The sequence below is a fragment of the Salmo salar genome, chromosome ssa14 (genome assembly GCF_905237065.1).
Source record: "Salmo salar chromosome ssa14, Ssal_v3.1, whole genome shotgun sequence".
Lineage (NCBI taxonomy): Eukaryota > Metazoa > Chordata > Actinopteri > Salmoniformes > Salmonidae > Salmo > Salmo salar.
The window spans coordinates 20558928-20673308 of NC_059455.1; the positions used below are offsets into that span (position 1 = coordinate 20558928).

A 114381-nucleotide genomic window follows, 5' to 3' on the forward strand; every position below is an offset into this window, starting at 1 on the left:
TGGTGCATCGATACTGCTTGCTGTACAGTAGCAGAGAGAACAGTCTGTGACTTCGGTGGCTGGAGTCTTTGACAATTGTTAGGGCTTTCCTCTGACACCGCCTGGTATAGAGGTCCTGGATGGCAGGGAGCTCAGCCCCAGTGATGTACTGGGCCATACGCACTACCCTCTGTAGCGAATAGGGTGCCATGTGGGACACATCCTGAGCCTGTTGGACATACCCCACAGACAGAGTGACAATGTCAGCGAAGTCAACATCAGCATTCCCACTGATCAATAGAATGACATACAACATGTGACCTTCCATGTCACTCAGTGTGTGTGTGTGTGTGTGTGTGTGTGTGTGTGTGTGTGTGTGTGTGTGTGTGTGTGTGTGTGTGTGTGTGTGTGTGTGTGTGTGTGTGTGTGTGTGTGTGCGTGTGTGCATGCGTGTGCATACCAGAACATCGCCAGAAGGTCAGTGACAGAGAAATGAGCAGTCTTCTCTCACCACTAACCTTAACTGTCAGGGTGCCTCTTGGCTACATCGTTAGCAGGTTCCACACTTAGGATTCAGCTCGGAGGGTACCAATCCTTGGTGAAGACGTGCACATCTATTTTTATGGCCGTGGTCAAAAGTAGTGCATTATATAGGGAATAGGGTGCCATTCGGGATCCACACCATGTTTTCTCCTGACATTGCCACCGCCACCTTTGGAACTGCAATTATGAGCAACAAATAAATATGAAATCCTTTTTGTTATTACCCACCGTGTTGAGGTGCTGGTGGATAACTGTATCCACCAGCAACTCAACACGGTGGGTAATAACAAAAATAATTTATCCGGAACATTCTTTAATTTTAGCTATGTCAAGTGGCATGTCTCAAAATGTAAGATAATTGCAGTAAGTCTTACAAAGCCCAGCCATTGCTGTGATTATGGCTCATATTTGTTTTGCAAGTCTTGTAAAATGATTTATCCCCCTAGGTGTTTTTCCTATTTTGTTGCATTACAACATGTAATTTAAATTGATTTTTATTTGGATTTCATGTAATGGACATACGTAAAATAGTCCAAATTGGTGAAGTGAAATGAAAAAAATAACTTGTTTAAAAAAAAACAAAAGAAAACAAACAGAAAAGTGGTGCGTGCATGTGTATTCACCCCCTTTGCTATGAAGCCCCTAAATAAGATCTGGTACAACCAATTGCCCTCAGAAGTCACATAATTAGTTAAATAAAGTCCAACTGTGTGCAATCTAAGTGTCACATGATCTGTCACATGATCTCAGTATATATACCGCCGTTCTGAAAGGCCCCAGAGTATGCAACACCACTAAGCAAGTGGCACCACCAAGCAAGCGGCACCATGAAGACCAATGTGCTCTCCAAACAGGTCAGGGACAAAGTTGTGGCGAAATACAGATCAGGGTTGGGTTATAAAAAAATATCAGCAACTTTGAACATCCCACGGAGCCCCATTAAATCCATTATTTTGTTGTTGGAGTTTGGTCAGGATGTGGCAGAGGGTATTTGTTTTATATGGTTCGGGGTGGTGGTGTAGGTAGTAGGTTGTTTTATTTATGTATTCCGGGGGTTTTGGGCACTGCTCTGTGTTTATGTATTTCTCGGTTTATTTAGTTAGTTGTGGGTATAGGTTCTAGGTTTGTTTTCTATGTAGAGTTAATTGGGATTGGACTCCCAATTGAAGGCAGGTGTGTTGAGTTGTCTTTGATTGGGAGTCCTATATTAGTAGGGTGTGTTTGTCTGTGTGTTTGTGGGTAATTGTTTGTGAGCACTGCGTTTATTGAGCCTGCTACACTGTCTAGTCGTGAGTACTGTTTACTGTTTTGTTTTTCCCTGTGGATGCTTTTCTGAGTTTTTCCATTAAAAGAATGAGTATCCACGTACCCGCTGCATTTTGGTCTTCTCTCCACTACGACACCTGTGACAACAGCGGAGATTGGAGTATCTGTCCATAGGACTACTTTAAGCTGTACACTCCACAGAGCTGGGCTTTACGGAAGAGTGGCCAGAAAAAAGCTATTGCTTAAAGGAAAAAATAAGCAAGCACGTTTGGTGTTCGGCAAAAGGCATGTGGGAGACTCCCCAAACATATGGAAGAAGGGGTACTCTGGTCAGATTAGACGAAAACGCTATGTCTGGCACAAACCCAACACCTCTCATCACCCCGAGAATACCATCCCCACAGTGAAGCATGGTGGTGGCAGCATCATGCTGTGGGTATGTTTTTAATCGGCAAGGACTGGGAAACTGGTCAGAATTGAAGGAATGATGGATGGCACTAAATACAGGGACATTTCTTAAGGGAAACCTGTTTCAGTCTTCCTGAGATTTGAGAATGGGACGGAGGTTCACCTTCCAGCAGAACAATGACCCTAAGCATACTGCTGAAGCAACACTCGAGTGGTTTAAGGGGAAACATTTAAATGTCTTGGAATGGCCTAGTCAAAGACCAGACCTCAATCCAATTGAGAATCTGTGGTATGACTTAAAGATTGATGTACCCCAGGGAACCCATCCAACTTGAAGGAGCTGGAGCAGTTTTGCCTTGAAGAATGGGCAAAATCCAAGTGGCTAGATGTTCCAAGCTTACAGAGACATACCCCAAGAGACTTGCAGCTGTAATTGCTGCAAAAGGTGGCTCTACAAAGTATTGACTTTGGGGGGGTGAATAGTTATGTACGCTCAAGTTTTCTATTTTTGTGTCTTATTTCTTGTTTTTTTCACGAGAAAAAATATTTTGCATCTTCAAAGTCGTAGGCATGTTGTGTAAATGAAATGATACAAACCCCCCAAAAATCTATGTTAATTCCAGGTTGTAAGGCAACAAAATAGGAAAAATGTCAAGGGGGTGAATAATTTTGCAAGCCACTGTATGTCTTATGAAGGGACCTGTGCATCAATTTACCAACATCAGGAACCTGTGGTTGTGTTCATCTAAATTAGACTCCTGGCTTAAAGGTCAAAGTAGGTTGTAAGACAAGGGGTTTGGTTTAATACACCTTTCTGAGACGTGTTTGAATGCAGAAAGAATGAATGTCTTAGATTGTTAAAACATTTATGATGCTCAGTAAATTGGGTACTGCTTAGCATTATTTTACATATTGCTGTAGCCTACACTGAGAATACCAAACATTAGGAATACCTTCCTAATACTGAGTTGCACCCCCTTTAACCCTCAGAACAGCCTCAATTTGTCAAGGCATGGACTCTACAAGGTGTCCAAAGCGTTCCATAGGGATGCTGGTACATGTTGACTCCAATGCTTCCCACAGTTGTGTCAAGTTGGCTGGATGTCCATTGGGTTGGACCATCCTTCTTTAACCTGTCTCCTCCCCTTTATTTACACCAGGGATTCCCAAAAGTTTTGGCTCGCGACCCCATATTGACATCTGAAAATTCTTGTGACCCCAACCATATGAAAAAACATGTAATTAACAGCCAATGCTTACATTTTTAATTGGGGATATGACAGTCAGTTGCAAAACATTCAAACAGTATTTCTGATTGTTTTCTCAACTCACCATCATATATTTTTACTGTGGGCCTATGACAGTCAATTGCAAGTTAGACTGACATATTTTCTCTTATCGAACCACTACTAATGAGATGGTTGTGCTTGATGCATGTCGCATCAGAGCTTCTCAAAGTCAGGGGGCAGGGTCGACAGTGTGCACCTCGTCTCTCCTGTCACATCCAACCTGGATCGATATTTGTTTTTTATGCAGACGAGAGCACTGTATCAGTGTAGCATGAGTTTTAATGCTTGGAGGGAGACAGCACAGTATTCCCTTTGAGTCAGGAACCAAAACTCCTCCATAGTGACATTGTCTGCAGCATTCGGTGACAGCTCGATCAGCTGTTCAGTTTCACTTGCCGGCATGCCAACTGAGTCAGGATCACAGTCAAATGGATTTCACTGATTCGGTCAGTCATCTGTATAATATTTTTGTATTTCCCCTGCATGCTTGCACTCAGTTTCCCAAATATGTCTGTTTACATAGGCAAGGAGACACATTTTCTTTTCATTAAACAGAAAGTCAACAAAGTCTGTTTTTTTTACTTCCATTGCGAATGACAACAGTTCCTCTCTCAATTTGAAAAATCTTTCTAACACTCCCCCTCGATAACCATTGTCATGCTCTGATCCCATATCTCCACACAGTGCATTTGGAAAGTATTCAGACCCCTTCCCTTTGTCCATGTTTTGTTCGATGGTATCAAAAGCAGCACTAAGATCTAGGAGCACGAGGACAGATGCAGAGCCTCGGTCTGATGCCATTAAAAGGTAATTTACCACCTTCACAAGTGCAGTCTCAGTGCTATGATGGGGTCTAAAACCAGACTGAAGCATTTCGTATACATTGTTTGTGTTTAGGAAGGCAGTGAGTTGCTGCACAACAGCTTTTTCAAAAACAATTGAGAGGAATGGAAGATTCGATATAGGCCGATAGTTTTTTATATTTTCTGGGTCAAGATTTGGCTTTTTCAAGAGAGGCTTTATTACTGCCACTTTTAGTGAGTTTGGTACATATCCGGTGGATAGAGAGCCATTTATTATGTTCAACATAGGAGGGCCAAGCACAGGAAGCAGCTCTTTCAGTAGTTTAGTTGGAATAGGGTCCAGTATGCAGCTTGAAGGTTTAGAGGCCATGATTATTTTCATCATTGTGTCAAGACATAGTACTAAAACACTTTAGTGTCTCCCTTGATCCTAAGTCCTGGCAGAGTTGTGCAGACTCAGGACAACGGAGCTTTGGAGGAATACGCAGATTTAAAGAGGAGTCCCTAATTTGCTTTCTAATGATCATGATCTTTTCCTCAAAGAAGTTCATGAATTTATTACTGCTGAAGTGAAAGCCATCCTCTCTTGGGGAATGCTGCTTTTTAGTTAGCTTTGCGACAGTATCAAAAAGACATTTCGGATTGTTCTTACATTCCTCAATTAAGTTCGAAAAATAGGATGATCGAGCAGCAGTGAGGGCTCTTCGATACTGCACGGTACTGTCTTTCCAAGCTAGTCGGAAGACTTCCAGTTTGGTGTGGCGCCAATTCCGTTCCAATTTTCTGGAATCTTGCTTCAGAGCTCGTGTATTTTCTGTATACCGGGGAGCTAGTTTCTTATGACAAATGTTTTTAGTTTTTAGGGGTGCAACTGCATCTAGGGTATTGCGCAAGGTTAACCTCTCTGGGTTATGTGGGACGCTATGTGGGACACTATTCAACAGTCAGTGAAATAGCAGGGCGCCAAATTCAAAACAACAAAAATCTCATAATTCAAATTTCTCAAACATACAACTATTATATCCCATTTTAAAGATACACTTCTCTTTAATCCAACCACATTGTCCGATTTCAAAAAGGCTTTACGGCGAAAGCATAACATTAGATTACGTTAGGACAGCGCCTAGACAAGAAACACCACACAGCCATTTTCTAAGCAAGGAGAGGCATCACAAAAAACAGAAATACAGCTAAAATGAATCACTAACCTTTGATGATCTTCATCGGAATGTACTCCCAGGAATCCCAGTTCCACAATTAATGTTCATTTTTTTTCTCGATAAATCCATCCTTTATGTCCAAATACCTCCATTTTGTTTGCGCATTCAGTTGAGTAATCCAAATCCACTGTGCTCGCGCAATGAGTAAAGACGAAAAGTCAAAAAAGTTATATTACAGTTCGTAGAAACATGTCAAATGTTGTATAGAATCAATCTTTAGGATGGCGCACACTCTCACGTGAGTGTGCGCCACTGAGCTCATGTCATTTTCTCAGTAATCTGATTCCAATTGCTCTTATTCTCTCCCCATTCACAGTAGAAGCATGAAACAATGTTCTAAAGACTGTTGACATCTAGTGGAAGCCTTAGATAGTACAAATTTACCCCTCAGACACTGTATATTGGATAGGGAATCACTTGAAAAACTACAAACCTCAGATTTCCACACTTCCTGGTTGGATTTGTTCTCAGATTTTTGCCTGCCATATGAGTTCTGTTATAATCACAGACATCATTCAAACAGTTTTAGAAACTTCAGAGTGTTTTCTATCCAAATCTACTAACAATATGCATATCTTAGCTTCTGGGACTGAGTAGCAGGCAGTTTACTCTGGGTACCTTCTTCATCCGGACGTCAAAATACTGCCCCCTACCCAAGAGAGGTTAAATTGAGTTCCTCAGTTAGGTGGTTAACTGATTTTTGTCCTCTGATGTCCTTGGGTAGGCAGAGGGCGTCTGGAAGGGCATCAAGGAATCTTTGGGTTGTCTGAGAATTTATAGCACGACTTTTGATGCTCCTTGGTTGGGGTCTGAGCTGATTATTTGTTGCGATTGCAAACGTAATAAAATGGTGGTCCGATAGTCCAGGATTATGGGGAAAATCATTAACATCCACAACATGTATTCCACGGGACAAAACTAGGTCCAGAGTATGACTGTGGCAGTGAGTAGGTCCAGAGACATGTTGGACAAAACCCACTGAGTCGATGATGGCTCCGAAAGACTTTTGGAGTGGGTCTGTGGACTTTTCCATGTGAATATTAAAGTCAACAAAAATGTGAATATTATCTGCTATGACTACAATGTCCAATTAGAATTCAGGGAACTCAGTGAGGAACGCTATATATGGCCCAGGAGGCCTGTAAACAGTAGCTATAAAAAGTGATTGAGTAGGCTGCATAGATTTCATGACTAGAAGCTCTTCATCCTGTTTCAACTGTTGCCATGCACCTGCAATAAGATTGCACAGATGTGCGAGTGCCTTTTGAATTTTGTATGACTAGAAGCTCAAGAGACGAAAACATAATTTTTTTTGTAAATTGAAATTTGCTATCGTAAATGTTAGCAACACCTCCGCCTTTGCGGGATGCACGGGGGATATGGTCACTAGTGTAACCAGGAGGTGAGGCCTCATTAAACAAAATACATTCATCAGGCTTAAGCCATGTTTCAGTCAGGCCAATCACCTCAAGATTATGATCAGTGATTAGTTCATTGACTATAACTGCCTTTGAAGTGAGGGATCTAAGATTAAGTAGCCCTATTTTGAGATGTGAGGTATCACAATCTCTTTCAGTAATGGCAGGAATGGAGGAGGTCTTTATTCTAGTGAGATTGCTAAGGCGAACACCTCCATGTTTAGTTTTTCCCAACCTAGGTCGAGGCACAGACACGGTCTCAATGGGGATAGCTGAGCTGACTACACTGACTGTGCTAGTGGCAGACTCCACTAAGCTGGCAGTCTGGCTAACAGCCTGCTGCCTGGCCTGCACCCTATTTCATCGTGGAGCTAGGGGAGTTAGAGCCCTGTCTATGTTCGTAGATAAGATGAGAGCACCCCTCCAGCTAGGATGGAGTCCGTCACTCCTCAACAGGCCAGGCTTGGTCCTGTTTGTGGGTGAGTCCCAGAAAGAGGGCCAATTATCTACAAGGAGGGGCAAAAAACAGTTTTCAACCAGCGATTGAGTTGTGAGAGTCTGCTGTAGAGCTCATCACTCCCCCTAACTGGGAGGGGCCCAGAGACAATTACTCGATGCCGACACATCTTTCTAGCTGATTTACACGCTGAAGCTATGTTGCGCTTGGTGACCTCTGACTGTTTCATCCTAACATCGTTGGTGCCGACGTGGATAACAATATCTCTATACTCTCTACACTCGCCAGTTTTAGCTTTAGCCAGCACCATCTTCAGATTAGCCTTATCGTTGGTAGCCCTGCCCCCTGGTAAACAGTGTATGATCCCTCAGGATCCCTCAGGAGACCATCCGCCACCTCATCAGGAGCATGCCCAGGCGTTGTAGGGAGGTCATACAGGCACGTGGAGGCCACACACACTACTGAGCCTCATTTTGACTTGTTTTAAGGACATTACATCAAAGTTGGATCAGCCTGTAGTGTGGTTTTCCACTTTAATTTTGAGTGTGACTCCAAATCCAGACCTCCATGGGTTGATAAATTGGATTTCCATTGATTATTTTTGTGTGATTTTGTTGTCAGCACATTCACCTATGTAAAGAAAAAAGTATTTAATAAGATTATTTATTTCATTCAGATCTAGGATGTGTTGTTTAAGTGTTCCCTTTATTTTTTTTAGCAGTATATATACAGTTGAAGTCGGAAGTTTACATACACTTAGGTTGGTGTCATTAAAACTTGTTTTTCAACCACTCCACAAATGTCTTGTTAACAAACTTTAGTTTTGGCAGGTCAGTTATGACATCTACTTTGTGCATGACAAGTAATTTTTCCAACAATTGTTTACAGACATATTATTTCACTTATAATTCACTGTATCACAATTCCAGTGGGTCAGAAGTTTACATACACTAAGTTGACTGTGCCTTTAAACAACTTGGAAAATTCCAGAAAATGATGTCATGGCTTTAGAAGCCTCTGATAGGCTAATTTACATAATTTGAGTCAATTAGAGGTGTACCTGTGGATGCACAGTCGTGGCCAAAAGTTTTGAGAATGACACAAATATACATTTTCACAAAGTCTGCTGCCTCAGTTTGTATGATGGCAATTTGCATATACTCCAGAATGTTATGAAGCATGATCAGATGAATTGCAATTTTTTTGCAAAGTCCCTCTTTGCCATGCAAATGAACTGAATCCCCAAAAAACATTTCACTGCATTTCAGCCCTGCCACAAAAGGACCAGCTGACATCATGTCAGTGATTCTCTCGTTAACACGGGTGTGAGTGTTGACGAGGACAAGGCTGGAGATCACTCTGTCATGCTGATTGAGTTTGAATAACAGACTGGAAGCTTCAAAAGGAGGGTGGTGCTTGGAATCATTGTTCTTCCTCTGTCAACCATGGTTACCTGCAAGGAAACACGTGCAGTCATCATTGCTTTGCACAAAAAGGGCTTCACAGGCGAGGATATTGCTGCCAGTAAGATTGCACCTAAATCAACCATTTATTGGATCATCAAGAACTTCAAAGAGAGCGGTTCAAATATTGTGAAGAAGGCTATGGGGCGCCCAAGAAAGTCAAGCTAGCGCCAGGACCGTCTCTTAAAGTTGATTCAGCTGCGGGATCGGGGCACCACCAGTACAGAGCTTGCTCAGGAATGGCAGCAGGCAGGTGTGAGTGCCTGCTGCCATCACTGCACGCACAGTGAGGCGAAGACTTTTGGAGGATGGCCTGGTGTCAAGAAGGGCAGCAAAGAAGCCACTTCTCTCAAGGAAAAACATCAGGGACAGACTGATATTCTGCAAAAGGTACAGGGATTGGACTGCTGATGACTGGGGTAAAGTCATTTTCTTTGATGAATCCCCTTTCCGGAAAAAGCTTGTCCAGAGAATACAAGGTGAGCGCTACCATCAGTCCTGTGTCATGCCAACAGTAAAACATCCTGAGACCATTCATGTGTGGGGTTGCTTCTCAGCCAAGGGAGTGGGCTCACTCACAATTTTGCCTAAGAACACAGCCATGAATAAAGAATGGTACCAACACATCCTCTGAGAGAAACTTCTCTCAACCATCCAGGAACAGTGTACTGTTGAACAATGCCTTTTCCAGCATGATGGAGCACCTTGCCATAAGGCAAATGTGATAACTAAGTGGCTTGGGAAACAAAACATCGATATTTTGGGTCCATGGCCAGGAAACTCCCCAGACCTTAATCCCATTGAGAAGAGGCGGGTGGACAAACAAAAACCCACAAATTCTGACAAACTCCAAGCATTGATTATGCAAGAATGGACTGCCATCAGTCAGGATGTGGCCCAGAAGTTAATTGACAGCATACCAGGGCGGATTGCAGAGGTCTTGAAAAAGAAGGGTCAACACTGCAAATATTGACTCGTTGCATCAACTTCATGTAATTGTCAATAAAAGCCTTTGACACTAATGAAATGCTTGTAATTATACTTCAGTATTCCATAGTAAAATCTGCCAAAAATATCTAAAGACACTGAAGCAGCAAACTTTGTGGAAAGTAATATTTGTGTCATTCTCAAAACCTTTAGCCACGACTGTATTTCAAGGCCTACCTTCAAACTCAGTGCCTTTTTGCTTGACATCATGGGAAAATCCAAAGAAATCAGCCAAGACCTCAGAAAAAAATTGTACACCTCCACAAGTCTGTGAGCATTTGGGAGCAATTTCCAAACGCCTGAAGGTACCACCTTCATCTGTTCAAACAATAGTATGCAAGTATAAACACCATGGGACCACGCAGCCATCATACCGCTCAGGAAGGAGATGCGTTCTGTCTCCTAGAGATGAACGTATTTTGGTGTGAAAAGTGCAAATCAATCCCAGAACAACAGCAAAGGACCTTGTGAAGATGCTGGAGGAAACAGGTACAAAAGTATCTGTATCCCCAGTTAAACGAGTCCTATATCGACATAACCTGTAAGGCCACTCAGCAAGGAAGAAGCCACTGCTCCAAAACCGCCAAAAAACCGCCAGACTACGGTTTGCAATTGCACATGGGGACAAAGATCGTATTTTTGGGAGAAATATATTCTGGTCTGATGAAACAAAAATAGAACTGTTTGTCCATAATGGCCATCGTTATGTTTGGAGGAAAAAGGGGGAGGCTTGCAAGCCGAAGAACACCATCCCAACCGTGAAGCACGATGGTGGCAGTATCATGTTGTGGGGGTGCTTTGCTGCAGGAGGGACTGGTGCACTTCACAAAATAGATGGCATCATGAGGTAGGAAAATTATGTGGATATATTGAAGCAACATCTCAAGACATCAGTCAGGAAGTTAAAGCTTGGTCGCAAATGGACAATGACCCCAAGCATACTTACAAAGTTGTGGCAAAATGGCTTTAAAACAACAAAGTCAAGGTATTGGAGTGGCCATCACAAAGCCCTGACCTCAATCCTATAGAACATTTGTGGGCAGAACTGAAAAAGCATGTGCGAGCAAGGAGGCCTTCATACCTGACTCAGTTATGCCAGCTCTGTCAGGAGGAATGGGTCAAAATCCACCCCATTTATTGTGGGAAGCTTGTGGAAGGCTACCCGAAATGTTTGACCCAAGTTAAACAATTTTAAGGCAATGCTACCAAATACTGATTGAGTGTATGTAAACTTCTGACCCACTGGGAATGTGATGAAAGAAATAAAAGCTGAAATACATAATTCTCTCTGTAACATGGGTTGTCTAAAGGAGACCAAGGTGCAGCGTGTATAGTGCTCATTCTCTTCTTTAATGAAAAAACACTTCAACAAAACAACAAACGACCGACAACAGTTCCGTAAGGTACACTTGACAAAACGGAAAACAACGACCCACACATGAAAAACAGGCTGCCTATGTATGGCTTCCAATCAGAGACAACGAAAGACAGCTGCTTCTGATTGGAAACCATACCTGGCCAAAACATAGAAAACAAAAACATAGAAATAGAAATCTAGAAACCCCCACATAGAAACAGAAAACCAAAACCACCCAAAACACCCACCTGTCACACCCTGACCACTTTACTATGGAAAATGACCTCTTACAAGGGTCAGGGCGTGACACTCTCCGCTATTATTCTGACATTTCACATTCTTAAAATGAAAGTGGTGATCCTAACTGACCTAAAACAGGGATTTTTTACTAGGATTAAATGTCAGGAATTATGAAAAACTGAGTTTAAATGTATTTGGCTAAGGTGTATGTAAACTTCCGACTTCAACTGCATATATACATTTTTTTTCCAGGATTTTGGAAATTCTCCCGTGACCCCGTTTTCATATCAGGCGACCCCCACATGGGGTCGTGACCCCTAGTTTGGGAACCCCTGATCTACTCTGATTAAAGTGGATTTAACAGGTTACATCAATAAGGGACCATAGCTTTCACTTGGATTCACCTGGTCAGTCTAAGTCATGGAAAGAGCTTGTGTTCTTAATGTTTTGTACATTTTGTATATTCTCCTTTCATTTTCCATTTCCCATCAGTAGTTTCAGATTCATTCTATATGTTGTTCTGGATATTTTAGTGTATATTATATGTATTCCATAGGGGAACTCTGTTAATACATGTGTATGGTGTATTCTTTATGGCAAGGTCTGTCCTCAGTTACAAGTGCACGAATGCCTGTATTGCATCTCAAGTGATGTCTTTGATCACCCAATCGTGGAGCTATTTAAGCTTGTGAGGTCCATTACAATTAGAAATATCAAATCAATGAGAGCGAGCTTGGGCGTTTTGTCATCATCAGTCACTCATTGGCCGATAAAGGTCAAAGAGTGGCAGGGATAAGGCAGCACACCACACACAGCATCACACACAGGAGAGGGAAAGGGCAGAAAGCATTGATTTGTTTTTACCATCATTAAAATCTGATCATGAAATAAAAGGACAAATTATTCATAGGCCTATTTATAAAGGCCTATTCATGCAATCACTATACCTCGTTTACCCTAAATAGCTATATTTATGCAAACATAGGATATGTCACAAATGGCTATGGCCCTGGGTCTAAAGAAGTGCACTAAATAGGGAATATAAGGTGCCATTTGACACGTAGTCTTGGACTTCACCATACAGATGAGCTCCACTAATGACCTCTTCAGGGACTTAGGGCTCATCCATTTTCCTACCAGCAGCTGTTGATGTATATGTATGTTTTGTCATTAACAACACAATTGTGATTCCGACCGCATGTAAATTATTGAAATTAAAGCCATTGGATGACAAAATAAAGTCTTCAATAAAACATTATGTATACTGCCTGTGGATAAATCGCACAACTGAAAAGTTGATGAGGAACATACAAAAGGTGAATTGACCGGAATATTTTCTATATTCTGACCATGCCCGTAAACGTTGCATAAAATCAATATTTATTCCCACATTATAGTACAAGCAAAAAAAGGACACATTTTCATATATTGTTGAATCTCTCAATATCAAACAGGTGTTTTAAAAGCTGTTTGTTAATCTTGCGAGAGGATTAGAAATACCCAAATACATGTCTTATCTATCTTGTAATTCAGGAAGTAAAGGCAATAAATAGGCCATGGTGGCGAAGTAAATACAATATAGCAAGTAAAACACTGGAATGGTAGATTTGACAGTTGATGAGTGTGCAAAGTACAAATACTGGGGTGCAAAGGAGCAAAATAAATAAATAAATAAAAAATACAGTAGGGGAAGAGGTAGTTGTTTGGGCTATTTATAGATAGGCTATGTACAGGTGCAGTGATCTGTGAGCTGCTCTGACAGCTGTGCTTAAAGCTAGTGAGGGAGATAAGTATAAGTATTATGGCTTGGGGGTAGAAGCTGTTAATGAGCCTTTTGGTCCTAGACTTGGCTCAAGGCGGTGAGTTGGAAATGAATACCGCCAGTCGGTTACTTTGAATTGTTAGAATGTTTTGTCTCACAGTCAGGGACAGGTAAGTGGGCAACTGCAGTTTGACTGTTTGTCAGTAAATACTATAGTAGTTAGCCTGTTTTGACAGCATAGCCTAGCTAACTCGCTGTTTACCCTACATTAGCAATGATCAGCTGATACAGCCTAACCCCAGTAGCTGTTCTTCTAGCAAAGAAGTAGGCCTAGTGCTTTTTTCTAACTCCCTTTTATCTGTGGTTCTAGCTTTCTTAGGTGGTTTGGTGAATTTGGCTATAGGAGCAGTTGGCTACAGGAGCAGCCCGCCCATACCTTTATAATGCCTTGGATGTTGCTCATCTCTTCTCTGTGTATGTGCAGTCAGGTAAACATACAGATGTGAGCAGATTGAGATCTAGGCTATAAGGGCATATATTTAATTATATATGAATCAACTATATTTATAACCTACTCTTTAATAGACGATAATATGATTCAGTGAAATACCTAGGAAATTGCTTTATTATTTTTAACTTCTACCTCGTAATCTTTTCTGATATTTCAGGTTATCCTGTGTGAAATGTTAATGATTCAATCCAAATTATTTCAGTTGGAAAAGGTCACTGGGGTCTTGTCTGTATTCTATAAGTGCAAGCCACCCACCTCGCTTGCCAGCTTAGCAGGCTGGTAGGTGTACCTGGACCTTTGCCGTTGCATTGACCCTTGCCAAATCGAATCACCTGTTCTAAATATACTGAACAAAAATATAAACGCAACATGCAACAATTTTAACAATTTTACTGAGTTACTGTTCATATAAGTAAATCAGTGAGCTGAAATAAGTTCATTGTGCCCTAATTAATGGATCTCACATGACTGGGCAGGGGCGCAGCCATGGGTGGGCCTGAGAGGGCATAGGACATTCCTGCAGTCAGCATGCCAATTGCACGCTCCCTCAACTTGAGACATCTATAGCATTGTTTTGTGTGACAAAACTGCACATTTTAGAATGGCCTTTTGTTGTCCCCAGCACAAGGTGCACCTGTGTAAGGATCATGCTGTTTAATCAGCTTCTTGATATGCTACACCTGTCAGGTGGATGGATTATCTTGGCAAAGGAGAAATGCTCACTAGCAGGGACATAAACAAATTTGTGCACATAAATAAAAAGAGAAATTTGCTTTTTGTGCATATGGAACATTTTTGGGATCTTTTATTTCTGCTCATGAAACATGTTGCATTTGTTCAGTATGTAATGCTTTGCATCCACTTTGGAACAAACAGTATTGAGTCATTCAAAACTAATTCCTTGCTTTATTATGGGTAAAAATCTGTATCACAATGATGGTGGTGGTGGTGATAATGGTGGTGGTGAAGATGATGATTGCATTTTATTATTAACCCTGTGCCACTGTCCATATCATAATTTTTTTCATTCATTCAGGAGCAAGGCCATATCCATAGTTAGTTGAACAATGGCACACTAGAAAACAACACATCCCAATTACTTTATGACTCATCTGATATTAACCCCGTTGTGGGACCATTGTGGACTGAGGGATGCTCCCCATTCATATTCAGGTGTTGCCTTGACTTCTTTACATTAGCGCTTGCGCAGACCATCATGATTCATGTCAGAGCACGATGATAGCCTCAGGTCTATGATATATAAGTCTTGTTTCGATGCTGTTTTGAAAACGCACTGTTGCAGGTTCATTGGAAGGCACAATTATTGTAGAAGAGATATCCTTTTCATAGCAACTTCACAGAAACATCTTCTGTCACAGTTAAACTCAGGTATTTGACAACCACTTGAATTTTTTGTTTAATTTAGGGAAATAGTTGTGGTGTTGTGTGCAGATCATTTAATTATTGATAGAAATGTAGCCTATTTACCATAAAATGCAATACTTAATACTTGTATACAGTATTAAATAATACTATTCGATGAGGTGGACATAGTTAACATAAAAGGGAATTGAAAAGTAATTAAATAACATATTATAGTTAAATAAGCAATTACAACATAAGCAACTGCTTTTATTGTTTTCAATGCAAATAAAATACATGTAAAATACAAAATCAGTCTTTGTGGCATATGAAAATACAACTTTTTGTCAAAGGGACACTCCCAGCCTAGGCTACTTAACATGCATCTTCACTTTAATTAATTTAATTGTGATTATGCACATGATAAAAATGAGCCTACATTTAATTCTCAGATTTCTCACAATCTCCTGAGATGAAGGTGAATGTCTTCGTTTTCGCCGTGGCTCTACTTGGTGCCTTCCAACCTCGCTATGAATGTAGAGCTATTGAAACCCCCCGGGCGGTCCATCCATCCCACGATCTACAGGCAGAGCGTCAACAGCAACTCCCTATTCTCCTGCGACTAGGAGAGGAGTACTTCATTCGGCTAGACAACTCCAATCAAAATTCGCTCCAGTCCTCATCGCCGAACACATCTCCTGGAGCTGCTGCGCCCTCAACAACGGTCAACAGGGCTTTACAACTTCAGCTCACGCAGCGCCTTCTGCAAGGTAAATTCGGTGATATCAATCGGTTTCTGAACAGCTACGCTAACCAGATGGGAGATTCCATGGAAAGAGGAAAGAGGTCCGGGCCGGGCGAAGAGCCACCGATCTCTTTGGACCTGACGTTCCACCTGCTGAGGGAAGTTCTAGAAATGGCTCGAGCCGAGCAATTAGCACAGCAGGCAAATAGTAACCGAAAAATGATGGACATATTCGGGAAATGAAAGTGTTAGAAATACATTTGCCAAATAATTTGTTTACATCTTGCACAAAGTGTACGCTACTATTCCATTTCTGTATTACTCTTTAATTGGTTAACTTTCGTTATTTTATTTATAATTTGTATTTATTTAAACGAGAGCTGTAAAATCGAGTTGTAATTCGCTGTATAGTTATTACATTGTTTGATGAGAAGCAAACATAGCCCGTTGACATGCTGAAACTGAACAAATATCCTTTGTCTTAATTTATATTCAAGCATAACATGTTTTGTATATACTGTTAGTCACACATTCATCCTCTCTTTCTGAAATTCCCTCTCATTGTACAACTGGTTAAAGTTTGATAATAAAATACAATATGAGCAACCAATCACATTTGTTGTGCAAGAGAATGTCTAATATTAATGTTTGTAATAAAACGTTGAAAAGTTACATTTATTGCTTGCTGTGTAGCCTAAATTGAGTGTATAAATACATTCCGGCTGTTCTTCTGACTGGCGCGTAAATCTATTGCGCAAAGGTGTGCCAAATTACGCACATTTTTCTCAAGTCAGAGATCACCCCAATGACGTTTGTTTTCACAGTATGACGAATATACTGTAAGTGCTAGAGAGCATTTACAGATAAATTACAGTTATTCAACGGTAACAGAGTACTTATTTAAACCGTTCCTGCAGCAGGATGCTGACTCAATCAAAACAATGGAGTATTACAACAATTTCAGTATAGTCTTGAGGTAAGATGATAATCTACTTCTGGTTGTTCAGCCAAGAAAAGGAGAAGACGTGTTTGGGTCCATCTTTGTCATCTGTGTTTTGCTGACTTGATGCCGTATCAGAGGACATCTGTGAAAAACAGAGCAAAACCATTAGATGTCCCTTGTGTCACTGAACTATTGCGAAGCTACTCAAATTATAAATAGTAAATTGTTCAGAATGGGGTTTCTAAATGGGATCAAATTACTCGCAATGCATACTGAACAAGTAAAGTCTTATTTGGACAGAATACATAGAAATATTTCTGATATCTATAAAATGTCGACATGTCCATGCAAATGAACTAAAACGAAGGAACAATTCTGACTTTCTGAGTGGAAAATATAGTTTTTTTCATAATCCAAAGCACTAATTTAACACAATTTTCATTAGGGAAATCAAATATTTTGTAGTCTAAAGCACTACTATGAGATACGAAATACAAATTGACTCTAAAAGCTATATTTATCTCACCACACACATTGCCACACACAACCACGCCCACATGATGTCCTGTATCAATCAACATGATGTCCCGAATTACCATAATCATACCGATACAATAACCTCAGCGTACACAATAGCAGACAGCAATTTGACCTGATAAAAGAACATTGCACTGAATTGAAGCTTTTCATGTTTTCAATTTAAAGGGAACCTTTTAAGTGTTATAGATTGACTGCTTAAGTATTAGTCAGCGCCCAAATGAAGAATAAACATATCCGACCCAAAAGCTCAATAATTGTAGACTTTATCAGATTCCAAAGCTGATGCAGTACAATAAACAAAGACAAATACTTCCTGTGAAGAAACAAAACAGGATTATTAGAGTTCTTGTATGCAACATGAGGTGATGATTTTAGGTTATGCAGACACACACACACACACACACACACACACACACACACACACACACACACACACACACACACACACACACACACACACACACTGTTACCACACAAAGGCCCCTTATGATAATCACATCTATGAATCAGTAGGCTGTTCAAGCCAATTTGTTTCCCTCTGGAATGAATGCAAACTGTTCCAGGTGGCTTTTCACTTCTAATTTGGATCCACCTGATTATGTTGGTGTGAACTTTATGCTCATTCAAATAAGCACTCCACATGTAAATTAACTCAATGATGATGACATGTAACAGAGTGGCTGATAATTATCCCAATGAAAACAGCAGCCTCCCCCTCCCTGCTTCACCCCTCACACGCAGTGCCCCGGCAACCAGAGAGCAGGCAGGTGGCTCATCATTAAAGCCTCCTGCTGAGGTGAAAGCCACTTCTGTAACACAGGCCAGGTTCCATGCAGGCTAACAGAGCTGAGAGGAGCATAGCTGCTTTAAACAATGACTGGAATATTCTGATACAGACTGGTTATTGACTGGTTTCAACAACCATTTTTTCCTCATACAGAAGGTAGGAGATGAAAGTCAAGCAATATTCATTTTAGATTTTCTTTAGCAGACACTCTTATCCAGAGCGACTTACAGGAGCAATGAGGGTTAAGTGCCTTGCTCAAGGGTACATCGGCAGATTTGTTTACCTACTTGGCTCGGGGATTCAAACCAGTGACCTTTCGGTTACTGACCCAGCGCTCAACCACTAGACTACCTGCCGCCCAATATCCATACGGTTAGTGAACTCAAATGTGACCTCGACTGTCACTGTGCTAGGGGTTTACTTGAGAAATACACACTCTTTAAAGACCCTTACAAGACAGCTGCTGGAATGGAGTTAGCCACGGCTCATGTATTGTTATTATTATATCAGTTATTATGTTGAGACATTTACAGTAAATCTCCCGGCTAGGCTGTATTGTGTCACAAATGTTTCTCTCACCTGTGTCGGTGGCTCTGCTGATGGGAAGTTGACCGGGGTTGTGTTTGGGAACTGAACTGGGGTTGTGGTTGAAGTTGGGAAGTGGACTGGAGTTGTGGCGCGGGCCTGTGCGCTGGCAGTTGGGGTTGGGTTTAAGGATGGGAATTGTACCGGGGTTGTTGCATGGGCGGGGGCCTGTTGGGTGGCCAGTGTAGTGGTGTCGCCTAGGGTTTCAGTAGGTCTCTGAGGTAGGGGTGGGGGTGATGTAAGCTGGGGCTTTGGAGGGTTGGCCCCAACCGTTGCCGCCACTGCAGCAGCAGGAGAGACCTCTGTACGGGTCACCCCTGTCACCCCACTCACTTCTTCTTCCTCTTCACCATCTTCAAACTCATCATCATCATCTTCATCATCTGAACAATAATTCGATTTCAAAATAAGATTTGTTTATATTGTATAATTGGAAAGTGCTTCTACTGAGTTTTTATTTGATCTTGTTCTTGTTATTTACTGTATGTCATCAGTTAACACAGTCTCTATGGCACTGGAAGAAGTGATTTTGGACACATTGTGAAAGAACATTGAAATACCAAGGGAGGTGAAGAGAGTGTACCGGCGGTGGTGTACTCATAATACTCATTATACTCCCTACCTTTCACAAAGTCTATGGTGAGCAGTGCCCTCCTCTCCCGCTCAAAGTTGGCTGCGTAGTGATCCATGTTGTCATAGCCACGCTCCACTTTGTCCAGGTTGGAGATGTTAGTGCCTGCAACGAGCCTGGTGGACAAAGAGAGATCAAAGGTACACTGTTCTACAGATCAGCCCTACAGACTAAAACTGGCAAATGGGTATGTGTACTCACTTTTGTAGAAGAGGCTTTGCAGTCTGTGGGAGCAAAGATGAGAAAGGAATTATTTCTCAGAAAGCTCTGATGTGAAACATTAGAATACATTGCACAACATGACTTCTGGGAAGAAATCTCAGAAGACATCTCAGAAGACAACATGGTTGTAATAGCATGTTAACACTTTTTATTTAGACATGGTATATAACTTTATATAATTGTAATATGTCACTGATGCAGAATTTCTGCTGCCTATTTTATATGGTAGTAATTTGTTATCTTTGTAGATAAAGGCCATTCTTATCCCTTCTGGACAAAAAAAAGCATGTCATCACCTGCAGGAAAGTAGCCATTTCTGACTCCTCCATTGTCTGTATCCCTGTCTCCACGATCTTTGCCATGTTCTCCAGGTGCTCTCTATACTTCCTCATGAGGCCGTTTATATAGTCCAGTTTCTCCTGTTGCTCTGCGTTGATCTTCAGGGTCATGTCCCCTTTCCGCTCCTCCAGGATGGCATAAAGGTGATCAAAACTTTCACACACCTTGGATTTCTGCCTCCTGCCATTCTCCTGGAAGACAGCCATGATTGTACTGTAAGGTCGAGCCGACAGATAACTGGGTCATAGATATTGTCAGAAGTCAAAATTAGGGTGAATAAAAATAAACAATACATTTTTTCCCATCAATATTATTGCAGTTTTATACAATGTGTAAATGCTGTTATAGATGAAACATAAGAAAGGAGAAAAGGTTGAAGGCTTCACCTCAACGGTCTTACAGGTCTCATCCAGTTGACTCATGATGCCTTGAATCCTGTCGTTGTTCCCCACTAGCATGGCTATACAGTCAGTCAACTCAGTCTGGAACACACACACAGAGGAGGTTCATCATTATTTTACAAAGAAGGACGTTGTATGTACCAACTCTGATACTCTGTTCAATTCTTTTCTATCGAGAACCTAAAAGGGCTCTTCAGCTGTCCTCATAGCAGAACCATTTGAAGAACCCTTTTTGGTTCCAGGTGGAACTCTTTTGGGTTACATGTAGAACCCTCTATGTAAAGGGTTCTACATGGAACTCAAAAGGGTTCTACCTAGATTCTAGATAGAAAAAAAGGTGCTAAGAGTGTATACCTGTAAAGCATCGTTATTAAAAAGGTGATAGACAGTGGATGTAAAATAAATAAGTTAACCTTTTGCTTATTGAACACAGTGTTGAGTGGGGCCACATCACAGTCTTTGTGGGCTCCGAACACCTTGCAGAGAGAGCAGGTGGGCACGCCACACGTCACACAGTAGATGTTGATCTTCTCATCCTCATGCTCCTCACACATGGGCTGGTCACACCTGGCAGGCTCAGGCTTGCTGCTGCAGATTGAACCAGAGGGCTACAGTACAGGTTACAGTCATACTTAGGGGATCCCGTTTAATACACTCTTAGAAAAAAAAGAGTTCTACCTGGAACCAAAAAGGATTCTACCCGGGAACCAAAAAGGGTTCTCCTATGGGGACAGCCGGTGAACCCTTTTGGAACCCTTATTTCTAAGAGTGTAAGACTACACATTTGGCAAAGACTTCCCTGTGACCTTTTTAAAAACTCAACAGCCCTGGTTTAACCGAGTTAACCGGGGTTTGTGAGCGAGGAAGCTATACTGTTGAACAAGCACAGTAACGTCCGTCACACTGGAAAGTCACAAAAACGATGTCTTTGAGACTCAAAGACTAAGTGTCTCTCTTTAAGCCATAATAATGTCACTTAAAATTAAATAAAACAATGTAGTACAGACAGACTTTCTCCTCGTGGAATGTTGGCAAGTCAGAATAGCCATTACTTTGTCATTTATGTTTATTTGGCAACCAAGAGTATGTTAACATTTGGAATAACTGTTTTTAATAGCCCACTTGTGTTATCTAAACCATGGTTAATTGATTACCACACTGTTGATACCCAGAGCTGTGCTTTTCACACCGATTCAAACAACGTGTCCATGTGAAAATTGTATTCATCTTGTCACTGCAATATACTCAATAACATGACATTGATTACGCAAAAATAGCAAGAGCAGATGATGTCTTTCCAGAGACTACCATTAATGTAGTTACAGTAAGTAAATTACATGTAGATACTGTAGATACATATTCTGTAGGGAATCTACAGTGTATATTTAGTGACAGAAGTTGTATTTTGAAAACATACACCCTGTTCAAAAGTTTGGGGTCACTTAGAAATGTCCTTGTTTTGAAAGAAAAGCAAAAAAAATGGTCCATTAAAATAACATCATATTGATCAGAAATACAGTGTAGACATTGTTAATGTTGTAAATGACTATTGTAGCTGGAAACGGCTGATTTTTGTAATGGAATATCTACATAGGCGTACAGAGGCCCATTATCAGCAACCATCACTCCTGGGTTCCAATGGCACGTTGTGTTATCTAATCCAAGTTTATCATTTTAAAAGGCTAATTGATCATTAGAAAAACCTTTTGCAATTATGTTAGCACAACTGAAAACTGTTGTTCTGATTCAAGAAGCAATAAAACTGGCCTTCTTTACACTCGTTGAGTATCTGGAGCATCAGCATTTGTGGGTTCGATTACAGGCACAAAATGGACAGAAACAAAGACTCTTTCTTCTGAAACTCATCAGTCTATTCTTGTTCTGAGAAATGAAGGCTATTCCATGCAAGAAATTTCCAAGAAACTGAAGATCTCGTACAATGCTGTGTACTACTCCCTTCACAGAACAGCGTAAACTGGCTCTAACCAGAATAGAATGAGGAGTAGGAGGCCCCGGTGCACAACTGAGCAAGAGGACAAGTACACTAGAGTGTCTAGTTTGAGAAACAGATGCCTCACAAGTCCTCAACTGGCAGCTTCATTGAATAGTACCCGCAAAACACCAGTCTCAAAGTCAACAGTGAAGAGGCGACTCCGGGATGCTGGCCTTCTAGGCAGAGTTCCTCTGTCCAGTGTCTGTGTTCTTTTGCCCATCTTAATCTTTTATTTTTATTGGCTAGTCTGAGATATGGCTTTTTCTTTGCAACTCTGCCTAGAAGGCCAGCATCCCGGAGTAGCCGCTTCGCTGTTGAGAGTGAGACTGGTGTTTTGCGGGTACTATTTTTTCTTGGCAATTCCTTGGCAATTTCTCACATGGAATAACCTTAATTTCTCAGAACAAGAATAGACTGACAAGTTTCAGAAGAAAGTTCTTTGTTTCTGGCCATTTTGAGCCTGTTATCGATCCCACAAATGCTGATGCTCCAGATACTCAACTAAGAAGGCCAGTTTTATTGCTTCTTTAATCAGGACAACAGTTGTCAGCTGTGCTAACATAATTGCAAAAGGTCAACTATTTTTGTGAACTACTTGTGTCTCTAACCCTCCTAAAAGCAGAAGATATACTATATTGACGTCTAGAAAATGTAGTACGGCTCAAAGTGCAATAAAAATAGGCCTCTCTTAACTGACTGCTACCTCACTGGCCTACATTATAAAAATAGTTCAAACTAACAGGCTACTTGTCCAGCCACCCATGAGTCAAACCCTGATTTCACAATAGTGCTCTACAAAAACAAATATACACTGCATGTACAAAACATTAGGAACACCTTCCTAATATTGAGTTGCATCCTCTTTTGCCCTCAGAACAGCTTCGATTCGTTGGGGCATGGACTCTACAAGGTGTTGAAAGCGTTCCACAGGGATGCTGGCCCATGTTGACTCCAATGCTTCCCACAGTTGTGTCAAGTTGGCTGGATGTCCTTTGGGTGTTGGACCATTCTTGATACACCAGCAGTGTTGCAGTTCTTTTTGCAGATAGACTGTAGCTTCCATCAATGTAATTGGCTGCATCACTTCCAATCCCCAATACATTTTTTTGCACATATGTATATACATACATACATACATACATACATACATACATACATACATACATACATACATACATACATACATACATACATACATACATACATACATACATACATACATACATACATACATACATACATACATACATACACACATACATACATACATAGAGTTGAAGTTGGAAGTTTACATACACCTTAGCCAAATACATTTAAACTCAGTTTTTCACAATTCCCGACATGTACTACTCTACTATTATTCTGACATTTCACATTCTTAAAATGAAGTGGTGATCCTAACTGACCTAAAACAGGGATTTTTTACTAGGATTAAATGTCAGGAATTGTGAAAAACTGAGTTTAAATGTATTTGGCTAAGTTGTATGTAAACTTCCAACTTACATTTACATTTACATTTAAGTCATTTAGCAGACGCTCTTCTCCAGAGCGACTTACAAACTTCAACTGTATATGGCACAGCTGTAAATTTTTTGGTCCTTAAATGAAACTGGTATGCTTTTTTATTTATCACAATTTTCTGTAACCAATTATGGTCTTTAATGCAGGGCCGACAGACAAGTTCCCTACTTTTTCCCCCTTCCACTTTCCTCTTCCATTTTTGCCCTAATGCTGCAATTAGTTAGTTGTAATTTTGGGTAGAGCAGACATTTCCATATGGTAGCTGCATGTGTGACTTAACTCCACCAGTCCTAGTCATGATATCATTTACAAAATTGTTCTTAAAAAAAAAATTGAATTAAAAAAAAAAGTGTATATTTGAGTTTAACCACAATATTTGTTGTATTATTTGTTAAATCTTTTTCTGGTGGATTAAACTGAAATTGACCATTCTTGATACACAGGGGAAACTGTTGTGCATGAAAACCTCAGCAGCGTTGCAGTTCTTGACGCAAACCGGTGTGCCTGGCACCTACTACCAGGAACTTTAAACATTTGTCTTGCCCATTCACCCTCTGAATAACATACATACACAATCCATGTCTCAATTGTCTCAAGGCTTAAAACACTCTTCTTTAACCTGTCTCCTCCCCTTCATCTACACTTATTGAAGTGGATTTTAACAAGTGACATCAATAAGGGATCACCGTTTTCACCTGGATTCAGCTATGTCATGGAAAGAGCAAGTGTTCTTAATGTTTTGTACATTCTGTACATTCTCCTTTAATTTTCCATTTCCCATCAGTAGTATTCAGATTCATTCTATATGTTATTTTGGATAATATGTAGTCTTCTTGATGTCCAGATTTGTTGGTGTGGGGGTTTGCTGTATGTCTAATGGGCCAGACATACATGGGACTACTACTGAGTGCCTTTGACTAGATTGTCTGCCGCAAACATTTTAAATAGGCATGCAGTGTCTAACCTTGAGGACTGCTGTATATATCAATGATACTCTGCCTGTCTTAGGCCCATTGTTTTAGACCCATTGTTTTAGACCCATTGTTTTAGACCCATTGTTTAAGGCCCATTGTCTTCTCTTATTAGGCCTTTATTTCCTCACCTTGAGGACTCCTGTTCCTGTTTGTACATATCAATGATATTCTCCACCAGCAGGTTCCTCTGGAGGCCATAGACACCATGCCTGTCCAGGACTACCTCATGTCTGCAGGATGGGCAGCGGAAACGCCCCCCTGAAGTCACAGTGGTTCCTCTGGTTGATAGATAAGGGTTTGAGGCCTACACAGATCAGGACAGCAGTAATGGCGTTAGATAAAGCCGGTCATGGATTTTTTTAAATATAGGCCTAGTAGTATTTGCATTGGTTACTGAACTTGTGTGCTAAATGAATCTGGAAATTGCATGGGTCAAGAGGTATACATGATGACAAAACACTTTTTGTTTCTTTTCAACATTACCAAATAAGTGGTAATTAAACAGTGACAATTGAAGGATGCACAATACCTTCACTACAATTTCAGAATGCTGTACATGTATATGAATGGTTTTTGACAGAGATAAACCTGTAACTTTACAAAGCCCATCAAGAGACAGCAGTAAAGGTTAAAAGTGAAAAGTTCAGCTGTATAATAACCAACCTACCTGGAAAATATCTTGGGCACATTTTCGACAAAGGTTGTGTTGACAAGGGAGAATGACCACCGGTTTGGTAAACATCTCCAAACAGATAGGGCAAATGAGCTGTTTCTCCAAGCTGTCCATGGTGCCTTCTTGCTTTGTGGAATGTGAATACCCCAGAGAGATACTCATTGCACAGTGGAAAAACAAAAACACTACTGGTCTTTGGGGATACCAAGAAATGGTCCCCCAATGGTCCCCCAATCCCTAAAGAACTGACTTGGCAAATATCAAAGATGTCTACTCCTTTTGAACAACGCAGAGTCACTGGGCCTGCTCAGGCGCTCGTTGCTGTCCTCAAAGTTTCTTCGAACGGATCGCGTTGCTCCCTAGCTGGCAATCCACTGAGTGTCACAGGCTGTTTTTAGAAACCCCCACGTCAAGGGTTGTCATGCTTACTTGCCCATATATGAAAATGTCATGAGAAGGGTTAGGGAGTCCAGCTGTTACCACCTCTGAAACAGGAAGGGGTAGGCCCATACCTCCACTAAACAGAGTAGGCTGAAATAGCCGCTAGCCGCTGATCTTGGGTCAGTTTTGCATTTAGGATTGGGGGAGGGGGAAATGATCCTAGAGCTGTGTCTAGACTTCACCCTGGATGGAGCCTTTCTAACAAACACAGGCAAGTCCCTGCTTTGACTGTTGAATAACGGACTATAACTTCATTTTATGTTTGGAGTTGTCAATCAGAAAAAATGTCACTATAATGCAAGAATGCTTTAGTAGAAAACATGCAAGTTAGCCTACAACTGCGAAATCATTGAGATCAATGTTAAAAGACTCCAGTCCACCTCCCAATGACAAACATGATCCATTGCGAAACAGTGGTCGCCTAACAAATTAAGTAATTACACTACGCTGACACTGTAAGTAATGCCGCAGTCCCACATTGACTCAGAACCTTTCCTCAGGATGGAGACTTAAAACAAATATATACCACACTCATACCAAGATAATCAGATACCATTTCATGTTGACTGTATAGATAGATAAAATCATACATTTAATTTCGACAAAATACTTTAGTTGTATTTTATACATACACGTAATCTTTCCACACTGAGCTGTTTGTAGTGTATTGTAGGTGATAAGTAAAACCAATGCACTCCAGAGTGTTTAGTTCAGTGAATGGAGATGATGGATTGGTTTTGCAGGGGAACAATGACATCAACTACATCCAATGAAAACCCCAAAACTGAAATCAAGAAAAGTGAATAAAAACAACCAAAAGCACTGATTTCCAGACAATGCAATTGGGTTTGAGTGTGGGAACAGTCATTGACATAGAAATAGGCTGTGTAGTGTTTATGTAGTCTAGTGCCGCTACTGTTTATAGACATCCAAGTTCAGGTGTAGCTTCGGTGCCCATCCCCAATCAACTGCGTCTTCTCACTGGCATTAGTTGGCTGGTGCACAACCGGAGTGTCCACATCTAGGATTAGACAACAGTGTGAATAATGACACAGAAAATCCCTACAATATTAGATGATCAGCATAGATACATTTGTCCTTCTTATTGTGGTATATTCTCTCGTTCTGTTCAGGGATACATTGATGTTAAACTTTACTATTTAAGGGTATGTTTAGTTTGTTTGTTGTTTGCAGAAGATGTAAAGGTATGTTTAGAAATCATTTATTCATCTATTATTTTCCTAAGAGGTTATAGGAAATGGTTCTGACTGGCACAAGAAGGATATATCGCATCAACACAAATCTACCACATCTACTTGTTGTTGAAACTGCGGAGACATTTGCACATTGTACATAATTGATCCTTTACTTCCCATAATTGATGAGTTGTCCAAAAATAATTAGCTATTTATCTGGCTTCACTGCCTCCCATACATTTCTGAACATGTAATAAACTAACATTCACAGTGAGAATTGTAATTTATAAACAGGGATTTTTTTTCTCCATCAGCTATACCTAAATGGTTGTTATATGAATATTGTGCTGTTGAAATCGTAGCGGCAAGGGTAGCTATGAGTTTCTTAAGTCTGGTCATACATTGTTGTGTATGTTGGCGGTAGTCATGAACTTTCACTTCCCTCCATGTTGGTGTAAAGTAAGCTCACCTTACCATATGGGCATTGGTCATCAGTTCCTTCTTGTGAAGTGTGTTAGTGGTGTGACGGGACCATCTGTCTACTGGTGCTTGCAAGCCGTACACTTTAACTATATGAGTTGTTGTTCCCTTTGCCTCTTGCCCTCCTCAAGTGTGAAATGCTTGTGTGTGTGAGCCTGTGTGTGCTTATGGGTGTGTGTATGTGTGTGTGCATGTGTGTGTGTGCCCTCACTGAGTGTGTCCCCTCACCAGTCTCCATGTCGTACTGGATCTCCTCCTCCAGGTCTTCAGGGGAGACATAGCTATCTGTTCCATCTCCAGGAGGCATCGGCTTCAGCTTCCCACAGCAGCAGTTACAGCAGCAGCACAGGCAGCAGCAGCAGTAGCACCCCGTTATCACGCCACACAGGGCAAAGAGACCCTGAAAGGAGAGAGATATAGGTTAACACAACACAAACAAACCAACATGCAATCATGAACTAATGCACACACAGACATACACACAGACAACCACACACGCATGCAGGGACTCACAGCAAATCATCCAGGGACTCTTTATGATTGTGAAGGCTCACCTTAGCCCACCAGGTAGAGAGCATGAAGTAAGTGTTGACATTCTCCTCTCCAAACTGCTGGGCCACGTAAAGTCCAAGGGAGCCGTAGCTGTCATAGATGTTTCTCTTTGTGACGTCTGACAGGATGGAATTAGCGCTATTGAGCTCCTTGAATTTCTCTGCCGTCTCTGGGTTGTCAGGGTTCTTGTCCGGGTGGTATCTCAGAGCTAATTTTCTGAAAGGCATTCAAAAGTAAATCAATGAACACACAATAATATCAAAAATCAGGGTAGAAAATGGACAACAGAACTTGGTGAACCTCTCGCTTGTGGTTTCAGAAACTGGATGAGAGATAATGTGCAAAGATAGAGGTTGTATTGTCAGTTTAGTGTTTACCCTACAGCTCTATGCCCGCTCTCTGGCTGGTATTTCATTGACATATCTAGACACACACTTGTTTGTATAGGTTAGTTAATGTGCCATTTGATCAGCCCTGCTGGAGCTAAGTCCACTGCCCCATCTACTGTCTGGCAGAAGACAACACAGAGGAGATGTGTGGCTCAGTTGGTGGAGCATGGCGTTTGCAACGCCAGGGTTGTGGGTTCGCTTCCCACGGGGGACCAGTACGGAGAAAAAAATAAAAAGATTTTAAAAAGTATGAAATGTATGTAAGTCGCTCTGGATAAGAGCATCTGCTAAATGACTAAAATGTAAAAAATGTGTCTGATGAGGTGAGCGAACATGCTCTGAAAATGTATTTTTTTGTATTATAAACTACTTCAGAGATAGTGATGTTCATAAAAATGTCTAATTCATTCAAGATACTGAATGAATACAGTTCAGAGAATATGAAACATGAATATCATTAGGGGTTATTCGCGTCTGCATTTAATAATGGCATGTCAGCTACCATTTCCAACAAAATAGGTCATAGGGGCATAACACATACACTCACCTATGTATTTATTTGGACAGTGAAGACAAAACTTTTAATTTGGCTCTATACTCCAGCATTTTGGATTTGAGATCAAATGTTTTTTATGAAGCGACATCACAGAATGTCACCTTTAATTTGAGGGTATGTTCATACATATCGGTTTAACCGTTTAGAAATGAAAGAACTTCATGTATATAGACCCCAATTTGAAGTATTTTGACAAATTCACTTATAGTGTACTACATTTAGTTAAAAGTGTAATATTTGGTTCCATATTCCTAGCACTGCAATGGAAAATGTGATTCATCCTGCTACGAGTGTCTACAGTATAACATAATTTCTTCCCAACATCTCATGTGGAATACAGTATATAATACATATAAACTGAGTGTACAAAACATTAAGAACACCTTCCTAATATTCAGTTGCAACCCCCTTTTGCCCTCAGAACAGCCTCAATTCGTTGGGGCATGGACTTTACAAGGTGTCGACAGCATTCCACAGGGAAGCTGGCCCATGTTGACTCCAATGATTCCCACAGTTGTGTCAAGTTGGCTAGATGTCCTTTGGGTGGTGGACCTTTCTTGATACACACGGGAAACTGTTGAGCATGAAAAACCCAGCAGCATTGCAGTTATTGTCACAAACCGGTGCGCCTGGCACCTACTACCAAGATCTGTTCAATGGTGCTTACATCTTTTTGTCTATGCACATTCACACAATCCATGTCTATTGTCTCAGGGCTTAAAAATCCTTCTTTAATCTGTCTCCTCCTCTTAATCTACATTGATTGAAGAGGATTTAACAAGTGACATCAATAAGGGATCATAGATTGAACCTGGATTCACCTGGTCAGTCTGTCATGGAAAGAGCAGGTGTTCTTAATACTCAGTGTAGATGTGATAGTTTATTGGATACACCCTAGGTTAGACCCCCCTTTGCCTCCAGAACAGCCTGAATTCTTTGTGGGATGGAAAAGTAGCTCAATTGGTATCAAGGGACCTAACGTGTGCAAGGAATACATGAACCACACCATTACATCACCGCCACCAGCCTGTACCGTTGACACCAGGCAGGATGGGGCCATGGACTTATGCAGCTTATGCCAAATCCTGACTCTACCATCAGCTTGACGCAACAGGAAATGGGATTCGTCGGACTAGGCAATGTTTTTCCACTCCTCAATTGTCCAGTGTTGGTGATCGCGTGCCCACTGGAGCCGCTTCTTCTGGTTTTTATCTGATAGGAGTGGATCCCAGTGTGGTCGTCTGCTGCAGTAGCCCATCTTCGACAAGGACCGACGAGTTGTGCGCTTCGAGATGCCGTTCTGCACACCACTGTTGTACTGCGCTGTTATTTGCCTGTTTGTGGCCTGCTTGTTATCTTGCACGATTCTTGCCATTCTTCTTCGATCTCTCAACACCAAGCTGTATTCGCCCACAGGACTGCCGCTGACTGGATGTTTTTTGTTTGTCGCACCATTCTCTGTAAACCCTAGACACTGTCGTGCGAGAAAAGCCCTGGAGGCCGGACGTTTCTGAGATAATAGAAGCAGCACGCCTGGCACCGATGATCATACCATGCTCAAAGTCGCTTAGGTCACTCATTTTGCCAATTTTAATGTTCAATATTACAGAAACTGAATGCTTGTCTGCCTGTTTTGTATAGCAAGCCACAGCCATGTGACTCACTGTCTGTAGAAGCTAACCATTTTCGTGAACAGGGTGGTGTACCTAATACACTGGCCACTGAGTGTCGATGTCATAGTGATAGATTTAGATGTGATAGATATGATAGTGATAGATAGTGATATGATAGTGATAGATATACATGTGATAGATAGTGATTGTGGACTACAGGAAAAGGAGGGCCGAACACGCCCCCATTCACATCGACGGGGCTGTAGTGGATCGGGTCGAGAGTTTCAAGTTTCTTGGCGTCCACATCACCAACAAACTATCATGGTCCAAACACACCAAGACAGTCGTGAAGAGGGTACGACAACTGCTTTTCCTCCTCAGGAGACTGAAAAGATTTGGCATGGGTCCCCAGATCCTCAAAAAGTTCTACAGCTGCACCATCGAGAGCATCCTGACCGGTTGCATCACCACCTGGTATGGCAACTGCTCGGCATCCGACCATAAGGTGCTACACAGGGTAGTGAGTACGGCCCAGTTCATCGCTGGGGCCAAGCTTCCTGCCATCCAGGACCTGTATACTAGGCAGTGTCAGAGGAAGGATCATAAAATTGTCAAAGACTACAGCCACCCTAGTCATAGACTGTTCTCTCTGCTACCGCACAGCAAGCGGTACCGAAGCACCAAGTCTAGGTCCAAAAGGCTCCTTAACAGCTTCTACCCCCAAGCCATAAGACCGCTGAACAATTAATCAAATGGCCACCCGGACTATTTAATTACCCTAACCCCCATAGTAACTTTACCCCTACCTACATGTACAAATTACCTCGACTAACCTGTAACCCCGCACATTGACTCAGTACCGGTACCCCATGTATATAGCCTCATTATTGTTATTTTATTGTGTTACTTTTTATTTTATTCTTTACCTTTGTTTATTTAGTAAATATTTTCTTGACTCTATTTCTTGAACTGCATTGTTGGTTAAAGGCTTGTAAGTAAGCATTTCATTTTAAGCTCTACACCTGTTGTATTCGACACATGTGACAAATGTTATTTTATTTTATTCTTAATGCTTTGTACAGTCAGTGTAGATGTGATATATATATGTATATGTATATATATATATAGATAGATAGATACCATAGATAGATAGATAGATAGATAGATAGATAGATAGATAGATAGATAGATAGATAGATAGATAGATAGATAGATAGATAGATAGATAGATAGATAGATAGATAGATAGATAGATAGATAGATAGATAGATAGATAGATAGATAGATAGATAGATACCGTAGATAGATAGATAGATAGATAGATAGATAGATAGATAGATAGATAGATAGATAGATAGATAGATAGATAGATAGATAGATAGATAGATAGATAGATAGATAGATAGATAGATAGATAGATAGATAGATAGATAGATAGATTGATTGATTGATTGATTGATTGATTGATCAATGTGAACTGCTGGTGCCTTTGTTGTCAATTCCCACCTGTAGGACTTCTTGATGTCATCATGGTTACAACCTTTCTCTAGCCCTAGAACTTGATACAGAGACTCCCCTGAGGTGGACAGAGAGCGCTGCCTTGGTTCAGACATCCTACAACCATTACCTGCTGGAGAAAGAGGGTCAATTAGATTAAAACAAATTCAACTATTAAAAAAATACACTCAGTCAAACCATGGAACTCTTATTTGACAGCAAAGAAATGCACAATCAAGAAATTATCATCCAAAGGTACAAAATAGATACCTGGCTTCCTTGTTCTAATATTATGCTGCAGTAGCCATCTTATTTCTTTACAGTATTAAAGTCCTCAGTTAAAGTCCTCTGTCTACCTGGTGAAGTGTATGGTAATGATGGAGTTGCAGTGGACTGCTAGCTACTGTTTGTCAGACTAAACCTGAGATGCGGTGAAATAAAACATTCAGAAACTAGAGGGCTTGAATTTCACAGGCCACCAATGGGCCTGCAATACACTCCTGTGTAGCCTTGATCAGGTTTCAGCCAACACAGTCTGCTGCTTGAATAGTGTGACTGAATGTAGGCATGACAACTCCTGGGTAGGGGTCTGAGAGAACAGAGGGCAAGATGCTGGAGAGGGCTCTTCTTTAGAATCACTATGACTAGGGACTGGGGGTCGAGAATCAATATGGAGAGAGGACTTCATAGTTTCTGTATCTGGTTGATAAAACAAGAGGTTTATGTTGACATGAAGTTCACATGACAGGTTTACTTTTCAAGTTATCATCTCAAGTTGAACAGGTGTTTTGACCACCCAAAGATCACACCATCAAGTGATTGTGTGTACAATGGTTATTTATAATGTAGTGCACAAATTTGTAACTGTTATTGAGGAAAAATATTGTGATTTCTATTCAAAATGAAAATATTTTAAGGTAGGGCCTACATTCACAATATCATAGGAAACACTGCCACATACAGTAGTTCATGGAAATGGGTAGGGGAGGATAGTTGTGAATACTAATTTTTCCAGTTTGCAATGGTTTGTTGTAGCTTACTGTCACTCTTTTATGTAATAGCATATTTTCATCGCAGGGTGGTGACAAACTCACAGGAATGTTTAGTGTATTGTTACAGTACTGCAGTCTGGAGGCACTGAAGAACTTGGAATTTTTAAAATTGTAATGCCATATAACGTTGTACATATAATGCAATGCCAGTTACATCTTAACAGTTTTTACCCCAAAACCATAAGACTGCTGAACAATTACTCAAATAGCTACCCAGACTATTTGCATTGGCGTTGCTGCTACTCTCTGTTTATTATCTATGCATAGTCACTTTACCCCTACCTACATGTACATATTACCGCAATTACCTGGACTAACTTGTACCCCCACACATTGACTCAGTCCTGGTACCCCAGTTGTTGTTATTGTTGTTTTATTGTGTAACTTATTTACTTTAGTTTATTTTGAACATTTTTTTCTTAACTCTTATTTTTCTTAAAACTGTATTGTTGGTTAAGGGCTTGTAAGTAAGCGTTTCACGGTATTCGGCGCATGTGACATAAAATGTGTTTTGATTTGATTTGACATATAAAGTATCAGATTTGATGAGAGCACATATGGCTGATAAAGTGAACATATGGCAGGAGGAGTGAATAGTTAGTCCTTCCTGTTTTACGGACTGTCCTCTGACGTAAATGCAAAGTTTATTTTGGGAGAAAAAATACCCTGTCATTGATTCTGATCAGAGGTCACCTCTGCTAATCTCTGAGCCATAATTGTTATTTGGATTTTTTCCTGTTGGATGACATGTGATGGTGGTGACTGAGCATTCAGTACACACACACACACACACACACACACACACACACACACACACACACACACACACACACACAGACACACACACACACACAAACACACACACACACAGACAGACAGACACACACACACACACACACACACACACACACACACACACACACACACAAACAAACAAACGAGTGTGGGCCTCCTGGGAAACACCCAGATGGAAGACTCACCTGTGCTGTATTAGTGACTTCCTGGCTGGCTCCTCAAGGGTCCCGCTGGTGAAAAGCATGTCTACACTGGGACTAGTCTGTGGTGAAAACACTGTGTTGGGGAAGTCATTAATTGAAATGAATACCCTTTTACTTGGCCGTTGGAATAATATGTGTAGTAAAGCTTCAGTTACAATCATAGAGAACATGAAATGATGTAGAAAAGTGTATTAAAAAGTGTAAACACATCTTACATCCATTTAAAGAATCCTTAAAAAATGTGAAACAACATTTTGCTTGTGAAATGGAGTACCTACAAGGTTGGTGTTATTTTTCACTCTGATTCCTCTATCTGTCTTGATACAAGCTAGCTGCCATAAGGTCTGTACTGTATGCGGTGAGTTCATGTTGCAGCATCAGCACTGTAACTTAGTTTAGCTGCAGTTGTAAATCCTTGCCCCATAGCTTGCCTTTGCTGGCCTGGAGCTCCCATGCATGACCTACTTTTGGACTGGAACACTCTCTCTCGCTCGCAGGCAGGCACACACACACACATACACTAGCACAATGTTACTGTACCAAATAATACCTCCCCTATCCTATCATGAGCTCATGGTTTGATGAGGCTTTTTCTCTCTCTCAAAGTCCAGGGGTCAGAAGTAGTACACTATATAGGGGATAGGGTGCCATTTAGGAAGGGGACAACGTGTTTAATGTTCTGTCGGGCATGTTTCCTGTGTTAAGGGCTTTAGTCAAATTACTCTCTGTAAATTACATATTAGTTTAAAGGGCCAATCTGCAGTTGCCACATCCATGTCTGGATTTATGAATTAATTATATATACTCATTGGATTTTTGTTTATTTACTTAACCTTTATTTATCTAGGCAAGTCAGTTAAGGACAAATTCTTATTTACAATGACGGCCTACCCCGGCCAAACCCGGGCGATGCTGGGCCAATTGTGCCCTATGGGACTCTCAATCACGGCCGATTGTGATACAGCCTGGAATCTAACCAGATGCAGTACCATAGACCGCTGCGCCACTCGGGATTCTTGAAGAATATAAGTTATAAATGACTCATGAGCTTAGTTCAACTGTCGTACCCCATCAGAACCCGAAATATAAGCTTGTTTTACTCCAATGTTTGTAAACAATTGAAATGTAAACAAACCCTGTATAGCCTCAACACATTTAAAACTATCATTTTGATATATTGGATGGTCAGTCCTTGCATCAATAGCTCTGTCTATGAATTTAAGAATGGTTACATTTCTCCAGGCTCATCCCTCAGCTTTTTACCAAAACAGAGGTGGGGTGTCCGCTTTGTTATTGATTCATCTGCCCCTTTAAGAAGGTTTGCCTATACTCCTCACCCCTATTCCATCTAGACTGTCCTCTAGACTTCCTTTGGAATCTGAACAATGTAGACCAACAATGCAATAAACACACACATCAAGTAAAAACAATAGTTTCAACTAAAATGTGTCCAGACTAACATATAACTGATTTAGATTTCTTCCAAAGTAGGCCTATACATGTGAGGACAAAGTAAGCCACATTTACATTCTGTTCTCCATTGATTCAGCAGTTATCTCTGCAATAATCCACTAATCATGTTACCTGTAGTTTAGAGCTGTGCACAATTGGCCCAGTGTCGTCCGGGTTAGGGTTTGGCCAGGGAAGGCAGTCATTGTAAATAAGAATTTGTTCTTAACTGACTTGCCTAGTTAAATAAAGGTTAAATAAATAAATAGTTTACACTGTACAATTGGTATTTTAATATAAGAAAACCTAGGTAGCGTATAAATACATTATATCTGTGACAGGGTCATCTGGGGATAGGATAATCTGTGATAGTAAGTAAACAAACAAGACCTACTCAATCAAATACGGGGTCCTAGTTCCCCTGGTTGGGAACCACTGTACTACAGTGACAAAATGGGACGAGAGAGCGCTGCGCTTTTCATGCTGCCAATAGACTTCTATGTATTATATGAGCAGTTCCTCTTCATCCAATCACAAAGAGGGTAACATCCCATAGATAAATACAATTGGACGTTTCAGACAGGGCGCATTAGATAGTCGACAGCTCCACCTACCTCTGGTGGGAATTTATGTTTGGGAAGAAGGTAGAGTCAGCTAAAGGAAATACACGGACTCCGGTGGCGTTGTAGTCTTTGTTGTTACTGTTAATTATTGGACCCATGGTAAATGATTTGTTTCGGAGTGTACGGTCATGAAGAACCCATATTAACCCCGTGTTGCTACATGGACAGTCTGTGCGCTACGGTAATCTATGCCAGCAACGCGGTGAAAATGGACTGAATGCATGCAGAATACTTTCTCTACCACCACCACTTCAAGCAGGGACAGAATAAATACACATTTAGTTGTACATTTCCTTTTTATATAACATTGTAGATGAAGGCTCTTATTTTCGGAATATTTTTTCCGTCTACGTTTTCATCGTCTGGTTTTGATTTGCTTTGGCGCGCACAGTCCCCATTAAACAAGGATATATATTGTTAAATATGAGGAAGCAATTTATTACAGAGATACCAAAAAGAAAGAGGCCTTTCCGTTTTCACGCCCGGATTTGAGTTCAGTAGGGGAATAATGGTGAAAAATCCAAATGGATGAAATATGGATATTGGAACACAATATTAGAGCAGTTGGATTGCTATCGATAACGTGACGTGCAAGTTTGATGAATCAAAAAAATAGAACAACCCATTTCTTCTACACTCAAATCTATTCGACTCAAATAAAGGGAAGTGGAACTGTTATTGGAATTACCACATTTTCAGTTGTGCCAGCAGCTTAAATGCAAATTTTTCTATGCGTTTTATGTTGCTTTTTTATTGCAATTTGAGCTGGACCGAGCATTGACTGTTCAATGGAAGTATGTTATCAGTTACCGGTTTTGCCTCTAGACAGGCCGGTTCCTAAACATGTTCTCAGCCGCAGGGGAGCCATTAGCTTCAGCTCCAATTCTTATTTTTTTGGTGGACCTGCCCCAAGACAGCTGGCCAAGGTAAGAGCAAGGGAAATAGCAATCTGGGGAATAAACAAAACCAATTTGATGCTTTCATTTTCAGCTATCAAATCAAGATTGGGGTTGTGCTTGCTGCCAGGAAATATTTGTATAGTTATATATTTTTGATGGAAACAAAGTAGCCATATTCCTTTATCTGTTTACATTTTTAGTGGCCCACCAAATTAATTGTTATCACAATTGTTATCGCATCATATTGATCAAGTTGACCCTTCCACAGGAATGCTCACAGTGGACTGATCTATCATCTTTATCATAATCTCTTAGATCAGTGAGATGCCTGACTTGACCTGGGTGACAAAACCCTCATCCCTAATAATGTGACCAAAGAAAACATTACTGTGATATTATTGTACTAATGTTTTAAGCCCCTCCTTATCTGTAATGCAAAGAGGTTTTGATCCATTAAAGCTGATTGAAGTGGACCAAAACAGCTCATCTGTCTCAAAGTGAACAATATTCCATGTACTCTCTGGTCTGGGCTGTTGACAACATTGCACAGTAGAGGCCTTGTTTTTCATGCCATGCGTTCAAGACAGTTTTTGACAAGTGTTTCTGTCTGGCTCCAACAGCTCTGGATAACTTGTAAAGATGGCACAGTAAAGTTTTTAACTAGTCCAAATCAAGTTTTATTGGTCACATACACATGGTTAGCAGATGTTATTGCGGGTGTAGCGAAATGCTTATGCTTCTAGATCCGACAGTGCAGCAGTATCTAACAGGTGGTATCCAACAATTCCACAACAAAACCTAATACACATAATCTAGTAAAGGAATGGGATGAGAATATATAAGTATAAAATATATGGATGAGCAGTGACAGAGTGGCTAAGATGGAATAGACAGCATATACAATAGAATAGATAGTGAAGGATACAGTATATACAGTCGGATGTTTACATACACATAGGTTGGAGTCATTAAAACTTGTTTTTCAACCACTCCATACATTTCTTCTTAACAAGCTTTAGTTTTGGAAAGTCGGTTAGGACATCTACTTTGTGCATAACACAAGTCATTTTTCCAACAATTGTTTACAGACAGATTATTTCACTTATAATTCACTGTTTCACAATTCCAGTGGGTCAGAAGTTTACATACACTAAGTTGACTATGCCTTTAAACAGCTTGGGAAATTCCTGGAAATGATGTCATGGCTTTAGAAGCTTCTGATAGGCTAATTGACATCATTTGAGCCAATTGGAGGTGTACCTGTGGATGTATTTCAAGGCCTACCTTCAAACTCAGTGCCTCTTTGCTTGACATCATGGGAAAATAAAAAGAAATCAGCCAAGACCTCAGAAAAATGTGTAGACCTCCACAAGTCGGGTTCATCCTTGGGAGCAATTTCCAAATGCCTGAAGGTACCACGTTCATCTGTACAAACAATAGTAGTATGCAAGTATAAACACCGTGGGACCACGCAGCCATCATACCGCTCAGGAAGGAGACACGTTCTGTCTCCTAGAGATGAACGTACTTTGGTGCGAAAATGCAAATCAATCCCAGAACAACAGCAAAGGACCTTGTGAAGATGCTGGAGGAAACAGGTACAAAGGTATCTATATCCACAGTAAAACGAGTCCTATATCTACATAACCTGAAAGGCCGCTCAGCAAGGAAGAAGCCGCTGCTCCAAAACTGCCATAAAAAAGCCAGACTACGGTTTGCAACTGCACATGGGGACAAAGATCGTACTTTTTGGGGAAATGTCCTCTGGTCTGATGAAACAAAAATAGAACTGTTTGGCCATAATGACCATCATTATGTTTGGAGGAAAAAGGGGGACGCATGCAAGCCGAAGAACACCATCCCAACTGTGAAGCACGGGGGTGGCAGCATCATATTGTGGGGGTGCTTTGCTGCAGGAGGGACTGGTGCACTTCAAAAAATAGATGGCATCATGAGGTAGGAAAATGATGTAGATATATTGAACCAACATCACAAGACATCAGTCAAGAAGTTAGAGCTTGGTCGCAAATGGGTCTTCCAAATGGACAATGACCCCAAGCATACTTCCAAAGTTGTGGCAAAATGGCTTAAGGACAACAAAGTCAAGGTATTGGAGTGGCCATCACAAAGCCCTCACTTCAATCCTATAGAAAGTTTGTGGACAGAACTGAAAAAGCATGTGCGAGCAAGGAGGCCTACAAACCTCACTCAGTTACACCAGCTCTGTCAGGAGGAATGGGCCAAAATTCACCCAACTTATTGTGGGAAGCTTGTGGAAGGCTACCTGAAACATTTGACCCAAGTTAAACAATTTAAAGGCAATGCTACCAAATACTAATTGAGTGTATGTAAACTTCTGACCCACTGGGAATGCGATGAAAGAAATAAAAGCCGAAATACATAATTCTCTCTGCTATTATTCTGCTATTTCATATTCTTAAAATAAAGTGATGATCCTAACTGACCTAAAACAGGGAATTGTTACTCGGATTACATGTCAGGAATTGTGAAAAACTGAGTTTAAATGTATTTGTCTAAGGTGTATGTAAACTTCCGACTTCAACTGTACATATGAGATGAGTCATGCAAGATATGTAATCATTCTTAAAGTGGCATTATTAAAGTGACTGGTGATCCATTTATTAAAGTGGCCATTGATATCAAGTCTGTAGGTAGGCAGCCACCTCTCTGTGCTAGTGGTGGCTGTTTAACAATCTGATGGCCTTGAGATTGAAAAATAGTTTCTATCTCTCTGTCCCAGCTTTGATGCACCTGTGTTGACCTTGCCTTCTGGATGGAAGCGGGGTGAACAGGTAGTGGCTTGGGTGGTTATTGTCTTTTATTATCTTTTTTGCCTTCCTGTGACATCAGGTGTTGTTGGTGTCCTGGAGGGCAGGTAGTTTGCCCATGGTGATGCGTTGTGCAGAACGCACCACCCTCTGGAGAGCCCTGCGGTTGTGTGCGGTGCAGTTGCCGTACCAGGCGGTGATACAGCCCGAAAGGATGCTCTCAATTGTAAAAGTTAGTGAGGGTTTTCGGTGACAAACCACATTTTTTTTCAGCCTCCTGAGGTTGAAGAGGTGCTGTTGTGCCTTCTTCACCACACTGTCTGTGTGTGTGGATCATTTCAGTTTGTCGGTGATATGTACACCGAGGAACTTAAAACGTTCCACCTTCTCCACTGCTGTCCTGTTGATGTGGATAGGGAGGCGCTTCCTTTGCTTTTTCCTGAAGTCCACGATCATCTCTTTTGTTTTGCTGACATTGAGTGAGAGGTTATTTTCCTGACACCACACTCCGAGGGCCCTCACCTCCTCCCTGTAGGCTGTCTTGTCGTTGTTGGTAATCAAGCCTACTACTGTAGTGTCGTCTGCAAACTTGATGATTGAGTTGGAGGCGTGCATGGCCACGCAGTCGTGGGTGAACAGGGAGTACAGGAGAGGGCTGAGAAGGCACCCTTGTGGGGCCTTAGTGTTGAGGATTAGCGGAGTGGAGATGTTGTTTCCTACCTTCACCACCTGGGAGCGACCTGTCAGGATGTCCAGCACCCAGTTGTACAGGGCGGGGTCGAGACCCAGGGTCTCAAGCTTAATGATGAGTTTGGAGGGTACTATGGTGTTGAATGCTGAGCTGTAGTCAATGAACAGCATTCTTACATAGGTATTCCTCTTGTCCTGATGGGATAGGGCAGTGTGATGGCGATTGTATCGTCTGTGGACCTATTGGGGCGGTAAGCAAATTGGAGTGGGTGGAGGTGATATGATCCTTGACTAGTCTCTCAAAGCAATTCATGATGACAGAAGTGAGTGCTACAGGGCGATAGTCATTTAGTTCAGCTACCTTAGCTTTCTTTGGAATCAGCATCTGTAACTGCCACTCCTTGGTGTTGGAACCATCCATGCAGAAGGGGTACATATTGGGTTGGCCTACTGGGATGGCCTGGTGTACTCTGGAGGTTTCTATGCCCCATATGACCTCTGTCTGCATCTGTATAGCAGATATACTGTAGTAGAAGCCTGCTGACACTTTAACAAACAAACCTACAGAAGAAGGAAAAACGCATAATAACCACAGCATAAACCTGAAATATACACAAAGCTGTTATTTTAATTAAAAGGTGCTCAATCTAAGTAGCCATAATAAAGGACATTGGATAACACTTAAAGTGGAATTGACAGCCCTTTAATTACTTTGCACATGTGAAACAAGTGATTAATATTACATTCCCAGTTTATGCTACAAAACCAACTTTATAAGAGGTTTTAAAAATAGGTTCTATTTGACTCAACGTTCCATGACATACACTAAGGCATTGCGGGCAGAATAGATGGATGCAGTTCAATGCATGTTTAATATAATTCACCAATACATTTCTTGCTAGTCCATAAAATATTGCTATCAGGTTGTAAATCACAGCTGGCCTGGTACATTGTTTGCTGTCTCCATTTGTGATGCACTGTTTCAATGACTCAATATTTTGGACAAAAACGGACGAATGTCAGTAAAGCTGGGAATGTCAATACAATCAGACTAGCAAGGGCAATGATCAGAAGTGGTGAGTGACTGACTTTTTCCCCTCATCGTTTTTTCAGTGGCTATACACAGCTAGAGATGCAGGTGTCATTTGGTTAGCTAGCAAGAACCTGAATGACTGTTATCCAGTTAGCTAGCATATCTTTTGCGTTCGCAAATGCACTCTGGCTATCTAGCTACTCTGATTTCACGAGTACTCTCGTCTGAGTGTGCCAGAGCTCAGAATAACTGATGAATTTACGAACGTGCAACACCCGCTGAATATGACCGTGTCAATAAACATAGGCAGGCAAAAAAATTTTATAGTTAGTAACGAATGCTCTGGATAACATGTAAACAGCCTAACCAACTGTTAGGGTGAGTAAAATGGTCAGAGTGGGGTGTTCTCACATTGTATCGGCGAGTAGCAAGCTAGCTAACTTTAGCCAGTTAGCCTGGGTACTTGGTTGGGACAAGCGTGCATTGGCAGGCAAGCTGGAGAAGGATGAGTAGGCTACAATTCCCCATCGTTTATCAGTGCAGCATTGATAGCCTACTAGCTGAAAGTTGAAGAGGGTTTATCTAATGTTCCTTCGTTAGATTTTAGCACATCGTGCTCTGTGCATAACTGAGGGGGAGAGAGCCTACCTTTTCACAGTTGTTTGATCAATAGGACTGTAAAGTTCCCAATCCCGTGGTATTTGCAGAAATCCATTCAGGTGTATTTTGTGACATTTAGTGAATGCATTCTAATAATCTAAAGTTGCGCTGTTGCAACTGCCTGTGGCAAATGGCTTGTTTGTATAAAGGCCTACTGTAGCTCTGACTGGCTATGGCATATAGGTCTGTGTAAACTCCGGTCCTGGACGAGACATGTTTTTATTCCGTTTTATTTACTGCAGTGTCTATTAATCGCTTTCCCACTCTATATTGCTATACAATTTTCACAAATGCCTTAGTATACGTATACGTAATAAAATGACCGTATCTCAGTGCTTGCTTGTCAGAAAATGAAAAAAAAATAAAAAAGTGTCATTCTTTCTGGGCGTGTATATGAACAGATTTTAATAAGACATTTGATAAAATGCTGTCAGTTCCACTTTAAGGTGGTTGTAAAGATAAAAATAAAAAAAATTGGTGCATGTGACCAATAAAAGTTCATTTGATTTGAAAGGGTTTATGATAGAGGTCGACCGATTATGATTTTTCAACGTCGATACCGATTTATTGGAGGACCAAAAAAAGTGGATACCGATTAATCGGACGATTTTTATATATATATATATATATATATATTTGTAATAATGACAATTACAACAGTACTGAATGGACACTTTTATTTTAACTTAATATAATACATAAATAAAATCAATTTACTCTCAAATAAATAATGGAACATGTTCAATTTGGTTTAAATAATGCAAAAACACAGTGTTGGAGAAGAAAGTAAAAGTGAAATATGTGACATGTAAAAAAGCTCCTTGCTCAGAACATGAGAACATGTGAATGCTGGTGGTTCCTTTTAACATGAGTCTTCAATATTCCCAGTTAAGAAGTTTTAGGTTGTAGTTATTATAGGAATTATAGGACTATTTCTCTCTATACCATTTGTATTTCATATACCTTTGACCAGGGGTTCTTAAACTTTTTCAGCCTGGGACCCAAATGAGAAATTCTGTTTTCCTGGGACCCAAGCTTAGGAAAATATGCAACTATATGTAAATATCGGTAAATTTCATTGCCCTTATGCCTAAAAAAAATGCAATATAGACAAAAACAAATAACAATGAAATACCCATAAATATTTTCATGTTTATTTTTCCCCATTAAAAACACTTTTACATACCTGTCTAGGTTGGAACTGTTGCGGTTAAAATACATACTTTTTATTCTGAACTGGAATAAACTGATTGATCACATCACACAGATGTAGACCAGAAAACACACACATACACACAGTCCTAATGAGAGGTGTGTGGCTGGTTGAAGTTTTCAACAAGGATGTCTATTCTGGGCTCAGTTTTTGACAGTACAACACTGAGGTGATGCTCAGCATTGACACTGTTTCTGTACTTGAGAACTCTGACTTGCATAGGTATGTGGTGCCAAACTGGATCAGAACATCTACTGCTTTCTCAGTCAGGTGAGGAGACCACTTCCTGCTGCAGATGAGCAACCCAGAACTGTATGAGTGTTTACATCAAAAAGCATCTTGCTTTAATCAGTTTATTCCAGTTCCGCATAAAAAGTATTACTTGTAACAGCAACATTTCCAACCTAGACTTGTTATCAACAATTTCTACAGTAAAATGTACAGTAGGCCTGAATTTTTCATCTTCATCTGTACTGTTTCTTAGGGTTGCACTATCAGTAGCTAGTTAGCTTGCTTTGGCTAACGTTAGTTATTAGCTGTGTAACGTTACAAGGCCAGGGGATTGTTTAAAAGAGAAACTCACATCTACTACTATGAGAGAGTACTCCCTTATTTCTGCTTGTCATCACCTCTTATAAAATGACAACAATGCCTTGTTAGTTGACTTACTTTTCCTCTTTCGAAGCACTGTTTCCTGAAGCATTCTGCCCTGTTCTGAAAGAACTCCCTGGGTTTACTGTCATGTTGTGCCTGGATGTTTGGTCAGGACGTGTAATTTTATTCATTTGTTCGTTTTGAGAGACTCATTACAAAGCACTTCCCCACACAAAACACATTGTGGGCGCTCCTCGTTATTTCTCAAAGTTTGTATGAAAGAGACACAAAGTCATCACTGTATTTGCGTTTCATGACAATTGACCTCAGTCAGAACTTTTGGCTAGCATGAGTCCATTTCATGACAGCGGTGAGTGATGGCGAGCGGGAATAACAAGTCGGTGGCTTGAACGACAGCGCTGCAGCGTGTGTGTCGCGGAGTGATCTTCAAGAAAACTGCAGAAAAAAGATCCGGTAAACCGCGAAGCACACAGGCATCTCCCTCTCCCAGTTGCCAAACAGAGCAGAGACCGCTGCTAAACAGAGAGCGCACTGAACCGAGAGCGCAGTTGCACTTGGCCAAATCAATTCCAGTAATGAATGAAATAATTATACATTTACGTCGCGAGCCACCATTAACAGGTCCGCGACCCATACTTTTTAGAAACGCTGCTTTTGACTATTAGATGTTCTTATAGGCACTATAGTATTGCCAGCCTAATCTCGGGAGTTGATAGGCTTGAAGTCATAAACAGCACTGTGCTTCAAGCATTGCGATGAGCTGCTGGCAAACGCAGGAAAGTGCTGTTTGAATGAATGCTTACGAGCCTGCTGCTGCCATTCACCGCTTAGTCGGACTGCTCTATCAAATATCAAATCATAGACTTAATTATAATATAATAAACACACAGAAATACGAGCCTTAGGTCATTAATATGGTCAAATCCGGAAACTCATTTCGAAAATAAAATGTTTACTCTTTCAGTGAAATATGGAACTTTTACGTATATTATCGAACGGGTGGCAACCCTAAGTCTACATATTGCTGTTACATTGCACAACCTTCAATGTCATGTCATAGTTATGTCAAATTCGGGCAAATTAATTACGGTCTTTGTTAGGAAGAAATGGTCTTCACACAGTTCGCAACGAGCCAGGCGGCCCAAACTGCTGCGTATACCCTGACTCTGCTTGCACTGAATGCAAGAGAAGTATTGATTTTAAGAAAGGCATTGAGGTTTATGGTTAGGTACATTGGTGCAACGACTGTGCTTTTTTCGCGAATGCGCTTTTGTTAAATCATCACCCATTTGGTGAAGTAGGCTGTGATTCAATGATAAATTAACAGGCGCCGCATTGATTATATGCAATGCAGGACAAGCTAGTTAAACTAGTAATGTCATCAACCATGTGTAGTTAACTAGTGATTATGTTAAGATTGATCGTTTTTTATAAGTTTAATGCTAGCTAGCAACTTACCTTGGCTCCTTGCTGCACTCTTGTAACAGGTGGTCAGCCTGCAACGCAGTCTTCTCGTGGATTGCAATGTAATCGGCCATAATTGGTGTCCAAAAATGCAGATTACCGATTGTTTTGAAAACTTGAAATCGGCCCCAATTAATCGGCCATGCCGATTAATCGGTTGACATCTAGTTTAGTTTATAAGTAGTTAATGCCCTTAATTATTAGGTAAAATGTAGTTGAAAAGTCATTAACAAGCAGTTGTTTTACTACTTTTATTGAAAGAAAACCGTAGACTATACTTGATTTGTTTCTTTCCTAGTGTTAGCGCAATGACTGGAAGTCTTTGGGTATTTGCTAACATGCTAGTAGATACCTATAGACTTCCTGTCATTGTGCTAATGCTAGTTAGCATTGGCTCATGAAACTACCTCTAACTTCCTTCATACTGGACACAGAGACATAAAAATGGTATCCACAAGTTCATCTGACTCTGGTGAAGTAGATAAAGGGCTTCATGGCCAAAATCCCGAAGTATCCCTTTAAAAGTTTCTGAGAGGTTTCTTTCTTTTAGTTGAAGACATCATGTTTTCTGTTATTAGAGATATTCTCTTCATATTCATACTTGATCAATGGAATCTTTATCTACTTTAAATTGTTATATGTTTACATAATACGATTGCAAATGGAACTATTCATGAGGTAGATATAACATGATGGTCCTTACCTCACACTTCACCTCTAACTCCCCTGCAGGCTTAACAGCCCTGCATCACTCTGTGTTCTGTGAGAGGCCAGTAAGGGTCTGTGATTAGTTTATGAACCCCTCACAATGCTCCAGTACAGACTGTTTGCCTTTCCCCTATATTGTTCATTGTCTTTTATGGCCCTCCATGAGCCAGACCTCATGGTCTGTTCCATTAAGAGAAGAGCCCATCCAGTACACACACACACACACACACACACCCTCTGAAGTGGGATTTACTACAGGTAACGCACTGGAAGGAATGTGGAGATGCTCACGCTGCTCTCCACACTGAAGTGCCACAATTCATGGGGATACTTTAAATTTGTGAAGCACCTTAGAACAGTTTTAGCTCTTGTTTATTTTACAGTTTAGAGACCGCATGTGTTTTGGGGACAGGACACACAGAGGCTAAGGGAGAGTTCATCTGTCCTGTACTTTCCTCCTCTTTTAGCTTTATTAGTTACATCTCTGTAGTCAGCCAGCCCACTAGAGCTGATATGGGATAAACCTGAGCAATGCAAGGTTTACTTGCCCTAGAGTAATAGCCCAGACTAATAAACCTGATTGGTCTGTCTGCTTGATTGATGGATACAATTCAGATTTTAAATGTCATGGCACCTCAAACACCAAGTCGTTCGCTGCAATGGACTTAGTGTACAGCTACAGCATAATGAAGATTACAGTCCAGGTATTTTCTGAGTCGCTCAGTGACGCAGATGCTATGCATTTTTTCAGAAGCACGCCAGAATGTGTCATCTGCTGTGGAAGTGAATAATCTGTTTTAGCCGGGCTACTCATCAGACTAGCTTGTAGTTAATAGATATGGCTGTCTAAGGTGTGTGTATACTAAACTTTGCTAAGATGTTTAGACCTTATGAATAATACAGGATGATGCAGATGGAGATAAGGAGACTGCTGTTGAATGGGCCAGTGACGTCAAGAGGTGCAGGATGCTGTATGAGTGATGTGGGTAGGACTAGGGAGCCTGTTTAAACATGAAAGCCAAAGCCCCTGTGACTGTGTGATTGTGTGTCCATAGTTGAACCACATCAAAGGCATCTGATCTGACTGACAAACGGTCATCTGAACATGTACATTGCATTGTCTGTCCTCTGCAGCAACAACATAGTATTGGATTGCAGGTACTGTCTCTAGCTAAGTCAGGGATGGGCAACTTTGAGAGAAAGAGAAAAACTGCTGATGCACAACCACATTTTGAAATTGAGACCCTGACTGAGTTTTTTAAAACTATTTTCTACATTGTGGAATAACAGTGAAGACATCACAATTGTGAAATGACACATGGAATCATGTAGTAACCAAAAAAGTGTTAAACAAATCAAAATATATTTTATATTTGAGATTCTTCAAAGTAGCCACCATTTGCCTTGATGACAGCTTTGCACACTGTGTTTTCTCAACCAGCTTCATGAGGTAGTCACTGGAATGCATTTCAGTTGGCAGGTGTGCCTTGTTAGAAGTACATTTGTGGAATTTCTTTCCTCCTTAATGCGTTTGAGCCAATCAGTGGTGTTGTGACAAGGAAGGGGTGGTATACAGAAGATAGCATTATTTGGTAAAACACCAAGTTCATATTGTGGCAAGAACAGCTCAAATAAGCAAAGAGAAATGACAGTCCATCATTACTTTAAGACATGAAGGTCAGTCAATCCGGAAAATGTCAAGAACTTTGACAGTTTCTTCAAGTGCAGTCCCAAAAACCATCAAGCGCTATGATGAAACTGGCTCTCGTGAGGACCGCCACAGGAAAGGAAGACCGAGAGTTACCTCTGCTGCAGAGGATAAGTTCATTCGATTTAACTGCACCTCAGATTGCAGCCCAAATAAATGCTTCACAGAGTTCAAGTAAAAGACACATCTCAACATAAACTGTTCAGATGAGACTGCTTGAATCAGGCCTTCGTGGTCAAATTTTCTTCTTTACATTTAACCAGGCAATTCAGTTAAGAACAAATTCTTAACAGTGGGTTAACTGCCTTATTCAGGGGCAGAACAACAGATTTTTACCTTGTCAGCTCAGGGATTCGATCCAGCAACCTTTCAATTACTAGCCCAAAGCTCTAACCACTAGGCTACCTGCCAAATTGCTACAGAGAAACCACTACAAAAAGGCACCAATAATAACAAGAGACTTGCTTGGGCCAAGAAACATGAGCAATGGACATTAGACTGGTGGAAATCTGTCCTTTGGTCTGATGAGTCCAAATTTTGAGATTTTTGGTTCAAACCGTGTCTTTGAAAGACACAGAGTAGGTGAACAATACCCCATAATGTGAAGGAAAAATGGCGCCGGAAGAAATGGCAGCAGTTTTGCGGCGCCCAACCAATTGTGCTATGTGTTTATTTTCACGTTATTTTTAACTTATTTTGTACATAATGTTTCTGCCACCGTATCTTAAGGCAAAAAAGAGCTTCTGGATATCAGGACAGAGATCACTCACCTCGGATTAGACAAAGATTTTTTCTACAACGAAGAGGACGCACAATACATTCTCCAAATACCCCACAGGGCCGACATCCCCGTTATTTGCAAGAGGAAGCGACACAGATACAGAGGACAAAGAGCCGGATGCCTGGTCAGGACCTGGAGAAAGCGATTGGAAAGCTGCCGTTACCGTCAATACTACTTGCCAATGTGCAATCATTGGACAATAAATTAGACGAGTTACGATCACGAATATCCTACCAACAGGACATCAAAAACTGTAATATCCTATGTTTCACGGAATCGTGGCTGAATGACAACATGGATATTCAGCTAGCGGGATATACGCTGCACCAGCAAGATAGAACAGCACACTCCGGTGGGACGGTCTGTGCATATTTGTAAACAACAGCTGGTGCATGAAATCTAAGGAAGTCTCTAGATTTTGCTCGCCTGAAGTAGAGTATATTGTGATAAATTGCAGGCCACACTATTTGCCTAGAGAGTTTTCAGCTATACTTTTCGTGGTTGTTTATTTACCACCACAGACAGATGCTGGCACTAAGACCGCACTCAGTCAGCTATATAAGGAAATAAGCAAACAGGAAACTTCTCACCCAGAGGCGGCGCTCCTAGTGGCCGGAGACTTTAATGCAGGGAAACTTAAATCAGTTCTACCAAATTTCTATCAACATGTTAAATGTGCAACCAGAGGGAAAACAATTCTAGATCACCTGTACTCCACACACAGAGACGCGTACAAAGCTCTCCCTCACCCTCCATTTGGTAAATCCGACCACAACTCTATCCTCCTGATTCCTGCATACAAGCAAAAATTAAAGCAGGAGGCACCAGTGACTCGGTCTACAAAAAAGTGGTCAGATGAAGCAGATGCTAAACTACAGGACTGCTTTGCTGTCACAGACTGGAACATGTTCCGGGATTGTTCCGATGGCATTGAGGAGTACACCACATCAGTCACTGGCTTTATCAATAAGTGCATCGAGGACGTCGTCCCCACAGTGACTGCACGTACATACCCCAAACAGAAGCCATGGATTACAGGCAACATTCGCACTGAGCTAAAGGGTAGAGCTGCCACTTTCAAGGTGTGGGACTGTAACCCGGAAGCTTACAAGAAATCCTGCTATGCCCAGCGACAAACCATCAAACAGGCAAAGCGTCAATACAGGGCTAAGATTGAATCATACTACACCGGCACCGATGCTTATCTTATGTGGCAGGGCTTGCAAACTATTACAGACTACAAAGGGAAGCACAGCCGCGAGCTGCCCAGTGACACGAGCCTACCAGACGAGCTAAATCACTTCTATCCTCGCTTCGAGGCAAGCAACACTGAGGCATGCATGAGAGCATCAGCTGTTCCGGACGACTGTGTGATCACGCTCTCCGTAGCCGACGTGAGTAAGACCTTTAAACAGGTCAACATACACAAGGCTGCGGGGCCAGACGGATTACTAGGACCTGTGCTCCGGGCATCTGCTGACCAACTGGAAAGTGTCTTCACTGACATTTTCAACATGTTCCTGATTTGAGTCTGTAATACCAACATGTTTCAAGCAGACCACCATAGTTCCTGTGCCCAAGAACACAAAGGCAACCTGCCTAAATGACTACAGACCCGTAGCACACACGTCCGTAGCCATGAAGTGCTTTGAAAGGTTGGTAATGGCTCACATCAACACCATTATCCGAGAAACCCTAAACCCACTCCAATTTGCATACCGCCCAAACCGATCCACAGATGATGCAATCTCTATTGCACTCCACACTGCCCTTTCCCACCTGGACAAAAAGAACACTTATGTGAGAACGCTATTCATTGACTACAGCTCAGCGTTCAACACTCTAGTACCCTCAAAGCTCATCACTAAGCTAAGGATCCTGGGACCAAACACCTCCCTCTGCAACTGGATCCTGGACTTCCTGACGGGTCGCCCCCAGGAGGTGAGGGTAGGTACTAACACATCTGCCATGCTGATCCTCAACACGGGAGCTCCCCAGGGGTGCGTGCTCAGTCCCCTCCTGTACTCCTGTTCACCCACGACTGCATGGCCAGGCACGACTCCAACACCATCATTAAGTTTGCAGACGACACAACAGTGGTAGGCCTGATCACCGACAAAGACGAGACAGCCTATAGGAAGGAGGTCAGAGACTTGGCCGGGTGGTGCCAGAATAACAACCTATCTTTCAACGTAACCAAGACTAAGGAGATGATTGTGGAATACAGGAAAAGGAGGACCGAGCATGCCCCCATTCTCAGCAGGAGCAGGTTGAGAGCTTCAAGTTCCTTGGTGTCCACATCAACAACAAACTAGAATGGTCCAAACACACCAAGACAGTTGTGAAGAGGGCACGACAAAGCCTATTCCCCCTCAGGACCCTAAAAAGATTTGGCATGGGTCCTGAGAAGGTCCTGAGAAGGTTCTACAGCTGCAACATCGAAAGCATCCTGATTGGTTGCATCACTGCCTGGTACGGCAATTGCTCGGCCTCTGACCGGAAGGGACTACAGAGGGTAGTGCGTACGGCCCAGTACATCACTGGGGCTAAGCTGCCTACCATCCAGGACCTCTACACCAGGCGGTGTCAGAGGAAGGTCCTAAAAATTGTCACAGTTATAGACTGTTCTCTCTACTGCCGCATAGCAAGCGGTACCGGAGTGCCAAGTCTAGGACAAAAAGGCTTCTCAACAGTTTTTACCCCCAAGCCATAAGACTCCTGAACAAGTAATCAAATGGCTACCCGGACTATTTGCATTGTGTGCCCCCCCCAACCCCTCTTTTTACGCTGCTGCTACTCTCTGTTTATCATATATGCATAGTCACTTTAACTATACATTCATGTACATACTACCTCAATTGGGCCGACCAACCAGTGCTCACACACATTGGCTAACCGGGCTATCTACATTGTGTCCCACCACCCGCCAACCCCTCTTTTACGCTACTGCTACTCTCTGTTCATCATATATGCATAGTCACTTTAACCATATCTACATGTATATACTACCTCAATCAGCCTGACTAACCGGTGTCTGTATGTAGCCTCGCTACTGTATATAGCCTGTCTTTTTACTGTTGTTTTATTTCCTTACTTACCTATTGTTCACCTAATACCTTTTTTGCACTATTGGTTAGAGCCTGTAAGTAAGCATTTCACTGTAAGGTCTACACCTGTTGTATTCGGCGCACGTGACAAATAAATAAACTTTTCGCACCAAAGTACGTTCATCTCTAGGAGACAGAACGTGTCTCCTTCCTGAGCGGTATGACGGCTGCGTGGTTCCATGGTGTTTATACTTGCGTACTATTGTTTGTACAGTTGAACGTGGTACCTTAAGGCATTTGGAAATTGCTCCCAAGGATGAACCAGACTTGTGGAGGTCTTGGCTGATTTCTTTTGATTTCAAGCAATGAGGCACTGAGTTTGAAGGTAGGCCTTGAAATACAGGTATAAAATACAGAAATACAGTGTAGACATTGTTGTACATGACAATTGTAGCTGGAAATGGCAGATTTTTAATGGAATATCTACATTGGCGTACAGAGGCCCATTATCAGCAACCATCACTCCTGTGTTCCAATGGCCCGTTGTATTAGCTAATCCAAGTTTATCATTTTAAAAGGCTAATTGATAATTAGAAAACCCTTTTGCAATTGTGTTATCACAGTTGACAACTGTTGTCCTGATTTAAAGAAGCAATACAACTGGCCATCTTTAGACTAGTTGAGTATCTGGAGCATCAGCATTTGTGGGTTTGATTAAAGACTCAAATTGGCCAGAAACAAAGACTTTCTTCTGAAACTAACCAGTCTATTCTTGTTCTGATTAATGAAGGCTATTCCATGCGAGAATTTGCCAAGAAACTGAAGATCTCGTACAAAGCTGTGTACTACTCCCTTCACAGAACAGCGCCAACTGGTTCTAACCAGAGTAGAAAGAGGAGTAGGAGTCCCCGGTGCACAATTGAGAAGAGGACAATTACATTTGAGTGTCTAGTTTGAGAAACGGACGCCTCACAAGTTCTCAACTGGCAGCTTCATTAAATAGTACCCACAAAACACCAGTCTCAAAGTCAACAGTGAAGAGGCAACTCCGGGATGATGTCCTTCTAGGCAAGAGTTCCTCTATCCAGTGTCTGTGTCCTTTTGCCCATCTTAATCTTTTATTTTTATTGGCTAGTTTGAGATATGGCTTTTTCTTTGCAACTCTGCCTAGAAGAGTTATATAAACAAACAAACATAGGGTTGGAAATGTGTCCGCTGGCCAACAGACTAGGGTCGCCAGTTGCCCATCCCAGAGCTAAGTTCTTCTTAAAATATACATTGATATTTGTCATTTCAGCTTTTGCATATGTTATTTCACCTTTCAGCGCAATTGTCATTTTAGTTTTGTCGCCCTACACCCTAAGGTTCTATGCAAAATAGGGGGAGATTACAGTACGCTACATGTTACAGTATGCATTCCACGGGCCTGTACTTGATAGAATAGCCTTGTTCGAGCTTCAGGTAAATTTACCTGTCATACTGTTTGTGGACGAGTGTCCTGTCAGATTTGAATATATGGTCAACTTTAGTTTGCATGAAGTCTGAATTTGCATATTTTGACAACTTTGAGGCCTAATGGAAGGTTGAACTGTTACTAAACGCAAGCCAAGGTTCCGTCCTAATAATCTGTCCTTTGATAAAGAAAAGTTTGTCTTCTGACCTTATTTTCAACCAGTTTCATTTGCTTGTTTGTGTCATGCCAAACCTGAATTACAGTTCAAACTAGTCTTCTTTCAATCCAGCTCACACATGCTGTCAAACTAGTCTTCTCTTCAAAGCTGATTTCAGAAAGAAATGCCTTGTAAATTCTTGAATGGGAGGGCCTAGGACGCATCTTAATATCTTATTGTAGCTCTCCCCAACCCGCCAGAAACATGATGAGCTGGAAAAACAAACAAACCTGTGTTATGCTGTTTCCTGCTCTCAGATGGCTTTATCATCATCACACGTGACTATGGGACAGAAGCTATGTCGAAGAATGGCACCCTGTTCTCCATATAGTGCACTATTGACCACAGCCCTTTGGGCCCTGCTCAAAAGTAGTGCAAAGGGGTGCCATTTGGGATGTAGACAGACGTCCAGTATGAGATGGTTTGCTGTCATCACATTATTCAACTGGAAAGTATTATGTGGAATATTATCTATAGTGCGTTCGGAAAGTATTCAGACCCCTTGACTTTTTCCACATTTTGCTACGTTACAGCCTTATTATAAAATGGATAAAAAAATGTTTTTAAATCCTCATCAATCTACACACAGTACCCCATAATGACAAAGCGAAAAACCATCAACCCCGACCAACCATCCTCCTTTCGTTTTTTGCCTTAAGTAACCTTCTGTCTTATGTATCCATGCTAAACGTAACATATCATACTAATTTGAATGTCCAGGATTTACTTTTCCTATGTTACGTCTAGTCTATGAGACCAGGTTGCCCACTCAATCTTATCGGCTCCTTAGTTGCTGGACTGCCACTAGGCACAGATGGTATGTGGTTTTGTAGGCTTTCCAATGTGTACAGTGCCTTCAGAAAGTATGGATTAAATAACAAAAAATCCTCAGCAATCTACACAAAATACTCAATAATGATAAAGCAAAAACAGGTTTTTAGAAATGTCTGCAAATGTATATTAAATAAAAAAACTGAAATACCTTATTTACATATGTATTCAGACCCTTTGCTAAGAGACTCGAAATTGAGCTCAGGTGCATCCTGTTTCCATTGATCCTCCTTGAGATGTTTCTACCACTTGATTGGAATCCACCTGTGGTAAATTCAATTGATTGGACATGATTTGGACATGAAAGGCACACACCTGTCTATATAAGGTCCCACAGTTGACAGTGCATGTCAGAGCAAAAACCAAGCCATGAGGTCAAAGGAATTGTCCATAGAGCTCCAACACAGGATTGTGTTGAGGCACAGATCTGGGGAAGGGTATCAATAGATTTCTGCAGCATTGAAGGTCACCAAGAACACAGTGGCCTCCATTTTTAAATGGAAGAAGTTTGGAACCACCAAGACTCTTCCTAGAGCTGGCCGCCTAGCCAAACTGAGCAATTGGGGGAGAATGGCCTTGGTCAGGGAGGTGACCAAGAACCCGATGGTCACTGACAGCTCCAGAGTTCCTCTGTGGAGATGGGAGAACCTTCCAGAAGGACAACCATCTCTGCAGCACTCCACCAATCAGGCCTTTATGGTAGAGTGACCAGACGGCAGCCACTCCTTAATAAAAGGCACATGACAGCCTGCTTGGAGTTTGCCAAAAGGCACTTAAAGGACTCTCAGACCATGAGAAACAATATTCTCAGGTCTTATGAAACCAAGCTTAAACTCTTTGGTCTGAATGCCAAGCGTCACGTCTGGAAGAAACCAGGCACCATCCCTACGGTGAAGCATGGTGGTGGCAGCATCATGCTGTGGGGATGTTTTTCAGCGGCAGTTACTGGGAGACTAGTCATGATCGAGGGAAAGATGAACGGAGCAAAGTACAGAGAGATTGTTGATGAAAACCTGCTCCAGAGTACTCAGGACCTCACTGGGGCAAAGGTTCACCTTCCAACAGGACAACAACCCTAAGCACACAGCCAAGACAACGCAGGAGTGGCTTCAGGACAAGTCTCTGAATGTCCTTGAGTGGCCTAGCCAGATCCCGGACTTGAACCCGATCTAACACCTCATGAGAGATCTGAAAATAGCTGTGCAGCGTCTCACCCCATCCAACCTGACAGAGCTTGAGAGGATCTGCAGAGAAGAATGGGACAAACTTCCCAAATAAATCAAATAATATGTTATTGGTCACATACACATTTTAGCGTCATAGCCAAGAAGACTCAAGGCTGTAATCGCTGCCAAAGGTGCTTCAACAAAGTACTGAGTAAAGTGTCTGAATACTTATGTAAATGTCATATTTCAGTTTATTTTTAATACATTTGCAAAAATTGCAAAAAAAAACAACAGTTTTTGCTTTGTTATTATGGGTAATTGTGTTAGAATAAGGCTGTAACGTAACAATGTGGGAAAAAGTCAAGGGGTCTAAATATTTCCTGAATCCACTGTATCTCTTAAGTGAATTATCAATGAAAGAGCTTATTTTACAAAGTTGCTCTGAATGCACCCGTTTTTGTAGGACACTGCACATTTAGTTTTTATATTCCCATTTCCACCAAATGGAAAAGAGGAAGTTAAATCTACAACTGACATTTGGTTGATATTTAGGCCTGCTTTCAAATGTCTGCAATTTTTTTAAATAAAAAAATTCTAGTAACTAACCTTTTGAAATATGACATGTTTAACATTAAGGTCTGATGTTTGTCATTTTAATATTTTCTAGGAGTAGGCATTTATCGTAGAGAAATCGGAACTGTCTTCACCACTAGTGTATTAGTGGCCCCTCAATGACACTGAAGTCGAGGGAATAATCAGGAAACATCCCAAGTGTCCTGTTAGCTAGATTTTAGAGTGGAATGTTTGCGTAGCTGTCCTTGCAGGAACTCTGTTGCTGCATGGAGGATGACAATTTCCCAAGCCATGTGTGTTGAGTTCACAAGACTTCCTGTGTCGTTGGTTTGAGGCCCTTGCCTGATGATGGTGTGTGATGGTGGTCTATTTCTGGTCCCCTTTCACCACACTTATCAGCTGTGATGTCGACGTATGTTGAGGGTCTAATTCAGGCTGTGCGCTGCCTGAGTATGAGGGCATACCTAACCCCTGTTTTGGGACAGCATTTATTCAAGGCTACAGACCCAGAGCGTCTCAGAGAAACTTTTCCCTTTGTCTCTCTTCCTACAACAATCTGCCAGACTGACTTGTATTGTGTAAGATTGTAACTTATGTTAATGGTATAACTGAATCTTTCTCTAAGTTTATGTAGCGAAAGGAGCCACATTGTTCTGATGACGTTAAGTGCATAGTAGAACAGAGACTTGGGAACGTCAGTGATCTCATTCCCCTCGTTTAATTTGGGCTTATTATCAGAGATCATTTCTCATAGTGTAAACCTTTTGTCTTCATCTTGGCAGCAGAACCCACGTTTTTACATTGTTGGACTCGTGTTGCTGTGGCAAACTCAAATACGTGTACCTTAAGTGCAGGGAAAGAACACTGGTATGATCCTCTGCTGGGAGGTCCAATGGGAATTGTACCGATCTGGTCCTTGGTTGTGATTCTAACAAGGGGGATTTCCTAGAAGGTAGGTCATTTGACCCCAGCACACAGTCCATTTGGACTACTAGGTATCACTGCCTTTTTATCAACACAGATGATTTGACTAAAAGGATATCTCTGTCATTGTGTGTCCCATGTTTCATATTGACAATTCATTTGTACTGTATGCCAACTCCCCAAACCACCATGCCTTTAGCAAGGCACACATACTGTTGAAGCCAGGCTATGCAGTCATCTCCTTCTGACCTTTTTGGTTTCTCGAACCCCTACGTCATGAATAACGTGACATTGAGGTGTAGTAATGATGGTACACCTTGTCCCCTCTACCCCCCACCCCCTTCTCTGTGTCAGAGTGTTTATGATGGTGTTTGGCCGTTGCCACAGTGCAACACCATCCGTCCATATGGGGCTGAAGGGAGAGAGTGTGGTGTGTACCCCTCACACCAGCCCTTCGGTCGACTGGCAGTGAGTCAGCCAGCCCAGCCAGTCAGTCTGTCAGGCAGTCCCAGGAGTGTTAGGACTGGGCAGTCAGTCAGGTGATAGGTAGCTAGCGCTGGAGCTAAGACAGCTGCACAAGGCTCTGCTTACTCTCTGTCCGTCCCCTCCTGCCTGCCTGGGCCTTGAGCTGTCCTTCGTCTGCCTGTCTGCTAATATTTATCCGGGCTGGACCCACGACACAGAAACACACATGTACATCCAGGGAGAGGGAGTATGATCCTCGGCCACACGGTCCAATGGGAATTGTACTGATCTGGTCCTTAGTTATGATTCTAACAAGGTGGATTTCCCACAAGGTAGGTCCTCTGACACTAGCAGACAGTCAGTTTGGACTACTAGGTAAACTGCCTCTTTATCAACACTGAGTTGATTTGACTTTGAAAAGGATATCTCTAGCGCAGACAGATGACTGTGTGTCTGTTTACTGCCTTACTAGGAAAGGAGGTGTGGTGAGTTACTATGAGCTCACATTGTGATGGTGTGTACAGTATGTCTGCTATTTTCAGGGACTGATATTTTGAGGGTGTTTTTATTTTGACTGGTTTCATCAGGAACAGTTAAGACTTGGTAATGATACAGTGTAAGCAGAATACCACATTGGATTTAAGTAAAATATTGTTATTAGTAGTTTTGTCAAGTGTTTTTAGTTTAGGACACCAGTGGGGACCTGTTAAGGTTCCATCATGATTTGAGTTTTTAATGACAAAAGCTCTGTCCAAAATCATTGAGGCATCTTTGGGTGGTGGGAAAGTGAGTGGTGCCATTGGAGTGGTTCTCTTTGCTCCATGTGGTTTGTGTGATTTTCCCAGTGGCCAATACCGAAACCCATCCTGTTGCTGCTAATTAGACAGCATTCTCTGGGTGAGCAATTTCCCACAGGCCAGCTGTGTTTTAGCTTCATTAGCTGAAACTGAGCTTGGGCAAGGGTTTGGACAACAGTACTGGGAATCTTTCACAGATCCCTTTAAATACCATTAACTACATACTTTACCAAGAAGAGGCACATTTAATTGTGAGTTTGTATTGAGAGTTTGACTACCATCTTAATTATAGGTCTAAGTTAAAGACAGTGATTTTTGTGTATGTAAGAAGTGGTAGTTATAGTTGTTGTAGTAGGGTAAATCCATATGAATTCAATTACTTTTTGACAACATCCTTTTTGATTTAAACAAACATTTCCATGCATGTTTGCCCATGGAAGAAGTGGTCAGAAAGTAACTTTTAGACCTGAATGGCAAAACATTCAGTAGATAAAGATGCTCAAAAAAACAAAAACCTCAGATTATATAAAATAGGGTCTAAGCTACAATTTATGAGAATATGAAAAATGGGACTTTATGCATTTTTTTGATCATTGACAATTAAGCTTAATAAATGACATAAATTGTATAAGAACAGTTTGACAACCCTGTTTGTAAGCTTTTAAATTATATCATTCTCAACCGTTTCTATTTTCCAGTGATGAAGACATGGATGTCTCATGGTATGGTGGGGTATGCAAAATGGGTCAACTTAAAACACCTTTATCTCTTGAATGTTTTGGCATTCAGGTCCAAAAACTCACTTTCTGACCACTTCTTCCATGGGCAAACATATATGGAAAGTTTTGTTTAAATCAAAAGGGATGCTGTGAAGATGTTATTGAATTCAAATGGATTTACCCTATTGTAATATTAGTAGCAGAAGTAGTAGTTGGTTTATTGATTTAGCAGTAGAATCATAAACATATCATCCATTTCACAAGACATAACATATACTGCACATCGTGTACATTGCACAGTTATTTTTTGCATAATTTTATTGGTGGCTTAAAAGATGTAGTCTTGAAAGCACAGGCCATTTGTAGCTTGTCTTAGGAGTTTTGTGATGGATAATTGAATTGGGACAACAGAGTTGAAATAAAATATCAGAATTTGATGTTGAGTTGGAAGAAATTATGGGTAACAAGGAATACCATTGCATTTCTGTTCCTTCACCAAACTTGCTGGGTTTTCACAACACTGTACCACTGTGTGATGTTTAAAAGGATGTTGTGTCTGTACCAAATGTCTGATTTTAATTTTGACATCCATGGAATCAATCACGATGACGTACTGAGATTTACTGAATTATGAAGCCAGTCCACTTGCATTGAAGATTGCATTGAGAGCAGGAGCCATATCCACAAATCGTCTGAGCAGAAAATATTTTACTCCTACTCTTATGGGTAAAAAGAAAAGCTATGCATGAAGCCTCTTTGATCATAAGAGTCCCACCTAGTCGACAGATATTTAGGAGACCTCATGAGGTGTCCTAACCAGTTAAGAGTTAACAGCGGATGTCTTGATAATAGAAAAATGCAGCCAGTCAGTGGTTACTGTGTCACATGCAGTTGCTTTAGAATTGTTGAAAGAATGTTTTGATATTTACTATATGATCAATCCATATATAATCTCGACCTACATGTTTTTGAAAATGATTTCACATTAGCCCTATTTCACATACATTTACATACATACATACACATGATATGCCAAAATACTTATAACCACATAGGGTAATAAATCATGTCATTTTTCTTTAAATTATTTAATTAACCGACATGTTATTTCATTCACAAGTGAACATACGTTATGCCTTTGGAGCACAATAACAGGTTGTTAAAAAATATGCCTAGAAGTTGGGCAATTAAAAGCATCTAGGGCCAATGTTAACTTTGTATTGAGTGAAAATTATAGACCCTTCAAATGTTTTATGCAACATTATCGGCAAGTTTTTGGATGCCAAACTGTGCCAAAGCGTTGTTAAATGGTAGTGACAAGTGTGTTGATATAACGGTAATATTATAGGACCTTTTCTGAGATGCTTTGTGGATACGGGCCCAGAATCGTGAGCTGCAGTCATGTGTTGACTTGTGAATGTAGCATTGAATGTCAAGCATTTTAACAGGAGCGAGTGGCATGAGGGATGGAGGCATATGTCCGTCCCAGCCTGACAGACGCTACGGTGTTTGGAGTGCAGCGAGGCAAGCCGGTAGTGACGCACGCTGGGCTTGACACAGCCCACATAGCGCCATGTGAAGGGAGATGCCAGTTGCTTGTCTGGATAGCTTGTGTGAAGCACATATGGGCATGGCAAGGTTGGATGTCTAACAGCCCCCGTCCCTGTGAGAGCCTGATATACCCCGGCTCTGGCTGCCATAAACAGAACTGATTTGTGTGAACACTGGCGTTGTTTGTGTAAACACTGGCGCCTTCAAACCAAGGTTTTTATATACTGCTTTGTCTGTTTAGTTCATATTAGATTAGCTTTTTTAAACAAAAGCCTAGGCTGTATGTAATGTAGTAGTATTGTGTCTGCCCATAAACTACGACCCTGCTGTTTGTGTAATTGACAGTATCTGGCTTGAATTGAGGATGATAAACTAGAGAGAGGATGAGTTGGACATCGACGTCTCGCTCTCAGACAAATTAAACAACTTCTTTGCGAGCTTTGAGGACAATACAGTGCCACCGACACGCCCCGCTACCAAAGACTGTGGGCTCTCCTGCAACGCGGCTAATGTGAGTAAAACATTTAAACGTTAACCCTTACAAAGCTGCCGGCCCAGACGGCATCCCTAGCCGCGTCCTCAGAGCATGCGCAGACAAGCTGGCTGGTGTGTTTATGGACATAATCAATCCCTATCCCAGTCTGCTGTCCGCACATGCTTCAAGATGGCCACCATTGTTCCTGTTCCCAAGAAAGCTAAGGTAACTAAACTAAATGACTATCGCCCTGTAGCACTCACTTCTGTCATCTTGAAGTGCTTTGAGAGAATAGTCAAGGATCATATCACCTCCACCCTACCTGATACCCTAGACCCACTCCAATTTGCTTACCGCCCCAATAGGTCCACAGACGATGCAATCGCCGTCACACTGAACACTGCCCTATCCCATCTGGACAAGAGGAATAACTATGTAAGAATGCTGTTCATTGACTACAGCTCAGCATTCAACACCATAGTACCCTCCAAACTCATCATTAAGCTTGAGACCCATGGTCCCTGTGCAACTGGGTCCTGGACTTCCTGACAGGCCGCCCCAGGTGGTGGAGGTAGGAAACGACATCTCCACCCTGCTGATCCTCAACACTGGGGCCCCACAAGGGTGCGTTCTCAGCCCTCTCCTGTACTCCCTGTTCACCCATGACTGCGTGGCCATGCACGCCTCCAACTCAATCATCAGGTTTGCAGACGACACTACAGTAGTAGGCTTGATTACCAACAACGACAAGACAGCCTACAGTGAGGAGGTGAGGGCCCTCGGAGTGTGGTGTCAGGAAAATAACCTCTCACTCAACGTCAACAAAACAAAGGAGATGATTGTGGACTTCAGGTAACAGCAGAGGGAGCACCCCCCTATCCACATCGACAGGACTGTACTGGAGAAGGCGGAACGTTTTAAGTTCCTCTGTGTACACATCACGGACAAACTGAAATGATCCACCCACACAGACAGCGTGGTGAAGAAGGCGCAACAGCGCCTCTTCAACCTCAGGAGGCTGAAGAAATTTGGCTGGTCACCTGAAACCCTCACAAACTTCGACAGATGCACAATCGAGAGCATCCCGTCGGGCTGTATCACAGCCTGGTACGGCAACTGCACCGCCCTCAACCGGAAGGCTCTTCAGAGGGTGGTGCAGTCTGCACAATGCATCACCGGGGACAAACTACCTGCCCTCCATGACACCTACAGCACTTGATCTCACAGGAAGGCAAAAAGATCAGCAAGGACAACAACCACCCGAGCCACTGCCTGTTAACCCTGCTATCATCCAGTACAGGTGCATCAAAGCTAGGACCAAGAGACTGAAAAACAGCTTCTATCTCAAGGCCATCAGACTGTTAAACAACCATCACTAACATAGAGAGGCTGCTGCCAACAGACTCAAATCACTGGCCGCTTGAATAAATGAATTTAATAATGGTATCACTAGTCACTTTAAATAATGCCACTTTAATAATTTTTACATATCCCACATTACTTATCTCATGTGTATATACTGTATTTTATACCATCTATTGCATCTTGCCTATGCCGCACGGCCATTGCGCATCCATATATTTATATGTACATATTCTTATTCCATCCCCTTGCGTTGTGTGTGTGTGTGTGTGTGTGTGTGTGTGTGTGTGTGTGTGTGTGTGTGTGTATAAGGTAGTCGTTGTGAATTTGTTAGATATTACTGCACTGTCGGAACTAGAAGCACAAGCATTTAGCTACACTCGCATTAACATTTGCTAACTATGTGTATGTGATTTGATTTCTCACTGATTCAGCCCCATACAGTATGATGGAATAGATTACTCTCACTCAGTAAAAGAATAGTGAAGTAGTACAATGTCCAATCTGTGTCAGCATACTTTATCATTAGCTGCCACATAAACGCAATAAGAAAACACTCCGCTAACAGACACAGGGAGCAGCCAGTATTAACAATAACACTGTCAAACCTTGGCAAGGCTTTTCAATTTTTGAAGTTGACGTAGGCTGTGATTCGATGATAAATTAACAGGCTCCGCATTGATTATATGCAACGCAGGACAAGCTAGTTAACCTAGTAATATCATCAACCATGTGTGCAGTTGTGGCAAAAGGTTTTGAGAATGACACAAATATTAATTTTCACAAAGTCTGCTGCCTCAAAATTGATGGCAATTTGCATATACTCCAGAATGTTACAAAGAGTGATCAGATGAATTGCAATTAATTGCAAAGTCCCTCTTTGCCATGCAAATGAACTGAATCCCCCCAAAACATTTCCACTGCATTTCAGCCCTGCCACAAAAGGACCAGCTGACATCATGTCAGTGATTCTCTCGTTAACACAGGTGTGTGTCGACGAGGACAAGGCTGGAGATCACTCTGTCATGCTGATTGAGTTTGAATAACAGACTGGAAGCTTCAAAAGGAGGGTGGTGCTTGGAATCATTGTTCTTCCTCTGTCAACCATAGTTACCTGCAAGGAAACACGTGCCGTTATCATTGCTTTGCACAAAAAGGGCCTCACAGGCAAGGATATTGCTGCCAGTAAGATTGCACCTAAATCAACCATTTATCGCATCATAACGCTCCAGCATGATGGAGCACCTTGCCAATAAGGCAAAGGTTGATAACTAAGTGGCTCTGGGAACAAAACATTGATATTTTGGGTCCATGGCCAGGAAACTCCCTAGACCTTATTCCCATTGAGAACTTGTGGTCAATCCTCAAGAGGCGGGTGGACAAACAAAAACCCACAAATTCTGACAAACTCCAAGCATTGATTATGCAAGAATGGGCTGCCATCAGTCAGGATGTGGCCCAGAAGTTAATTGACAGCATGCCAGGGCGGATTGAAGAGGTCTTGAAAAAGAAGGGTCAACACTGCAAATATTGAATCTTTGCGTCAACTTCATGTAATTGTCAATAAAAGCCTTTGACACTTATGAAATGCTTGTAATTATACTTCAGTATTCCATAGTAACATCTGACAAAAATATCTAAAGACACTGAGGCAGCACACTTTGTGAAAATTAACATTTGTGTCATTCTCAAAACCTTAAGCCACGACTGTAGTTAACTAGTGATTATGTGAAGATTGTTTTTTAGAAGATAAGTTTAATGCTAGCTAGCAACTTACCTTGGCTCCTTGCAGCCACAAGGTCCTTTTGATGCTGCAGTCGCGTAACATGTGGTCAGCCTGCCACGCAGTTTCCTCATGTATTGCAATGTAATTGGCCATAACCGGCATCCAAAAAGGCAGATTACCGATTGTTATGAAAACTTGAAATCAGCCCTAATTAATCGGCCATGCCGATTAATCGGTCAACCTTTAATATATACGTACACACACACACACACACACACACACACACCCACCAACAGTGCCTTCGGAAAGTATTCAGACCCCTTGACTTTTTCCGCATTTTGTTACGTTACAGCCTTATTCTAAAATGTATTAAATGTTTTTCCTCATCAATCTACACACAATACCCCATAATGACAAAGCAAAAACAATTTTTTTGAAATTTTAGCAAATGTATTAAAAGTAAAAACTGAAATAGCTTATTTACATAAGTATTCAGACCCTTTGCTATGAGACTTGAAATTGAGCTCAGGTGCATCCTGTTTCCATTGATCATACTTGAGATGTTTCTACAACTTGATTGGTCCACCTGTGGTCAATTCAATTAATTGGACATGATTTGGAAAGGAACACACCTGTCTATATAAGGTCAGTGCATGTCAGAGCAACAACCAAGCCATGAGGTCGAAGGAATTGTCCGTAGAGCTCCGAGACAGGATTGTGTTGAGGCACAGATCTGGGGAAGGGTACGAAGGGCCTTGGTCAGGGATGTGACAAAGAACGCGATGGTCACTCTGACAGAGCTCTAGAGTTCCTCTGTGGAGATGGGAGAACCTTCCAGAAGGACAACCATCTCTGCAGCACTTCACCAATCAGGCCTTCATAGTCAAAAGGCACCTAAAGGACTCTGACCACGAGAAACAATATTCTCAGGTCTGATGAAAACAAGATTGAAGTCTTTTGCCTGAATATCAAGCGTCACGTCTGGAGGAAACCTGGCACCATCCCTACAATGAAGCATTGTGGTGGCAAAATCATACATTGGGGATGTTTTTCAGTTGCAGGGACTGGGAGACTAGTCAGGATTTAGGGAAAGATGAACGGAGCAAAGTATAAAGAGTTCCTTGATGAAAACCTTCTCCAGAGCGCTCAAGACCTCAGTCTGGGGTGAAGGTTCATCTTCCAACAGGACAACAACCCTAAGCACACATCCAAGACAATGCAGGAGTGGCTTCGGGAAAAGTCTCAATGTCCTTGAGTGGCCCAGCCAGAGCCCGATCGAACATCTCTGGAGAGACCTGAAAATATCTCTGCATTGACGCTCCCCATCTAACCTCACGGAGCTTGAGAGGATCTGCAGAGAAGAATGGGAGAAACTCCCCAAATACAGGTTTGCCAAGCTTGTAGTGTCATACCCAAGACAACTGGAGGCTGTAATCGCTGCCAAAGGTGCTTCAACAAAGTACTGAGTAAAGGCTCTGAATACTTATGTACATAAAGTATTTCAGTTTTTATTTTTTGCACAAAAAAATCAAAATGTTTTTGCTTCGTCATTCTGGGGTATTATGTGTAGATTGATGAAGGGGAAAACTTTAGAATAAGGTTGTAATGCAACAAAATGTGGAAAAGGTCAAGGGGTCTGAATACTTTCCAAATACAGTGTGTGCGTGCGTACGTACTACATACATACATACATACATACATACATACATACATACATACATACATACATACATACATACATACATACAACATACATACATACATACAACATACATACAATACCAGTCAAAAGTTTGGACACACCTACTCATTCAAGGGTTTTTCTTTAGTTTTACTATTTTCTACAATGAAAAATAATAGTGAAGACATCAAAACTATGAAATAACACATATGGGCTCATGTAGTAACCCAAAAAGTGTTCAACAAATCAAAATATATTTCATATTTGATAACAGCTTTGCACACTCTTGGCATTCTCTCAACCAGCTTCATGCGGTACTTTTCAATTAACAGGTGTGCCTTGTTGAAAGTTAATTTGTGGATTTTCTTTCCTTAATGTGTTTGAGACAATCACTTGTGTTGTGACAAGGTAGGGGGTGGTATACAGAAGATAGCCCTATTTGGTAAAATATAATTGAAGACTTTTCTTTGTGTCATAAAAATGTATTTAAATTGCTTAGGAACTTTGCACACTCCAACCCTTGTCATTTTTTTTGTCTTATGTTGCACCTAGCCCACATTTTCAATGAGTAGTCTTATCGTATTACTGAATGTATCCAGAGTGTTCTCAGATTTCGTTATCAACAAAGTACAGTAAATGTAAAATGCATATAAAATCAACAGTTTAATGTTTGGATTCAGTTTTGTGTCAGTTGAACTATTGTGTTCTCACCTTTTGATCTAATCATTTCCCCATTATCTCCAAACACTGTTGCCTTTTAATTGCTACCATGGTTATGCATATACTTTTCATACTTTCAATTTAGCCCTATCCATATAGGCCAATTCCCACGAGTATAAAGGGTTAAAGTAACAAATTACAGTATGTGTGATGCCCTAAGCTAAGCACACAACACAGGCTTGTCCATACATGCACTAACATGGTTGATTCTAGTTCATTGCTGTGCTGGTTGCCTGCTACTCATGATCAGTTGGTTTCATATAGCGTAGAAGCGCTTGATGACCCACCACCACAGTTTTGTGTCATCTGTCAGCTGGGCCATTCTATATGAGGTTGGCCCAAAGATATTTATGATGTTTAGGATCTTCCTGAAATGAAATCCATAGAAAGGTCATTTGGTGGAAGGATGCATTTGGCATACCTTTTTGAAATCTGAATCCAAAATAACTATTGAGAAATAACAAATTCAAGTTAGGAAATGCGATTTTGGCCTTACCCAGGCCTTCTTTAAGACACTACAATGATGAGTCTGTAGATGCTACAAAACCAGTCTTTGGTGTCATTTGAAACTTACTGTGTGCTCTGAACTGTAAGTACTGTTTAGATAAAGAATACAATTTCTGTACATTCATTTATGGAAACTAAAAAATATATGTAAATATCTTTAAAGTACCCTTTTTTGATTTTGTTCATTTTTCTACATATTTTTTAAGCAATATAATCTACATGCAATGTTCCCTCTAAGCTGCGCACCGGCTCCCCCGGGACTGCTGCGCAGAAGAAATATCAGCCGTTCTGCACAAGATTGAACTTCACTCAACCTTCTAAATTTCCCCTTTAGTTAACACAAACAACGTTTCCTTCTACTGTGGGAATTGCCAATATTAGCCACTTTCAATAAAACATACAGAAACAAAATTAAACTATGCAAGACTTAGTATGCAAGGAATTTTCTTGTAGGCTGAACGCACCGGAGAAGAATTCTATTGCATTGACAGGCATGATTCTACAGACCAGCGCGGCATAACCAATCAGAGCTGCAGTATCTCCATATTCAAATAGACCATTGCCATACAGTATATAGATCTGTGCCATTCCTTTGAACTGGACTGTGTTTACAGCATGAGTGGTCGCAAGTAGATGCGCTTGTTTTGAGATCTGCATGTAGCCACTTGTTTATATTCTTTGCTAGTGAGTTAGTAGCCCAGTTATAGATCATTTGTAGTTATAAATGGGGTGTGGTTGCTTCCGAACAGAGCACTTAACGTGTGCATTCTAGCCATATTTAAAAAACGAGTCAGGTAAAGAAATGTTTTTCTGTCTTAAAGGGGCAGTGTTGTATTTTGAGACAGGCTTGAATAAGCTAAGTAGCCAATAGGCAGAGGGTAGCATAGTTTGTCTGATTCACTGTAATAATGGTATGGGAATAATAATAATAACTTTATTTTGTAAAGTGGTTTCTTTCATCAAACAACAAATCTTCAGTCATTTCCTTGTCTAAACGACAAGTGGATAAACAGGTTGTCAAGCCCTGCATATTTTTTCCAAAAGTCTCACGGAATCGAGGCCTACATTGAACACCACACATTGGCTGCTACTGTAGGCTGAATGATTGAACAGCTATTTCCATGTTAAAATGTTATGGGATGCATTTTCTCCATTGTTTATGTTAGGGCACTCTGATAGGCCTACATTATGATCCAATAGCCACAGTAGCCTACTTGGCCACGGTTATAACTGTAACTTAAAGCGGGTACAGTCTGTGTTCACAAAAGAAGCACGCCAGAAGTTGCACAGAATTTTTACAACCTTCACGTTTGCATTCAGCAGGCTTGAAATGTACTCAGTGCTGAAAAAAATGAGGGAACATTGTCTACAAGTACCACACATTTCAGGTCTTGTATTCTAAACTCAGTGCAAAGTCACATGCAAGACTGTATAAGTACAGCCACTGGCCAGAGAAGCCGGTATGGCATATGTCTTAAGCCTTTGCATTCAACAGCGCTTATGCGGCTAGGGCTTGGCTGATGGAGGAATGTAAATTATGCAAATATGTTGAGGAGATTGACGTCATAGTTCGAAGTTTATGCCATCTGGGGACACCCCGGTGAGCTGAGAGAGCATTTGCATCAGAGGGCGAGGGGAAGAGCAGAAAAAGAGAGGAAGGGAGGGGGAGGAGAGGAGCATAAATAAATACTGTTATAGGTTTTGTCAAATGTTGTAGTTTGTGTTGTTTATTGTTTAGGACACCAGTGGGGACCTGTTAGGGTTCCATCATTTGAGTTTTTAATGACAAAAGCTCTGTCCAAAATCATTGAGGCGTCTTTGGGTGGTGGGAAAGTGAGTGAGTGGTGACATTTGAGTGGTTCGCTTTGCTCCATGTGGTTTGTGTGATTTCCCAGTGGCCAATACTGAAACCCATCCTGTTGCTGCTAATTAGACAGCATTCTCTGGATGAGCAATTTCCCACAGGCCAGCTGTGTTTAGCTTCATTAGCTGAAACTGAGCTTGGGCAAGGGTTTGGACAACAGTACTGGGAATCTTTCACAGATCCCTTTAAATACCATTAACTACATACTTTACCAAGAAGAGGCACATTTAATTGTGAGTTTGTCTTGAGAGTTTGATGGGATGGATAACTGAATTGGGACAACACAGAGTTGAAATAAAATATCTGAATGTTTTGTTGAGTTGGAAGAAATAGTAACAAGGAATAACAGTGCATTTTCTGTTCATTTACCAAACTTGCTGGTTTTTGGAAGAAACTGTGGGCTCCAGGGGCCTCTCTCTCGCTGCAGGGAGCTCTGCATGACCCCTGAAGTATAAAGAATGACTGGGTCCTGCAGAGGGCTTTAATGTCCTCCACTGTCACATGGCTACAGCTGCATGTGACACAGCAGAAGGGCACCCCTCACCTCCCCTGACTGTTACAGTAGAAGTGCCGCAGGGCAGTCACTAGGTGAGGAAAGGCGGTTTGTTCAATGTTTCTGTTTTTACTGCGTATTATGTTACCAACTCTCTGAAATGTGCATCGCAAATGCTTTTGTAAGACCACCCACTGTAGATGTCTGACTGCGAAATTCTTCACACGATTCTACATGTAAGATCGGTGCGCACTCGGCCAGCCAACTCTATTGGTGTGTCTGAGGCCTTAATGATCCCTTCCTTGTGTCCTTGCAGAGACGAGGGGCGATCTCTTATGACAGTGAGAATCAAACAGCTCTCTACATTCGGATGCTCGGTACGTATGGTATGATATTCACTTGATTTTTCTCAATCCATATATATTGAAACATATCGTATGACCTTTTTCAGCACCCATATGAATATTGATGATTTAAGTAATGTTTTGATGCATGTTTGTTAATTAGTAGTTAAGCAATAGCTCTACTGCTGTTCCATGTCTAATCTTGTATGTACATCTATGGGTAATCTTACCCAGCAAGGTGGCTGGTAGCCTAGTGGTTAGAGCGTTGGGCCAGTAACTGAAAGGTTGCTGGTTAGAATCCCCGAGCCGAAAAGGCTCTATCGATGTGCTCTTGAGCAAGGCACTTAACCCTAATTGCTCCTGAAAGTTGCTCAGGATAAGAGCGTCTTCTAAAAATGCAAATATAAGGTCTAATAGTACTTTAGACATACTGACTAAGAAAGGGTATGTGTTTCTGTTTTACGATCCTGTCTCTTATGAATACAGGATCTTTAACATGTACTCTTTTTAGTCAGTATGGCTAACAGTTCTTAAGATGTTTTATATCACAGGCGAGGAATGTAAGATGTCTCCCAACTAGATAACTACCTAACTCTATCTAATATAACTGCAGAGTCTGTTTTGATCTAGTCTGAATAGAGAAGGCTTCCTCTTCTCCAGCTCACTGACACCAGTGTGAATACTAATGTGTCAAAGCCATGCTTCCTCTTCAGCTGTGTCTGTGTTGCCTCAGCCTTTATCTCCCAAAGGGCACCCTATACCCTATGTTGTGCACTACTTTTGACCAGAGCCCTATGGGTCCTGGTCAAAAGTAGTGCACTACATAGGGAATAAGGAGCTATTTGAGACACAGCCTCAGTCTCTGCAGGTCCAATGCTTTATTAAATGAAACACCTCTTTATTGCCAGTACCTTGAGGACCGTGTTTTCCCATTTCTTCTAGGAGATGTGAGAGTCAGAAGCCAGGTGGGGTTTGAACCGGAGCCAAGAGGGTCCCATCCCTACTTGTATGTCGATTTCCGAACTTTGCACTGTAAGTATGAACCAAAAACTCCCATTCATTGTGTGACCACCCCTTAAAACCCCTTCTATCAATAAAGAAGCTGAACCATTTTACAACCCATGATTTGTTGCTTGTTGCTCTTATGATTGAAGTAACCCTGTACAATAACTTGACTTATGAACTAAATGGCAGATGTAAAGTGGACACTCAACAATCCCTCATCTAAATGTAGGCAAGATACACATCCACATGCTGTAGTGGATATGATTATATCACTTTAACTGATATGACATTTAAACGGTCATGTGCTTGAATGAATGAAATTAAAGCATTTGATATTATTCACTTGTCGAATTGGATCTTCTGAAAAGGTCTATGAAAAGAACATTGTACAAAGTCTCTCTAACAAATTGATCAATGGAAGCCATCCAATCCAGCTGGCTGTCCTATTGACGTGATCGTAAGTGTTGTGTTTGCTGACTGTGCAAAACTTTCCAGCAATCAATATTGCATTTTAGAATGTTTTGGGACCATCACCTATTAGACATTAGACATTAATCCTGGCTCTGTTTGTTAATGCCTTGATCTTTCCAAGAGTTTTCTAGAATGCAGGTTTGCTGCAAGAGGCCATTTGAGGCTTGCTAGTCTGCAATGGTTGGTGAGTGTGCGTTGACAATGCGGTACTCAGATTGGTGGGCTGCCAGCTGGCTGGAGAATGGGCTGCTGTGTCAGCAGCATGTCTGCACACTCACACCTCTTTGCACTAGTCACAGTGGTGGGGGTGGCCACGGCATGGCGGGCTCAAATCCTCTCTTGTGTTTGTCCTCTCTCAATGCTACTCACTGTTTGAATTGACTTGGGACTCTTGACACTTCCCTCCTCTTTTCAAAAAGTTTCACAGTAAACAGGTTATTATTCTAACTCTTTCTTGAAATGCATCTGTTCTATATTGAGGTTATTACAGTACAGTACAGTATTAACCCTAATGTTATTGACTTTTTGGCGTGTTTTTTTTACTTTGTCCTGAATGATTTGCTGTGCTCTGCTTTTAGTACAGAGTGTAGATTAGAGTTGTGTGCACATATGGAGAATGGAATTCTGTAATAGAACTGTTTGAAAACCTTTCAGTGTTCTAGAGCTCCAAAAGCCAACTGATGGTGTTTTTTAGTTTTTTTTTAAATCACCAACGCATGTGAAGTAGCTAGCTAGCCAACTGCAACTTGAAATATTACTTAGCTATGGAAAAAAAAGGTGGTAAGCGAACTTCTGGCGGTTGTGGAGATGGACATCTCTTGAAAGCTACTTAAAAAATAATGCAACAAAGCATCATGTTACTTTTACCTGGAAATGAATTAAGTTGTTAGCTGTATAAACTTGGCTTAGCTTTAGAGCAAAGTGAGTACATTTCAACCATAGCTAATCATCCTGTGCTTTTGTTTCCACAGCCCGACCCCAGTCTGCGGGGCCTGTGTCTGCCAGGAATGTCCGCAGACTGCTGAGCTTTCAGAGGTACCTCCACTCGTCACGGTTCATCCGTGGCATCCCAGCCTCCAACCCACTAGGCTACCTCCTTGACGATGACTACACAGGTCAAGCCAAGGTTAGTGGCAATCTATCCAGCAACAATACTTCTTAAATATGTAAGTATTGTAGTATCACTGAGTAAAAATTGGTCAGGTGATAATTGTAACCCAATATAATTCTTTATGTATTTCAGTTAATGCTGGAGAAGGTTGGAAACTGGAACTTTGACATGTTCCTTTTTGACAGACTTACAAACGGTAAGGTGTTTTCCTAGGTGATTGTTGCCCTCTACTGTTTGAGAATTGCAAATGCAGTGCATGCCTGCTTTATTTTCTCACCCTGACACGTATTGCTCTCTATTTTCATTTGGAAAATGTTCAATCACATAATAGTTTTCTATAAATGTGGATGGAGATGGCGTTTTGCTAGTGATTTTGTTGTGGATGGCGTTTTGCTAGTGATTTTGTTGTGGATGGCGGTTTGCAAGTCAGACTAAATAGATGTGGTTAGAGTTCAGCTTTAGATTAAGGAGTAGGACTATTACATCATGTGTCCCTTCCCTTGTCTGTTATTACAAACTGCAGTGTTATTATGCATTTGTTGATTCATTGTTTCTGTTCTGCTTACTTACAGGGAACAGCCTCGTCAACCTGACCTTTCACTTATTCAACAGTTATGGGTTAATTGAGCTCTTTCAGTTGGACATGGTTAAACTTAGAAGATTTTTAGGTATTGAAATTAAATTAAATACACTGTATTGCACTGGGACATGGGTTTATTTAAACTCAATATTGTCTACTTGAATGAAGTGGTGATGCATAGTTGAAACTCTCCCCAAATGAAATGAATACGTAATGTTGTTGTTGTTGTTAGTCATGATTCAAGAGGACTACCGCAGCCAGAACCCCTACCACAATGCAGTCCACGCTGCGGACGTGACTCAGGCTATGTATTGTTACCTGCAGGAGCCCAAGGTGAGAGAAAATTACACTGTTAACCACTAACAAATAAGTCATCTACAACTGAATGTCCTCAAAACAGATCAATACGCTTAAGCTTTTCACATTTCTTTGAAAATGTGTTTATTTTTTGTAGGGTTTTATTTTGTAGAAGGATGTGTATATCTTTGTAAGTGCTGTAGCCTTCAAAATGTGTGGACCAAAAAAAGAATAACCTACAAGTACACCTGGAGAAGTTTGTTCCAACTGTACCTCTTCATGAGGAGTCTGATGAGGAGAGTTCTCTGTTTTGCAGCTTGCTGAGACGATGACATCCTGTGATCTCCTGCTGGGTCTGCTGGCTGCTGCCACCCATGATCTAGACCATCCAGGTGTCAACCAGCCTTTCCTCATCAAAACAAACCATTATCTAGCAGCACTGTACAAGGTAAGGCCCTATACTGAAAATAGCCTCTGGGCTCAATGTTGATGCTTGTGGTGATAAAACCAATTTTCCCAAACTGGGATCAATACGTACTACTCCACTTTCTCTACAAGGGCAGTCGACCGAGAGTCGTCCTGTTCTTTCGACCAATCGATTGGTCTAAATGTTTAAACTTATTTTTCCATATATAGACAGACACACCCTGTGTTGGAATAAAACCAACTGCATATGCGCTGAGCTTGTCTGACGCTTTAAGCACACTGTTTAATTAAATAATTAAGACACGCAAATGACTCAAGAAAGAGCCCGATGGTCACGCTGTGTTAGGCAATAATTGGGCTACACTGATAACTTGAGCATGGTTCCCAAGTTTGTAAACCATACCAAACCATATTTGGTATACAGTAGTGTCGCCATAATATTTGAATTGATGAAGTATGATCATAATCATTAGGATATTTTAGCGATCCGCAGTAGACGTCCAAAATGCCCCCCAGCCTACAGCACTTGAGATGCGTTCTAAGGCTATGGATGAGAAAGTGAACTTATCATTTCCAAAAGTTTAGATCAGTTGTATGCTGCTTTGCGATCAATTAACAGCAAGGGTTACATTAAATAGGCTCAATATTTTTGACTGATACATTTGGCAATATTCAATTCATACGCGCAAAACATATAAACAAAAGCATTCACTTTTGAACGTTGGTAAATGTAGGCCCTTCATATATAGGCTATACACAGCACTACGTTCAATTTATGAAATCAGTTATTGTTTTCTTGCACAAACCATAAGCAACACAGGGATGTTGATTTACACGGGACTAGTATTATCAGTGGACCTTGGCGTTCACCAAAAAACAGTAGGTTATTCTGGTTGGAATTGTTACTCTCCTACCATGTACAAATTACTGACATGGCAGATTCGGCGGGACTAAAATAACAGATGTTTTGTGCTTGTGCACATAATTACATTACCCGACCAACCCCAGTAAAACTAATCCTGTCCGAATAGGGCTTAAGGCAAGGGCTGTTTCCTCGCCTCTGCTGCTGCTACCCCTGCTGCATTGTTCTCAATCCCAATATGCTGGTTAATTTTGCTGTTATGCACATAGCAACATAGGGAAAGCCGGCAATTCTACAGCGCACTAAAGATTCTGTTTCAGAACGGCGGACAGCTACCATATCCAATGCGGAAGAAAGTGCATTTTTATAAAATAATATTAGATTGCACCATTATTTTTACATAAACATATACAATTGCAGTATCACATGTCTTAGAGTGATGGACTGTGCCATCCCCGTGGCCTCCGCAATTTATTAGACCACTGAGACGGGTGCGAATCAGACAGGTGTCTTGTGCACCATGAAAAAATGTATTAATTGTGACTGCTCGACTAAAGAAATCTCGGTCGACCATCAGCCTATCGACCAAACAATCGACCAGTCAACTAAATGCGGTTAGCCCTAATCTCTACTCATCATTATTTTAGTCTCTTTGATGGATAAATGCTGATATAGTTGTCCATAAAATGTTGAATGACTTTAAAATACATGTTAATGGTTGGCATCAGACATCATCTAGCCCATGTACAATATAATTACCTCTTTAATACTCTGAGTATTTTTTGGGTTGTGTTTTCCATTGTAGAATAGCTCAGTTTTGGAGAATCACCACTGGAAGTCTGCTGTGGGCCTGCTCCGAGAGTCAGCACTCTTGTCCCACCTTCCCACTGAAGACAGGTCAGTTCAGAGACGGGGCATCTTCTATAACAACTTTATTTGTGCCCTCAAGGCAATTCTATACAGTGCCTTCGGAAAGTATTTAGACCCTTTGACTTTTTCCACATTTTGTTAGGTTACAGCCTTATTCTATAATTGACTAAATCGTTTTTTTCCCCCTCATCGATCTACACACAATACCCCATAATAACAAAGCAAAAACAGGTTTTTAGAAATGTTTGCTAATTATTTTTTTTTTTAAAGCTGATATCGCATTTACATAAGTATTCAGAGCCTTTACTCAGTACTTTGTTGAAGCATCTTTGGCAGCTATTAAAGCCTCAAGTCTTCTTGGGTATAACGCTACATACTTGGACAAGGAAGATGGTGCCGACAGACACGGAAACACTGTTTCTCGCTCCTAAGCAACTTTGCAGTATTTTTTTCTTACAATATTAGCACAGAACGTTTTTTTTTTGTGTTATTACATAAAGCCGGAAATGTAAATGTATTTTACATTTTTTTACATTTAACCTTTATTTAACTAGGCAAGTCAGTTAAGAACAAATTCTTATCAATTCTTATTTACAATGACAGCCTACACGGGCCAAATCCGGATGACGCTGGGCCAATTGTGCGCTGCCCTATGGGACTCCCAATCACGGCCGGTTGTGATACAGCCCGGAATCGAACCAGGGTGTCTGTAGTGATGCCTCTTGCACTGAGATGCAGTGCCATAGACCGCTGCGCCACTCGGGAATCCAAAAAGAACTGTTGGATATCAGAACGGTGGTAACTCACCAGCATTACGACGAGGAATATGACTTTCCCGAATTTGATCCTTTGTTCGTAGCCCCCAGGGCAATTGAACTTATCCCAGACGCTGCTCCAAGACACCGCCAGCGGAGAGAGGTATTTGGAGTGGACTTCTAGTCAGACTCAGGAGGCGTGCACACCATCCACCGCTTACGAGTATATTACTCGCTAATGTTCAGTCTCTGAAAAATAAAGTAGACGAGCTCAGGGCGAGGATCTCCTTCCAGGGAGACATCAGGGACTGTAACATACTCTGTTTAATGGAATCATGGCTCTCTCAGGATATACTGTCCCCGTCCATATAGCCAGCTGGGTTCTCAGTACATCGCGCAGACGGGAATAAAGAACTCTCCGGGAAGAAGAAAGGCAGTGATGTGATTGTGATAACATACAGAAACTCAATTCCTTTTGTTCACCTGACCTAGAATACCTCACAATCAAATGCCGACCGTATTACCTCCCAAGAGAATTCTCTTTTGGTTATAGTCACAGCCGTGTATATTTTCCCTCAAGCCGATACCACGATGGCCCTCAAGGAACTACACTGGACTTTATGCAAACTGGAAACCACATATCCTGAGGCCGCATTTATTGTAGCTGGGGATTTCAACAAAGCAAATTTGAGGAAAACGCTATCAAAGTTCTATCAACACATTGACTGTAGTACCCGCTCTGAAAAAACACTCGACCACTGCTACTCCCCCTTTCGAGATGCCTACAAGGCCCTCCCCCGCCCTCACTTCGGAAAATCAGATCACGATTCCATTTTGCTCCTCCCTTCCTATAGGCAGAAACTCAAACAGGAAGTACTTGTGCTAAGGTCTATTTAACACTGGTCTGACCAATCAGAATGCATTTTGATCATGCAGATATGTTCTGGGTAGCCTCTGAGAATAACATTGACGTATACATGGACAAGGTGACTGAGTTCATCAGGAAGTGTATGGGGATGTTGTTCCCAATGTGACTATGAAAACCTATCCAAACCAGAAACCGTGGGTAGATGGCAGCATTCGCGCAAAACTGAAAGTGTGAACCACCGCATTTAACCATGGCAAGGTGACAAACCGTGTAGTTATTCCCTCCGTAAGGCAATCAATCAGGCAAAACGTCAGTACAGAGACAAAGTGGAGTCGTAATTCAATGGCTCAGACACGAGACGTATGTAGTAGGGTCTACAGACAATCACAGATTACAAAGGGGAAACCAGCCATGTCACGGACACAGACGTCATGCTCTTTTTCACCCTGAGGATAACACAGTACCACCGACGCAGCCCACTCCCAAGGACTGTGGGCTCTCGTTCTCCATGGCCGATGTGAGTAAGACATTTAAGCGTTAACCCTCGCAAGGCTGCCGGCCCATCCCTAGCTGCGTCCTCAGAGCATGCGCAGACCAGCTGGTTGGAGTGTTTACGCATATATTCAATCTCTCCCTATCCCAGTCTACTGTCCCCACTTGCTTCAAGATGTCAACCATTGTTCTTGTACCCAATAAAGCAAAGGTAACTGAACTAAATGACTATCGCCCCGTAGCACTCCCTTCTGTCATCATGAAGTGCGTTGAGAGGCTAGTTAAGGATCATATCACCTCTACCTTACCTGACACTCTAGACCCAATTTGCTTACCACCCCAATAGATCAACAGACGATGCAATCGCCATTGCACTGCCCACTGCCCTATCCCATCTGGAGAAGAGACAAGAGGAATACCTATGTAAGAATGCTGTTCATTGACTATAGCTCAGCCTTCAACACCATAGTACCCTCCAAGCTCATCATTAAGCTCGGGGCCCTGGGCCTGAACCCCGCCCTGTGTAACTGGGTCTTGGACTTCCTGACGGGCCACCCCCAGGCAGTGAAGGTAGGAAATAACACCTCCACTTTGCTGATCCTCAACACTGGGGCCCCACAAGGGTGCGTGCTCAGCCCCCTCCTGTTTTGCAGACGACACAACAGTAGTAAGCCCGATTACCAACAATGATGAGACAGCCTATAGGGAGGAGGTGAAGGCCCTGGCAGAGTGGTGCCAGGAAAGTAACCTCTCTCTCAACGTCAACAAAACAAAGGAGCTAATAGTGGACTTCAGGAAAAAGCAGAGGGAGCATGCCCCTATCCACATCGACGGGACCGAAGGGGAGAAGTTCCTCAGTGTACACATCGCTAACAATCTGAAATGGTCCACCCATACAGACAGTTTGTTGAAGAAGGTGCAACAGCCCCTCTTCAACCTCAGGAGGCTGAAGAAATTTGGCTTGTCACCTAAAACCCTCACAAACTTTTACAGATGAACAATTGAGAGCATCCTGTCGGGCTGTATCATCGCCTGGAACGGCAACTGCATCGCCAGCAACGTGCAGGGCTTTCCAGAGGGTGGTGCGGTCAGCCCAACGCCTTACCGGGGGCACAGTGCCTGCTCTCCAGGACACCTACAGCACTCGATGTCACAGGAAGGCCAAAAAGATCATCAAGGACATCAACCGCTCGAGCCACGGCCTGTCCATCCCGTTATCATCCAGAAGGCGAGGTCAGTACAGGTGCGTCAAAGCTTGGACCACGAGACTGAAAAACAGCTTCTATCTCAAGGCCATCAGACTGTTAAATAGCCATCACAAGCCGGCTACCACCCGGTTACTCAACCCTGCACCTTTGAGGCTGTTGCCCTATATACATAGACCTGGAATCCCTGGCCACTTTAATAATGGAACACTAGTCACTTTAATAATGTTTACATACTGCTTTACTCATCGCATATGTATATATTGTATTATATTCTACTGTATTGTAGTCCAATGCCACTCCGAAACGGCTCATCCTAATATTTATATATTTCTTCAATTCCATTAATTTACTTTTAGATTTGTGTGTATTGTTGTGAATTGTTCGATACTACTGCACTGTTAGAGCTAGGAACCCAATAATTTCTCTACACTCGCAATAACGTGCTAAATACAGTACCAAACAAAAGTTTGGACACACCTACTCATTCAAGGGTTTTTCTTTATTTTTACTATTTTCTACATTGTAGAATAATAGTGAAGACATCAAAACTATGAAATAACACATATGGAATCATGTAGTAACCAAAAAAGTGTTAAACAAATGAAAATATATATTATATTTCAGATTCTTCAAAGTTGCCACCCTTTGACTTGATGACAGCTTTGCACATGCTTGGCATTCTCTCAACCAGCTTCTTGAGGTAGTCACCTGGAATGCATTTCAATTAACAGGTGTACCTTGTTAAAAGATAATTTGTGGAATTTCTTTCCTTAATGCGTTTGAGCAAATCAGTTGTGTTGTGACAAGGTAGGGGTGGTATACAGAAGATAGCATTATTTGGTAAAAGACCAAGTCCATATTATGGCAAGAACAGCTCAAATAAGCAAAGAGAAACAACAGTCCATCATTACTTTAAGACATGAAGTTTAGTCAATACGGAACATTTCAAGAACTTTGAAAGTTTCTTCAAGTGCAGTCACAAAACCATCAAGCGCTATGATGAAACTGGCTCTCATGAGGACTGCCATAGGAAAGGATGACCCAGAGTTACCTCTGCTGCAGAGGATAAGTTCATTAGTGTACCAGCCTCAGAATTTGCAGTTCAAGTCAATCAATTGTCATGACGTGGCACTTTTTGGGTATAGCTAGTGGCTTCCCCCTCTCTCGCTCCTACACCCAGGTTCTGTTATCTCAGATTGTAAATTCCTGGAGGAGACTCTCTCTTCCTGGCCATGCAGAAAGAGACACATAGAGAGAACAAAGGATTTCACATGGCGAACTCCTAAATCCCCAAAATGAGGATTTGATACAAAATGTACACTTGTGAGAAGATGGGAATGGTCCGTGGACACTTGTCACAGGTGTTGTAAGAGACGGACCAAGGCACAGTGTGTGTTGAGGTCCACATATTTATTTAATGTGAAACTTCTTCAACAAAACAACTAACAAGCAACAAAACGTGACTACGTGGTGCAACAAGCACAAAACCAAACAATATCCCACAAACACAAGTGGGAGAAATGGCTACCTAAATATGATCCCCAATTAGAGGCAACGATTACCAGCTGCCTCTAATTGGGAACCATACAAAACACCAACATAGAAATATTGAACTAGAACACCCCCTAGTCACGCCCTGACCTACTACACCATAGAGAACCAAGGGCTCTCTATGGTCAGGGCATGACAACACTTAAGGGACGGGTATGACGAGTGTGTTTCATTTGGTGACCTCAGAGAGGACAGGAAACACACATGACTATATCTCTGAATATGTATATTTCTAAATTTTGGGGTTTGCATCTAATTCTTGTATAAAATGAATGAGTGAAGATGAAACTATTTGTGAAATGATGTAAGGTGATGTTAAACCTTTAATGAAAGAGAATTGTATTCCCTTTCAAGTCTAACTAAGTCATTGGCCCGCCCCCGTGAGCACAGACATGATCTGGCGTCATGGAACTGCCCTTTTCTACTGAATAAAAACTCCTCCTGAGGAAATCCTCTTCAGACCACGCATACCTCGATGGACACCGAGGGGGCACAGGTTGAGTTCAGACCACGCGTACCTCGGTCAGCTGAGGGGGAAAAGGTTTGAGTAGAGACCACAAAAACCTCAGTGTCTGCTAAGGTTACAATGGTTGTTGAATTCCTTACCATACCACGTGGAGCATTGGCTACACGGGTGGAAATGGTTCAACTCTGAGACTATCGATCCCGACAGAATAAGAGCAAGTCTTAGATACTAATTACTATTCTGCAGCTAGAAATTATGTCAACCTGGGATGCGAAGACCGACAACCGCCGAAACATCTATTCTATGAGAACATTTCTGAATGGTACTGAAGACTTCAGGGAAGCAGAGAGAGAGAGACGCTCTGACGAACTCTCCAACAGAAGGACTGACGATTCCAACAGAGATTACGACGACACACTGGGTGTAAATACAGTTGAAGTCGGAAGTTTACATACACTTAGGTTGGAGTCATTAAAACTCGTTTTTCAACCACTCCACAAATGTCTTGTTAACAAACTATAGTTTTGACAAGTCGGTTAGGACATCTACTTTGTGCATGACACAAGTAATTTTTCCAACAATTCTTTACAGACAGATTATTTCACTTATAATTCACTGTATCACAATTCCAGTGGGTCAGAAGTTTACATACACTAAGTTGACTGTGTCTTTAATTAGCTTGGAAAAATCCAGAAAATGTCATGGCTTTCGAAGCTTCTGATAGGCTAATTGACATCATTTGAGTCAATTGGAGGTGTACCTGCAGATGTATTTCAAGGCCTACCTTCAAACTCAGTGCCTCTTTGCTTGACATCATGGGAAAATCAAAAGAAATCAGCCAAGACCTCAGAAAAGAATTGGAGACCTCCTCAAGTCTGCTTCATCCTGGGGAGCAATTTCCAAATGCCTGAAGGTACCACGTTCATCTGTAGAAACAATAGTACGCAAGTATAAACACCATGGGACCACGCAGCCGTCATTCCGCTCAGGAAGGAGACGCATTCTGTCTCCTAGAGATGAACGTACTTTGGCAAATCAATCCCAGAACAACAGCAAAGGACCTTGTGAAGATGCTGGAGGAAACAGGTATAAAAGTATCTATATCCACAGTAAAACGAGTCCTATATCGACATAACCTGAAAGGCCGCTCAGCAAGGAAGAAGCCAGACTATGGTTTGGAACTGCACATGGGGACAAAGATTGTACTTTTTGGAGAAATGTCCTCTGGTGTGATGAAACAAAAATAGAGCTGTTTGGCCATAATGACCATCGTTATGTTTGGAGGATAAAGGTGGGAGGCTTGCAAGCCGAAGAACACCATCCCAACCGTGAAGCACGGGGGTGGCAGCATCATGTTGTGTGGGTGCTTTGCTGCAGGAGGGACTGGTGCACTTAAAAAAATAGATGGCATCATGAGGATGCAAAATTATGTGGATATATTGAAGCAACATCTCAAGATATCAGTCAGGAAGTTAATGCTTGGTCGCAAAGGGGTCTTCCAAATGGACAATGACCCCAAGCATACTTCCAAAGTGTTGGCAAAATGGCTTAAGGACAACGAAGTCAAGGTAGGTATTGGAGTGGCCATCACAAAGCCCTGACCTCAATCCTATAGAAAATGTGTGGGCAGAACTGAAGTAGCGTGTGCAAGCAAGGAGGCCTACAAACCTGACTCAGTTACACCAGCTCTGTCAGGAGGAATGGACCAAAATTCACCCAACTTATTGTGGGAAGCTTGTGGAAGGCTACCCGAAACGTTTGACCCAAGTTAAACAATTTAAAGGCAATGCTACCAAATACTAATTGAGTGTATGTAAACTTCTGACCCACTGGGATTGTGATGAAAGAAATAAAAGCTGAAATAAATCATTCTCTAAACCATTATTCTGACATTTCACATTCTTAAAACGAAGTGGTGATCCTAAGACAGGGACTTCTTACTAGGATTAAATATCAGGAATTGTGAAAAACTGAGTTTTTAAATGTATTTGGCTAAGGTGTATGTAAACTTCCGACTTCAACTGTATTTTCATCAATGTGTCAAGAGATGTAAAAAAACTTGAGTGTCTCCCTTGATTCTGGGTCCTGGCAGTGTTGTGCAGACTCAGGACAACTGAGCTTTGGAGAAATACGTAGATTTAAAGAGGAGTCCGTAATTTGCCTTCTAATGATCATGATCTTTTCTTCAAAGAAGTAAATGAATTGATCACTGCTGAAGTGAAAGCCATCCTCTCTTGGGGAATGCTGCTTTTTAGTAAGCTTTGTGACAGTATCAAAAATACGTTTTGGATTGTTCTTATTTTCCTCAATTAAGTTGGAAAAATTGGATGATCGAGCAGCAGTGAGGGCTCTTCGATACTGGACGGTACTGTCATTCCGAGCTAGTTTCTTATGACAAATGTTTTAGGGGTGCGACTGCATCTAGGGTATTATGCAAGGTTAAACATCCTTGGGTAGGTGGAGGGAGTCTGGAAGGGCATCTAGTATTCTTTGGGTTGTCCAAGAACTTATAGCACGGCTTTTGATGACCCTTGGTTGGGGTCTGAGGCAGATTATTTGTTGCGATTGCAAACGTAACAAAATGGTGGTCCGATAGTCCAGGATTATGAGGAAAAACATTAAGATCCACAATATTTATTCCACGGGACAAAACTAGGTGTGGCAGTGAGTAGGTCGGAGACATGTTGGACAAAACCCACTGAGTCGATGATGGCTCCAAAAGCCTTTTGGAGTGGGTCTGTGGACTTTTCCATGTGAATATTAAAGTCAATGTGAATATTATCTGCCATGACTACAAGATCTGATAGGAATTCAGGGAACTCAGTGAGGAACGCTGTATACGACCTAGGAGGCCTGTAAACAGTACCTATAAAAAGTGATTGAGTAGGCTGCATAGATTTAATGACTAGAAGCTCAAAAGACGAAAACGCAGTCGTTTTTTGTAAATAGTTTTTTGTAAATTGAAATTTGCTATCGTAAATGTTAGCAACACCTCCGCCTTTGCGGGATGCGCCGGGGATATGGTCACCAGTGTAACCAGGAGGAGAGGCCTCATTTAACACAGTAAACTCATCAGGCTTAAGCCATGTTTCAGTCAGGCCAATCACATCAAGATTACGATCAGTGATTAGTTCTTTGACTATAACTGCCTTGAAAGTGAAGGGTCTAACATTAAGTAGCCCTATTTTGAGATGTGAGATATCACAATCTCTTTCAATAATGACAGGAATGGAGGGGGTCTTTATTCCAGTGAGATTGCTAAGGCGAACACCGCCATGTTTAGTTTTGCCCAACCTAGGTAGAGGCACAGCCACGGTCTCAATGGGGATAGCTGAGCTGACTACACTGACTGTGCTAGTGGCAGATTCCACTAAGCTGACAGGCTGGCTAACAGCCTGCTGCTTGGCCTGCACCCTATCTCATTAATTCAACTAACAGACACATTTCAACATCAACTGTTCAGAGGAGGCTGCTTGAATCAGGCCTTCATGGTAGAATTTCTGCAAAGAAACCACTACTAAAGGACACCAATAAAAAGAAGAGACTTGCTTTGGCCAAGAAACATGAGCAATGGACATTGAACCTGTCATCCAGGCAAAGGGACGCTACTTTGAAGAGTAAAATATAAAATATATTTTGATTTGTTGAATACTTTTTTGTGTTCTTTCATAGTTTTGATGTCTTCACTATTATTCTACAATGTAGAAAATAGGAAAAATAAAGAAAAATCATTGAATGAGTAGGTGTGTCCAAACTTTTGACTGGTACTGTATGTGTACGTGACCAATAAAATGGCATTTTATTTATTTGGGATTTTGTCCCATTCTTCTCTGCAGATCCTCTCAAGGTTTGTCAGGTTAAATGGGGAACGTTGCTGCAGAGCAATTTTCAGGTCTCTCCAGAGATGTTCCGTCGTGTTCAAGTCCGGGCTCTGGCTGGGCCACTCAAGGACATTCCGAGACTTGTCCCAAAGCCACTCCTGCAATGTCTTGGCTGTGTGCTTAGGGTTGTTGTCCTGTTGGAAGGTGAACCTTTGCTCCGATCTCAGGTCCTGAGCGCTCTGGAGCAGGTTTTCATCAATGATCTCTCTGTACTTTGCTCTGTTCATCTTTCCCTCGATCCTGACTAGTCTCCCAGTCCCTGCTGCTGAAAAACATCCCCACAGCATGATGCTGACACCACCATGCTTCACCGTAGGGATGGTGCCAGGTTTCCTCCAGACATGACGCTTGGTAATTCAAGCCAAGGAGTTCAATCTTGGTTTCATCAGACCAGAGAATATTGTTTCTCATGGTCTGAGAGTCTTTAGGTGCCTTTTGGCAAACTCCAAGCGGGCTGTCATGTGCTTTTTACTGAGGAGTGGCTTCTATCTGGTCACTCTACCATAAAGGCCTGATTGGTGGAGTGCTGCAGAGATGGTTATCCTTCTGGAAGGTTCTCCCATCTCCACAGAGGAACTCCAGAGCTCTGTCAGAGTGACCATCAGGTTCTTGGTCACCTCCCTGACCAAGGCCCTTCTCCCCCGATTGCTCAGTTTGGCCGGGCGGCCAGCTCTAGGAAGAGTATTGGTGTTTCTGAACTTCTTCCATTTAAGAATGATGGAGGCCACTTCGTTCTTGGGGACCCACAGTCCTGTCTCTGAGGTCTACGGACAATTCTTTCGACCTCATGGCTTGGTTTTTGCTCTGACATGCACTGTCAACTGTGGGACCTTATCTAGACAGCTGTGTGCCTTTCCAAAGTATTTCTAATCAATTGAATTTACCACAGGTGGACTCCAAGTTGTAGAAACATCTCAAGGATGATCAATGGAAACAGGATGCATCTGAGCTCAATTTTGAGTGTCATAGCAAAGGGTCTGAATACTTATGTAAAAGATGTTTCTGTTTTTATTTTTAATACATTTGCAAACATTTCTAAAAACCTGTTTTCGCTTTGTCATTATGGGGTATTGTGTGTAGATTTTTATTACATTTAATACATTTTAGAATAAGGCTGTAACGTAACAAAATGTGTAAAAAGTCAATGGGTCTGAATACTTTCCGAAAACACTATATATTGCACCTATAGGAGAGATGTTTTGTTACTGGAGACAGAGAATGACAGGACATCCTGTGACTCTGAATTGTGTTTCCTCTAATCTGGGGTTTTGTTGCATGCCATGAAAACATTTTGATTGGATTAGGATCTTTATGTGATGTGGTTGATTTTTGTTTTATCAGATCCATGTGATTACTGCTAGCATAGACTTATTGTTGTGTTCGGTACTTCTTGCAGCAGTTCATTTGCCACAACTTGGTAGAAAAATATGAATAGGTTTAAGCCCTTGAAGTTTTTCATCATGTTTTCTTTAACTTTATTAAATGTATTTTATCTAGTGAGCTATATTAGTGAAGAGCTAGGGTTCTTTCCAAAGTATAATTTCATCCATTCATTAGGCATAACCCTTGTTGGCTGTCAGATCTAGTGTATATTTAACTACATCTACATCCACTAAGACATTTAGTTGATGAAATACTAACTATGGAGTCCCCAGATTTAGCTAATTTAAATGTATCTTCAGACTTCGGTGTAATCACCCATTGCCATTGGAACATTGCAGTAAAAAAAAGGCATTACCTTTATGTTTATGAAAATGACTCTGTTTCATTAGTATGTGCTAATGAATATTGATTGGATGCTGTTGTCATTTAGATTGAACATGGAGGAGCGGCTTGGATCCCTGATTCTGGCCACGGACATCAGCAGGCAGAATAACTATCTGTCAGAGTTCAGGGCACACTTGGACAAGAGAGATCTCTGCCTCACTAATGGAGGACATCGGCACTTTATCCTTCAGGTGAGCAATGTGTACCAAATAACAAAAAGAGCATTAATGACTGACTGTATTATCCATCACCCTTTTCCACTGTTGTGGCATTAAGAGATCATCTCAGAGGCAATGAAGTGTTGCTAAAAGTGAATTGTCCATGTGGTTGAGGCTGATGGAGGAAAGGGAGAGAGCGAGACAGACTGAGCGATATGTTGTCCTTTTCCTGAGTCTCCGCTCTGTTTTCCCCATTGACCCTGTAAAGATAGCTCTGAAGTGTGCGGACATCTGCAACCCCTGCCGACCGTGGAAACTCAGCAAACTGTGGAGCGAGAAAGTGACAGAGGAGTTCTTCCACCAAGGTACTATATCATGAAACCCTGTACTGGGCTAATCCCCTTTATTATTAATCCAGGTGTTTATTAAGAGTGCACCCAAGTGTGACAGTATGGTTTATATAATGAGTATTAACCAATCCTTCTTTTCATCAGGTGACATTGAGAGGAAACATCATCTTGAAGTAACCCCATTCTGTGACAGGCAATCCAACTCAGTTGCCAATATACAGATTGGTAAAGTTACCCCGCTTAATCTAAGTCCGCTATAAGCATATGATTAATTTAGATTTTATTATGATTTGGTGTCCTGTCCAGGGGGTGTACGTCCAGCTGCCTCACGCTACAGAAACAATAGATCCTATTGTCCTCTGGGCCATTCTGGTTCGGACAAGGCTACTTACTGTACTTGTAATGATTTAAAATGTGTCCTACTTAATATTTGTACATTTGCTTGTGGTTGGGTTTTTCTCCTCCTGACTTTAGCAGCATTGTGTGATGTATTAGTCAGAACTTGCTCTGAATGAGAGATGTCTCCTTCCCCTGCAGGCTTTATGACGTACGTGGTGGAGCCTCTGTTTGTGGAATGGTCACGCTTCTCCGACACACGGCTGTCCCAGACCATGATGGGCCACCTGAGCCTAAACAAGCAAGGCTGGAAGGAGGGTAGGGACAAGCAGGAGGCTAGCACTAGTAGGGCCTCAGAGGAACAGAGGACTTCTGCTGCCAAGGACTCAAACTCCAAAGAATTACCTCAGGGAAGTAAACGGTCATGACTCGCCAAGAGAGTGAAGCGTCAGGAAGCGAAGAAAATCTCCACACCGGACAAAAACTACATTACCCATCACTCCCTGCACCACAGCACCTCAGCCACATGCTCCCCATCTAGGTTAACCACTGTTTTTGTTTTTCACATAATTTAACTTAATTTATTGAATTTGGACCCTTTACTTTAACAACATAGAGCAATACATAGATACCTCATGTTGCTTCTGCTGTATTTCGTTTTTTATTTCATATTTTATTTATTTTTACCGTAGTTCTGCTCTGACATCACTAATTTGACATGCCACCCTTTGAATAGAGGAGACCTGAAGGGAATTATTTAAAAAAGACCCTTCTGATTAAAGTGCCATCTGCAAACAATTGTTTTAATGTTTTTAAAGTGAGGTTCATGTTGAATGATTGAGACAAGCTTCTGTGGGTTTCTCTATTACAGACTTAGTAATACTTCCTCGTACAATAAATAATGTGAAAAGCCCACTTCACTGCTGCCTCTTTAAAAGCATCTACTTTGTGTTGTATTTTACAAATTAAACATTGGTTCTGTAAAAAAAGTACATACTGTATGTGAATAACAGCTCACATGAAATAGTTGTCCTGTACATACTGAACAAACATCTGATTGCAGATCAACACACCAAATGCCCTGAAACGACTGTTTTGGTCCATTTGTTGCTACTTGCACTGTGAATTATAACATGTCTTATGACCCAAGACTCAGTCAGCTCAGAGACTAATTGTGTGAAAAAAGTATATTGGATGTGGTATGAAATCAATTTCTTTCTTTACCTGTATGGTGTTGGGGATTTAACTATAGTCTGATGTTTTGTTAGGGGGGAAAGGGGGCATGCGTGTGGCCTTAACCATAGAAATAGAATCTATATTCTATTTCTATGACCTTAACATTCTTTCAACACTTGAATAACCACTCTTCCATATTAGTAACGGATGACCAGAGTTAAGTGTGTTGAAGGTATAAACAGCATGACTACTTATTAAGAGAAATTGGGAGGTCTGCCTCTGGTAGAGCTGCGCCATGACATACAATGTTATTTTAGAGAGTTGAAGCCCTTTCTAGAATGCAAACAGGCAACATTTAAGACTGGCAACGGATGCCTTTAAGCTATGCACAAAACTAAGTGACCAAACCAGTTGTTTTTTAATAAGGTGGATCATGTATTCTTGTTTGCCTCTGATGTGGAAGGAAATTACTAGGCATTAGTAGATTGGTCAGTGACTCAGTCAACATACAACATTCCATATTTAATTTATTTTTGTTATTTCATTCTATACACAAGGCACGATCGTGTCTCTGGTTGGACGTTCAGTACATTGAATGAAAACCGGTGCTTTTCATTATGGCAACAAAAAAAATATGTATTTTCTGGTAACTGAAAGACTGTTTGATATAACTGTTTACCATTTTGATGTAAGTCGTTTTTGGCTAGAAACTTGCGCGGCAAACTATTTTGTGAAAAGCTTTGCCAAATTGATATTTTGATACTTGCCATTTGCAGTTACATTTTCATTAAAACAACTTGTCACACGTGCTTGCTTTCTTTTCCTCTCTTTTCAGCAGTCTCAGTCGTTCTTTACAGTTTTACAAATAATGTTCTATTCTCTGTGGTGTTTTGCAAATTCGAGAAAGGATTTATTTAATGTTTTATTAAAGATGCTGGGGCGTATTCATTAGGCCAATTCTGTTACAAAACGTTTCCTAAACTAACGGAAGGAAACGGGGAGGGACCTAGACATAATTAAATGTTAGTAATTTAATAGGATATATATGGTACCTACCAGAATTTGTCCAAAATAAACTCGTTATAGTTGAGAACGTTTTGCAACTGTTTGGACTAATGATTGCATCACAGATAACTAAGTTTTCTCTTTGATCTGTGTTTTGTTTAAAAATATCGCGTTGTAGAGGTGACATTAATACAGATCTAGGATCAGTGCATTGAGGATCCGTGTTACAATATTAACCGTAAAACTGATCTTAAATCAGCATACCGAGGCATCATCTGACCAGGTCTAAGAACGATGCAGCAGAATGGCTTGTGAAGTGGGCATGTCACCCTCAAAGTCCAATCGGAGGCGTTTATATTGCAGAGTGGCCGCTTGGAACAGTCCTGTCCAGTTTGTCGGTAACCGAATAGCACATTTTGTAATGCAGAATAACAGAAAATAAAAGCGTCTGGGTACATTTGTGCTATTTTTACCTGTTGGATTTTGTTCATGCTGTCTTTCTTGGACGCTGTGTGCACATTGTGCAGGTCTGAAGAGGCATTTATTTGAAGGTAAACGGCTGTGTTGCTAGCTTATGTTAGTTAACTAGCGAGGTTGTGTCCAATGTGTCATGAGTTGAGCCATTGTTTTGCTAAATACTTTTGTATTTGCCCGCCAAACATAATTGTGTATCTATATTTCAAACTTGGCAGCTAACATAAAAAGTATTCAGTTAATAACTTTAACTAGAGCGAACACATTCACCCAATCCCACCAGTATAGAGTTAGCTTATTTACTACGTTAGCTAGTTAACTATCATCCACGTTGGCTCGAGCATAAAAACGAACTCACATATTCTCCTACTGACAAACACGTCAGCTATATAGGTAATTAAGTAAAAACCTAGTTATCTATATCTACTAAACACATGTTATATTGGAGCACAGAATGTTGCCCTGCGGGATGTAATTTAACTATCTAACGTTAGCTACATACTGTGTTTACAGTATAGTATTGAACTTACTAATGAGCTAGCTAATACATTTAATAGCAAAAGTTGCTGACTTGTTTCTGAATGTCAGTCCCTCCATATCTTCTCTCTCTCTGTCGATTCAGTCTGGTATGGGTCTGTAAGAGGCATCATGAGTAGGGAGCCAGACGCTTTGGCTGTGGTGAACCAGTTGAGGGATCTTGCTGCAGATCCTATGAACAGAAGAGCTATTGTTCAAGACCAAGGTTGCTTACCGGGACTCATCCTTTTTCTGGACCATCCCAATCCCCAGGTTGTCTACTCAGCACTCCTGGTAAGCCCCCTTGTAGTGGATGCATTGCATTCTATAAGTCAATGCACCTGGTTACTGAAGTGACTGGGCTGCTTTGAAGTCTGTGTACTAGCTACTTACACCCAACAACAAATAAATGGTGGTTGGGTGTCTTGTAATCTTAATTCAAATACCATGCTCCTTAACCTTGTATGTGGGAATGTCATTTTGCTGTGGGTGAATGTATTCTCTTGTGTTTCTTGTGTCCCCTTCAGGCTGTGCGCTACCTTGCAGAATGTCAAAACAGGGAGAAAATGAAGGGAGAGCTGGGGATGATGTTAAGTCTTCAGAATGTCATGCAAAAGTGAGTATTTGACCCTTGCGAAAGCCCAGATCATGATTGTGTAGTCTCACTCATCTTGTCTGTTGATATCTTTGTCAAATAGAAAATATTTGGTATTCTTTGCAACTGTTCTTTTTCCCTGTGAGACCCAAGGTTGCAAAAATCCAACAGGTCCTAAACTCATGTCAAACACTACATAGCTCATCTTCTTAGACCCAGTTGGGTTGCTACCATGTTGTCATGTGGTGTTGCTACCATGCTGTGTTGTCATGTGTTGCTGCCACGCTATGTTGTCGTCTTAGGTCTCTCTTTATGTAGTGTTGTGGTGTCACTCTTGTCGTGATGTGTGTTTTGTCCTAAAAATATATATATTTTTAATCCCGACCCCACAGGAGGCCTTTTGCTTTTTGGTAGGCCGTCATTATAAATAAGAATTTGTTCTTCACTGAATTGCCTAGTTAAGTAAAGATTAAATACAAAGTAGGTAGAGAAACATTCTGAGGCAGAGCTAGAAGGTATTTTTGTAAGTGCTGCAAAACTGTATTTGTAATTTTACTTGGGTCTCACAATTAAGAGCCTGTACATTAATACTGTGTTGAGACTAAAGATTTGAGTCATCTAAAATCTATCTTTTCCCCCCCTTAGGACAACCACCCCAGGAGAGACTAAGCTGCTGGCCTCAGAAATCTATGAACTCCTCCAGGCTTCTAATGGTGAGGATGCAGACAAGCCAGAGGAGGGGCCCTCTTGCAGACGCAAGGCCCAGTTCTTCCTGGGCTCCACCAACAAGCGGGCCAAAACAGTGGTCCTCCACATACATGGCTTGGATGACTGAGTGCCCCCATACTGACCAATAAGGAGACGGAACACTGTCATGTTAGCTCCAGTAACATCTTTACTAAGATAAAAGCGGATATGTTACACAGAGCATTATGGGTTCTGTAATACATCATGCGTCAATAAGTAGCTATTAGCTCAGGTGACAGTTCTTGTAGTCCACTATAAGAGGTAAAGTGAGTTTATACAGTTATTCCCATTAATCTCCTCCAGAGCCGGAGGAGCCTTTGTGAAGAGTCCTTGTTGAAGATCCGAGGCGTCATCAGCTTTACATTCCAGATGGGCGTTAAGAGGTGCATTGTCAGAATCCGCTCAGACCTGAAGGCAGAGGTGAGTCGCATCCTGTCTGTCCTATTAGCCAACAGCATGCTCTAGGGAGGCAATGGAGGCCAGAGGCGAGTCTGTCTAATCCCGGCAACCCATAACCAAAATCTCACAGCTACTCTATTAGGTTCTGGGGGGAGAGGTATGAAGGCACATCACTGCATTCTGTATCAGAAAGTAGGCTCATCCTCCTTGAAGCCATGTAGATCGATGCATTGCACTCTTTTTGTTTATAAAGCCCTTCTGCATGAACTTCTGCCGTACCTTACTTCATTGTTAACTTATAGACGTACGAGATACCAGAACCGGTCTCAGTGATGGCTAACTCTGGAGATCCCTTCGAACTCCACTGAGTTAGTTAAATCTGCGTTTAGGCTCTCTAAAATTGGATGAGTTGGTGCTTCTAGGGCAATTCAACAAGACTGATGGAGGACCTTTTTACAGAAGAATGTTTGTTTTCTATGATTGGGTTTTGCTTTTAGTGTATTAATGTATATATTGATGTGCACAGGGTATATAGATGTTTTGATATGTATACAGGGCTCATCTGAGAAAGAGTCCTTGGTCTCAGCATGACTCCCTGTCGAAATAAAGGTTCAATAAAAAATACATAAACCTAGAGTGAGTGGCAGAATCAGAATGGATCCCCTTTGGTAGGTCAACCCAACTCTCTCTGCAAGTCTTGGGCAGGTGTCTGGGCCAAAAGTCCCCTTCTCGAAGATGCCAGGTGTAGGTTCACACCCGTAAAGTCTTGATTTGTCCAAATAACCAGCAGTTGCTCCTCGTTAAACGCCTGTCCATGAGCACCCTCAGCGTGGTCGGAAACCTGACACATCCAGTTTTCAGGGGAAATGAAAGAGAGCCTGTGATGCGCCTTCTGCTTTTGGACATTAACCAGTATTTCTGCGTTAATAAGGCGACACTCCATCTTAACTCCTCCACATTTACTGGATTGGTTGAACAGTGCAGAAGAGAACCTCCCCCGACAGTTATTTTTCTCTCGCCAGGACCAGTAAGAAGTCAACTTTGCTGATGCGTTTCTTTTACGCCTGCTTCGTTAGATTAGTCCACGAGAGATTAAGGTGGCAGACAACCTGCTGTCCTGTTAGAACATTCTGGAGAGGGGATGGAGGAGGGAATCATGGCTGATGTGTTGTTGGTGTTAATTTAGTAGGCTCTGGGTTCTGCCATCGCCTCAACCGAAGTAATGAAAGCTCAACAGGTGGTCAGGGGAAAGGATGGAGAAGAGGTTTTGTATTTCTGAATTAACGTCCAGTGTTTTGTTTCTGTTGTCATAACAACAGCCTTAGATGAATCACTGTTTTATATACTTTGTTGCAATTGATTTCCCCGAGAAGGTCTGTTTTGGTCTACAAATATTATTAAGAAATTATCTTATCTCAAGGATAAAGCTTACAGAAAGGAGTTGTATCTAATTCGACTCTAAATTCAAATACCATGCTCCTTGACCTTGTATGCAGGAATGTCATCTACCTTATGGTGCACATTGAATTGAACACTTCCTTTTGCTGTTCAGGTAATCATCCCATTCCCGGAGGATGGTTCGGTAGCGGTGGAGCAGAATGTGGATCTTCCAGAGGAGGAGAGCCCGTCCCAGGAGCCAGACAAGGCTGTGACCTGCGTGGGCACAGGGCAGGATGGAGCAGGCTGGCTAGGCACTGCAGCTAACTTCCTGTCCCGCCCGTTCTACTGGTGACACTCCCAGACCACCCACACCTGTTCAGATACAGAATCAGCCAAAGAGCTGGACTGCCAAAGGCCATGTGTAACAACAAACTATTCCAATGCGTACAGTACACACATGCACCCACAATCCCACACCCACCTTGCACTATACAGAATCACCAAGCCATTAAGAGAGAGGACTGGCTTCTGGAATGGACTCTTATTTCTTATCTTTAGGGTTCTGATTCAGAGCTAGACTATTCTTTCTGCACATGTAAATGTTTTGGAAACCAAATTGTCTTGTGAGGAGCATTATTGTGGCAGCATTAGGACTTGATCCATCAGAAAGGGTCCAAACTTTGCCACAAAATTAATTTCCTGTAGTTGGAGCACTTTAAGGATCTGAAAGCGTGTTTGCAATAAGTGTCTTTTTCTCTGACTTTTTAGACCAAGAACTGACCCATCCTCCCCTTTTTTGGCAATGGGTGTTCCAGAATATGCAGTAATCAACGTGTGTTCAGTTATCGTGCTTTTCGTTTCATTCTGTTTACATGGAGACCCTTGTGACTGACTGTCAGCTTTAGTTCTAAAATGTATTCTGCCTGTAAGGCTCCCTCCTTTGATATATTCCAAAGGTTACTGATGTAGACACTGGATAAACTCCAATCTAGGTACTCTTCAATTCCAATGCCTACAGAAATCATTAATGGAATCTGTCGTGAGATATGAGAAATGTTTACAGGACTGGGTGGCTGGTTGGAGACGGTTTCCTCTCCAGAAACAGCATGGAGATTTTACACAGTCTGAACACTGTGGTGTCATGCATTATTAGCTTGTTTTATGTTAAGTATTACTCATTCAAAGGACAATATTAGAATATCTTTCCTAAGGAAGTGCATTGTTCCTCTATCAAGGACAGCCTCTGCCATTTCCCCAATGTCTTGCATGATTTAACACAGTTAAAAATAATACAAGGCTAAACGTAATCTCTCGTGGACAGACTACATAAATGGTTAAGCATCTGACCAAATTACGTGAGATTTAAGTTCTTGTTTAACCAAGATTAGGCTAAGCCTAACATTAATAATCTCTGAATATATGTTGATGGAAACAAACATTGTTAGATTTCATTGGAGATGGATTGGCCAGCAGTGTCCATAAACCTGTGGTTAAAGGGAGCTGAAGTGGGTGCTGCCTTTGTTTAGGGTTATCTGTAAGTTTAGAATTCTGAATATTTTGGCTGGTTCAGTCAATATAGTGGATCAATTGCCCAGCCTCTGAAATAGCTATGCTATCAGCGCATGTTAGTGTATGCATGGGAAATGTTTGTGCTGAGCTTATTACTGTTCAAAGTAAATCTCAGCATAAGAAGTATTCAGTTTGGACCACCTATTTTACAGGTAACAACCTCTCAGTGGGAGAACTTTCAGAAGAGGTTATCTTTTGAAAGTGTTTCTTGAAAGTCAATATCTGTCTGTGGAGGGGAAAAAAATCCTTGTATAGAATTGTCAAGAAATGTCCTGTTGTCCACTCATGTATTTGTGTTGTTTTGTCCTATAAAGACTCCCATCTCGTACAATCACACCTGACCGGATTGTGTTCATCATGCCAGGGCAGCATGCATCTTATTTGCGAATACTGTATAGTTCACACTCATCAATACTGTGGATTGGTTGCCAATGAAGTCATTCAAAAAGAAATATGTAAATATCTTTGTCTTGTCATTGACATGCTTTTTGTTCAGAAACCATTATTAGGTCAACTATCATGATTTAAGTCAGCCTTTTGTTTGTCAGCTTTATTTGACTCAGGTGACATTTCTTATCACATAATCCACAGACTAATCACTTATGTATTTTAAATTAAATATTTCCTTTCCCTCCTGACTATTAAAGGGCAATTCCACCACTTTTCAACCTCATTTTCATTATCTCCAGCACAATACCAGTGTCTACCGGCAATAAAATACCCTCCCTCTGGCTAGAAACTCATTGCAGATTTTGAAAATCACTTTTTAAAAAAACTTTTTATCCTACACTGATGTCACAAAGAAGCATTTTATAGGACCTTGTCTTTTTAACCACAGATAATAGAAACACTGTTTTCAGATGGTTTGGTGCTGGAGATAATGAATGAGGTTGAAAAGTGAATTGCTCTTTAACATTACAACCTATTTATGCTTGAGTTGTGTTTCTTTCCACCAATACAGAATGAACACCTATCGCACAGGAATGTTATGTACAGTATGTGTATGCATCACAGGTATGTTTGCTGCCTGTCAGTTTGTCTGTAGTGTTGTGGGCCATTGTGTTTTTGATGCGAGTTATGATTCCTAAGCGTTACCTCAAATATTAAAAATCAATATATGAAATATGTAATTGTTCATTTTATTGACACTGATGGGATAGGGTACTGCCTCAAATGGAGGACATGACAGTTTTTTCAACATAATAAACGATGAAAGATGTTGACCATGTTTGGGTTCCATGAATGAAATGTCCCTTTTACTGACAACTGATGTCCTTCTCTGAGAAGTGTCTATCACTTTCATTTAGTGTCAATGTTCTGTATAGTAGATAACTAATGCCCTTATCAGTATCGAAAGAGTCAAACCAACTGACTTGGCTTCCCTCTAATGTACTGTACAGTATGATTCACTTGTGATTGCATTCCCTTAAAAGTGGAAAGAAACAATGTTGGTCCAATGGGACATTACTAAAGGGCCTTGTCTTAGAGCTTCTTCCCAAAATGCATGTTCTTCTTGCTATTACTTTGGACCCAATAGGCTTGGCAAATGTCCAACCTCCCACATTTGAAACTAGTGGGGCCCTGGAGAGGAGAACAGAATTGAGGATTATGCTATTGTCTATCTTGGACAAGGGCCTCATTTATAGGTTTAGACTACAGCTCTCGCCACTGAGTTGCTGCAATCCCAGCGCTCATGGAAGCTGCTCAACTGCAACCTGCTCAACTGAAAGAAAAACGTGTTTCAACTTGCACTTCCAGACAGCTATGTCCACACAACCAGTCTAGATTTTGTTGGGTTGGTAGTTTATTGAAGTAGATGTGAAACAGTTGCAAGACAGACAGAAAAGAGCAATGCCGTCGTTGTCTTGGCAGACTGTAACTGACTGACAATCCCAATGAAAATGCAGAGGAAGCAAAGCCCCATGTGACAGCATCAATGGGATTCCCTTTGGGAATCTTCCTGCTGATTGTCCCCATAGCGACCCTTTTATTCACATTGCAACAATGGGCAAACTATTCAGCAGCACACTCCATGCATACTGTAAGAACAATCAAAAAGGAAGCCTCTGCTTTTTACCCTTGTTTTCTGGACCTTACCTCTTCGTCTGAAATACAATGAAGTAGACATAAGGTGTCAGTGTTGCATCACCACTGCAGTTTGCCACCAAGCCGCTTGAGGTGAATGAACTGAGAAATGCTTGATCATATAGACTGTGCCTATATATATTCTCTTATTTTGTCATGTTAATACGTTTTGTATTAAAAGTCATCCAAAATGATCAATCAATTACAGTAGAATATAATACTTCAGTTAATCTTGTGATATTACAGTAGAAAGAGCAGAAAGAAACATGCAGAGCCATGATATGTAAAAAAAGGTGGTAATTGACCCCCTGACAATAGCTATTCCCATACAATACAATATGTTGTGTGCATGAATGCTGTGATGTATTAGGTTTCCTCTTAGTAACCTCTATTCGTAGTTACTAGAGGAGAAGACTTTTGTCGTCAGAGGGGCATAAGAGAGACCTGTGCCAAGACCTACTGAAAGCTGTTACCTAGCAACACATAAACTACCACGGGGGGGGGGTTTAGGGACAAGAGGAAGGTGGCATGAGAGAGGCCACAGGACGTTGATATAGCTATGCTAAATAGAATAGTACTTACCGCGAGTGCATAAAACATTATTTTGAATGAGAACCACTAACACCATTATTGATATTAACTCTCAGAGCCTGTCTGAACTTGCTGTGGGTGGAACAAGCAAATGATAATGGCCATACTGAAATCTCAATAGAGGTTGTAGATGATTTGATGCTGTCACAGCAAGTGTGTCCTTCAAGAGGGGCTAGAGTATGGGGAGCACATAGCTCAGAGTATCTAAATAATATATCACCATGCAAATATGAGAGGGGGTGGAGTAGCCTAAAATTTGAAATATTTATGTTTTAACAATGCTATGAATGCCATCATAGCCCTGACCTGCACTTCCTTAAATTACCTTGTTTATCCCCTTTCCCTGTTTGGTGGTATGTAATCAATCAAGATCAATTAACCAAAATGTTGAATCATTAAAGTCATTATCATTAGTTGAGGTAATTAGGTAATTATCGCTATTTGGAAAATGAATGGCTCATTAGCTTTGTTGTATATTTAATCTCTTGCGCTCTAGATTTGTTGTAATAAACCGTTTTCAGAGTATTACATCTTTCCCCCTGAAGTTGATTCTTTACAACAACCATTTAGATCTGAGTGATAAGACCAACATGTGATCCTGTATCTGAACGTCAAGAGAGACAAAACGTCCAAATACTGAACACCGGCCTCTATTATGTTGGTCAGATTAATCCAAATTTACATACAGGTCTTTTTTTGTAGCTTGTCTGCTGGACGCTAATGTTGTAAACTGAGGATCATGACACATTGAAGGTCATTCATGCCTGGTTTCATCTTGAAGGGAGCCTATGTAGAAGAAGCAGAGAGAACAGACCAATGAAGTCCCAACCCATATGGCACTCCTCCCACAACCAGCTGGGCTCGCCATGTGTGGCGGCAACACACTGCAACATGCATGGAACACACACACACACACACACACACACACACGATTACCATTCAGCATTCAGGTCTTGCAGAGTGTGTTTATTAAGTCATTACTGTGTCTGAACCAAAGACAGTCAATAGGCTGTAGAGAGTGTGGACTCTGCTGAGGTGACTACAGTAAGTGTGTGTTAATGGACTATAGTACAATGCCATCATCCAGGCAGTTCATAGTTAACAGATTGGTTTTGGCTTACTTAGAATAGCTTTAGTGAAGCTGATGCTTCATTTCCCCCAGAGTGCAATGGAATGCAAATATTTGCAGATGGTACTGTAAAACTGTACATTACATTGCATCACTTGAATACATTTACATTTTGTTCCAAGAGCTAGCCACCCCCCATGGCCATTTTACTAGAGGCCAGAATCTTTATACCTCTCAACCTCATCAATTTGGCCATAAGTGTCATTGGACCTGAGCCAAGCCAAGATGTAGTTTTGGGTGGGAGTCATTCGAAAGCAGTTATTGTCAGTGATGGCCAGCTGTTTTCTAACAGCCCGTGACTGACTAATAGAGGTGTAAAGGGGTTTTTGACACTTTTCCAGGATTTCTGTATCTTTCCTTGGCCATTGTCAACATGTTTCACATTCCAGAAAATAACTTTTATTTATACAGGGTGGGTCACCATTGAGACCAGGGTCTAACTTACAACATGAACTTACACAATAACATGTAATACAACAAAATGTAAAACAACAATATCAATACAACAAGATGAATCAAACCAAACACAACTCTCACATATCACCTCCGTTAAACTCTAAACTGTCCAATATGGTTTGTATTTGTATTTATTAAGGATCCCTAGTATTTGTATTTATTATTTATTTAACTAGGTAAGTCAGTTAAGAACAAATTCTTATTTACAATGACAGGCAGCAGCTACTCTTCCTGGGGTCCAGCAACATTAAGGCAGTTGACTGAATTAACTCATAAAATCTCAAATTAATTAAGAACAAAAAAATTCTAATCACACAAAACTGTAATAAAAAAGGCCTACGTTAAATATGAATATCTTGGTCTTTTCACTCACGAACACATTCCAACAGTGTCTAGGACATGATGACCGGAGCGTTCTCCTATTGTGAAGGTATACACTGAGTGTACAAAACATTAAGGACACCTTCCTAACATCAAGAACACCTTCCTTAAAAACATTAAGAACACCCTCCCTCCACAGGGATGCTGGCCCATGTTGACTCCAATGCTTCCCACAGTTGTGCCAAGTTGGCTGGATGTCCTGTGGGTGGTGGACCATTCTTGATACACACGGGAAACTGTTGAGTCTGAAAAACCCAGCAGTGTTGCAGTTCTTGACACAAACCTACTACCATACCCCGTTCAAAGGCATTTAAATATTTTGTCTTGCCCATTGACCCTCTGAATGGCACACATGCACAATCATGTATCAAATGTCTCAAAGCTTAAAAATTCATCTTGACCCCGACTCCTCCCCTTCATCTACACTGATTGAAGTGGATTTAACAAGTGAAGTCAATAAGGGATCACAGCTTTCAGCTTGATTCACCTGGTCAGTCTATGTCATGGAAAGAGCAGGTGTTCATAATGTTTTGTACACTCAGTGTACATCTGTAGGTAGTAGTAAACAAGTCACAATCATTTACAATTATTTGAAACTCATATTAAATAAACAGATTAAATATTCAGTACATCCAGGCCTTGGGAGAAATGCAAAGCAAACAACAACGTTGATTATAGCGGTGTGTGAATCATCTTTCATGGCAGAACCCATGCCAGCTAGGAGGCCTGTCTGTCTGTGTATGTAGGAGGAGGAACAGCTTGGGTGTACGGAGGAGTGAGGCTCCTAAGGGGTATGGTTGTACACTCTAAAGACTCAAAATAAGCGAGTCTGTGTGCGTGTGTGTGCCCACCACCATCTGGCTCCGTGCATGTGGTCCGACTGGAGGCCAGAGCCCAATCTGTACCATCATGACTCTCCAGAGATGCCGGCTGCCATGCAATTATGGTGACAGATGGCAACGCTGCTGCTTGCAGCCTCACCAAGGAGACCAAATTCACCTTCATTAAACTCTGACTGGCATCATGGGTCCTTGGCCCCCTTCAAAAGATTACTTCTTTTTTTTTGTAGAAGGAATTGTGGGTGAGATGTGTGATCTACAGAAGCCCGTTCCTGCCAACCCCCCCCAAAAAAAAATCTTTAAATGAGTTATGAGTACGGTGGTGTATTGCTGCCACTCAGATTATTATTTTATTACAAGATAAGATCACATTATTCCAAAACAATTCAATAACTTGGTATAACAAAATAATCCATTACCTCATTATTACGAGAAAGATCACGTTCATAACGAGAAAGTTGTTATTATTATTACTAAATAATCCTTTATGATGAGAAATATCCTTTATTACGATGAAACGTTAGCAATGGCTGCTTGGCAAGCTTGGCTTCCTCTCATGCACAGGTTGACATTATGGCCAGTCTCCTTGAGTTGATCAACTTTGATTTTCTCCTCGGTTTAAGGCATTGGGAGATATTAGTATCATTGAGCAATATAAATGGTGTTGTCATTAGTTTACGTACATTGCAGAGAATTCTGTGTTCTTCAAGGCTCTACAGACAAAAAAACAACAAATCAGACTTCCTTGACATAGCGTTATTCTTTATTGATCAATTGGGCTGACATGGGAAGCTTCATGGATACAAACTAATGCATCTTAAATGCATCCAAGCGGGATTTTTGGTGACCCAAAACACAGTCAGGCGTTTACTTCATAAAATTCTAGACCCCCATGGAGTGGGATCGAGATTAGCTAGCTAGCTATTTTACCTTCACAACCAATAGGACTTGTAATTTCACATTTGGAAGGTCCATTGAAACAATTAACTAGCATGGTTATACAATTTCTTTTTTTGTCCTTTTTACCCCTTTTCCTTGGTATCCAATTGGTAGTCACAGTCTTGTCCCATCGCTGCAACTACCCTATGGACTCGGGAGAGGCGAAGGTCGAGAGCCATGCGTCCTCCGAAACACAACCTTGCCAAGCCGCACTGCTTCTTGACACACTGCTCGCTTAACCCAGATCCAGCCGCACCAATGTGTCGGAGGAAACACCGTCCAGCTGGCGACCAGCCAATTTCCCCCGCTTGGTGGTGGGGAGACGCCTCCTCCAACCAAATCTCGCTTTGGGTCCCCAAAAAGCTAGAGCTAGCCCTTTGTGTGTGTCTGTCTGCCAGCCTGTCTGTCTTAGAGTTCCAGATGTGGCTGGAGGAATAGTGGTGGCCACTGTATGGCAACTTTAATACTGGAGCGCATGTAGGAACTCATGGTCATGAAATGAATCTACAACAGTTAATACAAGTATCCTATATTAGGTACTACTACAATGCTAGCTAGCTAGTACATGTACATATGGATTTACAGTACCAATAATATTTTATTAATATACAAGGTCCACTTTGACCCAAGAGAACAAATCAGACTAAGGATTTGCAAAAGGTAAGATCATAATGAATACTACAATACTATTAAATAGACAGAGGACCTGATCCTAGATCAGCACTCCTACTCTGATGGCAAATGATCTCTCCCCCTCATCCTTTCTATAACTTCAGATAGACCCACTGGTCTATGATTAGTTGATGTGGGTGATTGGAAAAACAGATTTGGGACTAGCCTAGCAACATAAGCTCTTCTCAACTATTGGCAAGGATTTATTTGACATCCAATCACCATGAGAGATGCTTTATTCTGTATTCAACACTTCTATTGCAGGAGCGGTGAGCACCTATCAGATCCCTCTGCTCTCCTTCACCCCTTGGGGGAGCCTTTGGGGCAACCATTGCTGAGGCCAGGAAGAAGTTTGCAAACCAATGTAGAAACCAAAGTAGAAGCCAAGTTAATCGCCATGCAATGCTCTACTGACCAAGGTAGACTATGCTTTAAAGGGATACTTTAAACTACTTAGCCAGAGTCAAATGAAGTTGTGGATGCATTTTTTATGTCTCGGTGTTAAGTATGAAGAAAGTTAGAGGTAGTTTCGCTAGCCAATGCTAACTAACGTTAGCTTCCAGTCATTGCGCTAATGCTAGTTAGCAATTGCGCTAGCTAGCAACTTCCTTCAAACTGCAGGCAGAGGCATAAAAATGGTATCCATGAGTTCATCTGACTCTGGGGAAGTTGATAAAGGGCCTCATTGCCAAAATCCCAAAGTATCCCTTTAAGTAGCAACTGACTGACTGACAGGCAGTCAGTCAGACAGGGACTTGACAGCACTCTACTCACAGATATCCCCCTCTCCCATTTATCTCCCGTCTCCACCCTAGGTGCCACGTGGTCTCCCATCTCCTTCATAGTGGCATCAGCTGGACCCCATCGCATAACCTCTTGGTCTAGCCAGGTGAATCAAGAGCTTCAGCAGAGACGGAAGATGAAGCGAGACATGTTTCAGTGGATGTCAATGAACAAAGTAGACCAGACCCAGCTGATATCACATTGGGTGTCTATGGGAGATCCACCCTCTTAAGTAGACAATGGTAAACGGCCTTGTCTTCACCCCGACCTAGTAGGAGACTCTGAAATTCCACCCTCAGTGTTTCCCTTAAAGATGGAGGAAGCTCACCTGCTTGCTCTACCCATCCAGTACTGTTACATCATATTTGCTTGAGTCAATACTTAGGATACATCTTACTACACAATAGTGAAAATCCTACATTCAATGCATATGAAATGTTTGTGTGAAGTATAATGTAAATAGGTCATTGATTTGTAATGCCCAATCTGAACATTTAAACCATCACAAGTTATGTTGACAATATACCCTTACTGTAAATAGTGCAGGCTCTACTGCAGCCTCTGGACATTTACACCTGGATCTTGCAGCTAGCTAGCTGCTACCCGAGTGACTATTGGCTAACGTCGGTCCCGGAGCTAACATCAATTATTCCGGAGCTAGCCAGCTGAAGAGTTCCATCAGCCACTCCTGGGCTACAATCACCTATCCGGACCCGTTTTACTGCCGATGCGGAGCCCCATAGGGCCTTCACGACTGGACTACCGACGTCATCTGCCCGAGGGAGTTATCCAACTGGACCCTCCATCGCGACGTAACCTGAACACCCATCTGCGGCCCGCTAATCGTAAGCTGCTATCTGAATAGGTCTATTGGACAATTTGTTTTGGGGGGGCCACTATAACTATTTTGCCAATTGGACTGGTCCCCCCTACCACACGGAACCCCACTAATCTACAGACGGAAACGCACGAGGTGGCTAAAAACAGACCTCCCTCCATCTTCTGCCAGCTTGCTACCTATGGCCCGGCACGCTGTCTGAATCTCACGGGACCCTTATGATCACTCGGCTAAGCATGCTCATTATACCTTATCCAAACTTTCAGTTCCACCACCCACACATGCTATGACATCTTCTGGTTTCAATGATGTTTCTAGAGACAATATCTCTCTCATCATCACTCAATGCCTAGGTTTACCTCCAATGTATTCACATCCTACCATACCTTTGTCTGTACATTATACCTTGAAGCTATTTTATCGCCCCCAGAAATCTGCTCCTTTTACTCTCTATTCTGGACGTCATAGACGACCAATTCTCATAGCTTTTATCCGTACCCTTATCTTACTCCTCCTCTGTTCCTCTGGTGATGTAGAGGTGAATCCAGGCCCTGCAGTGCCAAGCTCCACTCCTATTCCCCAGGCGCTCTCTTTTGATGACTTCTGTAACCGTAATAGCCTTGGTTTCATGCATGTTAACATTAGAAGCCTTCTCCCTAAGTTTGTTTTATTCACTGCTTTAGCACACTCTGCCAACCCGGATGTCCTAGCCGTGTCTGAGTCCTGGCTTAGGAAGTCCACCAAAAACTAAATTTTCATCCCTAACTACAACATTTTCAGACAAGCTAGAATGGCCAAAGGGGGCGGTGTTGCAATCTACTGCTGAGATAGCCTGCAGAGTTGTGTCCTACTATCCAGGTCTGTACCCAAACAATTTGAACTTATACTTTTAAAAATCCATCTCTCTAAAAACAAGTCTCTCACCGTTGCCGCCTGCTATAGATCACCCTCTGCCCCCAGCTGTGCTCTGGACACCATATGTGAACCGATTGCCCCCCATCTATCTTCAGAGCTCGTGCTGCTAGGTGACCTAAACTGGGACATGCTTAACACCCCAGCCATCCTACAATCTAAGCTTGATGCCCTCAATCTCACACAAATTATCAATGAACCTACCAAGTACCACCCCAAAGCCGTAAACACGGGCACCCTCATAGATATCATCCTAATCAACTTGCTCTCTAAATACACCTCTGCTGTTTTCAACCAAGGTCTCAGCGATCACTGCCTCATTGCCTGCATCCGTAATGGGTCAGCGGGCAAACGACCTCCACTCATCACTGTCAAACGCTCCCTGAAACATTTCAGCGAGCAAGCCTTTCTAATCAACCTGGCCCGGGTATCCTGGAAGGATATTGACCTCATCCCGTCAGTAGAGGATGCCTGGTTATTTTTTTTAAATGCCTTCCTCACCATCTTAAATAAGCATGCCCCATTCAAGAAATTTAGAACCAGGAACAGATATAGCCCTTGGTTCTCTCCAGACCTGACTGCCCTTAACCAACACAAAAACATTCTGTGGTGTTCTGCCTGAGCATCGAACAGCTCCCGTGATATGCAAATTTTCAGGGAAGTTAGAAACCAATATACACAGGCAGTTAGAAAAGCCAAGGCTAGCTTTTTCAAGCAGAAATTTGCTTCCTGCAACACAAACTCAAAAACATTCTGGGACACTGTAAAGTCCATGGAGAATAAGAACACCTCCTCCCAGCTGCCCATTGCACCGAGGATAGGAAACTCTGTCACCTCCGATAAATCCACTATAATTGAGAATTTCAATAAGCATTTTTCTACGGCTGGCCATGCTTTCCACCTGGCTACCCCTACCGCGGTCAACAGCACTGCACCCCCCACAGCTACTCGCCCAAGCCTCGCCCAAGCCTCCCCCATTTCTCCTTATCCCAAATCCAGTCAGCTGATGTTCTCAAAGAGCTGCAAAATCTGGACCCCTACAAATCAGCCGGGCTAGACAATCTGGACCCTTTCTTTCTAAAATTATCTGCCGAAATTGTTGCAACCCCTATTACTAGCCTGTTCAACCTCTCTTTCGTGTCGTCTGAGATTCCAAAAGATTGGAAAGCAGCTGCTGTCATCCCCCTCTTTAATGGAGGGGACACTCTTGACCCAAACTGCTACAGACCTATATCTATCCTACCCTGCCTTTCTAAGGTCTTCGAAAGCCAAGTCAAACAGATTACCGACCATTTCGAATCCCACCGCACCTTCTCCGCTATGCAATCTGGTTTCAGAGCTGGTCATGGGTGCACCTCAACCACGCTCAAGGTCCTAAACGATATCGTAACCGCCATCGATAAGAAACAATACTGTGCTGCCGTATTCATTGACCTGGCCAAGACTTTCGACTCTGTCAATCACCACATCCTCATCGGCAGACTCAATAGCCTTGGTTTCTGAAATGATTGCCTCGCCTGGTTCACCAACTACTTCTCTGATAGAGTTCAATGTGTCAAATCGGAGGGCCTGTTGTCCAGGCCTCTGGTAGTCTCTATGGGGGTGCCACAGGATTCAATTCTAGGGCCAACTCTTTTCTCTGTATACATCAATGATGTCGCCCTTGCTGCTGGTGAGTCTCTGATCCACCTCTACGCAGACGACACCATTCTGTATACTTCTGGCCCTTCTTTGGACACTGTGTTAACAACCCTCCAGACGAGCTTCAAGGACAAACGAACTCTCCTTCCATGGCCTCCAACTGCTATTAAATACAAGTAAAACTAAATGCATGCTCTTCAACCGATCGCTGCCCGCACCTGCCCGCCCGTCCAGCGTCACTACTCTGGACGGTTCTGACTTAGAATATGTGGACAACTACAAATACCTAGGTGTCTGGTTAGACTGTAAGCTCTCCTTCTAGACTTACATCAAACATCTCCAATCCAAAGTTAAATCTAGAATTGGCTTCCTATTTCGCAACAAAGCATTCTTCAGTCATGCTGCCAAACACACCCTCGTAAAACTGACCATCCTACCGATTCTCGACTTCGGCGATGTCATTTACAAAATAGCCTCCAATACCCTACTCAGTAAACTGGATGCAGTCTATCACAGTGCCATCCGTTTTGTCGCCATAGCCCCATATACTACCCACCACTGCGACCTGTATGCTCTCGTTGGCTGGCCCTCGCTTCATACTCGTCGCCAAACCCACTGGCTCCAGGTCATCTACAAGACACTGCTAGGTAATGTCCCCCCTTATCTCAGCTCACTGGTCACCATAGCAGCACCCACCTGTAGCACGCACTCCAGCAGGTATATCTCTCTGGTCACCCCCAAAGCCAATTCCTGCTTTGGCCGTCTCTCCTTCCAGTTCTCTGCTGCCAATGACTGGAAAGAACTACAAAAATCTCTGAAACTGGAAACACATCTCCCTCACTAGCTTTAAGCACCAGTTGTCAGAGCAGCTCACAGATCACTGCACCTGTACATAGCCCATCTATAATTTAGCCCAAACAACTACCACTTCCCCTACTGTATTTATTTAGCTCCTTTGCACCCCATTATTTCTACTTTGCACTTTCTTCCACTACAAATCTCCATTCCAGTGTTTTACTTGCTATATTGTATTTACTTTGCCACCATGGCCTTTTTGCCTTTACCTCCCTTATCTCACCTCATTTGCTCACATTGTATATAGACTTATTTTTCTACTGTATTATTGACTGTATGTTTGTTTTGCTCCATGTGTAACTCTGTGTTGTTGTATGTGTCGAACTGCTTTGCTTTATCTCGGCCAGGTCACAATTGTAAATGAGAACTTGTTCTCAACTTGCCTACCTGGTTAAATAAAGGTGAAATAAATAAATAAAAAAACTGTACCCTTGGGGACCTGTGATGGAGAAATTGTCCTAAAGGTTACAATAATTATTGTCCTAGAAAAAGCACCTGTGGTCAAGAAACAGGTTATAATTTGTATGTTTCATGAAATATATACCCTGAGAACACCTTCCTAATATTGAGTTGCAAACCACCCTTTGCTTTCAGAACAACATCAATGCATCTTAGCATGGACTATACATGGGACACTGGCTCATGTAGACACCAATGCGTCCCATGGTTGTGTCAAGTTGGCTGGATATGCTTTCGGTGGTGGACCATTCTTGATACACACAGGAAACTGTTGAGCATGAAAAACAGTACACAATCCAAGAAATTGTCTCAAGGCTTAAAAATCCTTCTTTAACCTGTGTCCTCCCCTTCATCTACACTGATTGAAGTGGATTTAACAAGTGACATAAAGAAGTGATCATCACCTGGATTCACCTGGTCAGTCTATGTCATGGAAAGTGCAGGTGTCCTTAATGTTTTGTATACTCAGTGTAAGTTTCTCTTTAAGTTACAAGATTAAAATCACTGTCACTTTTTGTTTGTTTGTGAGCCAGTACCAACAGTTATCAATCAATAATACATACCCGGATGGTAGTCTCTAGAACAGCGTTTCCCAAACTTAATCCTGGGGACTCCAATGAGTGCACATTTTGTTTTTTGCCCAAGCACTACACAGCTGATTCAAATGATCAACTCATCATTAAGCTTGAATTATTTGAATCAGCTGTGTAGTGCTAGGGCAAAAACCAAAACGAGCACCTTCTGGGATCCCCAGGACCGGATTTGGGAAAGGCTGCTCTAGACAGACAGGTTGCCTCCCACAATGTACTAATATTTCGGTTTACATGTCTGTACGTAAAGAACGTCAGTTTGGCATAGAGGAAAGGGCGGAGTTGGGACATCCGACCTTCCTACGTCACTGCCTTATCCAATTGTCCTAGCAAAGCGTTTCCCAACTCTAATCCTCAATTACCCCCAACAGTACACATTTGTATTGTAGCCCCAGAGAAGCACACCTGATTCCATTTGTAAACTAATCATCAAGCCCTTGATGAGTTGAATGAGGTGTGTTTGTCCGGGGCTAAAACATACATTAGTATGGTTGGGGGTACTGGAGGACCGGAGTTTAGAAACACTCTCCCAGCACAATGAGGGAGCACTATTAACCTGAGCTGCGGTGCCCGGGTCTATGGCCCATGACGTTAACAGGCAAACATGGTGAGGGAGGAGTGCCCTTCTCAGATCGAACAATAATCTGCGCTGCTCTGTCATGTCAACAAGGCAGCATGGTGCATCATCCAGAAACATACATACAGTACCGGTCAAAAGTTTGGACACACCTACTCATTCAAGGATTTTTCTTAATTTGTACCCTTTTCTACACTGTAGAATAATAGTGAAGACATCAAAACTATGAAATAACACATATGGAATCATGTAGTAACCAAAAAAGTGTTAAACAAATACAAATATATTGTATATATTTAGAGTGTGCCAAGCTGTCATCAAGGCAAAGGGTGGCTACTTTGAATAATCTCAAATATAAAATAAATAACCCTTTTTTGGTTACTACATGATTTCATATATGTTATTTCATAGTTTTGATGTCTTCAATATTATTCTACAATGTAGAAAATAGTAAAACTAAAGAAAAACCCTTGAATGAGTAGGTGTGTCCAAACTTTTGACTGGTACTGTATATTAAATAAAATATATGTTCAAATGTTCAAACTAATACTCATTGGGAAGGCAGCTAAAGCGTTTTTATCTAAAGCAATCACTTTTGCATGTGAAAACACAGAATCCTACTCAATACTCCACATGCTTAATTTAGCCTAGGCTACGTCACTTGTGTTTTGAGCCAACTTTGCAATGGGCTTTGAATGGGGCACCTGGCTGACGTCCAAGAGGCAATTCCAAAAGAAATGCAATCACTTTTCACCCGGTGAAAACTCTCCCCATCGGGGTAACCCGGGCCAGATAATCAAATCCCCTCAATTCCTGACTGCATTTTAAGCCCCGCCCACCCAAACATGATTTATTAGGAGAGTTGTCTGTCTGAGGAGGACCCTTCCCGGAACAATTTTTTGAAGTTACCAAAAGAGTCCGTCATTAATCCCAAACCTAATCACTGCTGTTGCCTTGGTCTGGTTTTCCAAAACTACCCAGATGGTGGCTTGCGCTCCACTCAATCAATACTTTAAATAGCTTGGACTACAAAGCATTAAGTTACTTTACTTACATTTCATAATATTAATAAATACCTTACCGAAGTCACCATCACACCAAGCATAGGGAAGCACGTGGAGTAGTGCTTGGGGCAAAAACTACAAAAACAACGATAGCCGACAACCATGAATGCAGGGCAAACTATATTAGGACAGACGCAAGATTGTAGCTAGCTCCAACCAGAGCTCTGCAGCTCAGACATTTGCAGTTTGGACAGACAGCTTTTTTCTTGGACCCAAGTGCCATGGTCACGTTCCTGCTCCCCGCACTGCTCTAACATCCCTCTTCGAAGGACACATATCTTTTTTAGTTTTTACAGCTTTTCAGCTACATATACATACTTTGACAATATGTTACTTTTATATACAGCAATCACATAACAATAATACATTACCAAACATAAGATCTTTAATCCCACCCCTCAGACACTCTCAGCCCATCCCACCTATCACCATAGACCTCATTTGGTTTCCATATTTTTCAATTGTGCTGTGATGTTTTACATTTTTAACCTTTCTAAATCGCATAGAATCCACAGATTGTGAGGTAAAGATGAAAACCTTTCCTATGAGTATTATTATATTATTGATTGATTGACTATTGCTTTCCAAATGGCCCAACACTGCTATTGGTAAGGTTAATTTGAAGTTAATGATTTTTTTAACCATTCCTGAACCTGTGACCAGAAACAAGATACATAGGGTCAGTACCAGAATAAATTATCTAGTGATTTTGTTTCTTCGCAGCACAATCTATAGAGCTGAGATTGTTGTATGCCCCATATATTTAGCATTCTGTTGGTGGCAAGAATTTTGTATAATAATTTAAAACTCTAAGTGTTGAATCAAGTGTTGTTTTTTTTTGTATCAGTTCATAAACCATGTGCCATGGAATCGGTACATAAAAAATCTCTTCACGTGTATTTTGCTACCTGTATGGAGCAGCTGTCAACATTTTTGTTCTCAAATGAAACTGCTATATTTTTCTATTTATGCCAATCTTTTTCAGCCTGTTTTGGTCTTTAATATATGGCAGACAAACAAATTCCCTGCCTTCTCCCTCTTCCACTTACCTCCTCCATTTTCTGTGCTAGTGATGCAGTCAGTTGATTGTAAGTTTGTATTGAGCAGACATTCCCATATATTTTCGATAGCTGCATATGTGACACAACTCCACCGTTTCGATTCATAATATCATTAATGACTATAATACAATTTTTTTATCCATAAATAATGTTTTTTTTATTAATAAGTATATTTGAGTTTAACCATACTATTTGTTTTAATATTTGTTCTATTTCTTCTGGAAGATAAAACTGAAATTGTGACCAGCTTTGTATGGTTTGTTTAAGTAAGGTCGATACTTTAAACAAAATGTAATTTTCAATTAGTCGGAAATGAGCAGTTGTAATCTGTATAAAGACAAAAAGGCAATTTTTTAACAAAGGATGAACCTTTCTTAATAATCTACTGGAGAACCATTTTGGGTTTAAGTATATGTATGAGTGAAGCTTTTAGTGAGAGGTTTAATACTTTAATATGTAATCATTTTAGCCCCCCAAACTCATATTCATGATATAAATAGGCATGTTAGAGGCTGTCAGGCTTAGCATTCTAAATAAAGTGAAATATGTTTTGCTCATATGATTTAAAAAACGAGTTGTCAGGAGTAGGCAGCGCCATTAATAAGTAAACTGTGATAGGACCAAAGAGATAATCAATGTGATTTTTGCATAAATAGGCAGGTACTTACCTCTCCATGGTTGCATAATCTTATCTATTTTTGCAAACTTTCTATTGAAATTGATTGTAGTAAGTTCATTTATATATTATTTTAAATATGAATACCAAGTATGTCTGTATTTTTTCCCAGACTGAAAATATTTAATTGCCTCAAAAAGTTCCTCTGTAAGTTGGCCTTCACACAGGTCTTTCTGTAAATGTGTTATTTTTACATTATTATTATTAGGAAATAAATCCTTACAGTTAAAATCATTCAGTGGAGATGGAGGAGACTGAAAAGAATACATATGTTTGAAATATTTTGCTTCCTCTTTCAAAATATAATTTGGTGAACCATGGATGACTCTCATTTGTAACTAGTTTCTGTAAATCATTTTTGGTAGCATTTCTGTTTATTTAAGAAGAATTTAGTGCATTTTTCACAATTTTCCATCCAATTCGCTCTATTTAAAAAGAAAATACATTACACTTGATCGTTCTTGTATAAGTTCCTGCAATCCTTTTTGTTTTTCCTAACCTATTTTGTTCCTCTATTGTACAGTTTCTATTACCATCTACCTGCACTGTTATCTACCTGCACACACATACAATACGGGGATCTGCTGTACCTATGTTATGCAGAAGAATGCCAATTATTAATTATTTTGTCTTAATTAAGAACAAATCAACATCCAGTAGGCTTTGATTAAATTTCCAATATCCCCGTCCACATGGAAATTCTGTAAGAGTTACTTGGAGGCCAATTAGATGGTGGTCTGATCGCATTTGGTCTCCTATTAATACTCATAAACTTTTGATGCCAGTAAGAATGAGGTACTTAAAACCATATTATAATCTCCCACCATAATAATAGATTCAGTCGTTGCTTGTGAGCTCAATAGATTATTATATATATTTTCAACGAAGTGTGGATCGTCATTATTTGGCCCACAGATTCATTAGCCAGATCTGGTTTTGGTCCAATAGCATACTTAAAAGGATCCATCTTCCTTGAGGATCTGTTTGCACAGTTTGCACAATTGGATTAAAATAGTTGCTAATTAATATAATCACCCCTTTTGAGTTTCCTTGCCCATGACAGAAATATATTTCTCCCTCTCAGTCATTTTTATACCCAACTTCATCTATTTATATAGAGTGAGTTTCCTGTAAACAATAGATATTATATTCTTTCTCTTTTAGCTAGGTAAAAATGTATATATTTTTATGATCTGCTAAGCCATTACAATTGTAACTGGCTATTCTTATTTCACCACTTACCATAATGATACCCAAGTTTCAATTATACTTACCACAACCAATGTTTGTAAACCTACCATCAAAAAGCACCATGATGATTAAGTGTCCACATTGCTGTACCATAATATTTTCACTGTTAAACATACTGTAGCTGCAACTGTGTAAACCTTCAATTGTCCTAATATTCCACCCACTAACCCCCCCCATATTTAGGTCTGTTGTCACTAAGACCATCAGACCATCTCCCTGACTCATGACGCACACTTGTTTCCTACGGCAAACCCTTGGCTGCCAGTTGGCGCAGGCCAGAGGGAAATATGGGCAGTCCCATGATAACATAATTAAGTACTGCCACCCCACATTCAAAGCCCAATAGGTCTATTGCATATCTGTGGGGGTGCTTTTTAAGAGAGAACCAACCAAATAACATGGAAAACAGTCAGATTGCTTTTTATATTAACAACAATAATAGATAATATTAAAGGAAATAATAACAGCACAATACTATAAATTCATGCTCATTTAAGAAATGAAAAGAAAAATACCTATAAATATCGCAAGACCAGTTATTTTTGTCCATTACATGCACTCTGCCTTTCGGCAGAGAAACATATTTCATCTAGTCCTCATTACATCCTGTTTTATTCCGACAAAAAGGAAGAAGGAAAAAGGAACATACATTCTTATGGCTGCTAATGACTGCCAGTTAAAATTCGTAATTTTTAATTGTACTCTTCTCATGCACAAAGAGCTTGAACCTAACACTACCTAACACTACTTTCAAACTCTAAATATATAAAAACAATATATTCATACCAAGAGGATAGAATGATAATCTACTGTACAAATAGCAAACAGAGAGAGATGTAAATTGAATCTGCACAATTTACATTTGTACAGTAAATACATAAAACAGTAATATAAAACAGTAATTTACAATCTATCAGGTGCCACAACAGGTGCCCTTCCTTTCCATGGGAGAGCAAACTCACCTGGCTGACAGTGGACCGTTTCAGCAGGATCTAAAAGACAGGAGGAGGTCTGCTGGAGCACCTAGAGGAGCTGACGGAGTTAACCACACACAGCAATGGCGTTGGTCAGGTGGCCCACTCCCTTCTCATAGTCTCCTGAGGGTTGGGAAAAAAATAGATTAGTTGAAAAGGAACACTGTCAGGTCGGGATTAGATGAACACTAAACTAATAGAAAATAATATAGAAAATAATATATTTTAAAAATAACTTCTGAAAACTTCTAATCAGGCAACAGCCCCCTTACAGTCTCTGGTACTGTCCCCTGAGATAATTTAATACTTCACTATTGTAAGTCATCCAACCATGATAAAATGTAAAAGGATCCGCAGGACTTTTCAATTTCCATGATCCAGACTTACTATGTAATAATTATGATTTACATATCTCATAATAATGACTTACTATCTCATAATTATGACTTATAACTATAAAATGGAAACTATTGGCTATAACGTAGTCAGATAATTTTTTTGGGTGGAGGGAACGGGCTTCCACATTCCATAGTGATCAAAACATAGCACTGTG

The 114381-nt window shown here is 41.3% G+C and overlaps 5 protein-coding genes across 11 annotated transcripts; 3 read left to right on the top strand and 2 right to left on the bottom strand.

The window, feature by feature from the left end:
- Nucleotides 1–14999: 14999 nt before the first annotated feature.
- On the top strand, nucleotides 15000–16053 carry LOC106569042 (corticoliberin-1). Its single transcript, XM_014139988.2, has 2 exons — nucleotides 15000–15092; nucleotides 15518–16053. The coding sequence occupies exon 2, from the start codon at nucleotides 15538–15540 to the stop codon at nucleotides 16051–16053; it is 516 nt and encodes a 171-aa protein (XP_013995463.2). The 5' UTR covers nucleotides 15000–15092; nucleotides 15518–15537.
- Nucleotides 15315–25810, bottom strand: LOC106569041 (E3 ubiquitin-protein ligase TRIM63). The gene is made up of 9 exons (XM_014139987.2): nucleotides 25414–25810; nucleotides 24875–25050; nucleotides 20672–20846; nucleotides 20244–20339; nucleotides 19815–20048; nucleotides 19498–19520; nucleotides 19288–19412; nucleotides 18660–19048; nucleotides 15315–16895 (listed from the first exon to the last, which is right to left on the bottom strand). The coding sequence occupies exons 1-9, from the start codon at nucleotides 25579–25581 to the stop codon at nucleotides 16800–16802; spliced, it is 1482 nt and encodes a 493-aa protein (XP_013995462.1). The 5' UTR covers nucleotides 25582–25810; the 3' UTR covers nucleotides 15315–16799.
- A 708-nt stretch (nucleotides 25811–26518) lies between these two features.
- Nucleotides 26519–32270, bottom strand: LOC106569113 (dnaJ homolog subfamily C member 5). The gene is made up of 4 exons (XM_014140097.2): nucleotides 32153–32270; nucleotides 28091–28304; nucleotides 27765–27936; nucleotides 26519–26881 (listed from the first exon to the last, which is right to left on the bottom strand). Exons 1-4 carry the CDS (start codon nucleotides 32257–32259, stop codon nucleotides 26796–26798), a joined length of 579 nt encoding a protein of 192 aa, XP_013995572.2. The 5' UTR covers nucleotides 32260–32270; the 3' UTR covers nucleotides 26519–26795.
- Nucleotides 32271–36248: 3978 nt separating this feature from the next.
- Nucleotides 36249–89178, top strand: LOC106569043 (high affinity cAMP-specific 3',5'-cyclic phosphodiesterase 7A). Of its 7 annotated transcripts, none has more exons than XM_014139990.2 (13): nucleotides 36249–37191; nucleotides 69713–69782; nucleotides 70683–70772; nucleotides 72188–72342; nucleotides 72460–72523; nucleotides 72900–72995; nucleotides 73140–73240; nucleotides 73521–73652; nucleotides 75298–75389; nucleotides 86397–86541; nucleotides 86777–86873; nucleotides 87003–87083; nucleotides 87396–89178. In XM_014139990.2, the coding sequence occupies exons 1-13, from the start codon at nucleotides 37054–37056 to the stop codon at nucleotides 87620–87622; spliced, it is 1488 nt and encodes a 495-aa protein (XP_013995465.2). In that variant the 5' UTR covers nucleotides 36249–37053; the 3' UTR covers nucleotides 87623–89178. The 7 variants fall into 7 exon arrangements, with proteins under 7 accessions (XP_013995465.2, XP_013995466.2, XP_013995467.2 ...); XM_014139991.2 differs by having other exon boundaries at nucleotides 70686–70772; XM_014139992.2 differs by having other exon boundaries at nucleotides 69713–69773.
- A 194-nt stretch (nucleotides 89179–89372) lies between these two features.
- Nucleotides 89373–96283, top strand: LOC106569044 (armadillo repeat-containing protein 1). Its single transcript, XM_045694081.1, has 6 exons — nucleotides 89373–89926; nucleotides 90472–90659; nucleotides 90893–90981; nucleotides 91606–91673; nucleotides 92011–92127; nucleotides 93659–96283. The coding sequence occupies exons 3-6, from the start codon at nucleotides 90969–90971 to the stop codon at nucleotides 93836–93838; spliced, it is 378 nt and encodes a 125-aa protein (XP_045550037.1). The 5' UTR covers nucleotides 89373–89926; nucleotides 90472–90659; nucleotides 90893–90968; the 3' UTR covers nucleotides 93839–96283.
- Nucleotides 96284–114381: the final 18098 nt, after the last annotated feature.

Bases quoted from the DNA above. Each gene is read 5' to 3' on its own strand.
- LOC106569042 (XM_014139988.2), top strand. From the start codon at position 15,538: ATGAAGGTGAATGTCTTCGTTTTCGCCGTGGCTCTACTTGGTGCCTTC.
- LOC106569041 (XM_014139987.2), bottom strand. From the start codon at position 25,581: ATGAGTATCTCTCTGGGGTATTCACATTCCACAAAGCAAGAAGGCACC. The intron at 20,847-24,874 runs GTGAGGAAATAA...TTCAATCTGCAG, and splicing joins CAGGAACAGGAGTCCTCAAG to CAGCAAGCCTGAGCCTGCCA. The intron at 19,049-19,287 runs GTAGGGAGTATA...ATTATTGTTCAG, and splicing joins CACCATAGACTTTGTGAAAG to ATGATGAAGATGATGATGAT.
- LOC106569113 (XM_014140097.2), bottom strand. From the start codon at position 32,259: ATGTCTGAACCAAGGCAGCGCTCTCTGTCCACCTCAGGGGAGTCTCTG. The intron at 27,937-28,090 runs GTGAGCCTTCAC...CTCTCCTTTCAG, and splicing joins TCTCTACCTGGTGGGCTAAG to GGTCTCTTTGCCCTGTGTGG. The intron at 26,882-27,764 runs GTGAGGGGACAC...GTCTAATCCTAG, and splicing joins CCAGTACGACATGGAGACTG to ATGTGGACACTCCGGTTGTG.
- LOC106569043 (XM_014139990.2), top strand. From the start codon at position 37,054: ATGGAAGTATGTTATCAGTTACCGGTTTTGCCTCTAGACAGGCCGGTT. The intron at 73,653-75,297 runs GTAAGGCCCTAT...TTTCCATTGTAG, and splicing joins ATCTAGCAGCACTGTACAAG to AATAGCTCAGTTTTGGAGAA. The intron at 86,874-87,002 runs GTACTATATCAT...TCTTTTCATCAG, and splicing joins AGAGGAGTTCTTCCACCAAG to GTGACATTGAGAGGAAACAT.
- LOC106569044 (XM_045694081.1), top strand. The intron at 91,674-92,010 runs GTGAGGATGCAG...AATCTCCTCCAG, and splicing joins ACTCCTCCAGGCTTCTAATG to AGCCGGAGGAGCCTTTGTGA. The intron at 92,128-93,658 runs GTGAGTCGCATC...TTTGCTGTTCAG, and splicing joins GCTCAGACCTGAAGGCAGAG to GTAATCATCCCATTCCCGGA.